Source organism: Mauremys mutica, chromosome 25 (assembly GCF_020497125.1).
Source record: "Mauremys mutica isolate MM-2020 ecotype Southern chromosome 25, ASM2049712v1, whole genome shotgun sequence".
NCBI classification, from domain to species: Eukaryota; Metazoa; Chordata; order Testudines; family Geoemydidae; genus Mauremys; species Mauremys mutica.
Window position 1 is genome coordinate 5,190,565 of NC_059096.1, and position 117,884 is coordinate 5,308,448.

General features: G+C 56.7%; 2 protein-coding genes across 4 annotated transcripts; one reads left to right on the forward strand and one right to left on the reverse strand.

Annotated features, from left to right (window-relative positions):
• The first annotated feature begins 58,722 nt into the window (after window positions 1-58,722).
• On the forward strand, window positions 58,723-92,434 carry TBX21 (T-box transcription factor 21). The gene is made up of 6 exons (XM_044999764.1): window positions 58,723-59,765; window positions 86,284-86,438; window positions 88,044-88,165; window positions 88,735-88,893; window positions 89,319-89,380; window positions 90,341-92,434. The coding sequence occupies exons 1-6, from the start codon at window positions 59,197-59,199 to the stop codon at window positions 90,987-90,989; spliced, it is 1,716 nt and encodes a 571-aa protein (XP_044855699.1). The 5' UTR covers window positions 58,723-59,196; the 3' UTR covers window positions 90,990-92,434.
• Window positions 92,435-94,019: 1,585 nt separating this feature from the next.
• Window positions 94,020-117,319, reverse strand: OSBPL7 (oxysterol binding protein like 7). Of its 3 annotated transcripts, none has more exons than XM_044999879.1 (23): window positions 117,302-117,319; window positions 108,096-108,269; window positions 107,415-107,537; window positions 106,634-106,687; window positions 106,206-106,319; window positions 105,448-105,570; window positions 105,143-105,269; window positions 104,823-104,926; window positions 104,157-104,249; window positions 103,633-103,762; window positions 103,318-103,442; window positions 102,593-102,700; window positions 102,130-102,261; window positions 100,250-100,331; window positions 99,109-99,437; window positions 98,523-98,660; window positions 98,087-98,150; window positions 97,724-97,802; window positions 97,476-97,620; window positions 96,680-96,824; window positions 95,816-95,942; window positions 95,533-95,655; window positions 94,020-95,228 (listed from the first exon to the last, which is right to left on the reverse strand). In XM_044999879.1, the coding sequence occupies exons 2-23, from the start codon at window positions 108,192-108,194 to the stop codon at window positions 95,120-95,122; spliced, it is 2,673 nt and encodes an 890-aa protein (XP_044855814.1). In that variant the 5' UTR covers window positions 108,195-108,269; window positions 117,302-117,319; the 3' UTR covers window positions 94,020-95,119. The 3 variants fall into 3 exon arrangements, with proteins under 3 accessions (XP_044855814.1, XP_044855815.1, XP_044855813.1); XM_044999880.1 differs by lacking the exon at window positions 117,302-117,319 and adding an exon at window positions 116,876-117,021 and having other exon boundaries at window positions 99,109-99,434; XM_044999878.1 differs by lacking the exon at window positions 117,302-117,319 and adding an exon at window positions 116,876-117,021.
• Between the last annotated feature and the right edge of the window lie 565 nt (window positions 117,320-117,884).

The window sequence follows — 117,884 nt, forward strand, 5'->3', positions numbered from 1 at the left end:
GCAAAACCCGTGTGGTGCAACCCGCAGCCCCGGTGTATAGCTGATGCATTCCACTTGGAACAAGCTGCACACTAGCCCTTTAAGGGAGCCTCTTGGCCAGACAGGGCTCTGGGTCCCCACAGCAAGGGCATTTTGGGGGCTGTAGTCTGGAGGGGCTGATGGGACGTGTAGTCCAGCAACCATGTGACTGCGGTCAGGTGATTGCAGGACTATATAATGCAAACGCTTCCTTGGGCCAGATAGATTGAGCGGGTCAGAGAATGGGCTCAGAGCTGGAACTCTGGATTGGACTTTTCCTAAAAGGAGGCAGGCTCTAGAACAGGGATTCTCAGCCTCTTGCTTTCTGATTCCCACCCCCTTGTGCTATAAAAACTCCACACCCCACCTCTGCCACACCAGCTGTTTTTCTGCATATAAAAGCCTGGGCCGGTGTTAGGGGGTAGCAAGCTGGGCATTTACCTGGCGCCCCTGTGAAGCTATGGCCTTGCTTGGTGGACCCCCTGACACCTGCTCGTGGCTCCAGACCTCTGGCTGAGACCCACTGATCTGGCAGAACTTGTATTGGGGTGAGGTGGGCAAAGGGAGCTTGGGAGGGAAGTGAGTGCTGGCTTCTTGGAGAGGGCTACTGGCCGGCACTGGCAAGGAGGCATCCCTGCATGAGCTGGCAGTGCCCCCGGGCAGACCCTGGGGGAGAGGTCTGTGGAGCTGGTCAGCCTGGGAGGGGGCACGGCTGCATCCCCCCGGGGAAAAAGCTGTAGCTGGCTGCGGCACTGAAGGACGGTTCCTGCACCCTGCGCTGATGGGGGTGAAGAACTAGAGAGCACTGGGAAGGCAGAAGATTTGTTTTACGTTTTGGACTCTCGCCGTTTGCCCCGGAAGGGGAGGGCGGAAGGACCAAGCTATTCCCCCACCTCGAGAGCCGGCAGCCCGGGAGGGAGACGTGGCACCGCTCCGGAGGAGCAGCGGCTGAGGCCGGAAAGGTAAGACCTGCTATGTCATTCGAGGGGCCAGAGTGAAATGAAGGGAAGATGGACCTGGCGCTGGCTGCGTTTGGATCTTGGAGCAATGGCAGTTTGCAGACTTGGGGGGTGGGAATTAACAACCGTGTTTAATGAACCGTGTGAGCTGCAGAGAAAGTTCTGGCTCCTCCCCTTTTGTGCCTCCCCTCCAGACCCCTAGCGGCCAATGAAACGCCTGTAGACCGGTGACCCACTCAGTGTTACGCTCCCTCTAGTGGTAGCGGGACCACGTACCGCGGTTGATTAATCCGCTGCTGGCTGAACTGATGCTTCAAGACGCAGCGGTCGGGGGCGTGATTCCTGCTAACCCACCCCCGGGAGCGGTGGTACGGAAGGATAGCGGCAGCATCAGAACCAACCTGCCGCGGCCGATTCTAGCTGCAGGACCCGGTCCCTCTTACCCGCCTAGCGGCGCAGCGGCGTGTCACGAGCACATCTGTCGGGCGCTGTCATCCAGGTAGCAAAAAAAAACGGTGATGACCCTTCCGGCAAATGAGCCATTGCGGTTTCTGAAAGGATCAAAGAACAAAATGAAAGTGACTTTTAAATAGACCATCTCCACTTCATAAAGAATTCTCACTTCCTTCGGCTGCGGAGGGCTGAGATGCAGGGGACAGATGTTCACGAAAAGGGCCTCTTCCTTCTTCTTCTTTTTCTTTTTGCACTTGGTTCTCTCCAGGCGCCCATCTTCTCTCCCGTCTCTTTCGCACAGGAGGGTTCTCCCAAAGGAGACAGCTTTGTGAGGCTTTGATTCTGTTGGGACCTGATGCTATTTGCACAGAACAAGCCTGAGCAACTGCAATCCAGATAGGGGCTAACACGAGAGGAACAGGACAGGAGAGAGCGTAAGAGACACGTGGTAGGCGCCTGTGCCTTAGAAACAGTTACTCCTGCTAGGTTGGCGCCTGGAGCCCTTCGTTAGGCATCAACCGCAGTGACTCTGCCAAGTAAGGATGGGACGGGGAGATTAGGTCTCAGGATAAGGCCCATTTTCCGCTTGCCTGCTTAATCAAAGTACAGCATGGCCTGGGGGATGGAACACGCTCTAGCGATTGGAGGATGGAGCTGTGGGTTGTGTGTGGCTTCAATTGCTGTGTGATGCGAGCCCCGTCCCGTACCCTCCCAGGTCGAGGGACTGCTCAGCCACCCCATGTGTAACCGTAGTGAAAATGATGATATTGACTCCTTACTTTGTTGACCTAAATCAGATAGGAGCAGAGCGCACTAGAAAGCTGACCAGGATTTTTTTGATTTTTTTTTTTGATGAAACACTTCTTTTTTTTTCATCAAAAGAAAGCTGATTAGTTGAAACCAAAACTCTTTTTCTTGGCAAGGGTCAGTTTAGCTGAGTTTGTTGACTGGAGAAAACTTTTTGTTTTTTGAAGCAAACATTTCCACGTTCTGGTTTGAAATGACGTTTCCTGGTGAAACGTAAGCCCGTTCTAGTACAATATTTAAAAAAAAAACCCACCAGCATGGGCTGACATTGCAACGCAACAGTTTGACTGAAAGACAAACCGTTCACCGTGGTTGACTTTGTCCCCACGGAGGACGCACGCGAATTCCAAAATCTCAAGTTTTCGCAGAACGGGAGAACGGTTCTCTGCCTGGCTCTAGCTCTCCTGTCCCCCGTCTGTGAAAAGGAGATAACGCCTCCCTCCATCAAGGAGCGCTCGGCCAGGATAAAATCCAGCCCTGACTGTGAGGAACTCGGATACTCTCATTTTTAGAATTTGTGAGTTCCTCCGGGCAGGGACATACTGCATCTTGCACAACGGAGCCCTGAGCCTGGACGGAGGCTCTCGGCGCTACTATAATACAGGGCGGTACCGAGATGGTCAGAAGTAGGGTGACCAGATGTCCCGATTTTATAGGGATAGTCCCGATATTTGGGGCTTTTTTCCTATATAGGCTCCCATTACCCCGCCCCCATCCCCGTCCTGATTTTTCACACTTGCTGTCTGGTCACCCTAGTCAGAAGTCACCTACCCAGTCTGCTCCATGACCAGACTAAGCTGTATGGCTGTTGTGCATCTGCACTGACATCCCCACGCTGTAGCTTCGCCGGTGTTGCTTTCCGTGCTGTAGACAGCCCCCTCCCCTCCCCCCATCAGTGGAACCCCAGCAAGCGGAAACAAGTTCAGGCGACTTCTTCCTCCAAAACCGAAACTTCCCCATTTGTTCTGATTTGACCAGAGCGCTTCTTCCAAGCTAGCTGGGGACTGCGCCAGCCCCCTTCGCCCGTTCCCCCCAGGCCCAAGTCCGTGCCCCATGGCGGTGTTTGGGGGGTGCCAGGATGGTGTTGACTTCCCACATCTCTGCTGCTTCCATCAACTCCGCTGCGTCTCCTACGAAGCTTGTCATGTCAATTTGTTAGTCTCTAAGGTGCCACGAGTCCTCCTGTTCTTTTTGCGGATACAGACTAACCCGGCTGCTGCTCTGAAAGCTTGTCGTGTGCCCCTGCTGGCAGGGGTGCCATGGGGCGCCTCGTCTCAACAGAGGTGCCTTGTGAGCGACTCTGGCTCCGTCATCCATCGGGCTGGATAGAACCTGGAACCCCAGGACCCAACCCTCCCCATCCAGAACAAGCTGCTTGCTTCCTACCTTGGGCATATCTGGTCCAGTGGGACAGATTGCCCTGGCCCAGGTACGGCTGGTGGCCACCTGTGCTCCATATCCCATCTCCAGCAGTGGGTGGCAGCCGCTACTAGGGAGGAAGGAGGCCTCCAACCCTGTATGTAGCCAGTTGCATCTTGGGGCTGTCTCTGTCCCTAACGCAGCTGGACCACCCACCTCTATCACCCCCCCCGGGAAATCCCTCCCAGGCCTCGTGGTCTCTCTCGAATCCCAGCCAAGGAGACCAACGCAGATTTGGAGACCCAGGACCACAAGAAATAAGGGTCGGTACAGAGGCGCACTGGGCTTCTTCCTCCCCACACACTGAGCTGGTTTCCATGCTAGGAAATGTCCCCGCGTTGCTCATGTGCTCGCTGCGTCTCCCCGCCCCCGCCGCCCATTGCGCAACGCCTCCGTGCGAGATTCTCCGGGGAGGCTGCCAAGCGGGGTGGGAGAAAAGGGCCGGTGAGATGGTGTGAAGGATAAAGGCCCCGTCTTTGAAGAAACAACAGCGGCAGCTGCACAACACCCTTTACCAGAAACTAATCTTTCTATCTTGAGAGAGCCAAAAAAAAAAACACACCAACAACCCAGAACCCGCAGGGCTGAGCGGGGCTGCAACGCTCTGCAGGGGGAAGGGGAGCGGGCGGCGTGGGAGGGGCGGGGGGAGCCCGGCGCTTGTCTGTCAGAGATAAGGGATGGGAAAGACCTCAGGGTTTGTCCCGTCGCCTGCAGGGAAACATACAAGGGGAAGGGTGGTGCCAGGCCGCGCGGAAGCACCTTGGGTGCCCCGCGGGCAAAGGTGAGTGGGCTGGAGGTGCGCGACGCCCCGTGATCCGGATCCGGGCCTGTCCCCACGTGCGCTGCAAACTTGCCCGAGGGCTGCATGGGCTGGACATCTACAGCCAAAGAGGTGGGACTTCCTCGAGTCACAGGTGACGCTGGAGGCCCGACTTTGGCGCTTTAAGGTGCTTAGCGTTTTTTTTTTTTCCGAGGGGGGATGCTCAGCGCTTCCTTAAAAACCAGGCCCCTTTCCAGGTGGGTCAAGTTGGGAGCGAGGAGACGCAGTTCACAAGTCTTGGCCTAGACCCCCGTATCTACCTGGAATGAGCTCCTGGGGCAGGGGGTGCAGTGCTCCGCTGGAAGGGAGGAAGGCTTGGGTAGTTTGCGTTGTGGTTCCCTCAGAGGCTTCCCCTCCATGCTCTGGTAGCAACTGACCTGCAGAAAAGTGGAACAGAGCAAGCCCTGCTGAATTTAGGGTGAGGAGGAGGGGAGGCCCTCCCAGGAAGGGTAAGAAATTCACACACACCCCCCATCATATGATAGCATGGTGGGGGGATTGCATACCTGGGGCTCACCACCATTAGCCACCGAGACGGGAGCAATCACAGCGTGGGCTCATGGACAGTTTGGCCTAAGGGCTAGGACACTGGCCCGTTTGGGAGACACTGTTCCTGCCTATTCCCTCTTGGTTTCTCTTGTCCCCAGAGTGTGTAAGCTCTCCAGGGCCAGGGTCGTCCCTGGCGATGTGTATGTACAGTGCCAAGCACACTGGGACCCTGGTAGCTGATTTCTCCCCCTTTCCCCACCCCCAGGATGGTGGAGTTACCCTAGGGCTGAATTAGCTCCCATGTGTCTTAACTTTTTAAACTAATTTTTGCACCACCCCCGATCTGGACACCCCTCCCCTTCTCTCCCTCCCCCACACCCCTGATTCACCCGAAGGCTCCTCTCTTTTTCTAAATCACATGATAAATTTCAAACACCCAGGGCTGTTGCTGTTTGAGCCACTGTTACTCATCCCTTGCCTGCCGGGTGCCGAGTCAGAGAGGGTTTCCATCGGGGGTGGGGCTGATGAGTCAGGATGCTCATAAACATACCTGACGAGGTGTTATTTGGGGGGGGGAGGGACCCACTCCTGCACTTGCCCCACTTCAAAGTCCCACAGACACCGGCCAAACTCTCTGATGATGGCTCCAGCGTGGTCACTCCTGATATTCCCTCCGTCACCCGGGGGAGGATCAGGGCTCTGGGTCAGGCAGCGTCTCTGGAGGCACACTCTGTTGCTAGCCAGAATCTGCCTCTTCAGCTTTCTCCGCTCTCTTGGCCAGGGGAAGCCGCTGCTGGCTGGAAGCGGGTGCCATGCTCCAGTGGGTAGGGCCATGGCGTGAGAGTTTGGTGACTTGGGTTCTGTTCCTGGCTCTTTCTCCTAACTGCTGCACGCGCTTTGATCCTCTGCAACGAGAGGTGCAAAATGCTACAGAGCCAAGACTTCTGTGCTAGGGTGAACCAGCAACACCTGGTGATGAAGGGAGAACCTTGCTCAGGCCTCTCAACCTGTTTCTTGTTCCAAAACGACTCTCCCCGGCTCGGGATTCTCAGTCCAAGCCAAGATGTTGCTGCTGGGCCTTAGGGTGGCTTATCTTTGGGTTTTCTCTTCCCACAGCAGCTGGCTTCTCAGAGACTTTAAGGCCAGAAGGGACCATCATCACCATCTACTCCTGCACATCGCAGGACACCAAACCTCACCCTGTAATAGACCCATAATCTCTGGCTGAGTTACTGACATCCTCAAATCATGGTTTAAAGACGTAACGTTACAGAGGATCCACCATTTACATTAGTTTAAACCCGCAAATGACCTAAGCCCCCGGGCTGCATCTACACCGGCGTAGACAAGCCGTAAATCAGTATATTTCCTCTCTGTTTACGTAACAGCCCCTGCTCGGAGGGATTGAACCCAGGACCTCCAGCTCCCCAGCACACACTGCCACTATTTAAGCGAATGGACTAGTCCGCTACTCCGTTTGCATGTTGTTGCTCAGCTGGGTGGGGATGTACATTTCATACCTAGCTCTAAATAAAACGATATGAAGTAGCAATGGGCTTGCACCAGAACCTGGGATCCCAAATTTGGAGATTACGTATAGGGAGGGGGGCGATATTTAATCCAGACATGAATTTCATGGTTGATCCAAATCCAAACACTTTTCTGGGAGGTCTAGGTATCTTGATCAGAGTCTTGGGGAACCAGCTCTCTGAAAGGAAGCATATGTATCTGCCCCTTATTATTAAAACCCCTAAAGCACATACAGCTGACTTAGCTAAGATGCTGTAACCAAATGGTGATTGCATGACTATTTGCTTGCTGAATTCTTCAACGGCTTGATGTCTCTGCTGTAGCATTCCAGGCAGGGTGTGGCGCCTGGTAAACAAGCATGGTAAAGCAGGAACTCAAGCTGTGTGGAAGCTTGTACATTTGGCTACAGTTGTAGCTGTTTATTAAACGCCTCCAGTTCAAGAGGGACTGGGATTCTGTATAGCGTGACAATGACACCACTGATACACAGTTGTGATTCTCTTAGCAAAAATGATTGGGAGGAGGGCAGTCAGGGGCGGCCTTTGCAGACTGGTCTTTAGGGGATGTCCTTGGGAGCGTCTTCCAAAAGTTGCCAGAGCTTTGCTCTTTCTTGGGAGAGGAACGGTCCATGCACGTCTTGCCCCAGGTGGCTGTCAGTCCGATCATCCTAGTTGAACCCCCCAGCTGGTGATCAAGACGTCTGTGCTAGCTGGTGAGGTTACTCTTCTATCTAATCGGATCCTTTCGTGATCCTGCTCTGATATGTCAAAGGGACCTTTCCAAGATGCTGCTAGCCGCAGATTTGCATCTCGGCACCGTGTGATAGCATTGGAGACTTGGCTTTTCCGTTCCACACCAAACCGTTCTCGGTTGAGCAGCTGCATCGCAATCTGCCGGTAGTTCTTAATCACTACAGTCAGCCAGGGTCCTCGTGACCAACACAACAGGCAGCAAGGCCTGCTTCAGCTGGGATGTCACTCTGGACTCAATGTGCCAAAGTTAGAAAGCAAGCTGCTGGTTGTGTGTGGAGAGACACATACAGTGCTGGGCACTGGACTCAGCTTGAGGTTCTATTCCTGGGTCTGCCACTGACTTGCTGGATGACTTGGGCCAGTCAGTTCCTTGCCTCAGTTTTCCCACCTGTAAAAGGGGGATAATGACACCCCCTTGTAAAGTGCTTTATCGGTGGGTGCAAAGCACTAGGTGTGTTGGTCCTTTTTTATAACCTTATTGAAAGGGGGCTGGGGGAGGAGCGATTTGCACTAACCACTCTAATTCCAGCTAAACCTTGAGCTTCAATGGAGTGAAACTTCAAACCTCCAACAAACTAAAGTTTTGCCCCAAATCTATCATAGGTGGTTTTTTTTGTTTAACCTCCAAAAAAGTTCTACTCGAGTGGGAGAAACCATGAGATCTCACAGGGGTTTTCAGTTTTTGCATAATCAGAACCACTTTTGTGAATCCCAAACCAAATGCAAACCTCTCTGATCTCACGCTTCCCAACCCTGCCTTACCCCGCCCACCCCGGCTTGACTTTCTTGTGAGGGCCTGTCCCGCCTACCCCAATGCGGGACGGAGGGAGGGAGGCATCGGCAGCGCTGCGGCCTGCTTCCTCTGACCCCGCTGCAACTCCTTCTCCTCGGCAGCTCGCACAAAAGCAGTGAAACCGCACTGCTGGCTTGTGGTTTGGTCTCGTTCTCTCTCGTACTGTAGCAGCGCGGCTTCCACTCTGAGTCACTGGAGATGGGGCCGAGTGGGTTCGGGGATGGGGTGAACCTGGCGCTCTCCACCGCTTGCTTTCATTTTGCGCAGTGGGGGTGGCATAGGGAAAGGGGGTGGTTTCTGCTCTTCGTGGAGGATCAGAGCCGAAAGGGCCAGCGTTCTGCTGGGCTCTCTACAGCATGACTTAGCAGACGCGGCTATAGCGTCACTGAGCGCTTGGCTAGGGCACCGATGTGCATTGGGGCTGGAGATCAGTGGGATGAAGCCAGAGGCTGCAGCAGCAGAGGAACGTGGACATTAGCCTTATGGCAGTGGGGGCACCCGCGGTTTATTCCTGTAGCTGGGGGGTCTTCTCTTTCAGCCTCTGCCACAGTCTCACTGCGTGACCTTACCAAGTCCCTTCACGCCTGATTCGCGAGCTGCACAATCGGGAAATTTGCTTACCCAGCGGTGCAGTTGTGAGGCCTGATTAACTCCTTGAGGTCCCAGCCATTATGCTGGACAAATGGGTAGCACAGTCCCTGCCCTGATGCCTGTAAAGCGCTGAGATGCTGCAAGAAAAGGAGCCCTTTAAATGGCCACGCGTTGTATGAGGTTCCTTGGCTGAGCTGTTCAAAGCAGCCTGGGGGATTTAGACACATTTTTTCCAGGAAATCTGTTGGCAATTGAAACGCAATAGTCAGATCTCCCTCTAGACGGCTTTGAAATCTCACCTCCCATTTGGCATCCTTTTGAATTTTAACGCACATCCTTTAGGGCACTGGCTTTCTTCTAAATAAAGCTGAGTTACTGGTATTTGCCAGGTGCTATACGAAGACTGTAAAGCAGTCCCTGCCCCGAACAGCTGGGGTGGGGAGGGGAAACTGAGGCACAGACTTACCCAAGGTCATGCCATAGGTCCCGGAAAGAACCCAGATCTGGACTCTTAGTTCAGGGTAGCGTAACGCTGACAGACCCCGGGCAGGATTGAACCAGGGACCTCTGGAGCTTAGTGCATCAGCTAAAAGCCAGCTGGCTGTTAGTGAAGGCTGTAGAGCAGAATCATTTAACTCTCTCTCGAAGTGGTCTCGGTGCCACTAGCTGGGACACACCACATCCAGGAGGTGCGTGGGTTACCCTAGACGATGCTGCTTCCCAGTAATTAGCAACACAAACACAGACCGAGAGAAGTGTGAATGAAGGCTTGGAGCCCGCAGAACTGGCTGGGAATAGTCCAGGGGAAACGTTGTTTTGCTGGAATTTGCTGATTTGGGAGGTCTGGTGAAATTGGAGGCTCTCCACCAAAGCGCCATTGGAGCTCGAGCGGGAGTCCGCTGGAAACCTGGCTTCCCGCCAGCGTGCCCACCTGGCAAGCTGCTGGCGAGCCCAGGGCTACCAGGATCCACTGTCCCGGGGCACCTAGTGGGGAGAAATTTGAAATTCTTGGATTTATTCCTAATCGGAACAAAGCCAAATCTTGAAATACCCAAGTCCTCCCAAATGGAATTGCCTGGCTCCGCTAGCTACTGAAATCAGATCAAAACCAATGCATTTTCGGTGGGGGAATCTCTGTACAGGTCCTGATTAAGTGGACAGTGGTGGGGATTATTCGGTTCCACGTTCTGCTCGTGCTTTGAGCTTCCCGACCCCTTCCCCATCCGCTGTCACCCCCTTTGCTGACTTATGCATTGATGGTTTTCTAAGGCGTTTGCATCAAATATCCCGTGGACTGTTATCGCTGAGTCCCATGATGCCTTCCAGTGTTATCTGGGATTGATTACCCAGAATGCCTGGAGCCTAGAAGCAGCACTTAGCCCCCCAGGACAGCGGCCGGCAATTGCCTGCAACCGGCGTAAGCTGATGTAGCCCCACTGAAGTCGAATGGCGATACGCCGGCTCACACGAGTTGGGGGGCTGGCTCCCTTCGTGGTGTTTCCCATTGGTGGCCGCTAGAGGGCCAGGCTGCCAGGAACCTGCCGTGGGCTTGATTCATTCCCAGCCCAGCTGGCATTTGCAGGGGTGGCAAGTTAAGAGAGGCCGAGGCCTGTTGGCTCAGCTCTGCTGCTTCATTCGATCTCTTGTTCGCTTCCCTTTAGTCCCGGCGTCCTCTTCATCGTCTCTCTCCATCCTCTTCTGTTCCCCTTCTCTCCCCGGGGCGATCCGGCCGCCTTCATCCGCTTTGCTGGCAGCTGGCTGGTGCAAGGTTTCGGGGAGGCAGCTAGCGGATCCTGGGGGGAGGAGCCGGGGGGATCTGCACAGCGTGGTACAGGCGAACCCCTGGGTTGTCCCCGCGATCGGGGTGTGCCCATGCGCACTGCAGCCGGAGCTGCCTGACGAGAGGGGGTTTAGCCGCTGCAGGAGCACGGAGGGATCCCCCGGCTTAAACGAGACTCTTCGCTTGGCCTGGGTTTCCCTGCCAGAGCCAGCGTGGCAGCCCCTTGGCATCATATTTGGCCTCTGGCTATTGTCCAGCATTGCCATTGGTAGCTGCTTGGCTCCAGCCTTCTATCCTCTCCCCAGGCCCAATCTCTCCTCCCTCATCCCCTGACTATGGCGTTCCTCTCCTTTGCTCCCTCCTTCCCCAGTTCTCTCTCTCTCCCAGGCAGTCTCCCTCTCCAGCCATCCCGTCCTCCCCCTATTTCAATCCCAACATGCCCCCCTCCCCCCCGAACCGATGAGCATCCCCCGAACTGAAACATAAATGGTGCTCGCTGGATGCTTGGGTGCTGTGCCTCTTTCTGCTCTCTTGACATCGTCAGGGCAGGGCCTGGCTAGGTGGCAAGTGGCCCTGCATACCAGGGTGTTGGCAGGCCAGGCTCAAGTGTTTAGTGTGGGGCGCTCGCAGCTGGGGGGGTGGATTTCCCAAAGAGCTCGGGTGCCTGAGCTCTGGGGCGTGCTCTGCGCCTGACGTGCCGACAGCTTCTGCAATCACCAGTCCCTGCGGCGGCCAGCGCGTGGCGGGCGCTGAGGCTATAGAAATCCGGTCCTTCTAAATGGCAGTACCAGGGTGCAGCCGGCTGAGACGACGCTTCCCAGCATGCAGTGCTGCCTCTGGATTGAGCGGGCCGGCTGGGCGCTGGAGCCCTTGGGGGGCTGCCCTGTTAATAATTAGTAATATGGCAGCCCCTAGGCAGGGCTTCTCAAACTGGGGGTCGCGACCCCTCAGGGGGTCACAAGGGTATTACATGGGGGGTCGCGAGCTGTCAGCCTCCACCCCAAACCCCGCTTTGCCTCCCGCATTTCTAATGGTGTTAAATATATAAAAAAGTGTTTTTAATTTATAAGGGGGGGAGGTCGCACTCAGAGGCTTGCTGTGTGAAAGGGGTCACCAGTACAAAAGTTTGAGAACCACTGCCCTAGAGGCCCCAGCTGCCATTGGCAACCCCTGTGCCAGGCGCTGTACAGACCCATAAGGCGGTCTGTGCCCCACAGAGCTTACCATCTATGTAAGCGAGACGGATGGGTTGTTGTTTTTTTTAAATCACCTTCACCTTGATACTTGATCGGGATAAAGCTCTGAATGGTCTCGCGATGCTAGCTGCTGGACCCGGTCTGATTTAGTTGGGGATTGGTCCTGCTGTGAGCAGAGGGTTGGACTAGATACCTCCTGAGGTCCCTTCCAACCCTGATTGTCTATGATTCTAGCTTTACGGTTTATTAAAGCGCAGACGCTATTTTGCTTGGTGGAAAGAGAGGCTGGCAAAGGAGGTTGCTGGGGGGAAGCAAACGGAATGGTCATTAAATGAATAGCAAGGTGCTGGGCCAGGGGAGGAGAGACTGGAGAAAGTGTGTGTGTGTGTGTGTGTGTGTGTGTGTGTGGAGAAGGCACCCATGGGGGAGTGGAGATGGGGGGAATGTGGAGATGGCCCCCATGGGAGGAGGAAAGATCAGAAGAGGAAGGCAGCCAGCAAATGAACATGCGAAGCTGGAGCCGCAGCCAGGGGCCCATGGCAGACTCGAGCGCAGTGCGTGACCTAAGCCTGAACCCAGGCTGGGGCGAGCTCCCCCCTATCAGTGACGGCGGCGTGCGAAGCGCTTAGCGTCTCGTGGTGCGGCGCCGCTGGGGATGCCGAGCACGGGCACCAGGGTCGGGGGGAAGGTTCACAGATCTGTCAATATCCATTTAGCCGAGCCGGGCCTCTGCGGCTGGCCCCGTAATGCGGCTCGCCCTCTCCGGAGAGGGGAGCCGAGGGGAGGTTCTGCTGCTAAGCAGGTGCCAGGATTAGGTGTCTCGTGCCCACTCCCCATAGCTCTGGTGGGACGGGGAGAGCACGGGGCGTGGGCACTATAGAAATACGCGTTCCTGAAAATAGATCTCCGGGAAACGCCTAATGCTAGCACTGGCTGCAGCAGCTGTGAAGGCAGGTGTAATATCTTCCACGCAGCCGTGGCGATGCGACCCCAACCCGCAGCCCCCTCTCTCCCCATCCCTCCGCAGCTCAGATGGGCCTCGGTCCTGCCCCCAGTTATCTCAGCCCAGCCCTGCAGTTCCAGTCCTGGGACCTGCTACCCATCGGCCCCGCTCCCCTGCTACTGCCGTCCCCAAACACAGCTCAGCTGCTCCCCTCCGGTCCTCGGTACCATCACGTGGGCAAACACTGGAGGGTGAAGCGCCCGGAAAACGGGGCCAGATAGCAGACAGTGATGCCAGTCCTGCCTGTCCGACTAACCCCTTCAGTGCCCCTTCCTCCCGGCCGTGGAGTCTGGAGGCCTGTGGCAGTGCTGGGAATAAGCCCTTGGGGTAACCGCTAGGCAGCGCTGTCTCTCAGGAGACGGGGGGGTTAGCGAGGCACGAACAAGGCTGGCGTCGGGGACCAGCCTTCCAGCGGGGTGCTGGTGGCTGAGCCCCAGGTCTCTGTTAACGAGACACGGGCATCCCCTTGCTGAAGTTCCCGTGGGGCTATTAAACGCAGAACCTTCCTCGCCCAGCAGCTGTGGGGAAAGCCTGCCTGGGCAGCAGATCGGCGCTACCCTCGCCACGCGCCGTCCGTCCGCACGGAGCTTCTGGCCTTCCTCTTCCAGGAAGGAAGGCAGGGCTGGTGCTGGGGGATGAAGGCTGAGACGGCGTGGAGACTGCTGCACAGGGCTCTTGTACCAGCCTGTAGTTGAGTGCCCTGCCGCTCTCTCCCCCAGAAGTGCAGCGCTGCCGGCAAGCTCACGGAAGGGGGGGCTGCTTCGCTGAAATCCCCATGGTTTCTTGACGATACCTCCTGAGCTCTGGTAGAGGATCAGGGCCCCGTTGCTCTGGGTGTTGCACACAGACTTGTGACAAAGCCAGTCCCTGGCCCAGAGCTCAGGCAGGCTGGGGGTGGGTGGCAGCGTGAAATCACAAGGTGAGCAGAGCTTAGCGGGAAAACTGACCCCCTCTCCCAAGTGCGTGAGCGGATCCCCAGTCAAAGGGTTTAGGAAGAGACCTGACCTGGCGGGCGAATCATATCACTTCTGTGGGGCGCTGCCACCTTCCTTTCCGAAGCAGCTGGTGCCGGGCGCTGCCAGGGATGGGATACTGGGCTCGCTGGGCCCCTGGCTGGGAATTCCTAGGACTCGGGGAGCTGGCTCTCCTCTGAGGCTTCACTGACGGCTCGAAGTGGGAGCGTGTGGGAACTGGAGTTTCTGTCGTGTGGGAAATTCCCCAGCTTTGAAAATTTGCTTAGTTCCAAATGGGGATGAAAAAAAGACACCGGGGTTTGAAATGAGTCCAAAAAAAAAATCTGATTTTGGGGGCAGGGAAATTTCAAATTTTCATTGTCTTATTTTTTTTTAAAAAATGAAAGATACGGGAGGAAGCTCAACTGAAATGAGATGCTTTTCATAGATTCATAGACTCTAGGACTGGAAGGGACCTCGAGAGGTCATCGAGTCCAGTCCCCTGCCCTCATGGCAGGACCAAATACTGTCTAGACCATCTCTGATAGACATTTATCTAACCTGCTCTTAAATATCTCCAGAGATGGAGATTCCACAATCTCCCTAGGCAGTTTATTCCAGTGTTTAACCACCCTGACAGTTAGGAACTTTTTCCTAGTGTCCAACCTAAACCTCCCTTGCTGCAGTTTAAGCCCATTGCTTCTTGTCCTGTCCTCAGAGGTTAAGAAGAACAATTCTTCTCCCTCCTCCTTGTAACAACCTTTTATGTACTTGAAAACTGTTACCATGTCCCCTCTCAGTCTTCTCTTTTCCAAACGAAACAAACCCAATTCTTTCAGCCTCCTTCGTAGGTCGTGTTCTCAAGACCTTTAACCATTCTTGTTGCTCTTCTCTGGACCCTCTCCAATTTCTCCACATCTTTCCTGAAATGCGGTGCCCAGAACTGGACACAAGACTCCAGCTGAGGCCTGACCAGCGCAGAGTAGAGCGGAAGAATGACTTCTCGTGTCTTGCTCACAACACACCTGTTAACGCATCCCAGAATCACGTTTGCTTTTTTTGCAGCAGCATCACACTGTTGACTCATATTTAGCTTGTGGTCCACTATAACCCCTAGATCCCTTTCTGCCGTACTCCTTCCTAGAGTGGCTTTGCGTTGGCCGGAACACTTTAACCCAAAACATTCTGGTTTTTTGGAAGTGCCAGCAAACGGGAAGATCAATTCACCCAGCATGAGCCATGAGGCTTTCCCTGAGCATCACCATCCAACTTCCCCGATACACTGAGTGTGTGTGGGGGGGTGGGTCTTTGGAGGTCTGTACCTGTGGCTCCCAGATCCCCTAGAGCATGAGCTCCCTCCACCCCACTGTCGGCCTTGACTCTGCCCTGCAATCTCCGTTGGCTCATTCACTTTCTGCCCTGCCAATCTCGCCAGGAAAAGCCAGTTAGTACCTGTGCTGTGCACCCTGGGGGATGGCCCAAGCACCCCCGCAAACGCAGCGCACACTGGCCTCCCCCAGATGGTAACGTTCAGTCTCAAAGCTCAGGGCCACCGGTCCCACCTGTGTTTGTACCGCGCCTTGCACAGTGGGAGGGTCACTAGGTGCTACTGTAACCTCACCCACTCACTGTGGCGCTCTGTCCCCCTCTAGTGGCGGCTGGGCCGCGTACGGCGGTTGAGCCTGCTACAGCCTTGTCTAAGAGGTCTGGGTTGCTTCCCCCAGTCAGAGGCTCATGCCCCTGGAACCGAAGGGCCAGGGGTCAGTCCTGGCTGCTGGCGTCCCCGCCCCCTGCACCGCCCCCCACAGAGGCACCGCGTTGATGCGGTGCCCCGGCCACCCTGCGTGGGTGAGAGTGACGCAACCGCAATACTAATAACTACGGCCCAGGGACCGCTAGCCCTGACCCCCGCGCTCCCGTTCCTGGGCTCTGTGGCTCACCTGCCTCCGCTCCAGAAGCTGCCACACACCTGTTAACCACATCTAGGGCTGGGGGAGGCCGGAGAGCGCTGCCTTTCCCCTCCCACCCATCGGAAAGCCTGGCTGGGCTCCCGCGCCGGGACTCCTTCCTCCTTCAGAGAAGCGGCTCCCTTTATAGGAAACGCCAGTTCACCGCGCTGCGAGGAAATCGCCGGCTGCCCCTGCCCGAGTGAGCGCTTCTTTCCAGCCCGGCAGGGGAAGGGCCCCGCCATGAAAGCAGCGTGACTCAAACCCGAAGCCCCGGTGCTTAACCACAGCCCCCGGCCGGCTGTGTCATACGGGATGCTTGAGGAGGAGCGTTTATAAGAAATGGATGGCGCTGCTGGGGCTGGACAAGCCTGTAGAGAGGCAATGAGGGGTGTGTGTGTGTGTGGGGGGATTCTGAGCTAGAACCCCCCCTCATCCATCCCGTCTCAATGCCCGCTGCTTCAGAGGGAAAAAAACCCTGCAAGAGGGCTAACAGGATCATCTCCCCCACAGGGAAAACTGCCTTCTAATCCCCGCTAGCGAAAGGCTGGCTTGTGCGGTGAAGCACAGGGGAGGCAGTGTGGTCTAGTGGAGAGAGCGGGGGAAACTGGTGTGGGGGAGACTTGGCTTCTAATTCTGAGCTTGGGCCCTGCCCTGCTGGTGAACTGCTCTGTACCTCGGTTTCCCCTTCCTCCATGAAGTGCTTTGAGATCTACTGATGGGAAGAGCTACGTAATAGGAACACCGAGCTCTGGCAGCAGGTGTAAAACAGACAAAAGGAAGTGTTTTTTCACACAATGCGCAGTCAACCTGCGGAACTCCTTGCCAGAGGATGTTGTGAAGGCCAAGACTATAACAGGGTTCAAAAAAGAACTAGATAAATTCATGGAGGCTAGGCCCATCAATGGCTATTAGCCAGGAGGGGCAGGGATGGTGTCCCTCGCCTCTGTTTGCCAGAAGCTGGGAATGGGCGACGGGATGGATCACTTGACGATTCCCTGTTCTGTTCATTCCCTCTGGGGCACCTGGCATTGGCCACTGTCGGCAGACAGGACGCTGGGCTAGATGGACCTTTGGTCTGACCCAGTCTGGCCGCTCTTACGGCTATTGTTCTCTATACCAATGTCTGAGCCTCTTATTTTATTTTCAAGTCCGCTCTTGGGTGAAAATACTCAGTGGTATCTTGTAGCACTAAATTCCCATGTGTAAAAATATTGCCTCTTCACTGGGCTTCTCCTCTTTGCTGAATGATCCCCTTCTTCTTGCACCGCTGACTTATACGGGTGTAACGCAGAGGAGAATCCGGCCCGGCAGTGCTAGCTTTCAGAGGCCCTGCCCACCCCTCCTGCCACCAAACTTTTACTTCCCCTCTTCCTCCGGATCACATGCAGCTTCAGAAATCTCTCCCCCAACCCCCACACGGGCCTCTCTACACTCTCGCCAGCTGCTTGACCTTTTGCAGATGTTCCTCCCCAAGCGAATGTTAACGGAGGTTATTTTTTCTCGCTCCGTCAGTCCCAGCCGCCCGCTGGGCCCTATGGAGAGTTAGTCACAGCTCCACACGTGCTCTGCTCGCCTCGCCTGACTGCTGTGTAGACACGTCCTTAGCGTGCGATGCCCAGGTGCCAGCCTCGTGCCCGATGGGCCCAGCCCAGTGCTCTCTTTGTCCATCTTTTCGCTTGAGCATCTTCTGCGGGGACGGTGCCAATAAGGGGGGCAGGAGACCAGGACGGCGGCGTTCAAACAACTCTCCGTTCAGTAGCAACCTGCAGGAGGTGTGAGTGCTGGGATCCTGCAAGGTACCCATGTAACAGGGGCGGGGGGGGGCTTTCCTCCCCCAGGATTGGGATGATGCAGCCGGGGGCGCGTCTCTCTATCTGCAGCATCGCAGCTCTGCTCCGTCACCCTTCCGCTGACTAATGTGAGAAAGTGGAACGTGTTGCTCCTATTAGCACGTTCTCGGGGATGTTAGGTGCTGATGAGCCTCTGGGGACAGGGAGAGGAGGGGTTGAGAGAGGCGCAGCCTGCGATCTCGCCATGAGACCTCCATCCCTGTCAGGTCAGATCAGTGCTCCCCGGAGCGGTGCCCAGCGCTCCCCCCCAGTGGTAACGGGCTGGGGGGCAGCCGAGGACTTGGCTGGTCTGCGGAGAGGAAGCATTGAGCGGGCTCCGTTGCCCGGATGGAAAGGTGGTGGGGGGGATGGTGCTGGTGACTTTGAGTTCTGGCCTCCTCTAAGGAGCCTAGAATTGGTGTGGGGGGTGTCAGCTGGCAGAGCATTGGTCCTGGTGATGAGTACCCATAATCCTCTCCTTCCACAGCGCTCCTCTGTGTCGCCACTCCCTCGGCAGCGTGATGGTCAATGCAGCGTGCAAGGCAGAGGCCCTGTTTTCAGGCATCTGCCTGAAATTCCTATACCCCCTTGGCCCCCCCAAAGCCACGTCTGGATCTGAATGTCCCACAAGGTCCCCCGTCCCTGCGAGGCCATCCTGCCTTGCGGCGAGGGCGCTGGCCCAGGCCTGGGGAGACCGGCTCAAAGCCTGTCTTTTGTTTAGACTCTTCCAGGTCTCCCCAGTTGCCTGGTCTCCTGCCCCCTGGTAGTTCTCCATCCCTTTCCAGCTGCCTGCCTGGGTCTGCCCACCCTCCTTTCCTCTCCAGCTCTCCTCAGCTGGACCTTCTCTTTCCACGTGTGCCTGGGCAGGTCTGCCCACCTCTTGCTTCAGCAAACCCCACTCTTCTGGGCTGGCTCTTCCCCTCGTCCGCTCTGCCTAGCCAGAGGCAGCTCCCTTGCCTCTCCATCACACTCTCTGCCTCTCCATCACACTCGGATGCTTGCCTGGAACTTGAGCCCTGCGTTCAAGTCCTCGACGCTCAGGCAGCGTTCCTCCACCTGGCCAGGGGTTGGCGACGGCTCATTGAAAGTCCAAAACGGTCAGTATGGACCGGCTTCAATCACACCAGGGACCCAGCCTTGCATCTATCTCATGATCGATTTCCCCCCCACCGCAAGGCGGCCACCCACCCTGCACCCAGCCATGCTTTTCGCTAGCTGGGCCGTATGCCTGCTGCCAAGCCGTGACCGACCGCGCAAGCTGGAGCCGGAGCTGCTGGGAATTCATGGCAACCGTCCTGCTAACTTCAGATGCCAGGAGGAAAAATGTGTGTGGGGGGGGATGGGGGGAAGGGGCAGAGGAGCCTGCCCATCCCGGCTCTGTGCTAAGAATAATTTTCTAGCAGGAGTCTCTACAGGGGCCCATCTTTCCACCGACTTCACCGGGCTTAGGATCCGGCCCTACGGAGCATCTTCGGGCCTGCCGTGGGCAAAGCCCGCCTCTTGCGTCTCTGCAGGCAGCTCAGTGACTTTACGTCGCTATTCAAATCGCAGCCGAAAAGAAGCGAGTGGGAGATGAAACTAGAGATAACCATTAAGCCACGCTCCCTTGCAGCGCTCCGAACGGAACCCGGGAGGCCCCGACATCCAGCTCGCTCGCACATGCTGCTGGTCACCGCTGGCTGCAGGCTGTGGAAGCCTGGGCCACTGCAGCCTGGCGTGGCGCTAAGCGGGCGCTGGCTGAAGCAACCTCTCTCCAGCTGTTGGCATTTGTGTGGGAGTTGCCTGGCTTTTGAGAGCCAAAAGGAAGGGATCACAGCAGACGTCCCCCCAAAAGCTGCCAAAGTCCAGGGGGCGCGGCCCTTCAAATTAACTGCGGAGCCAGACATGTGCCCAGCTCCATCAGCCGCTGTGGAGCAGGGCGGGATGACGCCTTGCACTTTGGGGGAGTAGCGGGATCCTACCGAAAACCCGAGCCTGACGAGAAGCCTGCAGGGGCCGCAGGATCTCGCTGTCGGGGGGTGACAGGACTGAACTCCCGGTGACACAAGCACACATGATTCCCTTCTCTCTCTCTCTCCTCCACCGCTGCGGTCAACGCTTGGCGCACAGCTTCAGCCAGGGGGATCGTTCTCGGCTGTCAGAGCCAATCTGTGTTGGGGGTAACGTTTTCCCGAGCAGTAAGTGGGGTTAAATTCGGGGTCACTCATCTCAAACATCAAAGGGTGTTTTATCTCTCAGAAAGCAATTTCACTCCAGCCAGACACCCCCCCACACACACACACACCCGTCCCTCGGCTCTGCCAGATCAGAGGCGCCGGCCCCGATGGACTCTGGCTGGGTTGGGCCATGCGTCTCCTTCCGTGGCTGGTTGGAAGAGGGGGAGGGCGTGCGAAAAATTGGGAATTAACTAAACAAAAAGGGGAGAAGGCAGCTATGCTCGGAGCCTTTTTCTAGGCTGCCCGGCCCTGGCACCTTGTCCCACCTGAGGTGCCAGCGGCCGGTTTTGTGCGGTGTTGCTTTTTGCAGAGATTCCCAATTGGGAGGGACTTGGGGTGGAGGGAAGGAATTTGCTGTAGACAAGATTTCTGGTTTCTTTCCCCTCTTGGCTTGATGGCTGGTGATGCTGCTGGTGGCTGGATGCACAGCGCTCCCTTGGCTTGGTTTGGGGGGGTCTCACGGCTGGGGCATTCCTCTCCTCCCCCTGCCCATGCATCCAGGAAAGAAATTGGGAAGCTCCTGGTTTTAGCTCGAGCTGGGAATCGCACCCCTGGCGCCACGTGTCGATGTAACCTGGGGGTCTGGCTCCAATGTCTCTCTAAGGCAGTGGCATCTCTGCCTGCGCTGTTCTCTGAGCTGAACGAATAGGGACTCGGACTTGTAAGGGGTGCCGCTTACAAAGCACCCGGTCACCGTTAAGTGCACAGTGCAGTGATTAGAGCACGAGACTGGGGAGTGGTGTGTTGTGGGGGCAGGGGAAGGAGAGGGTCACATCACTGCCCCGTGCCTCAGTTTCCCTACCTGTGGAATAGGGACAATAATCTTTGTGTGCGGGGAAGGATGGCCTTGCGGGTCAGGCTGCAGTCTGGGACTCCCAGTGCGACCTTGGCAAGCCCCGTTGATTGGTCAGTAAATTCTTCCTCTATTTATGTGCAGTAACATGGCACCTAGGAGCCTGCCAGGGACCAGGACCCCATGGCGCTGGTTACTATCTAAATGCAGAACCAAAAGACGGTCCCTGAAGGGCTGAAGTGCTTGTATTGTGGTAGCAGCTCAAGATCAGGGGCCCATTGTGGTCGGTACCGGACGTCCACACAGTGTCAAATGTCAGCAAGGCAGAGATAGGGAGACTCCGGAATCAAACCCGGACTTCCCAGCTCCCAGTCCAGCGCTCTAACACCTCAGTGGTTCAGGAGCCAAACTAGCGATCAACGTTCCCCAAAAGAGCCTCAGCCGCGGGAATTCATTGACTATAGCACCAGTCGTATTTAAAGAGTATGACAGAGGAAATTCTCAGGTTGGTTTTTTATATATAACACACACACACACACACACACACACACACACACAGCAAATAAGTTAATAACTTAGTGCGAGTTGATCACTTTATTGGTTAATAACGTGGTAGAAGCATCCTGATTGGTTAATAATTAAATCACACGGAGTTTTAATAAGCCGCAGGAGACACATTAACGAGCCACTTGCAGCTCCTGAGTATCGCCGCTCTAGCCGCTCGTCAGCATTGTCTCGCTATTAAACAGATGTAGTTCTACAATTCCCCCTCTTGGGGGCGTTGTGAGAGTCAGTCCATCAGAGTCCCTGAGCGCCCAGGTGCTCCGGCAATGGGAAGCCAGAGAAGTAGGTAGGTAATGAATTCAAATTTCCTCCTGTGCTTTGAGATCCAGGGAGGCGCGAGAGCAAAGTGGGGGTGTCTTGTGCCAGCCTGGTTGCCCGTTGTGGGGGGAGACCTCTCTTCTGACTCCATCTCCATGTGCCAGACACTTGTGGGGGGCTCGTGATCTGTGGATGGAATCGGTTTTTCTCACAGGTACCAAGAGCTGAGAATAACCCTCCGGTTAGAATTGAAGGAATAAAATAACACCCCAGACTAGGCACTGAAATGTCCAGTTGTGGCTTGTCAGGCAGAACAAGGCAACCCATGGGAGGCCAGTCCTTTCGTTAGAAACGCGGTTAATGGCGATGCTTTCCGTTCCGCCCGACGCTCCCAAAGCCCTTTCCAAACGGCCGTGCGTTCAGTCTTGCCAACGTACCTGTCACGTAGGTAAAGGATATAGAGGACTCGCTTCCCTGACGCTGAAATGGAGCCACCTCTGGAATAAAACGGGGCAGCTGTTTCTGCCCCCGAATTTGAAGTTTCGGACGAGATGTGAAGAATCTTGTATCCTGGTTTTAAGCCTCAAATGATTTAAAACGAGTCAGCTCTTTGAGGGTGAAGCATCTTACGCTGGGGTTACGTTCCGCAGTCGGCCCGTAAAGCGAAAATCGCCTATAGTTAAAATTACATTGAGTGTAATGGCGGGCGGAATCGCCCGCACTACAGGTACAGTATTAAAATTGTTATTTTTCTCTTTTTTTGTTGTTTTTGCCGACCGCGTAAAGCTGAAATCGTGCATGTTAAATGCGCGTAAGATGCGACAGACCTGTACTGCAAAGGACTAGAAACAGTTGTGATGGGGGAAGGCTAGCACAGGCCACTGCAGCCTTGGCTACGCTGCAATCAGACATACCCACACGCTGGCTTTAGTCTAGCTCAGGGGTCGGCAACCTTTCAGAAGGGCTGTGCCGAGTCTTCATTTATTCACTCGGATTTAAGGTTTCACGTGCCAGTCATACATTTTAACCTCTTTAGAAGGTCTATCTCTATAAGTCTATAATATATAACTAAACGATTGTTGTATGTAAAGTAAATAAGGTTTTAAAAATGTTTAAGAAGCGTCATTTAAAATTAATTAAAATGCAGAGCCCCCCGGACCAGTGGCCAGGACCTGGGCAGTGTGAGTGCCACTGAAAATCAGCTCGCGTGCCGCCTTCGGCACGTGTGCCATAGGTTGCCTACCCCTGGTCTAGCTAGTGTGGCTAAGCCAGCAGTGAAACTATGGCGTGCTGCCATCACGCCTCTGGCTGCAGTGTAGACGTACCCTGAGAGCCGGGGGGAGTGTCGGGTGGGAATAATGGAGTTTACTCACGGTAAAATCTAGCCAAGGCACGTGGCTCAATACTCTAAGGCCAGGTCTCCGCTGCAGATGTCATTGGATGGCTTATTTCACTTGCGGGAGGAGCAGGGACTGGAATAAATAATATTGATGCAAAGCACAATTTTGCTGGCCTAAGCTGTGTCCGCATTAGGGCACTTTACCAGTATAGTGCACGTACACCGTGTGCACCGAGCATACATCTGGCCTGACGCTTGGAGGTCGTGTGCGCTAAGGGATGGGGCCCAGGAGTGGGAACTAGACAACCTGGTTCTGGGATGTACGTGTGGCCATGTTACCTTTATCTCCCAGTTTCTGTCTGTAAAACGGGAACAATCTTGTCCTGGGTTTGTAGCTCACTCTGCGACCATCCCGTGCTCGAAGGAGTCTTGTGAAAATTTGCCCTTCGCTCGTGTCTCTCTGGCAGATACTTGGCTGGATCTTCATTTAAAGTTGGGCCAGAACCAACCTCCCGCACTCACCCGGCACAGGTCAGATCATCCTTGAGCTTTTGAGAACTTCAGAGCCAGCCCCCAACTCGGCGCTTTGGGTCTGTTTCAAAATGTTCTGTTCCGGACACCTTCACATCCCTCCACCAATCACCTTGCTCCTGGGTTTCCTGCTATTTCAGCTTCCCAGCAACTCCACCGTCATTGCTGGTGTCCAGTGCCCTGCGCTGCTAACAGTTTCGGGGGAGAGAGGTGCCGTCAGCCAGCCACATCCCTTGCGGGCCGAATGGGGTGGGGGGGAGACAGAGAAGCTTGTGGGGGGCAGAATTTCTAACCTCCAAAGCAGCGCTGGGAGATGGGTCTAGAAACTGCTGGCAGGATCCCGAGCACTGGCTGAAGCCTGGATTCAGCTCAATAATTATCTTCTTTCAGCCTCTAAAACTCCTGAGCGGCTTTGTCGAATAGGGGAATTGCTTCTCCTTCTGCTAACGTGCAGCCACTTCTAGGGTGGAGCGTGGCAGTGGTGTGGGGACAGGAAATCCAGAAGAATGAAGTGTTGGGTAGAAACTGCAAAGGGGATGTAGATGGGGACGGGGGATGTAGTTACCCAAAGCACAGTGCAGCCAGGACCCTACCCCCGGGATCAGTGTTTGTCAGGGGCTTTTATTCGCCTCCCACTGGGATACCCAGGGTGTTCTTTGATCAGTCTCCCACCCAATCATTAACCTGGCCTGATGCCGCTTAGCTATATGAGATCTGATGATGTGACCCCCCCAAAAAGAACAGGGCTGGACCGGCCCCATCACAGCAGCATCCAAGCAACGTCGCGGCAAAAGGGCCAGTCCTCTCCCAGCTCGGGAACCCGAGGAGATGAGCAAGAGACCATCCCGCGGCCCCGGCCATGCAGAATCTCCGTCCCCGCCACCCCGCAACGGATACAAAGTCTGAGGCTAGTGGCGGAGAACCCAAGGGGCCGGGCAAAACTGCGTCTGGCATCCAAGGCGAGGGTGTGAAACGCATCAAGTGCTGGGCCATTTACTGTCTCTTCCACTTAGTCACTCACGGCCGCTGCTCAGTCGAGCAGCCAGGACGACGTGTGATGTGCTGAGATGCTTGGGTGCGGCCTCAAGGCAGCCGGTCAGAAGGCAGAGAGGAGTCGGATGCGGACCTCTGCACCGGACGCGCCCCTCTCCAGCCAGAGCAAGGTCTGACCCTGGCTAGTGAAGGTTCCTATATGGCCCCTGGTACCTTTGCATCGGAGTCTCTCACAAGCTCCCTGTGAAGCAGAGCAGTGCTTCTGTGCCCGTTGGGCAGGCAGGGAGCTAAGGCACGGAGGATAAGTGACATGCCCACGGTCACACAGGAAGTCTGTGGCAGAGCCAGGGTCCGCCACCAGGCCTCCCAAGTTACAGGCTTGTGCCTTAACCGCAGGAACATCCTTCCTCTCTAATCAAGGCTGGCGCTGGCCCTAGTGGCGCCCCTGCCCATACAGCCAGCCTTCAGGGGTTGTGGGGCTACATCCTGCATCTACTCCCCCCACTTGGATGCAGGTTTCATCCCCCCTGCACCACTAAGCCAGGCACACCCCAGGCTCCAGCTTGCCACTGCCCTGCTTGGTGTGGCGCCATTTACACCACTGCCAAGCTGGGTTTCTCGGGGCAGGGGAAAGCTACCAAAACTGAATGAGTACAAGGCCCAGGTGTGTGTGTGTGTGTGTGTGTGTGTGTGTGTAACTGTTGGTAGGTATGTGGCAAAAATAAGAGCAGACCGTTGCCAGCTTGCTTGTGGCCTGGCCCAAAGGCTTCTGTGGAACCGATTTGGCAAAATACTTGTTAGCTAGTGACGGGTTCCCAGAGAAGATAACAGCCTACTGTTGCTACCAGCTAATGGCTACTCCCTCCGCTCCCACTTTCGGCTCTCTGATTTTGGCTGTGACGTTGTGTACATTACAATCAGGGCTAGAGGCCCCAGGCAGGCCCCATTGGGCTAGGTTCTGTAGAAAATCTCTGCCCCAACGACCTTACAGACCAAACTTCCAGTCTCCCGTGCTTAATTATTGTTCCCATTTCATGGACGCGGACCAGAGAGATGAAGTAACTTACCCAGGGTTGTTGGATCACTTGATCAAATGGGCCCCTCTGGCTCAAACTCTCTGAAACCCAAGGAGTCCGTGAGTTGAACTCAACACTCCTGAGTTGCCAGCTAGTTCCTGTATACGCTAACAGCAGGGAGCTTGCACTGGGCTCTGTCATGGGCTGGCCAGCTGGACTGGCTGGCAGCTGCAGGGAGCCCCGTCCCCCCCTCAGCCTTTCCTCGGAGAATTCATCAGCCTGGGACTGCTTCCGGTTCTTCATCTCGGGGTGCTGCAGCTGTGTCTCGCTATACGTAGCCCGTGGCAGCGATAGGAAGCTAGCGGTGTCTCTGTCAGGCTGAACTCCCCATGACCCTTTCAGACAGGAGCGAGAGCGGCGGAGCCCGGCAAAGTACCCCAAAGAGAGCTGGCAATGCAAGTGCTGGGGCGGTGCTGTCCCCGGTGGAGAATCCGGGCTCTGCTCCCCGCAGCCTGGCTTTGGAAAGTCTCCCCGGCAAACCTTTCCTGGAGTCTCAGTGCTGGGAACTGCTCCGGTGGCAGGAGCTGCAAAGTGCCCCGTTCTGTTCGCCCTCGCTCCAACTCCGCCTCCTGCTGCTGTTTACCGGGGGCTCCCCTTTTAGCTTTAAGGGCGCCGGTTCCAATCAGACCAGTTTCGACCCAAAGTTGTGATCGCTGGGGGGACGTAGCCTAGCCCCGCCGGAGCGGGGGGCGGCCCCCCGCCCCCATTGCAACAGTCGTGGGCACAAATTTAGGCAGGCTCAGCTGAGAAGGTTAAATGGGTCGTGTGGGCTAAATGCCCTGTGTGACCTTGGTCAAGTCACTTAGCCTCTGTGTGCTTCAGTTCTCCAGCTGGCCGATGGGGATCCCCGCACTGCCCTGCCTCCCGGGGGTGGTGGGAGGTTAAATACGTTACAGATTATGGGCTGCCCGGCTAATATGGGCTGTGAAAGTCCCTTTGCTGGAGCACAGGGTGGAGATGGGGTTAATTCTAGGGCGGATGCTATCTCAACACCGGCCTGTGCCCGGGACCATAAGTGCTGTGTGGTCTCCCCTCAGGGCTTAGTCGTGCCCCTAGCTGGCGTCCCAAGTTAAAGCCCGGCCTGCGTGTCCTGCAACCGGCTTCCCTTACCATGTTTTCACCCCTTGCAGGTTGTGCTGGCTTTGGGATCTGATCTCACCGCCCGGGCTTGCATTAAGCATTCTGTAGCCGGGGGGCAGATTCTTTTAACTAGCTGCCGAAATTAAAACGGCTTTATCTCCTTCCCTCTGACCTATTTTTAACATTTGATTGGATTCTCTTCCCCGAACGCCAGCCCCTCCTGGGGTTGCAGTGTCAGCCCAGCGTCACATCAATTAATGCACGCGAGGCATCATTTGTCACTTTGGATTTCCAAAAGTCCTCTCTCTCTCTCTCTCTCTCTGAACCAGCGGATCCCTGGCTTGTAGGTTGAGGGGTTTATTTATTTATTTTTTATTTGGAGGATGGTGGTGGATTGATGAATTGTATTTATTTTTTGGGTGTATATTTGTTGCGGGGGGAGAGGTTCTGTCCGTCCCCCCCTATTTTTTGTGGCTTTTCCACCAGAGAAGAGTTGACAGTTTTGCAACTCGAGGGGCGGGGGCAGGAAATCAGGGTAAAAAGATTTATTTTTGTTTTGTAAACTTCCCATGTGAATTTTTAACAGCTGGGGCAGAGATGCAGCCACGGAATCCAAACAGCAAAATATCCCTCCCACCCCCAATTTTATATCGAGTGTGTGTTTGTCACCCCACACATGCCTCCGGCCAATATCCCTGCCTCATCCCAGTGAGACCGACACCTCTAGCCGCTATTCCCAAGCACCAGGCTGGCTCTGAGACCTCTGCATCCCATGCCCGGCTCCAGCAGCCATTCTGGGGCGGAGATGGCCCAAGAGGGGTGTGCGGCTGGATCTTCACCTTGCCAGTTCTGTGGCACTGCAAAGCCCCACAAGGAGTCACTGGAGAGAGGGGACAAGTTAGGGCAACCCCTGAGAGCTGTGCCAGAGGCCAGGAAGTCCCTGAATGGGGAAGAGACGAACTCCCTCTCTGCTGTCCTGGTGCCAGAGGCGTCAATGTGCTCCCAAGCCGGTTACAGCCCAGGCGGCATCAGCTCCTGCTTCCCTGCATCAGTTCTAACGCTGGGCGAGCGATGCAAAATGTTCGCTGCAGCGTCGCCAGCTCTGGTGAGATTAGACGTGTGTCTTCAAGCCCCAGCTGCCGGAGTCCTGTGATTCCATGTGACTCTCGCTTTTTTGTTGCTGTTGTTTTTAATGAAAGCCCAGTTTCTAGCCTTTGTGGCTGCAGAAGGCAGCTTGAAAACATGATCAGAGTGCCTTTAGGAAAGGCTCAGACACCAGAGGCAAAGAAAATGTGTTTTAGCTTAAATGTAATGAGAGTCTATTAAAAATCACCCTACTTGAAGGAAAAAGAACAGGAGGACTTGTGGCACCTTAGAGACTAATGTTTATTTGAGCATAAACTTTCGTGGGCTACAGCCCACTTCATCGGATGCATGCAGTGGAAAATACAGTAGGAAGATATATATATACACACAGAGACCATGAAACAATGGGTGTTACCATGCATACTATAAGGAGAGTGATCAGTTAATTGTTTCATGGTCTCTGTGTGTATATATATATCTTCCTACTGTATTTTCCACTGCATGCATCCGATGAAGTGGGCTGTAGCCCACGAAAGTTTATGCTCAAATAAACATTAGTCTCTAAGGTGCCACAAGTCCTCCTGTTCTTTTTGCGGATACAGACTAACACGGCTGCTACTCGGAAACCTAGTTGAAGGGGGTCGTCTGGCTTAAGATTTTTGAATTCTTGGGGCTGGCAACACGGCGCTGCTAATATTGCATCCAAGCTCTGCGTGAATTTGTTCAGACCATGTTCCTCTAACATGCGCACAGTGTGTGCTGGGGCTAGTCTGCATGCAGGATAACGGTCCGCTACTGCTACTGGCTAAGGGGGTTGTTCTTTTAGCTCAAAAGGCCTATGCATTGTGTTGACGGTCGAGGTTCAAACCCTACTGATGACCCATCTTTGGTGTAAAGGCCATGGGTGAGCAATGGAGTTCTCCAGGCACCAGAGCCCAGATTGGGTCAGTACCAAGCTGTGCTGCCCACCAGCCCCTCTCTGATGCTAGATCCCCAGAATCTCAGCTTTATAAATAAAATATTCTGAAGCTGTCGTGGCTGCAAAGGAGACCTTCAAAAATGTGACCTGAGTGTAACCACTGTGGAGCCAGCCTGTGGATGCAGCAGGGAAGCCTGGGAAGTAGCTGCAAGAGGGGCTGAGAGTCCCATTCATCCCAGGGAGAGGTTAACTCTGCTGCCCTGTGATCATAATGTGACTGTCAAGTGGAATAACTATTTCATCCCCCGTGTAGGAGAGGGAGGGGCCCGGATCGGCACAATGTGTTAGGAGGGACAGTGGAATGTGGGTGCCCCGGGTGGCTGGTGACCATGTCTGGGAGAACCCACTGCCCCGTTTCTCTCCGCTCGAGGAGCGGCGTGCATGGTCCCATGCAATCTCTGAACTCTGGGAGCTGCGCGATCATCATCTCCAGGCTCCAACGTGAGCAGAGTTGCATTTCACTCCCGTGGGTAAGGCTTGTTTTGTGGGTGACTTGTAAGAATAGCAACGGGTCCCTCCCTCCGCCTCCCACCTGCCTGGCCCAAACGTTCACGGGATGTCAACCAAACTACACCCACAAAGAAAAGAGACTAGATAAAAGCCTCCTCCCAAAAGCAGCGTGGTGTGCTGGGGAGACCAGAACCCTAATGCCATGTGTGGCCATGGGACACGCAGACCTTTGCGTCTGCTTTTGTTAGAAGGAGGCTCAAGAATACTGGATTTCACTTTAAACTAGGGGAGTAAGGAATTAAATGAGCCAGATTGTGCTCTCTGTAGCTTCGGGGTAGTCTAGTGGCCAGCTCCTAGGACTAGGGATTCCGGGGGTCTAGTCCCAGCTCTGTGGCTAACTTGGAGCAAGTCACTTTCCGGCTCTGTGCCTCAGTTTCCCTCATTTCTAAAATGGGGTTAACGATCCTGGACAAAAGCGGGGAGGTGCTCTGAGATCTTTGGAGGAAAAGGTCTGATATCTGCTCTCAGTGGTCTTCACCAAGGGCTGAGTGATCTCCTGTGTGTAAGGGGAGCCAGGATACCATTTGGTAAATGGCAGAAATGGTTGCTCAGCAGGGTGCTGGAATAACGGGAGAATTTAAAATGATGCATCTTTTAAAATGTCCTCTTGCTGAGATGAATCCGGCTGAAATCGTATCTTCTTATTACAGCAGCATCTGGAGCTTCTAGGTGCTGTACACGCTCCGGTGACCGTCCCTGTCCCCCAACAATTTACACCCCAGTTAGCCCAGACAGCGGTGAATAGTTCAACCGGGCTCCCCCAGCAAAGCCGGGTCTCCTGACTCCCAGCCCGGTGCCCTATTCCCAGCCAGCGCTGCCTCCTGTGATGGAAAGCAGAACAGACCCCCCACTCCCACTGGCATCCAAGCCCACGCTGCACGGAGGGCGCTAGTGTGACGAGCGGGCCGCCGTCCCCGCCGCTCCCACCCACCCGAGTGCAGAGCAGCAGCACGCGGTTTCCAGTCAGTACATGCAAGGGGGGAACGGCTCCCCGATCACCGGGCCGTAGATCTGAAATGCTGACAACCCCGCCCCGGTGAGGCCAAGCGCCCCTGTTCGTTTTTAATCATCCATCTCTTTGTTTGTGATGGGCAAGCGCTAGGCATTGTGAGGCCGGCGTCGCCGCTCGGCGAGGGCACGTGTGGCTTTCATTGAGCAGTTTTGTCTCGGAGGCTTGATTCACCAACTTTCTCCCTGCTGCGGCCCTCTCCCCGCTCCCCTGGCGCTCGAGCGTTCCTTTCGGGACCGCAGTCTGTCAGGTCAGCTGGAAACCCTTCCGCGAAGCACGAGCCAAAGTCTGTCTCGGCACGAGCACTGGCTCTGATGAAGCCAGTTGTAGGGAAGAAAAACCCGCAGCTCCTACTTTTGACGGCGCTTCCTTGGGCTCCCGGACACGGGGCTGTGTCGTGCTGGGTATTCAGTGCAGCAGGGAGCGGGGAACTGTCTGGATTTTCAAATCCCAGAGAAAAGGAGAAAGGGAAACCATGATTCTGCCCTGCCGCCCCCTTTGTGTGTGGAAGAACCATCCCCTAATCCAGCGCTGCCCCCTTGAACTCCATCCTCTGCTGGGATCGCTACAAGCCACTTCACAGTGGTCAGGCAGCCGGTGCGCGGGGGCAGCTGCTTTGCGTGTTGATCCCAATTGTCTCCTGTGTTTGTGGCACTGGAGTGCCTGGGTGGGGGTACCAGCCCAGAACAAAAAGACAGTCCCGGCTGTCGTGTTATAGCCACTTGTTGGCTCTGGTTTCCCGTGCGGGTAAATTCAGGCGGTGATCGAATTTGTGGGTAACAGATGCGCTGGCAAAGAACGGAGCCAAGCTGCAAAGTGGCCTCGGCAGATGGGAGCAGGAGAGGCCTTCGGGCAGGGATGATGAATGGAAAGTCCTGCAGAGTCAGGAGGGACCCAGCGGAGTAGTTGCTGGATGGAAGCCACGGGGTCCTTATAGGAGATAAGGGAGGGGATCACATGAGGATCGGGGCCTTAGTGGCCACGGGATGAGATCCAACGCTCTGGCCCAGCTTTGCCACCTCCAGCTTGAAGAAACTTGGGGGGCTCCCATATCACTTACCTGTTGCCTCGAGGGAGCCCGGCTGTGGCAGCCACTGTTAACCTGCCTTGGGGGAGGCTGCAGAATCATTCGCAGCCTAGATGGGGTCTGAAACAACCCCCCTCTCCTATGATCCAGGGACCACCACGCAGAACCGTGGATGTGATCCCCTCCCCATGCCCAGCCCCGGACCTGCGAGGGTGGGGATCAGATGGATCTGCACAAGCCCTGGCTTCGGGCTTTACAGCTGTGTGTCGCCTGGGGGACCTGTTGGAGAGGGCCACGAGCCTTCCCCTACCCCACAGCGTCCGTCCCCGCCTCCCAGGGAGAGCTTGAATTCTCCTCCTGCACTCCCAGCTTGGGGAGCGTCCTATCCATCCGTCCGTCATAGGGTCCTAGTATCTTTAATGCACAGCAATTCTCCTTACACCCCAGCGCTATAATCCCCAAGGGGAGGATGGGGAACTCAGGCACTGAGAGGTTAAGTGACTTACCCAAGGTCATAGCTAGAGTCTGTGGCAGGGAATTAAACCCAGCTCTTCCAAGTCCTAGATGTAGGGCCTTAACCACTGGGTCCACCGGCCTCTCGTTCTGCGCCCAGAGGCTGCTTTGATCTGGGCTGGTGCGGGTGCAGGTTGGCCTGACGGGGAAGGAGGAAATCAGGCCATCAGATTTGTCCCTTTCTGCCCTAGATACTGTGTGTGTCGGGGGGGGGGTCCCTTCCCCACTGGTCTTCCTGGCCAAGCGAGGTGGGTTGCCGAAGGAGGAAGGGTCTCGCGCTGCTGAGCTCTCTTGCACACACTCCTCCTATGGCACTGCTCTCCCGTGGGTACGTGAGAGGGGAGAACTGGGCAGGCGCAGGAGTGGAAGAGCTGCTGATTCACAGGCCGCGATTCCCTTTCCAGCGGAGAGGGGCGTTCGCTCTCACCCCTCTGATGCCTGCAGGGTTAGCTGTCCCCAGCTGCCCGGTGCCCTGGCTGGAGCATGTGCTGTGCCGGAGGGAGGCTCCATGGGCTGCTCTCACCTGGCCAGCCCATCAAGGGCAGTGGAAGGACCCAGTTCTGGTTTCCGTTTGGCAGGGCCCCGGCCTGTCTCCTCCCCTCGGCATGGGGAGACAGCCCCTCCCCGAGCTCCGGGTGTCACCTCAGCACCGGCAGTGCAGGAATGCACCTGAGCAGAGAGGCTAAAGACAAGGTCCCACCTCGCCCGCCCTGGTGGGCCAGGGCAGGACCAATCCTTGCAGTCTTTCCTCTGGGGCTTCATCAACCAGGTAGATCCAGGGGGGGTTCTGCCCTTCACTGGGCGGGCCGATTCCCCCGCCCCTTAGATCTCGCTTTTGGGAAGATTTCCCTAACTTTCAGCCTGTATTTTCCCTTCTCTGAGTTATAACTCTTCAGTGGTTTATCTAGGATGCCTCTTTCTCCTGCTTGCTGGGCCAGAGAGGTCGTGTGGGTCAGTGGATCGGGCATTGGCTGGCAGGCAGCTCAGGAGACCCACGTTCTAATCCCTGCTCTGCCAGGGTATGTCACTTTCTCCCTTTGTGTAGGTTCTGGGTTCTTGTTGCGTGTCCATGTAGTATGGGGGGTCTCTGATCTGGCTTGAGTGCTTAGAGGAATGTAAATGATGTGCCCCTTAGCCAAAAATATGCATTTTTAGTTACTTTTTAACTTATAACTCACCCCCTCCACCCCTGACTTTTCCACCCCCTGCTCTTTTCTGAGTCCTCCCAGTTTGTCAATATCTGGAAAGCCCAAACGAAGCATTGGAAATCGTGTCCGAGCCGTACAACCGGAGAGGGACAGTCGATTGTTGTGTGTTTGCACAGTCAGCACCTAGTGCCCCGGGGGGTCCCGACCTGGCTGTGGCCTTTAGGTGGTATCGCAATGTACATGTAAAGCAGCAAATGCTGCGCGGTTTCCTTGTCTGGGCAGTGATTTAGGAACAGGAGCGCTCGGTGGGAGCCGCGGGGTGGTGGTGATGTGCCCATTGTAGTTACGCTGCATGCAGGTCTATGTCTCTGTGTTCCTATTCTTGTGCCTTTCCCCGCCACCAGCATTGATTCGTCACTGGCTCATAACGAGTGACAGGGCAAGCCGAGCGGGGCTGGCCGCCAATGTGTAGGCCAGACAGTCCCACCGTGATCAACCCATCTGACCTCTTGTTCTGGAGGGAGGGACTGGCCAGACATTGTAACCTGCTGAACCTCACCTCGGGCCAGGTTTTCGAGAGCGATCAGCAGGCGAGCTGTGCTGAAAACCCAGCCAGCGCTGCTGCAGCTGCTGGGCACACGCGGAGCACTTCAGAAAAACTGGCCCGTCCTTAGGTGCCTCCAGGGCAGCCAGGGTTTTCTGAAAGTCCGTCCTTTCGCGTTGACGGCTATGGAGACTTGAGCTCAGGCGAGTTGCGTGAAATCACCCAGCTGCCGGCCTAGTAAGATATCCCCACAGGCTGTCAGCCGAGCCATTGGCCACTCGGTCACCAACGTGAAAATCCCAAAGTACTTTGGATCATGGCACACAAACTGAGGAGGGGCAGCATTGTCCAGTGGGTAGAGTCCTGCATAAGGGCTCAAGAGACCTGCATTCTAGTCCTAGCTGACTTTGGGCAAGTCAGCTCACCGCCCTGTGCCTCAGTTTCCCATCCATTTAACAATCTGCTCTATTTAAACTCCAAGCTCTTTGCAGCAGGGACAGTCTCTCGCTTTGTGTCTGTGCAGCACCTGGCGCAGTGAGGCCCTGATCTCGGGTGGAGCCTGTATGTGCTGCTATTATAAATACAGACTGGCGCACCAGACAGATCCAAATTTTTTAGTTGTAACAACAGTACCTGTCCTTTCCCACCCACGCATCTGAGTGCTTTTGCAAGCAAGACTGAAGCGTCACAAGCCTCCTCTTCGAGGTAGGGAAGCAAAAATGTTCCACGGGTAGATGGGGAAACTGAGGCAGAGAGCGGGGCTGGGAAGTGACGTGCCTGAGCGAGTCGGTGGCGGGGCTGGGAATAGAGTCCCAGGATTCCCAGGGCTTTCTCCAGCGGGGACTCAGCTCAGTCCTGTGACTGTCCAGGGCAGGCGGGTGCTGTGGGGGGGGGGCTTGGGCCCCGATCCTTCCCGGGCGTCTGGGAGGGGAAACGCTGATCGCCCCCAGCAGCGAATATCCAGCCTCAAATTGGGCCCCGGACACACCTTTCCTCCCCACTCTGCCTCCCTCCCTCCCTTCTCCCCTCCCGTCCATCCTCTTCCTCTTTCTCTACCATCCCTGTCCCCTCCCGCGCCCTCTCACGTGGCCTCTCCCTCCCCTCCGCTCCCCTTTTCCAATCCTTCCTTCCGGCCTTCTCCCTTCCCCCACTTGTTCCTTCTCTCTGCACTTCCACCCCCCCCCCCAGCTGGGCAGGCTCCCAGCCAGAGGGCTGATAGTGTGTGTGGGGGGGGGGGTTACACCGTAAAGGCGCTGGGGGTATGCAGTGGGGTTCAGGGCGGGCTATAGAAACCCTGGCAGAAATGAGGGGGGGCACAAGCTCCCCCCATGCATCGCTTCTGCATCCCCCCCCCTCATTTTAGCATCCCTGCACCTAGGGTGACCAGGCAACAAGTGTGAAAAATAGGGACGGGGTGGGAGTGAGGGGGGGGGTAATTGGCACCTGTATAAGAAAAAGCCCCAAATATCGGGACTGTCCCTATAAAATCGGGACATCTGGTCACCCCACCTGCACCTCTCTGTACCTCCACTGCCATGTTGTCTGGCTGTCCTTTCCCTCCCTGCCTTCCACCTTCTCTCCCCCCCCCACACTCTCCGTCACTCCATCTCCCCCCCCCCACTCTGGTCCCCAGGCCCTTGGCGGATCAGCAGATGACAGGAGCTCTGACCCTTGCTTTTTGTCAGAAGATGTAACACATGTTGTGTTTACCAGCTTGCCTTGGCGGTCAGCACCCATCACTTCCGCGCCTTTTAATCCTTCTGATGAAGGAGGAACCCTCCTGGCCATCCGCCCAGAGACTTGGCTTTCCAGAGTTACGCTAAGCCAGGCAGACAGGGACTGGAGACACCCCAGGAGCGCGGGGAAGGGGAAAGCTTGTTTTCAGAGAAAATCTGGTTCCCTCTGAAACAAATTGCGTCGTACAGGAATCAGACAGGAGGTCAGGGAGAGGCGGGTTTGGGGGGGTGTGAAACGGACTCGTCGCCTCTCTTCCCGCCCCTCCGCTGGCCTCCTGCTCCCTCTCCTGCGTGGCTGCTTCTTAGCGCACGGATGGTGCTGCGCCGCGTGCCCACGTGGCGTCAAAGGGGGCTGGCGCCGGTGCAGTGGGGCGACGCGCGGGGATTTTAGTGCAGCTGTATAACCGGGACAGGGCATAACCATCCCGACCCAGCCCAGTCTAGCTAAGGCCCTAGGATCAGCCGGGCTGTGCGTCGAGGCAGGCGCTGTCTCGGCTCCTGAAGGCGGGCTCTGACGTAGTAGCCGTCCCGGCTAGCTAGCCCTGAAGGCAGCATGCATGGCAGGGCCGGACACAGGAATGAGGACTGGGTAGGTTTTTCCCAGATGTGTAATAGCTTCTGGAAGCCCAGAATGAAATCTGACTAGCCAGGGAGTGTGGGATAAGGGAAGGAAAGACACTCCCCCACCCCGCCTCCTTCCAGGGAAGCTGGTTAACGCCCCAGCCTGCCACCCCCCTCTCCTGAATTGGAACTGGATGGTGAATTGGTCACACATGCTCTTCATGCCATAGCTCAGGGCTGGATCCCTTCCAAGCACGTCACCCCCGCACCCCCTATGCTGGATCCTATCTAATTTCCATTCTCCCCCCACACACACACACACAAACATATGCCCACCGCATACTAACCCAACCGTAGTCTCTGGCTCATGGAAACACAATGGCTGGGATACCCTGCAGGGTGGGAAGCATCTTCTGCCGCAGAGAGTGCACCACCGTTCCCACTGGTTCTCTCTCGCACCCGCTCCCCGGCCCAGTTCCTGCCACGTGCTGCCACAGACGGACAAAACCATGTTTTACACCGGTGCGGAAAGTGTGCTAGGGACTCGGTAGAGTGTTAACTGTCCCATCTGGATGAGCAGCTCGGTCACCTTCAGTACCAGCCGAAGAGCCAGTTTCGGACACCCATCGTCGGAGTGCATCAATTTCTTAGCCGACACGGGCTCTAAGTCAGAGACCATCTTCTGTTAGGCAGACCCGTTTTGATGATCCCACCTCTGGTTACTTAAGACAGGTTCCAATCGGTCTCCCTATCTATTTATCACAGTGTCCTCCATGCTTTGCAGATACCGATGTATTGATTCCCCGTCCCCCAACCAACCTCTACAGATCTCCCTGGTGGCTCGTCACAGCTCACTTTCTTGTGCACACCATTTTTCACATCTCCGCTTTTGAATTTCATGCCCTGCTTTCCCCCGGGTTAAGTTTTCATGTGGCAAAAAGTGGGGTGTGAACACACGGCTCCCGTTCACACCCAAAAGAACGCGAGGCTGGGCATTGCACCTTTGCTGGGCGTGAAATATTGTACGTACAGCCAAATAAAACACGTAGGCGTGAAAAAGGAAGAAACGTCAGCCCGTTAGGGGTGAAAAAGTGAGGGCCCCGCCGGATCAGCGGGGAAGAGCTTTCTGATAGTAGACGGTTCTTCACCCTAGCAGCAAAAGGCTTAACGAGATCAAATGGTTGGAAACTGAAGCTAGACACATTCTGACTTGAAACAAGGAACAAGTGAGGGAAATTAGCCATTGGAACAACTTGCCTACGGATGTGATGAATTCTTCATCGCGTGCGTCAAGCCTGGCTGTCGTTCTAGAAGCTCTGCCTTAGCACAGGCAGAAGTTACGGGCTTGAGGCAGGAGCCTCTGGCCGTACGATGCAGGAAGTCAGAGGAGATGGTCAGAATGGGCCCTTCAGATCTATGGATCATGGCTAAACGGACACAGGAGAAACATCTGACGCTGAAGAACGAGAAGCAGAATTAAGGGGTAGGAGGGGTCCTGCTTTTTGGGGGTGGTCATGCCAAAAGCATCCCGAAACCCTGAAAGAGACCTGGGCTGGGGATGCAGCCAGCCTGGCTTCCCAAAGCTCTGGAAGCTGCTCTGGGAGGCGCCAGCAAGAAACTCATTCCTCTGAGGCTGATCCAAAAGCCCACCGAAGTCAAGGGAAAGACTTTGGTTAACGTCACTGAGGGCCTGATTCTCCTCTCGCAGGTGCAAATCGGGAGGAAGCCCCTGGAGGCTGATGGAGTTATATCACTGTGAGTGACCCACAGGGGACCAACTGGCCCAGGCTTGAACGTGTGGCTATGTGGGGCCAGTTTTAATGGCCACACAAACAGCAGGTTAAGAACATTAAGAGCTGCCATGCTGGGTCAGACCAATGGTCCATCTAGCCCAGTATCCCGTCTTCTAACAGTGGCCAGAGCCAGAGCTTCAGGGTGAGCATATGGAACAGGGCATCTGGGTTCATCCATGCTTGTCTTCGCCTCCTAGCTTCTGGCAGTCAGAGGCTTAGGATCGCCCTGAGCATGAGGTTGTGTTCAAAGCATGAGATCAGCTTAAAAATCCAAGAGATTTAAAAAATGGTGGTTATTTTTATTTTCCTTTTGGATTTTGAGCTTTTAGGCAGTCTCATTTCCAAGCTTTTCTTCCCAGCCATGAAGGCGAGGAACTTCTTTTATTTAAAGAAAAAAGGGAGGAGGATTCTCATACTCACATGACTCCAGGAGCTGGGATTTTAAGAAAACTGCAAGTGATGCGAGAATAACGATCACAAGAGTTGCTTTTCCCAGCGTCAGGTGGCACTGCCTTGCAGCCACCGAGGAGATAAGGCTCTTAGATTGATTTCCATGGAAGCTATGGCCCTAGATACCTTTGAAGATCTGGGCCTAAACGTCTTGTTTCCGCTTGTTAACAACTCCGACTGCACTGCAAAGAAGCTGCCGGGTGTGGCATTGACTATTCCGTGGAAGGCGCTGTTCCATCTGACCCGCGTCTGAACCCAGTGCCCCTGCCTGGTAACGGACCTTCTCCATTGTGCTTTTGCAGATGGTGTTTTCCAGGTGAGATCTGAGGCCTGGCCATTTGGGGTCATTCGAGATGCCCATGGCACATTTTGCAAAGGTTTCTTCCGCTCAGTGGCCCGGTCTGCATTCCAAATGGGAGAGCTGCAAGCTGCCTCCCAAAAATCTTCCCCAGCCATTCCAAGGGGAGCTGGGATTCTTCTTCACTTCCTGTCCTAAACTGCTGTGGAATGTGGCTGGGCCCTGTCAAACAGCTGCAGCCCTCAGTGCTTTGATGTTTAAAGTACCTTAGGAATGCCTAAGCTAGAGGGAGAGCTAGAGCCAGCTGGCAAAGCTCTTAGAGATCCTCTGGTATGAAAGGCGCTGTGTGATGACAAGATAATTTAACCTCCCCGTGGCCATCTAGGAACTCATCCTTGTCGTTTTGCTGGCAGCTGTGGGGATAGAATCAGATTCTCCAGCTCCTAGAAGCCAAGATTGTGGCTGCTTCAACTAAAGGAGAATCTCCACTAGCCGCCGGCAGTAGAAGGTCCGACGCAGTGAGGTGGTTCTGGTTTCATCCAGTAGAGGGTAGCAGTGATGCACGGCCCTTAGCCAGCCAGACGGGGTGCGCTGCAGAACCAGAGAACGGGTCTCGACAAAGGCCAGGGGTTTTCATGCTGGAATCAAGTGGCAACTTGTGCCCAGCCGAATGCCCGCTGTGAGGGGGGGTTGGTATAGTTCTGGGGGGCGGGGAGAGATGCAGTTTGAGAAATTCAGGCCCAGGGGCATTTGCGGGGGAAGGGAATGCATTGCAGAGGAATAATGAGTGTCCCGACCCTGGAGTTGGTGGAGCCGAGCCAGGAAGGGGTTAACCCTCTGGAATGCTGCCCCTCCTCGCCCCCCAGGGCTGATCAGTGAGGCCGTTTTTGGATGGCACCAGCTGAAATATGTTAATAGCTTTTCTTCCTGTTCCTCTCCCTTTACACTGCAAGCTGTCGCCCTGCTGGGTAACCAGAGCCCACTTCCTTCCCGAAGATTAAGGAACCCTCTCTGCTCATTCCCCTCTCCGGCTGGGACACTGACCCTAGGGGTGGCCGGGTGAGAGCCAGGGAGTGAACATCTCAGGGCAGGACTTTCCAGGGCCTGTCCCGGCCCAGGGTCCCCTCTGCTGCTGCTGTGAGATGGGCGCAGGAAACCCCAGTCTCGCCCGCTTGCATGAGAGGGCCGGGCCTCTGTGGAATGCACAAGGTTAATTTCAAGGGGGTTAGCCCCGAGTCCCAGATACTCCAGTGATTGCAGGGAGCTGAAAGCGGGGGTGTGTGTGGGGGGGGGGTGAGCTGGGTGAGGTAATATCTTTTATTGGACTTCTGTTCGGATGAGAGCCAAGTGTTCTCTTCTTCAGGGCTGGGAAAGGTACCCTGAGGGTCGCAGCTGGGACCGACCCAGCTCCGGCTCCACTGCCTCCAGCCACTGACTATCGGGGTCGCTTTGTTTCTCCGGATACAAGTATCCGCACACAAGGGTGCGCCTGGGCAAACCGCGTGTGCAGTTTAGTCGTCACGCAGAACAAATGACACGCTAGCCAGTGACAACTGAAGAGCAGATCAACCGTCCGCAAATCTCACTGACCATAAAATGAGCACGCAGACGGCTCAGCCGAGAGTCTCGAAGGCAGGAGATGTTTGTTACAAATAACGGTGTGTTTAACCGTTCTTTCACCACCTCCCCACTTGCTATACGCTGTAGGCTGCAGTCAGCACGAAGGAAAGGCCGGGTGGGCAGCAGGTCCAGACGATACAGTATATTGCTTCGCAGTAGGCACCGTTTTTCCCTTCTTGGTTTGTTTTTCTCCCCGAGATGAGCCGGAATCTAAACCTTCCATCCGAAGTTTGGAGAAGTTGCAATTTGGAGCTGGGTCTGAATTTCTAGCCTAGCTTTAGAACGAGCTAAACGGACCCCATCCATCCACTGATATGAATGACCCGCCCAAAATCTGGCGGTCTCTCTAATCCAATGGTCCCCAATGTGGTGCCCGCGGGGGCATTTATGTGTTCCCACCTAGTGACCAGCAGGGGAAAGAAGCCGCAGCCCCACGCCTGCTGGGGACAGAGAACTCCGGGGCTGCAGGCTGCAGGCGCCAGTGTTCTCTGTCCTCCCGGCTTCTCTCCAGCTTCTCTCTGCACTGCCCAGAACTGGCGCCAAAAAAACCCAAAAAACAAACAAAACCAAAATGCTCTGACTCTGCAGAACGGACAGAATGCCGCCCCGTAGCATGTGCTGCCCCAGGCACGTGCTTGCTCCACTCGCGCCTGGAGCCGGCCCTGTATGTGAGTAATTGTTGGCGCCCGCCACAACTCTTCTGAAAACATGAATGTGCTACTGGCCACAAAAAGGTTGGGGACCACGGCTCTAATCCCTGGCTTGGGTTTTGATCCAGTCTAAGGTGAACTCGCCCTGCGCTGGAGTTCCATAGCAGACGTACAGTGAAAGCGGGTCTTCTGATGCGCCTTCCAGTGCAGACAAAAGCCGGAGGCACGCGGGGATCACCCCACGAATTGTGGGCCTCGTGAGATGAGGACGACCAATCTCAATTCCAAAGCAGCCTGCTCTAGTTGATCATCTGCTCCCCTGGATGCTGTCACAGTTAGAGCAGCTCAGCATTTTCTCCTCGCAGCATTTTGGGGGAGGGGGCAGGGTGCAAAATGGCTTTTTGACGAAACAAGAACATTCCCAGTGGAATTTTTGGCTGTGGTTGAATTTGTTCGGCGGGTGGCGGGGCGGAAGGGGAGTGCGCGTGGGAAAAAAGAAACACATTTTCCCCCACCGTTTTTGTCCCCCTCCCCTTTCTGCATTTCTCCGTGTTGCCCGTGGAAAGGGAAAGAGGAAAAAAGCGAAAATTGAACCTTTTTCATTACTTGCTTTTTCTGGTTTTTAAACAAATACAGGTTTTTTGAAATGGAATGAAAACGTTTCATTTCTTTTCAGAGACAAGGTGGGTGAGGCCAGATCTTGTTTTCGACCAACTTCTGTCGAGAGAGAGGCCAGGTTCAAACTTGCTTCCTTCGAAGTTTTTTATGGACGATACTGATTTTTTTTTTAATTCACTTTAGTCCGGGTCCCTGGGGCTGTGAGCCTGTTCGATTTCCCAAGCTGTCATGCCATTAGGTCTCCTAAGCTGTTATCCCATTAGCTCTCCCAAAGTAGGAAGGATCAGACTTCGGAGTGGAGAACTCTAGGAAAAGCCCATAGGGAATCGGTCACTTGATAGGTGGCATTTTAACCATGGCACTGGAGGTGTCATCTTTTGGATGTGAATGTCCAAGGTTCTTAGCCGAGTTAAAGAGCTCTTGGTGCTTATTAATGCTGCTCATCTGGCCAGATTTCCAACATAGAATCCTGCCCTCTTGTGCTGGCGTTAACCTCGCTTCAGAAAAAAGACGGGAGAACCAGTTTATTATTAATCCAGCTGATTACCAAAGCAGGAGATGAATCTAATAGGACAAGGAGCTGGCCGGGGCCTGCTGCATCTCCCCCCAGTGAGAAGGGAGGGGTGGCAGGCAGAGGCTGCCTGAACCGAGGCCAAAGGTCTGATCAGACAGAGGGTTAAAGCTCCGAGCTGCTGGGGCCGGCTCTGACCAGAGACCCTGAAAGCGAACGAGGATTTCAGAGCCTCATATCCACGGCCCTGCGTGATCGAATGTGAAGGCTCCCGTCTGAAGGGATGAGAGAGGCCAGGGCCCAGGGCTCGGTGCTCCCGGGGGGGCCAGGCAGGAGGTGGCATTCACACCCCCCCCAGAGTGAGTCAACATGTCAGCCCCAGAACGGAATAATTTGCCATTTCCTAACGTTATAATTAACTGGCAACTCTTCCCGAGCGGGGTGGAGGGGGAAGTTCTCCGGCGGAACAGCTGCCTGCTTTCAGGATCTATCGCGCTGAATCGACAATGCCTCTTCACAGGCAGAGCTGTGAGTCCGCGGGGGACCAGGGGCAAAGGAAAATGACTCTAACACATGATACCGGCAGAGCAGAGGCGGGAGGGATGCGGGCGGGGGCGGGGGGGGGGAGGTTGCAGCTAAAGTCTGATGGGCTCCTCTTCATGCCACCACCATCAACCACACACTCTCTCTCTTGGCTTTGCTTCTTAACTGATACCAAGGGGGCTGCTTGCCAGCTCTCTGCACCCCTGGGATCCATGCTTCCCAGGAGCAGGGCCTGCGCTTTCCCCACAGTGGAGTCCGTGGCTGGTGCTGAGGGGCTGCAGACCACGCCTGTCCCTATACTGCACCTGGGGCCCTTTGCACATCCAGAGCGGCCGTGAAGCGAGCTCCCCCTTTGCTCCCCCCCCCGGGTCAGCCTGACACCCGCCACTCTCGGCAGCCAAGGGAGCTTCAGACTGGAATGTCTCTGCTCTGAGACCAACAGCACCGGGGCCAGCTGTGACCGTCATTTTATTTGATCGTGGATTGTTCGTATTGCAGTAGCATGGAAAGGCCCCCGTTGAGATCAGGGCCCCAGTGTGCTAGGCGCTGTATGCACGCCCCTGTCGCATAGAGCTTACAAGAGAAGTAGGCAAGACTGACAAAGGATGGGAGTGGAAACTGAGGCACGGGGGGGGGAGTGACTCACCCAAGGTCCCACAGCAGATCAGTGGAGGAGAAGGATGGCCCAGTGGTTAGGGCACTACGTAAGTCTTGGGACATCTGCCTTCAATTCCATGCTCTGCCATAGACGTCCTGTGTAACCTTGGGCAAGTCACTTAGCCTCTCTATGCCTCAGTTTTCCTCATCTGTAAAATGGGGATAATGGTGCTGACTCAGGTCGGAAGGAAAGAGCAGCTTGCAAGAGCCTTATTTAACTCAGTGTGTGTGATCGCAAGGGGCGAGATCCTTGGCTGGGGTCAGTCGGCTCGGCACTGTTCCATTGACCTCGGTGGAACCACACTGATTTATACCAGCTAGGGACCTGGCCTAGTGACTGCTTGATCTGTGCCTCTCTGCACCCTGAGAGTAGGCCAGGGACAACCAAGGGCCAGTCCGTGAGTTGTCCCCGGCCTCACCGTCACAATAGCCTTGCAGGATAACTTCCTGTCCCTTCTAGGAGCTCCACGACGACCCTGTCGGGCCAGCTGGGTGTGTCCACACTGCAGTTAGACACCGGTGGCTGGCCCAGGCCAGCTGACTCAGCTCATGGGGCGCTGGCTACTGGGCTGTTTAACTGCGGTGAAGATGGTCGGGAGCCCAGGTTCTAGGACCCTGCAAGGTGGGAGGGTGGCAGCGCTCCGAGCCTTGACTTCTCCATCGCAGTTAAACAGACCCTAACCGCTGAGCCTGAGTCAGCCGGCATAAGCCAGCTGCAGGTATCTAACTGCAGCAGACACACCCCGGATGCTCTGCCAGTGGTTCCCCTTGCGGGGAAAGGAATGGTGGTGGGATTTCATTGTGATTGACTACTTTGTGCGTCTGTGTCTCCCAACCGATCAGCCCCCGTCACCTGAATTGCCACAGGCGTGTGTCATTTGGGCCTCAGAGCTTCAGATCAGCTCTGTGAAGGCAGAGGAGCTGGCAGCCTGCATTTAACAGTCTGTGCCATCCATTTTTAGGGCCTTTCCTACACCTCCCAAATCGATTGCACGCTCATGATGTCGCTTGTTGCTTCATGCTTTACACAGCACCTCGAGACAGTAGGCGAGGGTTTCTGAGGTGCAGGATCCTGTCGCTTCCTGTCCTAAACCGTTGCGTCTTGTCGCTGTGCGCTGTTAAACAGCTGCTGCATTCCCTCCCAGAGCTGGCTGCATTTCAGTGACATGAGGAAAGCGATTCGGGTCTGTAAAGCTAACAGGTCCACACCCTCAGCTGGTGTAAATTGGCGTAGCGGCTTTCATGGCGCTGATTGACACCAGCTGCGGATCCGGCCCTGTAATTGTGAATGTGTTTATAGCACAAACACTGTCCTGTTACCGCTGCCAAGCCACGCACAGCGGTGATAGGGCGCTGTGTTCGGGTGTCTCTGGGCATGCCTGGTGCCTGCCTGTGTGTGTAATGACTGGGCAGTTATTTCCAGCTGGATCTGTCGTCTTCCCCTGGGACTTTGCCAGGGCAGGTGGCAGGGGCCCAGCTCTGCCAGGCTGCGGTTTGCTGTCATGCCTCCTTGACCACCTACGTAAGAGCTGGCTTCATAGCAAAAGCGAGATGCAAATTCTTCCGCTGGGGTATTTTTATTCCTGAGGCTGAATTTAGACCCTTTTTTTTTCTTTTGTTCTTCTTTTAATAATGAAAAAAGGAACAAAGTGATTTATTAAGAAACAGCCCCACTGATTTATCCTCTATTTGTCTCACTGTCCTGCATATTCCTGCCTCCGACCTGAACCGCTGCCAAACTTTGGGCTGCTGTTCACATCAGGATTCCTTTTGTAAATGGATGTGAATGGGGTTATTGTTAATAACAACAGGATCTGCACAGATCCTCTACTGGTGGAAACCAGCAGTTGTTGGAGTTACGCTGATTTACATCAGTTGCGCATCTGGCCCCAGCTGCCTGACCATCTAGGCACATGTTTGCTCAGTTCTTGCGCTGGTCGAAAAAACGTTGATGGGGGAGTTTTCCGTCAGAGAATGCCATTTTGCCGAAATCGAAAGGTGGTGTAGGAATGTGCCAATTTCGATGAAATTTTCAACAGGGAAAAGAATCAGTCCGACGTTCTCATTTCAATAATGTCCCGATGTTTAATTTTGACTTTCTCATTTTGATTTGTGCCATTTTGACTTTTATACTATATTAAAATATTATTTTAATATTAAATGAGATGTCATATGATGTGTTTCATAGGCTACTTTTCATATTTTACAGTAGAATGTTTCAACAGTATTGAAACAATGTTTTTACCTTAATGAACTTAAATATTCCAAGAGTCCCGAATCAGAAATGCTGGAATGTTCATGTCGCAGGAAATTCCTAACTTTTGATTTTTTGTTTCCCAATGTGAAATGATTTTTTTTTTCAAATTGTTGGAATTTCTCACAGAACAGAAATTCCAGTTTCCAGCCAGCTCTGCTCATTTCGCGATGCAAAGAAACTTCTCTCCAGCTGCATTTGACTGGATATACTTACACTCTGCTCCTGACAGGTATACAGGCCTTGATTCTGGTCTTGCTCACGCTGGTGTAAATTAGGAGCATCTCCACTGAACCAATCTGCCAGGACCCTATGGTGCTAGGTGCTGTACAAATGCAGAACAAAAATATGGTCTCTGGCCCAAAGAGCTTATGATCTAAGGATAGGCCAAGAGAGAACAAGTCGAGACAGACAGGTGGGAGAGCACAAGGAATCATTGAGACAATATTGATATATGCCTCAGTTTTCCCCATCTGTAAAATGGGGATAATGATACAACCCTCCTTTGTCAAGCGCTTTGAGAGCTGCTGATGAAAAGCGCTCCATAAGAGCTGGAGATTATTATGCTGATGCTACACAGTGGCCTCATTACACCAGCTGCCTAACCGTTGTCAAGTTTTTTGTAGGCAGGACGGCAAAGGAGAGGTTAATAAATGATTGACAGATGTTCTAAGCATGGGCGTGGGTTGTATGTGTTAGAGTGGGTTATCAACATGGAAAGGTTAAAGACGGTTATCCGGCGTGGTAAGAAGCAATCGTTGGATTCTCTTAACAATTGATCAGCCAATTATTGACACGTTGATGAATCATGTATTAAGCCTGTATAGATTGTTTGTAAACGGGACCTCAATATAAAGCATGTGTGGCCTGAAACTAAAATGTTGCTGTGCATTCATCTTTGTCACTGGCACCTCCCCTACCAGAGTGTTCATTCGGCACGCTTGCACTAACACCCGGGAGCTCCGCCGATTTATACAAACCGAGGGTCTGGCACGATATCTATAGGGGACCAAAGCCCAAGATCTCGGCTCTTGCTAGGAGTTTTGCTTGAATCAAACCTTCAGAATCCGCCATGAATCTCATCTGGCAGGACTGAGCTCCGCGTAGGGTGACCAGACATCCCGTTTTGGCCAGGCCAGTTCCCTTTTTCTAAGCCCTGTCCTGGCCGATGCGACCTTTTTGGCAAAACTGGGCATTTTTCCCCGTTTGGTCTTGCCAATTGGTCATCTGCTGGCAAGAGCAAACGGGACAAATGCCCGGTGTTGCCAAAAAAATGGGGCGTGACCCCTAGCGGGGCGTGGAGGGACGTGTGGGGGGAGGGTGCGAGCGGCAAAGCCAGCCCTGCATCGTAGGGAGGGCTCAGCAGAGCAGCTCAGGCCGAGCCAGCCCCACACGGGTGGGCGGCAGGGGGTCTTGGCCTGGCCCTGTGTGTGGGAAGTAGAGGGGGGCCTCAGGCCATCCCTGTGCGGGCGAGTGGCAGGGGGGACTCGAGCCCGTCCCACGCTGGGGGCAGGCGGGGGTGTAGAAGTGGGCCTCGGGGTGGTGTCCTGTTTTCCCTTTGGGAAAATATGGTCATCCTAGCGCAGGGGTCGGCAACCTTTCAGAAGTGCTGTGCCGAGTCTTCATTTATTCACTCTCATTGAAGGTTTCGCGTGCCAGTCATACATTTTAATGTTTTTAGAAGATCTCTTTCTATATGTCTATAATACAGAACTAAACGATTGTTGTATGTAAAGTAAATAAGGTTTTAAAAATGTTTAAGAAACTTCATTTAAAATTAAATTAAAATGCAGAGCCCCCCCGGACCGGTGGCCAGGACCCAGGCAGTGTGAGTGCCACTGAAAATCGGCACGCGTGCCGCTTTCAGCACCCGTGCCATAGGTTGCCTACCCCTGTCCTAGCCCATGGTATGTGCACAGGTTCCTCGCCACCAGAGTAGTTAGGCCACAGCAGAGAGACGTGGCTTGGCACCAGCTGATCCAGAATGAACAAATACAGTTTCTCCACCAGCCTTTGGATGTATATGGGCGGCTACAAGCTCTCGGCAGGAGGTTGGGATGAAATTCATCCCTAGGCAAAAGGCTTATGCACCATTTAAGTCTCATTTCAGCCTTCAAAATAGGGCCGGGGTGAGTCTGACCCCCCCCACCCCGCCCCAAAAGCTACAAATGCCTAGGTGGAGGCCCCATACTATGGTGCACCTTCACCCGCCAAAGATCGGTCCGAATATTTACTTGCTTCTGCGATTGACAAAGGCGGGTGAGAATCGTTATCCCCAGCTTTCCAGTGGGGAGACTGCGGCACGGCTGACTTGAAGTGACTTATCCGGGGACAGGGGCAGGTTCCTGGCTGGCTGATTCCCAGCCCCGGGATCACAGATGCCCCAGCACAGTTTGACGGCTCTAGCTAGTTGTAAAAAAAAACAATCCACCCACCTCCAGCTGAAAGCCAGCCAAAGCGGAGTGGGAAGGGGAGCTCTGGTTAACAGGACCCAGCGGTGCAGTGGAAGGCAGGAAGGACACCGTAGCCACAGGCCCAGTGTAAATAGTCCAGGTGGAATGGGGATAAGAACCCACTTCCGAAAACTCCCTGAGGTGATCGCTGCTCAGGAGCTCGGGGCTATAGCCGGCCTGAAAGACGGCCGTGCCCAGCCGCTGAGCACTGACTCAGAGCAGACGGAGCTGCTGAGCGGCACCACTTGTGTAGCACCCTCGGACAGCCCCGCCCCGGCCGGGGGGTCTCCCTCCGCGCTGGAAAAGGCAGCACAACCGACGGCTTCGGCAGCTCTCCTGGCGGGGCAGGCGGTGCTCTTCGACAAGCGACTTCGCCAATGCGCTTCCTGAGACGGGAGCGTGACAGGGCAAGAGAGAGAGAGACAGAAAATGCAAAAGCCCCATGACCACAATCCTATCCTGCCCGGATCCCTTGGCGTGAGCCATTTCCTCCTGCCCGCCGCACCTCAGAGGGTGCCCGTGTGCCACAGAGCACAGGAAGCCGGACGCACTTAGGACGGGGCAGTTGAGATACAACATGCCTTTGCTGCTCTCTTCCCGTTCCCCAGCTTTGCCACTGGTTTGCTGGGTGACCTTGGGCAAGTCCTGACCCCGCTGTGTGCCTCGGTTTCCCCATCTCTACCATAGTGACAATGATACTGACCTCTTTGGTAAAACTCTGAGCTCCGCACCTCCAGAAAGGGGCTCATTTTTGGTCTGAAGACATCCTGGGAGGGCGAATTCCTTCGCCGCCATAGAAGATCCTCTTTCGGAGCTCTGAAAAGGGGCAGTTCCGTTCTCTTCTCGTCGGGACGTTGATTCCCTAAGCCTGCCAGCTCAGAACAGTGCTTTGCATCCCTCCGACACCGCTCTGAGCCCTCGAATCGCTGTGTGCAGCCGGACACTCAGCTGTCTGGTTTGAACAACGCTCGGCAATGATCTGAAATTTCCTCTGGGGGCCTTTACGGGCATCATGAGATCGTAAAAGTCAGGCAATAAATCTAAAGCGGAACATCATCTTCACTCCAGCCAGTTTTACCCTTAATGATCTTGGCTGGTTTTTCTTGGTCGGGACATGCCGGATTTATTTATGTTGCTGGTGCGGTGGCGAAATGGGAGGGACAGGTTCCCCTCCCCATTGAATTCATCTCTAATTCTGCTCTTTCCTATGGGACCAAATCCCTTTACATTGCAGGCAGGGCTGTAATGTCCATTCTTCGGGTCCTGGAGAAGACTGAATGCCTAAGATGTCCATGTAGCTAAAGACCTGGTATGGAACGTGGCTACCCAGTCCATGAGTCTATCCTTAGCGTGCCTTTGGCCTGCCTAGCTAGTATTTTTTTAATAATTCATTTCTGGCCCTTTTCCTTGCAAAGAGCCAACATCCAGGTGTGATTTACTCTTCCCTGCTGAGAATCTGCTCAGAGATGTTAGAGAGGGAAAAGATCCACTGACTCCGTGATACGGGGCAGGAGATATGTGGAGCAATGCAGGATTGTCCCCTGTGCTGCTGACTATTTACCGGGGCTTTGTCCAGTCAAGCTTTAGGCAGCCCAAGCGCTGGGGCTTTCACTCCTTCCGTTTCATTTCTGTTTGTATCCGTGAGGTTTGCAGAAAGACAAATTCTGATACAGAGAGGGAGCGATCGCAGAGTTGCAAGCGTAGATACAAGGTTACACATATATAGCTACAGACTTATACACACATCTGCCGGCTTCTACCTTTAGATACAGACTTATCCAGCCTTTGACAGACATTCACAAGCTTTTACTTATAGATACAGACAGATCCGGGCATATGCAGCCATCTACAAGCCTATCAGAACCATAACATTTCGATGTCTCTCTTTAGGGGCACTGTATCTCAGGGACCACTTATTCAAACAGGCCCAGTTTTGGATCGCTCCCCCTTCCCTGGACTCTGACGCCGCCCAGCGCTTTCCAAGGCCGCCTGAGTCAGAATGTGGATGCGAGAGGACTTCGAAAAGGCGGCTGCTCAAACCGTCAGCCCCTCTCAACGAGCCGAGCTAATGCTCTGCTGTACCAAAGCTCTGCGCCCATGGCCTGCGTGTTTGTGCTGGCTGGGTGTCTTTGAGCGCGGTGCGAGGAAGTGCCGGAGGAACTGGGATCTGAGCGGATCTTCTGTTCTTTTTAAAGGTGGGTCTGAATCAAACCCAGGGCCGCCCAGAGGATTCAGGGGGCCTGGGGCTGCCCTCTGCCGCCGAAGACTCGGCACTTCAAGGGCGGGTCCCGGAGTGGAAGGACCCACCACCACCAAATTGCCACCGAAGACCCGGAGAGGAAGAAGCTCCGGGGGCCCGGGCCCCGCGAGAGTTTTCCGGGACCCCCGGAGCGAGTGAAGGACCCCGCTCCAGGCGCCCTGAAAAACTCTCATGGGGGCCCCTGTGGGGCCCGGGGCCTGGGGCAAATTGCCCCACTTCACCCCCCCCCCCCGGGCGGCCCTGATCAAACCCTGAACCACTGAGAGGAAGGGATGGTGTCGTGGTTAGGGAACCATCCTTGGACTCTGGCTATGCCACAGGTTCCCTGTGAGACCTTTAACCTCTCTGGGCCTCATCTATAAAATGCGGATACTTGACTTCCTTTTTCTGACTGTCGGTTGAGATGTTAATCTCTTCGGGGCAAGGGCTGCCATGGGATTCCTGCAGCGCTTCGGGCAATAGCGCCCCCAGCTACTTTAAGACAAGTGCTAAGAACCGTTCCCAGCTTGGATCTGGATCATCTCTGATGGTCAAAGCCCCACTGAGGAGCAGAGGGGCCCTTCGAGCTTCAGGATCCTCCTGGAATTGCCAGGATTCGTGGTACAGCGAGGGTCTAGAGGCCCCAGCTGAGGTGAGGACCGTCTTGCGCTAGATGTTGTACAAGCATGTGGTGGGATGCCTTCTCCCGCTGTAACTTCCCGTACAGGAGTAGCTAGCCTGGCATATAAAGCACCTTTTTATGCTGGTACAACTGCGTCCACACTAGTGAGGGTTGTACCGCTTCAGTGATAGCCAAAGGAATAAAACGTGTGTGTACAGACAAGGCCCCAAAATAACTTGAACTCCAAAGAATGGAGGAGGAAGACATAGGGGAAGTGATTTGCCCAAGGTCCTATAGCAGGTCCCAGCTAGGAATAATGCCCAGGTCTCCTGGGCCCCAGTGCAGTGCCTTGTCCACTGGTCCCTGCTGCCTGGGTTGACAATGGGAGCAGCAGGGAAGCTGGTGAGCCTCATAATTGTCTGTCTTCCTGGCCAGGAGGCCTGATCTCACAGCAGGAGGGGGCGTGTGCCTGTGAATTTATCCTCGCTGGGGATGGTAAATCAGGAATGAATTAGCACGTGGTGACGTCAGAGGAACACATGCTGCTGCACTTTTTTCTCGTCTCCTTCTAATGAGTTGTTCGGGTGGTTTGTTTTTTTTCCCCTTTTCTCTTTTAACAAAAGTTTTCCTGACACAAAAAGTGGCTGGAAAGTTTTTGGTAAGAACTTCGATGAGTGATTGATTTCTGGGCCTCCACTGCTTCTGATGCGCAGCGTTGCTGTGGGCTGGTAACAAGGCGTCCACCCCAGAGGTGGCTGAAGTGTATAGTTTGTAACGCAGTTGAGGATCCTCACAGAGACTGTTTTCTCAGGGGGGAATGGGGAGCCACACACGAGGCTTGGGTTAAAGGGCATAGGGCTCTTTGCACCTTAGCATGTGTTCATGTGTGTGTTGCCATGTGCAGGTGACACAGAGCATAGGACATCTGGATCCAGGATATTGGATTTCCAGCGCCTTCCCAGGCTGGCTGCCCGCATTGTAAAATCCTTGAATAAAACGGCAGTTTAAATGCTCCTAATATCAATTCTTTCCTCTTCTAATTCCTGGGGGATTACAGCGCGGGGAGGAGCTGGCAGGGAGCCGGAAGAGGAGCCAGGGTGATTTTGCATATGGATTTAACCAGGGGGAAGGGAAGCCTTTCTAAACAATTAAACTTCTGAAAAGCCTGAAATGGCTGCTAAGCTGCATCTGATGGGACAATACACAACCCTCTATAGAGACGGCAGCCAGGCCCATCAGTCTGGGCTACTCAGTGCCATCACGGAGGGGGTCGCTCCCATCCACCCAGACACATTCCCCCCCCAGCCCCCTGCAGCTCCCCCCCCCCGCCTTGCACATCCTTAACTCCCCATTTCCTTTGTCTCAAGATAGATGGACTCTTGGGAGCTCCCCTGGGCCTGGTCCACGCTGGGGGAAGGGGGCTGTGCAGATCCCCTGCCTTGTTCCCAGGGTGGCCTCTCCCTGTTCGGCTGATGCAGGGAGAGGGTTTGAGTATCACTTCCCCAGTAAAGCCAGTGGGCAGTGAGCGCAGTGGCAGGAGATTTGGGTGCACGGCAGATGCGGGGACATGGCAGTGGGAGGGGATTTCGGGACACAGCAATTTAAAGAGGGGTTATGTATTTGTATTTCAGTAGTTTCTAGCCCTATAGGCATTTCTGCACCGCAATCAAAGACCCGCGGCAGGGTGGCAGCTGGCTCAGGTCAGCTGACTTGGACTGGCGGGACTGAAAATTGCAGTGTAGACGTACCCTAGGAGTCCTAGTCATGGACCGGGAGCCCATTGTGCTTGGAGCTGTACAAACAGAACAAAGAGTCCCTGATGCCCGTTGATATTAAGAAATGTCTCTCAGTCACATCCAGCTTCTGTTGAATAGCACCGGACTCCAATGAAGTCAAGGACATTTGCTTGCGGAGTATGGGGTTCAGAATCTGGCCTGATGGATGCTCAGAGCCTCTGAAAATCAGGCCTCAGATAGCCAGAGATGGGAGCTGCCCCCTGCAGATATTCCAGTGGATAAACAGGGTTGGTTTTGAGACTGCCAGTGCTGTGGGTGCACATATTAGGAAGAAAGCCAAGGGGAGCAGCCTCCTCTCCCTTTGAGATTCAGGGTGGGAAGGAGAAGTCAGTGCCCGTCAAAGGGTTCTCTAATCTTGAATCCTCTGGCTTGGAGGAGTGGAGGGAGAAAAGCACATTGCTCCTTTTGCTCCTTAATCTTCTGCAGCATCGATGTCGTATGGGACGCTAAGCTGATGGGTATGACGGGAAGTCCCAGCGGAGATGGGGGCGGTGAAATCTGGTCATGTCAATATAGACAGCATGATTAGAACTGGGGCTGCACCGCCGAACATGCAAAGCCCTGCCATTCCAGCTAATGGATCTCAGTAAACAGCAAGGTATTGTAATTGCAGGTGAGGGGACATGACCACATACCATGGCAGGGGCAGAAGAGGCAGTGGGAGAATGTTTCTTGGAGAGATGGATACCCCAGAGTGAGGACGAGACCAGAGCCTCTTGCTGATGAGTGTTGGTTGAAGCGAACCAGCAATCAGTGCCACTAAACTGGATTCTCTTCTTCTGCCTCCATCTTCTCTCACCTTGGTGTTTTCAAGTGTACATTGCAGGTGCTCGTCCCAGCTTTCTACAGTTAGTATTAGATGCAGGCTCTTATGAGCACTAAGTGCTGACGAGAGCTGGGGAAAAAATTCACACACTTTTTTTCTGGTGAAAAATGCAGATTCTGCAACACCGAAACCTTCCTCGAACATGCATCAATTTCACCAAATTTTTCATTTAGATTTTTTTTTTTAAGTTCTGAATCCAAAGGGCCATTTTCCTTTGGGGGTTTCAAAGGACCTTAAAAAATGAAAGTACGTTTTGAAATGAAATCAGAAACGTTTAAAAATGCTCACAAAGCAATCAAAACGAAATCTGTTTTGGCTTTTCAATTCTCTGGAAATCTGGAAATGTTTCATTCCAATCCAAAACTCTTTTGCCAGAAGCTGAGAATGAGTAACAAGGGATGGATCACTTGATGATTCCATGTTCTGTTCATTCCCTCTGGGGCACCGGGCATTGGCTACTGTCGGCAAACGGGATACTGGGCTAGATGGACCTTTGGTCTGACCCAGTAGGGCTGTTCTTATGTTAGAATCATAGAATCATAGAATATCAGGGTTGGAAGGGACCTCAGGAGGTTCTAGTCCAACTCCCTGCTCAAAGCAGGACCAATCCCCAACTAAATCATCCCAGCCAGGGCTTTGTCAAGCCTGACCTTAAAAACCTCTAAGGAAGGAGATTCCACCACCTCCCTAGGTAACCCATTCCAGTGCTTCACCACCCTCCTAGTGAAAAAGTGTTTCCTAATATCCAACCTAAACCTCCCCCACTGGAACTTGAGACCATTACTCCTTGTTCTGTCCTTGTTCTTGTTCTTCCATTGTTGAAATTTTCGGAATTGCCAGTGAACTGAAAAAGCCATTTGTTGCTCAGATCTGGTGCTGAGCACTTCTGAAAAATCTGGCACTGACTGTGAACGCTCCTTACCGAGCTCTGGAAAACATTCTGCTGGGGTCCTGATCCAAAGCCCAACCAGAGAGACAGCCATTGACTTCAAGCCCTAACCCTACGGGATACTAATTTTCTTGTCTAAACTTTTCTGAGTGGCTGTCGCAATATTTCCACCTCTGATGAAGAGAACAGACTTCCAGCCTGGAGGGGGCTAGCAAGAAGGATAGCAATTGCTGGTTATGTTATAGTTGAGGAAAGGGAAAAAACATCGGCGTGACGAATATCTGGTGTTCTGTATCTATTCAGTGTGATCTCCAAGGTGAGTTAAATTCAGAGCTCTAATGAGAAGAGAGAATGTAACAGGCTGAGATGTGGAAATAAATAGCTCGGTGAGAACCCTCCTGATCAGTGTATTTTTGGGGCTGTTATCCCAGTCAGATCAGTGATCCCTGGCCACCGTCCCCTGCATACCGTGTTCCCGCTGGGAATGGAAAATATTGACAGGCACTTCTCTGGGATAGCTGCCAAGGAAGACGAGCTCTGTGCAGCTTGAAAGCTTGTCTCTTTCACCAACAGAAGTCGGTCCCCCTTGTCTCGCTAATATCCTGGGACTCAATCTGGCCACAACACCACTGGTCATTATAGGGAAAGATCCAGGGATTTCTGTTACAGGTGGTACAGCTGGGAACCATTATTTTGAAGGACAGTCTCTTGATTGCAAGCGTATTTGGGGTGGGTCTGGCCTGGCACAGGGAGGAATGGATAGGGTGGGCATGGCTGGCACTGGGATGAGTGTAGGAGGTGGGCATGGATTGGCGTGAATGATCTGCAGGGCAGAGGGTGGATGCCCCTGAGGCGGGGCTGGATTTTTCAGGTTTCTTGAGCAGTCTAAAAATAAATAAATAAATAATCACCACAGAGAAGAAAACCTGAAGGTATAAAAAGTGTTAAAAGCAACATCCTGTCTGCATGGCCGGCAGCTGCACTTAATGGATCCCAATACGCGTGGCACAGAGCTTGGATGGGCACTCTAGGAACCTCTGCCTGGGAGACAAACAAAAACGAAACATCATGTTGACCTCAGACATTTCTCCCAGGATTCTTCCCCCCCCCGCCTCACCCCTCCTTTCATTTCAGAGGAAACTTCCTACCAGGTCACATTCACTTTAGCCTGAAATGAGTTTGACTTTCTGTTCAGAAGGGGAGGGCTCCTCTGGCTATCAGCACTAGCTTTGAAGCACTGTGCCTCTGATTCCCACTGTCATTTAAATTTTACACAAGTGTCCTTCAGTGGAGTCGCTCCTGATTACACCGGTGTAAATGAGACCCGAATCAGGCCCACGGATTTGTGGGGAGCTGATTTTCCTGCCCCTTGTATTAAATCTCAGAGTGATTTTTTTTTAACAATAGCTGAAGTTTCTTTCTTCTACCTTCCAAATGAACATTTTAAAAAGGTGCTGTCAAGGAATTTTAGGCTCAACATCTCAATCTTCTTGCAGTTACAAAACCTGATATAAATAGAAAATGCTTCTGATTCTGATTTTTTATTTTTTGATTCTGACTTCTGAGTTTTATTTTTTAAATTTTAATAAGAACAGGGTGCGTATTTGTTGTTGTTTCGGTTTACACATTTTCCTGCAGTGTCATTGTTATGTTGATAATGTTTATACCTTTTTGTTAGTGGTGGTAGGTGTAGTGAGTAATAACAATAATGAATTAATAATTAGTGTATAGCACTGACGGTAGTACATAGCATAATGCTTTACAACTGGAAGGTGAAAGTGACAAGAGAAAAAATGAAAGTGACTAGACTAGGTTCAATATCCAAATTGAGGAATATGTAAAAGGCAAATGGTGGAAAGAAAATTTTATTTGTACTATTATTTCAGTTGCAATATTTGAAGGTACCATAGGGCTAAAATTTGCTTTTTGATTGTATGAGGTTTATGTTCAAAGTGTCTTTTTAATAGCCCTGTTCTTTCTTTCTTTCTTTCCCCATACACCCCCCCATATCTATCTATCTATCTATCTATCTCTCTCTCTCTCCTTGTAGAACTTTCATCACAGGAGTACTGGATACCCTGAACCCTGATTCACCTGATTAACCCTTTGTTCCTCAAACCAGCAGTATCAATGAAATCAATAGGACTATCCCCGTGATTCCACCAACACAAATCTTCCCACACAGGAAGTCCTAGCTCAAGGACTACAGGATCATGCCCCAAAACCACAGAGGGGGGGAAAGCTGGAATGAAAATAAAAGAACTGAAAATATTGTGAAACAAACAATTCTCCCCCTGCCCATCCTTTTTAAAGCAAGTTCTGTATCTATCCTGGCAATTTTTTTTACCCCCTCCTTGGAAAAATCCTATTTAAAGATCTGGCAAAGTAACAAAACTTTTATTGGCTGCAAATCACTCTGCAACTCTAGGGCGGGGTCCTACAAACACTACACATGTGAGTAGCTTTATTCATGCCAATAAACCCACTGACGTCAGTGAAGCGTGTTGATTTACTTGCATGCGTAAAATGGGCCTACTCTGCTGACTGATCTTGTCTCATTGTACTCCCCCGTTGGTCTGTATCCACCTGTTGTCTCTTGTCTAATACTTCGATTGTAAGTTTGTCGGTGCTGGGATGATCTTTTTGTATTGTGAATGTACAGCGCCTAGCGCCACACGGTCCTGATCCGTGACTGGGGCTCCTTGGCACTATGACAAAACAAATATATAATACATGTTTTCAGGGTCTTCAGTTTGGATCCCATGTCCCTAAAATCCCTGGGAAATCCAATACCCTCTCTCACTCTTTATCATGACCACAGTCTTTATTATGGAGAGGTATTACTGTTTAATGAGATGTATTTTTGTTGTTCTCTCGATGCAGGGCTTAGCTGGGGTTGTTTCATTTGCAAAGGGTGACACTGAATGCGGGTTCAGTTGAACAAATTGGGACTTTATTAAACTCTGAACACTGCTCCATCCACATGGCTGACTTGTCTCCGTGGCCCATCCCCCATTTTCTCTTTCCCCTGGACACCCCTCAATGATCGTTCCTCCAGAGAACCTGGATCCTCTGACTCCGGTTCCACTGACCATGATACAGGGCTAGTATATGGCCATACAACATCCTGGGACCTCTTTGAAGATACTATCTTCTTCCTCAGAATCTCATCTTTCACTTAAAAAAAAAAAAGTCTCTAGCTGTCACAGTTGCAAAGGAAACCTCAGATGTGACCCATGCGTAACCGCTGCAGAGACATCCAAGCAAGCCTGCAGAGAGCCAGGGCCAGTAGCTTGGAGAGAGGCTAACACCCCCATTCATCTCAAGGAGGAGTTAACTGGGGTGATCATTTAAATGTTAGCAGTGTTAACTATTTCCTGGAAAAGGAGAGGGAGGGTCACAGAATAGCCCAATCTGCTGAGTGGGATTTTGAGGTGTCAAGTGGTGACACCCCCCACTCAGGAAGGAACCAAACTCAACAAGCCGAGAGTGCTGCACCATCATATTTCAAACCTCTACTGTGAGCAGTGTCTCATTTTGATGTCTCGTGGGTGCAGCTTATTTTGGGGGAGGAGCTTGGAAGAGTACAGACACCTTTCCCCTCCCCCAGTTCAGCCCCACAGACTGGGGGTGGGGATTATCCTAGGGGAACAATCAGGTCCTGATCCCGCAATCAGATCCATGCAAGTGTGGGGTCCGTGAAGCAGCTAGAGCTTGACACAGGTGCTCTGCACCCTGAAATAAGCAAACAAGACCCTCCATCCTACAAACACTTCGGCAGTTGCTTAACTTTGCGCACAGAGGCAGCGCCACTGACATCAACCCGCCTGCATAAAGTTAAGCCTGTGCGTAATGTTTGCAGGGTTGGAGCCATGGGCTGGGATTTCCAAAATGAGGTGCCCAATTCCAATGAGATTTGGGGGCCTACCTCTGTTAGACTGTCTACACTACAGACAGCTGCCAGCATCGCTATGTTAGGCAGGGGGAAGATATCCCACTGGCCGAGCTTGCAAAGGGTTTCCACTCAACAGGATGGCATTTCTCTGTCCGTCTGTAACTTTTGAATGCTGCAGCCAATCATTTGCAAAATTTCAGAGGATGTTCTAAGCATTAATGGGCAGGACCTTTTTTTTGGGGGGGGGGACAGAAAACGAAAAGAGGGAAAGGGGGGGATAAACTGATGCTTATAAATGACGGAAGCAAGTGAAATAACAATGGCTAAACAGCATACCCCTGATACAGACTCAAACCCAAACCTGGGTGACAGCCTGACCCTGCAAACATGAGCGTAATTCCGTTGGCTTCAAGGGAACCAGAGGCTGCTCAAGACAATCTGTGGCCCGCTGCAAAACTCCACCTTCCCACAGGCCTAAGGCAGCAGATTGGCCCCAGACTCTCTCTCCGAATGATGGATTTTAGTGATTGGCCTTGTGGTCTGGCCCAGAAATCTGCCACCCTAGGCAGCCGTCTAGTTGGACCACAAGACAAGGTGGGTGAGGTCTTGCTGACGGCCTGGGACCATCCCAGCTACAACAACGCTGCCTAGGGAGGTGGTGGAATCTCCTTCCTTAGAGGTTTTTAAGGCCCGGCTTGACAAAGCCCTGGCTGGGATGATTTAGTTGGGGATTAGGCAGGGCCGCCCACTTTAAGTATCATAGACTCATAGAACATCGGGGTTGGAAGGGACCTCAGGAGGTCATCTGGTCCAACCCCCTGCTCAAAGCAGGACCTAATCCCAGGGCTGCCGGGGGGGCGGGGGGGAAGTGAGGCAATTTGCCCCAGGCCCTGGGCCCTGCGAGCCCTGGCCCGGTGGCGGTCCGGGTCTTAGGCGGCATTTTGGTGGCGGGGGCCCCTTCAGTCACTTCAGCAGCACTGAAGACCCGGACCCCCACCTGAGGTCCCTTCCAACCCTGATGTTCTATGAGTCTATGGTACTTAAAGTGAAGCACATGCATCTGCGCTGGCAGGATCGGGGCCCTAAATTCCCTTTCCCCCTCTGGCTGGACAGTTCCCCCGCCCCCATCCCAAGTCCCTGTTCACAATGGGAGGTGCCTGCATCTTAAGGAAGGGAGGGAACCAATCTCTTGCACCCCCTCCAAGGGGGCGTGGCCAGCAGGGAGGAGGCGGAGCCTCGCAGCCCCAAGTGCCGCTGCTTTTAATAAGAGGGAGGCCGGAGCGGCTCTGGGAGGCAGAGGATGGAGCAGGTGGAGTGACGGAGCGGGGCGGACGAGGCAGCTCCCAGGAGTGGGGGGAAATCCCCCCCCCTTCGGGTGACCCTTGGAAAGAGGGGAGGTGTCAGGGGGAAACTCCCCCCCGCCCCCTGGAACCCAGCGGGCTCTTTAGTTAGGAGGATTTGGTACACACCGAGCTTTGGCCGGGGGCAGGGGGGGGGGTTCTGCTGCCTTTGCTCCTGGCGTGTCCGGACCGGCGATGGAGCCCCGGCCCCGCGTGTGAAACGGACTCGGCCGCCGCTGAAGTGGGGCTGGGAGCTGCGGGGCGAGCGCGGCAGAGATTTTGGTGCCCGGCGGGGGCAGGGGGGGTCTCGCTTTTTATTTTATTTTTTTGCACGCCCCTGATGAGTTGCTGAGGCAGGGGAGGGGGCTGATCTCCCCCCCCCCCACCTCCTCCCCTGCAAACTCCCCCCCCACCCCCGCCGCCTCGCCTGGCAAGTCGATGGGAGCCCTGGAGCCAGCCTCCGGAGCCGGCAGCCCCGCGCTCACCATGCTGAATGGCACCGACAGCCAAAGTTTTGCCAAGGAGCCGCTGGATCTGCAGGGGGCCAAGGAGCCGGCCGAGCTGAAGATGGGCGTCCCGGAGCGGTTCTACTTCCCCGACGCCCCGGCTCCGGAGGGCTGCCCGCTCAGCCTGCCCTACAACCCCCCGATGGTCCCCGGGGGCTTCGCCGGGAGCGCCCCGGCCACCGGCCGCTTCCTCGGCCCGGCCCTGAACAGCTGCTCCGCCTACCGAGCCCAGCCGCCGCCCGCCGCCGCCCAGCCGGGCAGCCACGGCTTCGCGCTGCCCCCCGGCGAGCTCTACCCGGGCGGCGGCGAGCTCTACCCGAGCCCGGCGGCGGGGGAAGGCTGCTACCCGGCCGCCGTGCAGCACGTGTTCCCGCGGGGCCCGCTCTACCCGGTGCCCGGCTACCAGCTCGCCGGCAAGGTCCAGGTGATGCTCAACAACTACCCGCTGTGGGCCAAGTTCCACAAGCACCAGACCGAGATGATCATCACCAAGCAGGGCAGGTGAGGCCGGGGCAAGGGGGGCCCGGGACCCTCCGGGCGGTGGGGGGGGGGCGCCCCCCTACAAGGGCGGGAGGGAGTCTGCGGAAGGTGGTGGGGAGATCGGGACTCCCCCAAATCTAGGGTGTCGAGGAGGGGGGAGACCTGGAGCCCGCTCATCGCCTCCCCCTAACGCGATCCCATTGCTAGGCTCGCCAGCCAGGTCCTAACACTTCTCTGGAGGGAGCCAGGGCTCCTCTCTCTCCCCGCCGTGCGCCCACCACCCACCTGCCCCAGTGGGACGCCGCGGGGCGCGAAGGGGGTGTAGGGCGCGGGTTGGGGGGGGCTGGCTCGCTGCGTGTCTGCAAATCCCGGGCGTTGTTCTCGGCGCTCTTGGCTCTTTGACACCTGCCGGATCGGTAAATCCTTCGGGGGAGTGAAATGCCAGCAGCCCCCCCCCCCCGGTCCGGATCTCAGCCCCTCCGGTGCAAAGCCGGAGTCTCGGGCGGTGGTTGCGCAGCGCCCGGCACTGGCCGGGTGGCCTCCTGGGGTCTGGCTGAGTCTCACCGCGACTAGGGTAAAACTAGGGCAAAGTGAAGTGCACGGGGGTCACTCTGCCTTTTCACCGCTGGGATGGAGCGTGTGTGTAATTACTTGGATCTGACACACACACACACACACACACACACACACACACACACACACACACACACACACACACACACACACACACACACACACACACACACACACACACACACACACACACACACACACCAGCTGCTGTTTCCTCCCTGGTCCCTCTGTGGCAGGCTCGCTCACATAGGTGCCAGCGAGCTCAACAAGCCCAGAGGAAACCATGTGAACCCATGCCAGGGTCCCCAGGCGGTACATGATCAGGGTCGCGGGAAGCCAGGGTTTTAGCAGACACTCAAACCGTGTCCTCCTTTCCCAGGCTTGAAATGCTGCCGGTCTTTAATAATCACAACAATGACAACCTAGGACCAAATGCTGTGGTGGTGTAACTCCACTGACTTCAGTGGCGTCGGGCCAGCAGGGAATCTGAACCCCAAAATGCCATGACGTTGTATGATGAATGCCCATCTCTGGCCCAGTTGTCTCCAACCCCTTGACCAACATGAATTCCACCTCAGCAGCCCCCACCACGTCCCAGGCTTCCCCCATGCTGCAGATGGGGGATGCTTTGCCCTATGGTAGCCCCATCTGCCTGCCTCTGAAGCCCAGTGGCAGGAGGGCTTCTGATTTCAGATCATAGGTAGCCCTGCCATGGGCGCAGGGGTCGGGAGGAGATGACCTCTGGAGGTCTCTTCCGGTCCTACCATTCTGATCCAGTGGGGGTAGGGTCTGTGAGGTGTCAGGCATGTTTCACCCAGGGCCGCCTGTGCCTACAGCGCCATCACAGATCACAGTCTGCCTGTGTCACTTCTGCGCCCGAAGAGGTGCTACAAAATCAGGGCCTAGTCCTGGGAGGTGGCGAGCGCTCTCAGCTTGGGGCCTGGGAGCGGTGCTGTATTTGTTCTTTAAGCGGTGGGCTGCTTCCTAGCAGGCACAGTCATATTTCAATGTCCGTTTAACAGGCGGACGCACACACGCTGGACCGGATTCCCCCCGCTGGTGTAAATCAGCAGAGCTCCATCGACTTCCCTATTGCCGATTTGCACCAATGAGGGATCTGGCCCCTTCTTTTTAATCTAACCTGCCTCCCATTTAGGTGCTTTCTCACCTCCTCTGCCGGGGTTAATGCATTTTAGAAGATGCTTTTTAATAACTTATTAAAAGCTGGAGCTGCCACTGCAAATCAGTACAAAACAGAGCTTTAGAAATGGCTAAAACTCAGACCTGATCCAGTGGACTTGGCTGCTGCTGTGAGGGGGCATCTCCTTTTCACCCAGGAGGTCTCCGCACCTATCAGCTTTTTCTTTCTTTGGCCCAGACAGACGGTGTCACTTTGATGCCGAAACCAACCTGCTTAATGTGTTGAAAGTCTAAACGTGTTAAGGCCGGTTCATTTCCCACGCAGGCTTCCAGGCCTGCAGTCCTGTGGAGCATGCCCTCTGTGAAGCACTCGGGGCGATTCAGTTACATACCATCACTATCAAGGAACAGGGAAAGAAAGAAAGAAATATCAACCCGATAGATCCAAAAGCACCTGGAGCTAGAAAAACCCTGCCTAGTGCTCTCTCAATTCCCTTCTCTGCCTGCAAACCCCAGTGACTCGGTTCCTCTGGAAATTTAAATTCAGATTGGGGGTGGAACATGTTTGATCGGTTTTCAGCATCTGAGATTTTCTTTTTTTCCACTGCTGGGGTCATATAGAAACCTACTAAAATATCACCAGAAGAAATAGCTTCCTCTTTCCCCTGAGCCCAGAACTAACCCCCTTCCAAACGAGTTTTAACTGCACATAGGATGCATTCGCATAGTTAATTCCGCCCTTCTGAGCCTTTCGCTAAATCGAATATGATGCGTTAAATTAATCTGTTGCTGTGGGGTGTTAAACGCCGCCCAGAGGTGGCTGCATTCCAGAGGGGCTTTAAATGATTCATGTGTAGAGAGGGCCCAGTCCTGTTGTCCTGGCACTAGATTGGAGTCTTTTGCCATTGACTTCAGGGGGAGCAGGATCGGGGCCCGTGGTCTGCGAAGCTGGTTGGTTTTGATAGTGCTTTGAGATCCTTCTTCTGTAACGGTGCTGTGTGAATGCGTAGGCCGGGATTTTCGGAAGTGGCTAAAGATTTTTGTGCGCCTCACTTGTGATCCCTGAAAGGGGGCTTCATTCTCTCGGAGCCAGGGGTGGGGCCGTGCCGACTGAAAGTCAGGTCCCTTTCATCTGGATACTGCCAAATTGACATCCAGCCCAAAGGTCTTCCCTAATCACGGGCCCGATCCTGCCACCATTGAAATCAGTGACACAACCAATGTTGGTTTCAGGGGAGCAGAGTCAGGCCCTAAAATATCCCCCTCCCCCGGACTTAGGATTTTATTGCTTTAGAGATTCGGTCTCTATTGGTTTCAGGAGTTACTCATTGGTCTCTGTCTTACCCCACCCTGTCACCACTATTGGGCTGATTACAATCTGAATAGCAAAGAATCAGGTTCCAATGGGGCTTTAGAGTGAAGGGAAGCCCATTACCTCCCCAGCACTGCGAATTTTGGGGAGGAAGAGAGGGATCTGCTTGGTGCTCCATGGCAGTCGCTCAGCTAGGCTTGAATTTGTGGGGTTCCCCGTGGATCCAACCTGAGTGTTCCCCGGGCTGTTCCTTGAAATCCGCTGTTGCCCAGATACGACCACGAAACAAGCCAGGCTGGGCATGGAGTGTGGCTGTCTTTTCAGGCCGACTCCTGCCAAGGCAGGTCACGCCCTTACGAGAAAGCACTACGGTGTTCTGCACTAATGGTCTGACATTGACTAAGACCCCTGAGTTTGGGGGAACTCCAGCAGAGAGAGAGAGAGAGAGAGAGTGTGTGTGTGCGTGTGAGATTACACAGGGCAGAGCTGAATTGGGGTGCTTAACAGTTAGCTCCTTCCCTTTTGGAGGATACTTAAATCATCTCCGACTGGCCCACAGGAACTGTGTGTGTGCTGGAAGGTGAAAGCGCTGGAGAAACTGGGCCCCATTGGCAGCGGGTCCTGTGGGAAATCATTTGCTCACACACACTACAGGTCGAGAGGCTGATCTGGCATCCGCTGGAGCCATGGTTTCACTGGACATGGATCAGGCCCAGATGTTTGATGTCTGTTGAAATCAGCGAGAGTTAGGTGCTTAAACACCTTTGAGGGAACTGGGCCTCTGTCCCAAACCTGGCTCCTCGTTATAGCGTCACCGCCGTGGGTTGGCCCGTTGCTACAGTAATTTTCTTCTTAGCAGGCATCTAGGACGAATCTGGTGCCGGATCCATCCTTCCAGAGGGTGTGGGATAGTCCCTGTTACTTCTACAGTGCGCTCTATCCCGTGAGAACACAATAGCAATCTGACAGCCAAAGCTGGAGACCTCTTCCTTAGTTTTATTTGCTACGGGCTTGTCGAGACTGGGAAAACGTGTGTTGACGTAACTCCATGGAGGCAGGGGCGCCGGTGCAACCCCACTAACGTGCCGGTGCAAAACTGGGTTTGCACTAGTACAGTTTACCAGGGTGGGTTGCACTGGTGTAAGCACCAACTTGCACGGTTGCACGGGCCTGGTGCAAGGTAAATCTAAAGACAGACTGGCCTTGAGGCTAAACTCTCCTTGGAGACTTCGGACCTGATTCACTCCCTCGGTGTAAAATGAGGCGCACTGAAGTCAGCCGGGCTTGCCTGGTGCAATGTTACTCTGCAAAGAGCTTTTCTCTCCCTTGTTGGTATTAGCGGGCCGGGGCGGGGGGGAGGCGAGCAGCAGCAGCGTCTCCCTGACTCTTCTGTCTCTTGCACGGCCGTGGTTATTGTGGCTCCGCGCCCTTTCATCATCTCAGACTCAGCGGCAGGCTTTTCATTGGGAGACAAGTCGACTCAGGAAATCAGCAGCCCACCCGCCGCCCCTCCACGACGGGTGTTTTTTAACCAGAGGGAGCAAGCGGGGCTGTGTTGTGTGGTGTGCTCAGGAGATGGAAAAGGGGCCGGGGGTGGGGTGGGGAAGGCTGGGGTTCAGCAAACCCATTAACCAGCAAACTGCACTGTTGTGAAACTGGTCCATTAGGAGAGAAGTCCTTGTAGCACTGTGGTGGGGACGGTAGAATCATCCCCATTTTACAGACTGGAAAACTGAGGCACAGAAAGCTGGTGCTGTCCCAACCAGACAGGGAGTCACCAGACCTAGGGCGAGAACCCTGGACTATCCCATCCTAAAGCTCATTCCTCCAGCAGGCAAGGTGGTGGGTGGATGCTTTGGGGAGGGGGAAAATCAGATCTTTGGCTGGTGCAAATCGATGTCAGTGGAGCTGGGCCATTTTATGCCCACTGAGTGCTGCCCCCACTGGGAACCTGACCCCCCACCCTCCCCAAGGCTTTGTGGCTCTGTATTTGTAAATAAGGCCCCCCATGGAGTCCAACCTCAGCACTAGGCCACTGATTTCCACAGCCTTGCACCTGCTCCTGTATCCTAGACCCTTCCACCCAAATCGCTAGGACATGCCTGTTAACAGGGCAGATTCCGAGGCAAGGCCTATGCATGGGTGATTTAGGTGCTGGTAGATTCCCTTAGATCTACTTACTGAGCTGCAAGGCAGGCTAGAGACCTCTGTCTCCCTCTGGACAGACTTACTCACTTCTGAAATTGGCCCCAAAATATCCTTCCACCAGAGCACCTACATAATCTTCCACTCGCACCCACTTGCCTCCGCGTTCCCTGTGTCACTGCTTCACGACTCATCGCCGCCCCGGATCCTTCCATCTCCTATCCTTAGCAGCGAGCCGTGGCCCTCACCCCAGCCCACTCCTCCCCCTTCTGTTTCAGAACCACGCTCCTGTGGTCTCCACCCTGTGCTTAGCGTAGCAATATGATAGCGTGGTACGAGGCTGGGGAAGGTCTGAGCAACTAACAGTGTATTGCAACCTAGACAGAGGGTCCCCCCACCTTCAGGAATCATGTTCCTTGCAGAAGTAGCAGCGATAAGCCACCTCCTTTCCTAAGCAAGCACCTTTAAAGTAACCCAAACTTCCCAGTACAATTTAGCTTGATCTTTAGCTAAAAGCTGTGCATCAGGTCCTATCTGTATGTCAGGTCTGGCCTACAAATTAGATCGACTCAGCTACGCTGCTCAGGGGTGTGAAAAATCCCCCAAGGGACGGAGCTGCGTAAATCGAAGTCTCCATGTAGACAGCACTAGATGGGTGGAAGAATTCGTCTGGTGACCTAGGGGAGGTGGATTACCCACACCGATCGGCACAGGTAACGGCCACACTGCCGCTGTGGAGTTCTCAGTGTAGACAAGCCCTCCGAGTAGCTCCGTTGCCCCTGGTGTCGTGCGGTCAATTTTAAGCAGAATTCCCTACCGAAATCAAAGCAGGAATGTGCTGCTTAGAGAGACACCATCAACTCAAACTCCCGTCCATTTAAATCAAAGAATTTAAAAGTGGTTTCACATCCTACCCTGGAATCCCCCTGCAGTATTTTACCATCGTGTTTTCTTATATATAGGTAGAGAAGGAAGTGGGGAGAGAGAGAGATTTTTCTTTCCCCTGTAGTGTGTATAAAGACCCACACCAACAATCAGGGAAAATTGACTCTACAGGGGAAAACTATGAAATTGACTATAACAGAGGAAATGGTGAAACTGACAAGACACAGAGTGCCTCAAATGCACAAAGTAAACAATGTGGAAAAACATATAGAAATATGTGTTTTGGTTTTTTCCCCTCCACTTCCTCTCATTAACCTCATCAACCTGAGGTGTTGCTTGTAACAATATTAGTTTGTTTTCAAATCAGATGTTAGAGAGACGGAGGTGAGGGAGGTAATATCTTTTATGGGACCAACTTTGCTGAAAGAGACAAGCTTTTCAGCTACACAGACACACAGCTCTTTTTCAGCTCTATGACTCTCAGAAGCTTGTCCTTCTCACCAACAGAAGTTGGTCTGATCAAAGATACTACCTCACCCACCTTGTCCCAGGATATTAGAAAGCCCAACACAGCTGCAGCAACGCTTTCAATCGAATGTGTCATTTTCAAATTGATGAGGTGACAGCTCGCCTGAGTTGAAATCAACCGCAGAACACTCATCGACAGCAGCAAGGCCAGGATTTCATTTCACCCCTTTTGAAAACCAAGCTCTTTGGGGGTAGGGACTGTGTGTGTTTATGTAGGGCCTAGCACAATGGAGCACAGGTCTGTTTGAGACCCCCAAGGACTGTCTAAACGCAAAAGCAGTGTAGTTAAATTCATACAAGCCCCCTAGTGTGGATGCAGTTATACCAATAAAAAGGTGCTTTATGCCGGCATAACTAGTCCCATATGGGATGGGAAATAAATGATACCAGTGTGAAGCCAGATCTACGCTTGGAAGGTTTTACAGGTATAGTTTATTCCAGCCCCATAGTGCAAAATAATCTATGCCAGCAAAAGCACAATTTTGGCAATATGACTCTGTTTATGCTAGGGGCTTTTGCTAGCACAGCTGTGTTTTGTCCGGCGATCACACCTCTTCACACCCCTGCCTGACATGGATATGCCGGCGGATGTCTGTAGCGTAGATGTGACCTGAGTCACTTTTGTATCAATATACCTGCGTGCACGGTAGGGGTTGTATTGGTATAACTTGATCAGTTAAAAAAACCAGTCCCCTAACTGACGTAGTGGTATCAGTATAAAATCTGTGTCGTTCAGCTCCAAGGTAGTGCCTTGATACTGAGACAATATGGCCCTGGCTTCCAAGCGGTGGCCAGTCTTTGCTGGTGGCTTAAGCCAGGTTTTTTTTTTATACATCAGTCCTCAGATACATGCTAGAAATTAGGGTCTTAAAGCGTTCCTCTTTCGATGTTCTACGTGATATTTGCCGCCGGAGATAAAACAGTCCCCTGCAGAGTAACAGATTAAAATTCCAACCACATCAAAGTCCCCACGCACCCGAAACTCGCTTAAATGTGAAATATATTTATTTATAAACTTTTTGGGGGGCGGTTCTGCTGGGCGAGATTCTGAGCCGGCGTAAAATGACTTCTCTCCGTGGCGGCCCACGCAGCAGTGCCACTTGAGCTCAGTGGATAACTCAGCGCCGCCCAGAGGATTCAGGGAACCTGGGGAAAAGCGGGGGAGCTTGGTGCTTGTACTCACCCGGTGGCGGTCTGGGTCTTTGGCGGCGTTTTGGCGGTGGGGGGCCCTTCAGTCGCTCCGCATCTTTGGCAGCACTGAAGGGCCCCCTGCCTCCGAAATGCCGCTGAACACCAGGAGTGAATGAAGGGCCCCCCGCCGCCAAAGACCCGGACCGCCGCTGGGCCAGGGCTCACGGGGCCCCTGTGGGCCCCGGGACCTGGGGAAAATTGCCCCCCCCCGCCTCTTCCCTCTGGGTGGCCCTGAGATATTCCAATAAACTGGCCAGGTTGTCTCCTTAGTTGCTTGTCAGACAGAGAGGGACGTGCCATGCTCACGCTCAGGGAGATCAATGCCATTTCTGCACTAACGGCAAAACTAACAACCGGCGAATGCCCACAGTTACGTTAGGCAGGATAAACAGCGTAAGTGCTTTAAATCCTTCATATTTAAGGGCTAATCAAGCACTGGAAATAGCTATTGAATAACCTGCTCAATTTCGTCTTCAGTCTTTCTCCCTAGCACCCGTCGCCGTATTAGCGGAGCCCGGCCTCAATTATCGTGAGGGTTTCGTGCATCTTCAACCGCAGCATCTTGATTGGCCATTCAGTGGTTGGAGGTGTGATAGCAGCATACGTAGACACACCTGAGTTAGCTTTAATGTAGCTGTCTTTGATATCGGAGCAGCGTGGGCCGTACAGACTCACGCGGGACCCTCGGGTGGCGGGACCCTCGGGTGGCTAGCCCGTGCTGCTGTGGCTTCACTGCTGTTGCTGCCTGAGCTAACGAGATTAAAGCGAGTTCTGGCGTGGTCACGTGCTGCGATCGCACCTCTGATTGCCGTGTAGACTGGGTCTCAGAGCCCGAATAATTGGATCACGGGGTCTGATCGGCTCTGGTGATGCCTGTTTCTTACAGTGCCGATTACGCCCACCTTTGCTGCACTGTTTTGTCCTAACGAGGGCCTTGATTCAGCAGAGATCTTCAGCTCGATGGGACTTCAAAGCACGCGCTTAACTTTAAGCAGGTGCTCAAGCGCTTTGCTGAATGGAGGCCTCCTGGCATTGTGTTCCTTAAGTCCCAAAGTCATCTCATTCTTCTATTAACATTTTTTATTTACACTGAACTCCTCTTCCCACAAAGAAGCCGTCCCACCCTACCCATGAGAACTGGTGGAACAGAACATGAGCCGGGTCCTGCCTTTGTTTCACAGACAGGTTTTTATTTTTTGTATTTGTTTTCTGGAGCCTTCCCTCTGGGGCCCGCTGGAGAATTTTTAGGACAGTGACTTTAAAATGAGAGTGAGCCCATCGGGTGTAAGCTGTCGGAGGACCATCTTTTGGGTCTGTTTGTGCAGCACCTAGCAGTGGGGGGTCCTGGGCCGCCACTGGGGTGCCTAGTTGCTGCTACAAGACGAATAGTAAGTAAGAAGAGTGATGTCCTGGGAAGCTATATACGGGGGACGGTATCTGGTCTGCCCCAAAGCTTGGGGCTGTTCGGAGAGGAAGGTTTGGGCTCAGACCTAGCTGGAAAACAAACAAAAATGCTCCTTCCACGGGAGGGAAGAAGCTAAAAGAAAAGGGAAGCCACAGGGGTGGTGATCTGGATCTTGAAGGCGGCCTCTGATCTGAGGAGGGGATGGGCCCCTGCTCCCAGAAGGCTCAGCCCCCTACCAGGTCTAGCTTGAGAGCCTCAGAGACCTTAGGTGAACATGTGGGGCGAGGACAGTGGTCCTGGGCCGGAGCTGTGGGCTGCTCTGACCAAGCAGAAATAGCATTGCTGGCTGGCGTCCCCAGCGTGACGGATGATTTTCTTTCTCAGAGTAGTAGACGGGCAATTAATGGTATTGGGGGGGACACCACATGGCCTGAAGGCCAGTTCCCCAGTGGGTGAGGTGTAAAGAAGCCTATCTCTGAAGTCAGTGGACTTACACCAGCTGAGGACCCGGTCCTTAGCATGTTAGTTCTAACACGGATGAGAGCTAAGGAGGAGAATGTGCCTAATCACCTGGCTGGGCCTCCCTCCTGCCCCCAGAATTCCCACTGAAGTTGGGGTGAGATTGGGATCCACAGAGAAAGAGAGGCCATGTTCCAAACCCCCCCTCTCGCTCTCTACGGGCCGGCCTGTCCGTCCTTTCGATGTGTCGGGACATTCCCATGTGCTGGGTCCAGGTAGCGTCCCTCGGAGGTGTCCGCTGCATGACAATCTCTCTGCCTCTTCCCCAGGCACGTCCACATGGGGTTAGGCTGACCAGGGAGCAAGTGTCAAAAATCAGGACAGGAGGTGGGGGGGTAATAGGTCCCTATGTGAGAAAAAGACCCAAAAATTGGGACTGTCCCTATAAAATCAGGACATCTGGTCACCCCACATGGGGTCCCTCCTGCAAATTACCCCAGACTATCTGGTGCTTGGGCGTGCCCCTGTTGCAGCCCAAGGTGGGCGTGGTGAGGAGTGGGGAACAATTACTCTTTGCTGGGGATCAGCCAGTCCTGGACCAGCCCCCCGCTGTGCTCGGTGCTGTACAAACGCTGAACACACAGCTGGCCCCTGCACCTAGTCTCTCCCCTCTCCTGGCACAGGCTGGCCCGCTGATGCGCTTTCATTGTGCGGAGAGAGGCTGGTTCTCCCATGGGGCAGCCTCCTCTTCGGTCTCATTGGTGTCGGGTCTCGTAGGCAAAACGTCCCCCACCCTCTCGGAAACGCCCTCCCTCCGTGCCCCGCTGCCTCCCAGCAAGGCGGCAGGTGGGCTGAGCCCGCGCCGGCTGCGACGCACCAGCCCTCCGTGGAAAATGTGACTCAGCTGCCAGAAGATGCTCAGTTCTCAGGGCCAGTTAATTTTTTTTTTCCTGACCCTGCTCCGATCCCCTTAGGAAAAAGCAGGAGATGCTGGAAACGGGGGGCCGGTCCCTGCCCGCTCATAGCTCCTGCTGATGCTAATGCAACAGTACAGCACAGTGGGACTTTTATCTCCAGTGCACACGCTCCTTCCCCAACCCCCTCATCTCTCCCCCCCCCAATGCTTGGAAGTATTGCAATGATGCAAAGCAGCAGCGGGTGTCCCCAAACCTGCCCCGAAGTCCTGCCAAGAAATTAACCCTGGTCCAGTCCCTTTAACCTATGTCTCCGGGGGGGGGTTCACTCTGGCTTGGGGAATCTGTTGTCATCTGGGCCAGATCCGGAGCTGGTGTAAATCAGCCTAGCTCTGTGGAAATCAATGGAGCTGCTTTGATTTCCACCGGCCGATCTTGCTCGTTAAGGTTAAGCTGAGATCAGGGCCAGATGGTGTTTGTAGGATGATAGCATTGGGTGTGGGGGGGGAGGCAGAGCCCCCACGGAGGATCAGAGCCCCATTGCGCTAGGGGCTTCACCAACACCGAACAAAAAGAGGGTCCAAGAGACAGCGGCTGGATGCCGGTGGGGGCGTACGAGGGACCGGCACCAGCTGCCTCGCCAGTGTCAAGTTTTTTGTAGGATCGAGGCAAAGGAGAGAGTTGAGGGAATTATAGGAGAACAAAATTCCCCTTCGTCAGCAGAGTGAAGGCCACCAGGAAGATGGCCAAGGAGGTGGCGTCGGGGGTGTTTACTGGGGCAGCGTGGAGGAGAGCACAGAGGGGCTTGTTTGAAAATGTAACACGTCGGCGTGGGGGGGGCTGGCACCCCCTGCGGGGAGCTGACATTTCAAGGAGATGATGGTTAGGGTGGGGACAGGCCCTGAAGGCCGAGAATTGAAAGGGAAGGCAAATCGCTCATGTTTGAAGTGCTGGAGAAAGGGGGAGCCGGGGAGAGATCCAGAGAGAGCGGTGGGGTGGTCAGTGATGCCGTTCGCAGCACGGAGCAAGCCTGCGTTGGCCGGGGCCACGAGATGGTGAGAGTTTTAGCCGCACGGATGGAGAGGCCGGGCCGTGGCTTCTCCCGTCGGCGTAGTGAATCCACCTCCCCGAGGTGTGTCACAGTGCTGTCTACACGGGGGGTTAGGTCGGTAGAACTGCCTCGTGCCGGGTGTGGATCTTTCACCCCCCTGATTGACGTGGTTATCTGTAGTGTAGACCATGTGTGACTAAGCCGTCCCCTTGTGTGCAGGTGTGGCCAGGGCTGTGCCGGCAGGAGAGCGTCTCCCGACGACAGAGCGGCTGCCTCTGGCGGAGGTTGGGTTTATGATGCCGACGGGAGAGCTCTTCCCCCGTCGACATGGTGCGTCGTCACCAGCTAGCCCTTAGGGAGGTTCTGCAGAAAGAACTGGCAAGATTTAGACCTAGCCTGGATGGGAGGCTCTGGAGAGAGGGCTGCATTTTGGCGCCTGGCTGGCAGGGAGAAAGTGGGGAGATCCTATGAAGCGGGAGAAATGGAGGGGTGGGGTGGGGTGGGGGGGTCGAGGGAGGAGGGGGGGTTGCAGCTGGGATTGCAGGCATGGGAGTCGGCCAGGTTGGAGAGGCAAGGTTGCTTGGTAGGGAGAGGGCGGAACTGAAGGAGGAGAAGATGGCATCGCGGTGGAGGAAGGGCCACAAGGTCACAGGATTTCTGCCAGAGGCACAAGGGCAGGAGTGGAGGAAGCAGGTGCTGGGTTTGGCCAGGGCTGGGGGCTGCCAGGGCTGGGGTCTTGCAAAGAGAGAGAAGTCAAGGGTGGAGGGACGTGGCGCAGGGAGGGGATCAACCCCAACTCTCAGTGGCAGTGGACGTAGGGTGGGGTGGGAAATTTAGTCTTTTAAAGTCGGTGGCGCTGCTCTGGATCTTGCAGGGAGGAGATTGGGACTCTGTGTCCATTGAAGATGGGGGCCACTCCGGATTTCCACTGGGGTAGCAGTGGTCTGGGTGACACTAAAAATCTCGATTGACATAGTCACTGCTCTCGGGTGTGAAAAATTCACACCCCTGAGGGCTCGGCTGACCTAGCCCCTGGTGTGGATGTGGCTGGGCTGGGGGAGGGATGCTTCCCTCGACCCCGCTAGGGGAGGTGGAGTTCCTACAGCCCCCCAGGGTGGGACTGTGCTCTGGGGTAATGGCAGCATGGCGTCAGCCTGCAGAGGAGACCAGTCCTGAGCTGGGCAGCCATTTCCAGGGGAGTCGGAAGGAAGGAAGGTTCCTGCTCAGATGAGCTGAGGTGGAGACGGAGCTGATGTAGGAAGAGGTTCAGGAGCAAGGTGAAAGACCCGCTTCATGAGGGGTGAATGGCTCCCGGGCCTCCTGCCCGTGTGCCTGGGATCTGGCTTAGCCTGGTGTTCCGACACCTCTGGGATTAAAAGCAGGCACCTGTGTCTTGGGAGGAGGTGAAGGCACCTGTGCCAGGGATGGGAGGAGATTTCCTTTAGCTCTTCCTCCTTCTCCAGGCGCAGTCAGTCCCTTGCCGTAGGGACCGTCTGCAAACAAACAGGAACTGCTCTCAGTAGGGGCTGCGAGGAGACACCGTTCTGCTGCGCAAGCTCAGCCGTGCACCCCTCAAATGCACCCACTAGGGGTCAGGCTTCTCCACGCCCCATGGCCGAGGACACAGGGTATTTTACGCTCCCCCACTCCTGGAAGGTTTATCTGCAGCTGGGATCGACCCCCCCCCCCCCCGCCCTAGATCTGGGGTGGGCAAACTTTTTGGCCCAAGGGCCGCAGTGGAGTTGCAAAACTGTATGGAGGGCCGGGTAGGGAAGGCTGTGCCCCCAAAACAGCCTGGCCCCTGCCTCCATCTGCCCCCTCCCACTTCCCACCCCCTGACTGCCCCCCCCAGGACCCCTGGCCCATCCAACCCCCCTCTTCTCCCTGTTTCCTGACTGCCCTGACCCCCACCCCCTGACAGGCTCCCCGGGATCCCCACGCCTATCCAACCACCCCCTGCTCCCTGTCCCCTGACTGCCCCGCCTCCCAGTACCTCTGCCCCATCCAACTGCCCCCTGTTCCCTGACCGCCTCCCGGGACCTCCTGCCCCTTATCTAAGCCTTATCTTATTGGAAAGCCTGGGAGGTGGGTGGGCGCAAGTGCGGAGGTGTGACTGTGAGGGAGGGGAGCCGGGGCGAGCCTCCCCAGCTGGGAGCTGGGCAGGATGGTCCCATGGGCCGGGTGTGGCCCGTGGGCCATAGTTTGCCCACCTCTGCTCTAGATCATTGTGTTACGTGAAGGGCATGGCCACGTGGCTTTCAGTAATGTTTAGATTTAACTTCAGCCGTTGCTTCCTGTAGATTTTTGGTAGCTCATCACAGCCCAGTCCCCAAGGGCGGGTATTGGACTCCTGCCCTGAGGCAGGGCGGCTGTCACCGAAGAGTCAGACTTTGCGCTAAGCAGGCGAAGAACCCAGAGTCTCGCACCATCAGGCAACCACCGTGTCTCCTGCTGAGTCAATGTGTGGTGGTGGTGGGGCGGGGGGGGGGGCGATCCTGCAGTGTCCCTTGTTGACAGTTCGGGGGTGGGGTGGGGGGAGGATCCAGCAGTCATGTGGGATCTAGATGCAGCCACATGCAGGAGGAGACATTTAAATAGGAAGGCCTAGGTTAAAATAGCCATCCTGACTCACTGCGGCCATATTCCAGATTTACCCAGTAGGGAGCGGGGGCAGGTTCCCCCTGGCCCTCCATTTACACCCGCGGAAAGTGGATGGAAAACGCCATCAAACGAGCCAAGTTCTCAGCGGGTGTAAATCGATGTGGCTTCTTTGAAACCAGGGGAGCTGCGTTAGTTTCCACCGGATGAGAGTCTGGACCATTGAGTTTAAAAAATCAGCGACCGAGTTTCTGCTTTCAAGCGCACACGTTTGCATAAGGCCCCGGCCAACACTGGGGGGAGAAAACCTGCCTCTAATATCTCCCACAATGTCACCAGACCAGCGGATTATTTTTAACTCGTGCTTTGAAAAAATTGTCTAAAACCACCTAAAATCTCCCCTTCTGCTCGGCTCCAGAATTTAGAAACGGCCCATCTGGCCGTGTATGAACAAGCATTTCTTCAAGCTCTGTGGCACTTCTCTTCCTGTCCGAAACCGCTGCGCAGCATTACTGGGTGCTATTATGGCCTGTTGAACTGTTTCCAGTGGCTTTGGATCAAATCCTTACACAGCTGCTGGGCTCCCTGCCAGCGGTGGCTGCATTCCAATGGTGGGTAAGGGGCTCGGGGACCCATGCTCGATGCTGCGGCATCGACTGTGGATTGACTCCGGTGTCGGCTGCCCAATTTGTGTTGCTTTTAGAGACCCTGCGATTTCTCCCCTTTAACCCCAACCAGCCGTGGACACATTTGGATCCTGTTCTGGGATTGGATTTTATCACTTATGCCCACAATGCGTTATTACTTGACTTCCATTAAATCCATCAGAGCCAAACCTCCCACGGAAACCAGTGAAATGTGTGTGTGTGTGTAGGTTACCAGTGATATTAGTGAGCCACATAACGCGTAGCAGAGAGCAGATATTAGACAGATCCTCCCTGCCGCAGCACCCCAGCTCCCCGCCCCCCCGAGCTGTTACTGACCAACCCAGGCTGAGGGCGGCCGCACCCCCCGCTCAGACTGTCACTCGCCCGGGAGATGTGTGCTACATTTGAACCCTCAGTCAGAGAGAGGGTCCTGGCGCCGTACTGGTTTGGCGAGAGCTTTGCAGACGTTCTCTGCCTGGCACAGCTCTGCATGTGTATCCCCTGCCTCTACTGGTGTTCCCTGTGATCCCCTCCAGGTGGTCACCCTGTCGAAGTCTATGTGAAGGGAAGAAGAAAGTTTTGTTTGTGGACATGCTCATGTGGTCTAGTGGTTAGAGCAGGGGACCGCGCATCAGGACAGCTGGGTTTGGGAGGGAGTGTGGTCTAGTGGTTAGAGCAGGGGGGACTCCTGGCTTCTGTTCCTTGGGTTGGGGGGCTGGTGGTCACAGACAGGCTGGACGACGGATTCTATTTCAGGCTGTGGTCGGCGTGCAGAGGCCTGAGGCAGGACTCCTGGGTTCTATCCCCAGCTCTTTCTCTGTGATCTTGGGCCAGGACACCACGCTTCGGTTTCTTTGTCTTTAAATTGGGGTAGCCAATTGGGAGATTGTCAGCTTTCATACATTAGTCTTTGCAAAGTGCTTTAAGATCCTCAAATGAAAGATAAGGGGAAGGGTTGGAAACCTGCTGAAATCGGAGTGTTCAGGAACATCCACACAGTTGTTTAAAAGAACACAACCTTCAAGAACTGCCTGGTCACACCCGTCCGTGTGCCTCTGGCCAGCCAGCACTCTGTAGATGGGGACCAGACAGCAATGGTTAGGAGAAGGACATTGAACGATAGAGCTGAGAGGGCTGGTTCTCTGCTCCGCTGCCGTGATGTAGTACAGAATCCGGCGTCTTCGTTCCGAGGTCCGGCTCCCTGGCCACTGTAAATCAGCGGAGCTTCTCTGACGTCAGTAGCGCTACTGACGTCAGTAGGGTTTTCGTTAGCGGTGGGCAAAAATTTTCAGCTGAAAGTCTCGGGGCAAAAACCGCGCGAGCGAACCATTCGCAGGTTGCGTCAGCTTCACCAGATTGTTCGGCGGCGGGTGGGGTGGGGAGTGGGGGAATCGCAACGTTTTGATTCAAATTCAAAAATATTTCAGAATGCTCAAAATCGAAACATTTTGGGCCAAACAAACCCTTTGTTCGACCCCCAATGGTTGGTTTTTTTTTTTTAACCTTTCAAAACTGTTTGTGTTAAACCCGCTGCCTGTTCATTTCATTGGGTGACCCCTGGTTCTTGTTATGTGAACGGGTAAATAACACTTCCCTATTCACTTTTCTCCAGCCTCCTCATGATTTGATAGATCTCTTTCATATCCCCCCTTCGTCATCTCTTTTCGAAGCTGAAAAGTCCCAGTGTTTTTAGGCTCTCCTCATACGGAAGCCGTTCCATCCCCCTCGTTGTTTTTTGTCGCCTTTCTCTGTCCTTTTTCCAATTCTAATACATCTTTTGTGAGCTGGGGTGACCAGAACTGCATGCAGTGCAAGGTGTGGGTGCACCATTCATTTATATAGTGGCATCGTGATATTTTCTGTCTTATTTCTCTATCTCTTTCCTAATGGTTCCTAACCTTCTGGTCGCTTTTTTGACTGCCGCTGTGCATTGAGCAGATGATCTCAGAGAACTGGCCCAGATCTTTCCTTGAATGGTAACAGCTAATGTAGACCCCATCATTTTGCATGCATAGTTGGGATGATGTTTTCAATGTGCATTACTCTGTGTTTATCAACACCGAATTTCGTTTGCCATTTTGTTGCCCGGTCACCCCGTGTTGTGAGACCCCGTTGTAACTCTTTGCAGTCGGCTTTCGACTTAGCTGTCTTGAGTCATTTTGTATTGTCTGAAACTTTGCCACCTCATTCCTTACCCCTTTTTCCAGACCACTTATGAACGTGTTGGACAGCACTAGTCCCACTACTGATCCTTGGGGGACCCCGCTATTCACCTCTCTCCGCTGTGAAACCTATTTGTTCCTTCCCTTGGTTTCCTATCTTTTAACCCAGTGGTCCTCAACCTTTTAGTCTGGCGGGCGCCAGACGAAGGACCATGGTGGTGGTGGAGCATCCGCCGAAATGCCACCAAATTTCTGCGGCGACGCCTCTCGATGACGTCCCTTGTCAGCGGCAAGCGGCGTCATCGAGAGGCGTCGCTGCCGAAATTCGGCGGCATTTCGGCAGATGCTCCACCGCCGGCCAGGACGCGGGCGCATTTTAACCATTTACTGATCTATGAGAGAATCTTCCCTCTTATCCCATGACTGCCTACTTTGCTTAAGAGCCTTTGGTGAGGAACCTTGTCAAAAGCTTTCTGAAAGTCCAAGTGCACTATATCCACTAGATCACCCTTGTCCACGTTTATTGATACCCTCAAAGAATTCTAATAGATTGGTGAGGTATGTTTTTCCCTTCCCTAACATATCGTGTTTATCTATATGTCTGATCAGTCTGTTCTTTGCTATAGTTTCCATCAATTTGCCAGGTACTGAAGTCAGGCTTACTGGCCTATAATTGCCAGGATCACCTCTGGAGCCTTTTTAAAAAATCGAAGTTAGATTAGCTAAACACCAGTCACCTAGTATAGAAGTTGATTCAAGCGATAGGTTACATACCACAGTTAGTAGTTCTGCACTTTCATATTTGAGTTCCTTCAGAACTCTTGGATGAATGCCATCTGGTCCTGGTGACTTCTTACTATTTAATTTATCAATTTGTTCCAAAACCTCCTCTACTGACACCTCATTCTGGAACCGTTTCTCAGATTTGTTGCCAAAAAGAATGTCTCTGGTGTGGGAATTTCCCTCGCATCCTCTGCAGTGAAGACCGATGCAAAAAGTTCATTTAACGTCTCCGCAAATGTCTTCTTTGAGTGATCCTGTCGCACCTCAATCAACCAGTGGATCCCATTGATTTGTTTGGCAGGCATCCTGCTTCTGATATATTTAAAACTAACAGCAAAATTTTTGTGTGCGCCTTTTACTAGTTGCTCTTCAAATTCTTTTCTGGCCTGCCTAATTATATTTTTTACTTGACTTGCCAGCGTTTATGTTCTCTTCTGTTTTCCTCAGTAGGATTTGACTTCCAATTTTTAAAACATGTCTTTTTGTCTCTAACCATCTCTTTAACTCTGTTTACCATGGTGGCATATTTTTGGTCCCTTTCCTGATTATTATTAATTTTAATTTTTTTCTTTTATTTGGGGCATATATCGTTTGAGCCTCTCTTATGGTGTTTTTTAAAAAGTTTCCATGCAGTTTGCAGGCATTTCACTCTTGTGAATGCTCCTTTCAATTTCTGTTTAACTGATCTCCTCAGTTTTGTGTAGTTCCCCTTTTTGAAGTTAAATGCTGCTGTGGTGATTTCCTCTGGTACTCCCCCCCCCCCCCTGCCCCGGATGTTTAATTTAATTACATTACGGTCGCTATTACTGAGCAGTTCAGCTATATTCACCTTTTGGACCAGTTGGGAAGCAGCCATTAATGGTGTCTAGAGATTTTTATCTCTGCATCTCTTCCTGAGATGACATGTTCCCAGTTAATATGTGAATAGCTGAAATCCTCCATCATTATTGGAGTTTCTGTTTTTGTGGCCTCTCTAATCTCCCTGAGCATTTCACAGTCACTATCGCAGTGGTTCTCAAACTTTTGTACCGGTGACGTCACGACCCCCAGTTTGAGAACCCTGCACTATCGCCATCCTGGTCAGGTGGTCAGTGGTATATCCCTACTGGTATGTTCTTCTTCTTCGAGCATGGAATTTCTATCCGTAGCGATTCTATGATGCAGTTTGATTCATTTAAGATATTTGCTGTGTTTGACTGTTCTCTTTCGCATATCGTGCCACTCGCCTGCCAGCATGACTTACTTTGTCATTCCTAGACATTTTGTACCCTGGTGTTACCCATTGATTATCATCAGCCCCCAAGTTTCTGTGAAGCCTATTCTATCAATATCCTATTTCATACCAGGCTCTCAAGTCCACCCATCTTTAGGATTTAAACTTCTTGTGTTTGTATTCAAGCACTTATAACAATTGTCAATATTTAGTTGTCTGCCTTCGTGTGATGTAATCAGAGGTGAAAGTAAGCCGGTCCGGTACGGCGTACCAGCAAGAGCCAGTACACCGTGCCGGACCGCACCGGCTTCCACGGCCGGGATTTAAAGGGCTCAGAGCTCCCGCGGCGGCCGGTGCCCCGGGCCGTTTAATTTCCCCCTGAGCCTCGGGGGGCTCCCAGGCACCTCTGCAGCTGGGAGCTCTGGGCTGATTTAAAGGCCCAGGGGCTCCCAGCCACATCTGGTGTCCCATGGCCTTGAAATCTTGAGGCCACGCCTCTTCCGTCTGAGGCCACGCCCCCTCAGGACTCCGGCAGTACCGGTAAGTCCTGTAAATTACTTTCACCGCCTGGATGTAATTGAATGGGATGATTTTGCCAGCCTGTTTCTCTTCAGCTCCTATCAGTACTTTATTAACTTCTATCATTATAATATTATGATTTATTTGTATTAAAGTAGCACCTAGAAACTCCAGGCAGGATCAGGACCCCATCGCACTAGGCCCTGTACGAACACAAAGTGGAGTTACTCCTTATTGACACCCATGCAACCAAGATCAGGCCCCCTGTGTACATGGGCTGGGAAACTGGTGTAAGTTTCAAAGCGGTGTAGCTTGCACCACTGACCTGCTCCACTCCAAAAGTGGCTTCATTTCAGTGCGTAGGTGCTGCTTTTGGCTCCATGTAGGATACAACGCAGGGCCTGCTCCAGCTTCCATTGCACCGAGACCAGGCCTGAGAAGCCCCAGCCCCACCTGCCCCATACGCATATGGGGCAATACGTTGCTGACACAGCCATGAAAACGGCACCCTCGCACTCCTGTCACCACAAATCCGCGGCCTGGGGAGACAGAAGCCACACGCTGCGAGGGCTTGTTCCCTCGGCACAAAGACCACGTCTGACACAGTTATTGGGGCGAGATCCTTCTGCCCTGGGAGCAGAGACCTTCCTGGAGAGCAGCAAAGCACTCACGCTCCCCAGGCCCCGGGAGCTCGGGGCAAGCATTTGGGAAATTCATTTGCCTAATCGAGCAAGGAAAGCTGGCAGGAAACCAGCATAATCTCCCAATGCCTCGCTGAGATCCTGCGAGTGGATTCCCAGCTGGCGGGAGCTCCATTGAACTCTGCTCAGGATCCAGCCGGCTTTGGTCTGTGAAAGTTGGGGGCACCAAAGATCTTAAGACCCGAGGCAGCCGCTCAGCTCAGTGTATCCCTCCCACCCCCGCCGCCCTGGTCTGCAGCGAGTCACCATGGCAAGGCGCCGGCACAAGTGTCCCGGTGCAGGAGGGGTGTAACCGATCCAGGACACCTCCGAGCTGAAATAAAACCAACGCTCCCATGGGAAAGGAACCCCCCGGCTGTGTGGGGCAGACTCAGCTGCAGGAGGAGAATGGATGTGTGATGGGAGAGGCCTGGCTGAAAGCGGGGCAGCGGGTCTGGTTTAAGGTAGTTCAGGCCCAGATCAGAGCTTTTGAACAGCTCCAGATTTTCAGGGCGCTTTGGATCCAGGGTTTTAGTTTGAGCCCGTGGCGATCTTGGCCGCAGAAGGGTTGGCAGGGTAGAGGGAACGTGGACCCAGCTGAGGAGCATTATAGATGCCAGCGTGCTGCGGGCAGGTGGGCTGTACCAACTTCCCCCTCCCTTTGCAGATGCTCCACCACCCTGACCCCCTGCTTCCCCAGCCCTGTGCTCCCGCTACACCCAGCAAACCCCCGGCTCTCCGGGGGCTTCTAACTCCGAGCCTGAGGTTTGCTGCCTTTCAGATCTGGAGCTCTGGCTCTGGCGTCCCGGAAAGCTCATAAACCCCCAGGCCCGCTCTTCAAGGGTCATGATTAAAACATGGAATTTCAGACCTGGCCGTTTCTTTGAGAAACCCAGGGAGCGCTCGGCTTTCACAGGGAGTCGGTATTTAAAAACACCTGGGTCTTGGAAATGGTTTAAACCCCCCACCCCCTGGGTCCCAAACCAGTCGGAAAGGTGAAACCGTTTGTGTAACGTTTTTTACACAAGTCTGGGCTTGGACATAGGCTGGGGGCATGGGTCAGGCTGGGGCCAATGGGGCAGGTTAGACACGGCATGGGGCAGGCTGGGTGCTCAGAGGCGCCCCCCACTGCTCAGTAGTACAGGAGAGGAGACCTGGGATGAGGGTCTCCGGGAGGTAACCGAGGGTGAAAGCAGGCAGAAGAAGTGACCTCCGAAAGCCATTTGCTTCCCACGACTCCCAGGGACGCCCCAGGGCTGGTCTCTGAGCAGTGGGGAGGAGGATTTCCATGCAGAGGGAGGGGAGGGTCCCGGCCCCCCCCAGCTCCGACTCAGCCCTAGGAGCGAGCCCTGGGCCGGGCTTTCCGAAGCCGTTTCTGAGAAGTGGGGCCCTGCTGCCCGGTCGCCCCTGGCCCTGCGATCACTCCACCCCGGGCCCTGCTTTATCAGAAACGCCGGCGCTTCGAGGAAACCCAGAGCCCGAAGGCTCAAGCCCCTCCTGGTCCCGCCCAGCGTCCCCCTCCCACGCCAGGGGCGGGGGCCTGTCAGCTTTGAGCATCATGCGCTGTGGCAAGCGCGGGGAGGGAGCGGAGGGAGGGAGGAAGGAAGTGAGAGAGACCGAGAGAAGCAGAGGAAAGAGAGAGAGAGAGAAAGGAAGAGAAGAGCAGCGGCGGGAGGGGGAGGAAGAGGGGAGCGCAGGGCGGGAGAGAGATCCCTGAAATGATGGGGAGAAAGCCGGGCTGGGCAGGTCGAATGCAGCCTGTGGGGCAGGAGGGAGCTGCCCTGGCCTCCCCATGCCAACAGAGCGGTACCAGCGCGTCTGCTTCTGGCGGGGCTCCTTCCGCCCCCACTGAATCCACGTTGCCCCCCCCATCCCCTGGCTCCCTGCCCCCCCCCCGGCTCTCAGCTCAGACAGGATTCGGGGAGCCCGGCACCAGGTCCCAAAGCGCCCTCTGGTCCCGCTCGCGGCCTCCGGCAGAGAGAGTCGGGGATGAATATTTCAAGGGGGCCGTTAATGTTTAAAGAGCAGCACTGCACAGGGAGCACACGCCTGCCTGAGTGCGGCTCATCGTGCGTGTGTGTGTGTGTGTGTGTGTGTGTGTGTGTGTGTGTATGCATGCGCGTGTGCGCAGCAGGTTACCTGTGACTATGCTGGTGATCACTTGTGCACATCCGTGAGTGTGCCCGTGGGGACTGTGTGCGTCAGTTGGTGTGTGAATCTGCGCGTACGCACAGTCGGGGCGTTGTGGGAGTGCCCCAGGTGTGCGTATCCGTGGACGTGGGCATGGCGGATTGTGCACACACACTCTAGGGGTGCCCTCAGTGTGTGTCACTATGGCTTGGGTGTGCGTGTGCATATACGCTGTAGGTGCTGAGTGGGTTACGATTGTGTGTGTTTGATTGTGTGGGGCGGGGGCTGGCTCAGAGTGTGTGTGTGTGTGTTTGTGTACATACCACAGGGTGTGTGCTGGGCTCTGGCTGGCCCCAGGATATTAGAGACAAGGTGGGGGAGGTGATATCTTTACTGGACCAACTTCTGTTGGTGAGCGAGACGAGCATTCGGGCTCCCCAGCGTCCTCCAAAAGCTGTTCCTCCCCCCACACAGAACAGAGGTGCAGCTGAGTGCGTCCCTCTCCTGTGGGGCGGGGGTGGGGTTGCTGCCTGTCGGGCCATGCACACCCCAGGTGCACCGAGACTCCCCGAGACCCAGCAGGCTGGGCTGTGGGGAGCCGCCCTTCCTGGGCTGCCCTGGGCTCCGGTGACGTCTGCTTCACCCTGTTCCTGGAGCCTGGCACGTTGCAAACAGTCAGGTCGGCCGGTTAGAAACGGGCAGGTGCTTTGACCAGGGCCGTGCGTGGCCTGGACCCTACTGGCTCCCCGCCCTTGACCCGTCTTTTATTCACTAGCTAGTGCAATATTCGCACGCTCTCCCCTCTGCTCCCCTCCACGTGCGGGGCTGGGGGTGGGGCGGGGGGTCATAACTGATTGACAGATTGTGGGAGCTCTGGAGAGAGTCTCTGGGCAGCCCAGTCCGTCGCCCATTTAAACCAGCAGGGGAGGAGATTTGACCCTGGCGCAACTGACGACAGCTTGTGTCCTGTGGTCCTCAGCTCTCGGCTTCACCAGGAACATGAGCAGGACCGGAGGGGGTTCAATTCTGCTCTTAGTCTTATTATGATTAGTTGTATATTGTGGTAGCACATAGGAGCTACGGACCAGGCCCCTGTCACGCTGGGTGCTCTACGAACAGAACAGAATGATGGTCCCTGGCCCCAAGCGCGTACTTCGCTCCCCCTTACAGCAGCGCTCCTGAGTCCTCCCAGGGGGAATTCGATCAGAATCCCAGGCTCGGCAGCTCGGGCATTTTTGCTCTGGCAATTTGCTCCTGATTTTGGTGGTTCTGAAAGCCCCAGCTCCAGGAGTCCAGTGATGATGTGAGACTCTCGGCTTCCCTTTAAAACAAAAGAACAGTAAGTTTCCAGCTGTCATGGTGGCAGAGAGAGGCTCAATGTCATGAATCCCCCCCCCGACACACACACACACACACACACACACACACACACACACACACACACACCCCACCCTCCTAGGCTCAAAATCCAGAAGGCAAATAAAAAAAGCATCTATTTTTTAAATTTTAATTTCAGGAATTTTTAGCCACTCTCATGCCGGTGGGGGGGGGGCTGGTTGATGACTTTTGAATGGTTGGCGTGGGCAAGGCTGGAATGGGGCCAGAAGGGTTGCATCAGCGTGACTGGGCCTGGTTCTGAACCTGGCTACCCTCGTGCTAATCCGGCGTGGGTCAGTGTGTAAAACCAGCGTAAACCCGAGAGGGGGCTGGCGCTAAGGTGCATCTTTAACTAGCTGCTGTCAATCTAGCTATGGCCGCTCTTATTTCCACCGAGTAAATCTGGCATCAATGCACCACTCCAGCTGCACACCAGGGTGGGTGACGGCAGGATTTGGGCCCGTGCATCATAATTACCAACAATTAATTCTCTCCCTGTAAAGCTTGAGCTCCCCTCCCCTCACTTTGCCACCCTTGATTTGGACGGCGCTGAGGATCAGGCCTCTAAAACCCGCTGAGGCTGGTTGCTCTCGGCCAGTTTCGTTTTCTGTCTCCTGTCAGTGCCGTCCCTCGGCGGCGTCCGTGGTTCCCACCGTGCGCTGAACTAGCTGAAGGTGCCTGTCGGAAGCCAGGAGACTGGCCGAGCTGGACCATTGCTCCGACCCACTAGGGCTGTTCCTGCGTCCGCCTGGAGCGAACCTGCAACCTTCAGACCCAAAGCAGCCGCTGCGGCTTAAGAGGACTTGTGTCAGCAGGGACTAGCCGCCTGTTGCAGTCCCTAAAGCCAGCCACTAGAGGGAGCCATGCTTACACTCCCTATAGGAGTGCCTTACACGTGTGGTCATGTCTCCCTCTTGTGGCCGGCCCTGGTGTCTACAGCCACCTGCTACCTAGCCCCTAATACATGGAGATATACCCATCTCACAGACCCTGAAAGGTCATCGAGTCCAGCCCCCTGCCTTCACTAGCAGGGCCAAGTTCTGATTTTGCCCCAGATCCCTCAAGGGCTGAACTCACAACCCTGGGTTTAGCAGCACAAACCACTGAGCTCTCCCTCCCCCCCCCACAGTGGTTCTCAAACTTTTGGACCGGTGACCCCTTTCACACAGCAAGCCTCTGAGTGCGACCCCCCCTTATAAACTAAAAACACTTTTTAATATATTGAACACCATTATAAAGGCAAAGCAGGGTTTGGGGTGGAGGCTGACAGCTTGCAACGCCGCCCCCCCATGTAATAACCTTGCGACCCCCTGAGGGGTCGCGACCCCGCAGTTTGAGACCCCCTGCCCTAGCGCTAACAGCAGACGCCGGTATGTTTGTGGGTCCCGAGTTCGATCCTCCATGGCGCCTGTTAGGCGTGTGTGGATGTGGTTTGTTGCATTGATCCCCCAGCTCCTGCCAGGCCAGGGCCCCGCGTGCAGCGGGGAGAGAGTCCCTTTCTGCCTTTCTCAGACCCCTCTTCTTGCTCTGACGAAGGGGGAGGCCACTAATGAGAGGGGATGGAACAGCTCTCCTCTCCCCTTTCGCTCCCTGCCTCCCTCCCTCCTGCTCCTCGGCCTTTCCCTGGCCTGGCGATGGGGCTGAGAATAGCAACGGTGTCGGTTCCTGAACCGGAAACATGGGGGGCGGCCTGGGCGTGGGACGCAGAACGGAGCGGCCACCTGTCCCAGTCACTTGACAAGTCCCTGGCTTCTGAACAGGGCCAAGCGGCTCAATCGGCCCTGGGGGGGGGGCAGGGGCTGGGATCGGAACCGGCTGGCTAGGCTGGCTTCAGAACCGGAATTGGAACAGCTGGGAAATAATCCAGCTCAGTGCTCGGGGGGGGAGGGGGAAGGGGGGTTGCTTCAACAACTCACCCCCACCCTGTTGTCTCCCCTCCCGGCTCCGTTCTCTGCTGCTTCTTCCCCCCGCTTTCTATAGCCACCCCGAGCTTCCCCTCCCCCCTTCAACCCCGCCCTTTCCCTCCATCCCTCCCTGTGCCCAGGGAACGCCCCTGGGCTCTGCTGCAATACCAGGAATGGTTAAATCATCTCCTCCTCTCCCTCAGGTTCTCCTGCAATCTCTGCCCCCAGCCCTCTCCCGATCTCGCCGGTTTGATACCCCCAGGTGCCCCCCAGTGCTCAGGAATGAATGGGGATGGGAAACCAGCCCTGCACCGGCCTTGTCTAGGGGTGTGTAGTTACAGGGTAACCTCATGGGGTTGGCTGAGGGGTAACCAAGGCGCCTGCTCCGTGCCGAGCCGGGACTCGGGAGGCCTGGGTTCTCCTCCCAGCTCTGCCGCTGACCCGGGGCTGGTCACGTCTCACTGTGCCTCAGTTTCCCCTCCCACCCTGTACGTGTCTTGTGTAATCAGACTGTGACCTCTTGGGGGCAGGGACTGCCCCGCTGTGTCTTTGTACAGCCCCTAGCACAGCAGGGCCCTGGTCTCTGTTGGGGCCGCTCAGCGCTACCATCAGAGATAATAGCGTGAGGACAAGCCTGGCCAGCACACGCCGATCCCCCTTGTTGCCATCACGTTCCTCCAGCCCATGTCCCCCAGATACATCCTGTGTCCTGTCCTGCTCGGGGCTGGGCTCCCACCTGGGGCCCAGCTCACCTCCTGGGGGGATCTTTCCTCGCCGCGTGGCCGGACTCCACGGGATTTCAAGGGCAGGCGGATGCTCTGCGCCAGGGAAGGAGGCGGGGGGGTCTTGCTGTGTGATATGGGGACCCAGGGGGCGTCCCCTCCAGTGTAACACGCTGGGTTGTGTTTGTGTCCCTGCCCCAGGCGGATGTTCCCGTTTCTCAGCTTCAGCCTCTCCGGGCTGGACCCCGTGGCTCACTACAGGGTCTGCGTGGACATCGTCCTGGTGGATCAGCACCACTGGAGGTACCAAGGCGGGAAGTGGGTCCAGTGCGGCAAGGCCGAGGGGAACATGCCAGGTAGGAAGGAGAGATCCAGGCCCCTTCCCCCCCCTCCTCCAGTTATCTCGTTCATGGGGCGGAACCAGGGGGGTGGGTACGGGGGGGGTGGTCGGTGCTTGCCACTGTCTCCGGTTCTCTTGAGAGAGTGGGGAGCTCCCACGGCCAGTGCTCCTGCAGCGCCCCCTGCTGGGAGAGCCAGGCGCCCCCTCCCCCAGCCACTGCTCCTGAACCCCCCCTGCAGCGCCCCCTGCTGGGAGAGCCAGGCGCCCCCTCCCCCAGCCACTGCTCCTGAACCCCGCCCCCTGCAGCGCCCCCTGCTGGGAGAGCCAGGCGCCCCCTCCCCAGCCACTGCTCCTGAACCCCCCCTGCAGCGCCCCCTGCTGGGAGAGCCATGCGCCCCCTCCCCCAACCACTGCTCCTGAACCCTCCACCCCCTTGCAGCGCCCCCTGCTGGGAGAGCCAGGTGCTCCCTTCCCCAGCCACTGCTCCTGCACCCTCCCCTGCAGCGCCCCCTCCCCCAGCCACTGCTCCTGCACCCTCCCCTGCAGCGCCCCCTGCTGGGAGAGCCAGGCGCCCCCTCCCCCAGCCACTGCTCCTGCACCCTTCCCTGCAGCGCCCCCTGCTGGGAGAGCCAGGGGCCTCCTCCCCCAGCCACTGCTCCTGAACACCCCCCCCCCCCTGCAGCACCCCCTGCTGGGAGAGGCTGGGACTGGACTAGCCAGAGCTCCCCCCCATAGCCAACACTCCTGCATCATTCCCTGCAGCGCCTCCTGCTGGGAGAGGCTGGGCCTGGGGTAGCCGGGAGCTTCTGCACCATTCCCAAGAGTGGCACCTGCTGTAGCAGCTGTGTTGGGGGGCAGATGGGGGGGGGGCTTGCTGTGACCTGAGAGCTGGTTCCTGATTGGGGGAGGGGGCGGGGTTTAGATTTCAAGCAGCAATGGCCAGCGTCTCGGGGCTGCCTTTTCCCTTGCGGGCGGTGGAGCTGGATCCGTGTTCCCCGAACAGAAGGAGGGAGCAGGGTGACCTGATGTTCCGATTTTGGGGTCTTTTTCTTATATAGGCTCCTATTACCCCTCATCCCTTGTCCTGGTTTTTCACACTTGCTGTCTGGTCGCCCTAGTGGGGAGCTAGGGTCTGCAATTCGCCCCACCCCCAAACTCCCCTGGCGCCACAGGGCCCGGGACCAGCCCAGCAGCCGGTTGCCGTGAGGAGCAACAGGGAGCCCACCCTGCCCCCCCATCCCTCCAGCCCCAGCTGCATCCCCCCAGCACTCGCCGCATTCCCAGGAGCCAGAGTGCCCTCTTGTGGGCAGCCGAGACGGTGCAGTGGCTCCCTGGCAGGCGTAGCACCCAGGGGCCAGGGTGGGAGCCGATGGGTTATCACCTCTCTGCCCCCTGCCTACCCAGCCAGCACTTCCCAGCCTGGGCTGGAAGAGGGGGGGACTTGCTTCCCGTGGCTGGGTGGAGGAGCTGGTCCCAGGTGCTGCTCCGAGCCCTGAGCCGGAGGCACCCAGCCGGGAGGGGGCGCCGGCGGGCAGGGGCGCCGCGTCAGGCGCTGGGTGCAGGGAGCAGCTGGTGGGCCCGTGGGAGCGGCACGGCACTCAGCAGGCGGCTGTTTTGGCAGGTAACCGGCTGTACATCCACCCTGACTCGCCCAACACCGGGGCCCACTGGATGCGCCAGGAGGTCTCGTTTGGAAAACTCAAGCTCACCAATAACAAGGGGGCGTCCAATAACATCACACAGGTAAACCCTCCCCCCCCCCCAAATCACAGGCCAGATACCTGTCCCCGTCACCCGGGTAACGTCTCCCATCCCGGGCACAGGCCAGACACCCATCCCTGTCAGCTGGACAGAGACCCACCAGCCTATCTGCATTCCCCTCCAGCTTCTGGACCCTCCAGACACTACCTACTCCCCACCATCAGCTTCTCTGTGGTGTGGGGCTGACTCTCAGCACCCCTTGTGCTTTCTCTGTTCTGTTCTTTCTGTCGCCTTCCTTCCAGCTGAAGGAGCTGCCTTTTGCCCAATAGTTAGCCTGTGGAACTGCCTGCCACATGATATCGATCTAACGCTATGAATCCCACTGATGTTCCCTCAATGGCTTATCCTAGCAGGCCATGGTACCCTCAGCAGGATAAGCCTGCCATGGTCTCCCCCATAGATTGACCCGCAGAAAAGTGGGGATCACCCTACCATGGATTGTCCCAATGTCCCCCCCCACCCACTCCCAGCTGCACAGCATCCCTTATGAGCTCCGCGCCCCCTGCTCCAAGCGCCTCTCCCGTGACGCTCCCGTGGCCTGCTCTCTGCAGATGATCGTGCTGCAGTCGCTGCACAAGTACCAACCGCGGCTGCACGTGACGGAGGTGAAGGAGGGGGAAGGGGATGAGGCCTACCCCTCCGGCAACACCCAGACCTTCATCTTCCCGGAGACGCAGTTCATCGCCGTCACAGCCTACCAGAACGCCGACGTGAGTACAGGGCTCCCGCTCCTCCTTGGGCCACGGCAACCCCTTGGACACCCGGGGGCAGCCGCTAGGGGGCGCTGTGCCAAGGAGAAGGGTAGGTCTGGGGCCGCCCATGGTGCGGTTGGGTGGGGACTGGAGCGTCACGTCAGCACCCCATGGCCCGGCTCCCGCCTCATGCTGGGAAGAGCAGGGTGGGTGTCGGGGAAAAGGTGGAGCAGGGCCCGTGGTGGGAGCAGTCGGAGGGAAAAGGGTTCCTAGGGCTTTGAGGGGGGGGCAGTTGGGGGAGCACTAGGAAGATGGGGGCTGCCCTGCATCCCTGCGTCTTCCCCCCGACTCTCCCGCCTTCCCTTCTGCCCCCTCCCCAGCCCCGTGCCGCCCCCCAGACGCACTGTGAACGCGTGCCCAGCCTCTGTCCTGTGTTGTCCTAGATCACTCAGCTGAAAATCGACCACAACCCCTTTGCCAAAGGCTTCCGGGACAACTTCGACTCGTGAGTATCCTCTCCCCCTGCCCCCCACTGGCTGTCTCCCCATCGCCCCGCGGGGCCGGCCCAGCCACGGGCCAGGGGGCGGGTCTGCCTTGAGGCACTATCGTCATTGGGTCACTGCCAGGCGTTTGCCTGGCACCCCCCAGTGCTCAGAGGGCGTTGGTGGGGAGGGCAGGGAGGGGATCACTGATGCAAACATTGGGCATGCAAAGATGTGGTGGGAATGGGAGAGACGCCTCTCCCCCGGAGCTGCAAGGGTGTGTGTGTGTGTGTGTGTGTGTGTGTGTGTGTGTGTGTGTGTGTGTGTGTGTGTGTGTGTGTGTGTGTGTGTGTGTGTGTGTGTGTGTGTGTGTGTGTGTGTGTGACACACCCCCCCCTCCCAACACATACTTGTGCTGTTGTTGTTGTTCCTTCTTGGTGCGTCCTGCAATGCACATACATTCGCTGTAAGTTTATTCTTTCAAAGTGCTACTTGCGTGTTTTATTTCTCTCTTACGCTTCAGTTTTAATTCTTTCATTCTAAACGGCCTGGCCTGGCTGGAGTCATCACCCCTCTGGGAACGTTTTAAACAGAGAGATTCTCTCTAGGTTTTTTTGTGGCTACGGCTGGCGCACATCCCCGCCGTACCTCGAGAGTGGTGCCCGTGACAAAATATATTCCGCACATGGGTGGAAAAAAGCAGAGGGAACCTTGTCGCTCACTCGCCGGGGCCTGGGGCCTCTGCTGAGCTTGCCAGCACGGGGGGAGGGATGGCGACGGGCAGGGATGCCCAGCCAGGAATGGGGCCGAGACCCCCCGAACTCAGCTCAGTTACCAGAGCGCAGCTGAAGCCAGCCAGGGCCGGAGCCCAACCTGAGGCACCAGGTGCCACCCCCCGACCAGCCATCCAGCTCCAACCCCGGTGCCGCAGGGCACCCTCTCCACTCCCTGCCTGACCCCCACTTTGCGTTTGTCCCCCCCAGGATGTACACGACGGCAGAGGGCGACCGCGTGACCCCGTCCCCGCCCGACGCCACCAGCTGCCAGCAGCTCCTGCCCGGCAGCCGCTTCCCGTCCTTCCTGCACGAGCAGTACCCGCTGCCCCAGAGCCGCTACTACAACGGGGAGCCGCTGCAGCACAAGGAGCCCCCCCGCTGGTACTTCGCCTCCCAGCAGCCCCCCGCCGCCCCCCTGGATTACAGCGCCTACGAGGGGAGCTACAGCGGGAACAAGTACATGCCCTTCGGCATGAAGGCCTTCCCCCTGCCGGCCTCGCCCCACGCCACGCTGCCCTACTACCAGGAGCCCCACCCCTTCGGCTCGCCGCCTGCCGCCTGGCAGCCGCCCGCCAAGCCCAGCCCCGGGGCGCTGGGCTGGTTCCGGCCCGTGCGGGACGTCAGGCCCCTGCCCGCCGGCGAGGAGAAGGGGAAGGACGCGGAGGGCTGGGCCGAGCCGGCCTCGGTCAAGTCGGTGGACTCCTCGGACTCGGGCCTGTTCGAGGCGGAGTGCAAGCGACGCCGGGTGTCGCCCTACGCCTCCAGCGCCGAGAGCTCGCCCCCCGCCCGCAACGGGGACCTGTACGACAAGGACGGGGGCGCCGACCCCGGCTACTACGGGTTCTACGGCAACTGAGGGGGGGAGCGTTTTCCTGGTGCTGATGGGCTGGAGCTCCCCTGCCCCCCACATCATATCAGGTGTCCCCAGGGAAAGGGTGTGATGGGGGGGTGCTGCAGCCAGGTGCAGCAGAGGAGGTGAAGGGGGGAGTGAAGCTTCTCTGGGTGACTTTGCCACCCCCCCCCAGGTGCACAGTTTAAGCCTTGCCCACACAAATGTTACAGGTTGTTGGCGGGGTGTGTGTGTGCACGACCTCGGGGTGTGTGCGAGGCTGGGCCCTGCTGGCCCATATTTGTGCATTGGCACGTGTGCAAATGCCCTCTTGTGCCTGTGTGTGCGGTCGCACATGGGGGGGGGAAACGGGCAGCCACAGAGGTGCTCACACCCATGTGCATTTACACACTGACCCCCCTGCCCCAGCCACACACGAGCACATGGCCGCACACTGTTGCCTATTCACCTGCAGCGGTCGCACATACACGGGGGGGGGCTCACACCTGAGAGAAAAATGCACACAGCCGACACACTCCCCCTCTATTAAATTAGGCAAACAACCAACAAAGGCACCCCCCCCCCCTCCCCCCAAAGCACCAACAATGCAGTTACCCTCAGCCAGGAGCAACAGCAGGCGAGAGCTGCAGGTCTGGCCTGACCCTGCTTATCACTGATGCCCCGAGTGCCTGTCTTGCCAACCGCCCCCCCCCCCCCCCAAGGCCAGGGTGGGCTGGGCACAGGGGCACATTATGTCTCTTCCCCCCCCTCCCCCCCGTTGCTCGCTGCTGCCCTCCGGTGGCAACCAGTGGTGGCAGGAGCACCCTGCTAGCAGCAGGCACCTTCCGGCGCCACCCCCCCACAGCGTGCTGAGGATTTGGGCGTAACGCAGGCCTGGCCCAGTGCAGCCCCCTGCAGGCAGGCGCCAAACCACACGGGGGGGCCAAGGCTGCTCCCCTCTGGCTCTGCGGTGTCTGGCGGGGGGGGGCAGGGGGGGCCCATCAGCCAGAAATATTCATGGATCTTGCAGCATTTCAGAGCAGGGCAGGGCAGCCCTGGGTGAACCAGCCCCCTCCCTTTGCACCCCAGCTCCTGGCCTTCCGGGAGGTGGGCTCTGTTCTCCAGTTCCCAAACAGCAGGGATCCTGGCCCCCGACACCCTCCACCACTTGGCTACCTAATGATTCAGGGGCAGAGGGGGAGTTAGTTAAACGTTAAATGTTATTTTTCTCCCCTCCTTGGGGCATGCCCCGGACCGGCAATATTTGAAGCCTCTAGCCTGGGAACCCTGGAGGTGGATTTCTTCAGCCAGACAATCAGAGGACGGTGCCAGCCTGTTAGTAGCGGGCCCGGCCCTCCATGCAGCCTGCCACGCCGGGCTGCCCCCATTGCGGGCACGGGCCACCGGCAGCCTTGCCCCGCTCGCCCAAACTGTTTACACGCTGCCCGGCCTAGGCGGCGAAATGTGCGGGTCTGTTCTGGGTTGGGGGTGGGGGTTGTGCTTTGGGGGCGGGGGGAGGGGTGTGTTTGTTTGTTTTTTAAGAAAAAAAATCTTTACTTTGGAAAATATTTATTGACCCATGTACAGAATCTACACGTTCACCGTGGTTTGTTTTTTGCTTAAGACTTTCTTTAAATAAACTGTAAAGCCGTGGCGCCCGCGCTGTGTATGTGTGAGCACCAGAGACCTGGACGCACCGGGGACGGGATGGGACGGGGGTGGATGTGGTGGTGGTGGTGGGCTGCAGCTGAGCCTGGCTGGATGGGACTAGGTGCCACGCTAGCCAGGCGTATGCTGAATACCTAACTGCATATGGGGTGTGGGTGTGTGAGAGAGCAAGAGAGAGATCTGGATGCAATGCATGCATGTGGTCACACACACTTGTGTGTGTAATTTGCAGAGAGCATGTGAGAGTGAGAGACACACAGAGCCAGCTCTGTGTGTAAGGGGTGTGTAGCTGCCTGGCTGGCTGCACGCATGTGCAACCCCAGCCGTGCGTGAGAGGCACACGTGGGTGCAAGGAGCAGGCAGCCGTGCAGGCCTGTGCCTAGCAAGTGTGCAGGGCATACATGTGAGGATCCATGTGAGGGGTGCGTGCAATGCATGCATTTGCACACCTGCACTACTGTGTGTGTCGAGGGGTTGGCACAAGCGTCTGGCTGAGCATAGGTGTCGCTGCATGAGCACCTATGGGTGGGGCTGTATATTCAGGGCCTGTGGCTGCGCACATGGAGCTGAGTGGGTGCGTACGATGCGCAGTTTGCGCTCGTGAGAATCTAGGGCTGTGACTGCGGGAAGGGGTGTGAGCCCAGCCCTTTGGGAGGCACCGACCTGGATGGAGCGAGCTCAGAGGCAGGCAGGGAGCCTGCAGCCCCCCCAGGACGGACAGGCCCCGTCCCGGGCATGGGCAGCAGCCTTGGGGGGGGGGGAGACGAGACACCCCACACAGGGATGTTAACGCCTCACAGCACCAACCTATTCAGCAGGCCTGGCCCAATACTCAGGGTGGCAGCAGCTCACCTGGCCCCAATCCCTTGTGCTCATGCACTGACGGGTGCCGTGCAACACGCCGCAACACGCCAACCCCTGCTGGGCGTGCACCAGGAAACCTGCCTGGCTCCTGCACCTTCCTGCTGGGGCTCTCCAGTGAATTACCTCTAGGCAGCCTGGTGAAGAAACTGAGGCAGACAAGTGACTTGTACCCAGGGGCAAAATGGGGACCAGATCCCAGGAGGCCTCACTTCGACTACCACCCCCCTTCCTTCAGCTAACCCCTGGCCCCCACTCTCCTCTCGCAGCTGGGCCCAGAACCCAGGAGGCCTGGCTGTCAGCCCCTCTGCTCTAACCCCTAGGCCACATGAGCCAATGAAGCCTCCTGCACTCCCTAAGGAGTGTCGGAAACCACTGGTGTTGCAGGAAGGAAAGAACCCTGGAGCCAGAGTGGGTGGGCTGGAGGGGGCCTGGTTTGCAGAGAGGCAGAACCTCCCCTCAAGTTGGGTGGGGGAGAGGAAAGGTGGGGGCAGGGGGGGGCGGAGATGGTGAAGGAGACTCGCCACACAGGCTCTTCCGGATCCTTTATTCGAGGTGTGGAATGTTTGATCAAAGAAATGGCCAAACCCAGCCGGACGGGGCCTGCCCACCTGCAGGCCGACCCCAAGCCACACGGGGGATCCCTGCCCCCCATGCTGGCCGCCTTCCTCCAAGCTCCGCAGTGCCCCCTGCGGGTAAGTGACGGGAGCACTCCAGCAGCTCCTGCCCAGGACACCCCCCCAAAGCATCAGAGCCCCAGGGGTGCTTTCTGAACCTGCCCCCGCGGCCTCCCAAGAACGGGAGAAAAGGGCTGCCTCCGGCCCTGAGCAGATTCGGGGGCCCAAGGGGAACCGGCAGAGAACACGCCAGCCCCAGACCAGAGGGGTGCCCGAGGGCTCTACGGACCGTCAGTCATTAACGCCCACGTCCTGCCCCACACCTCACGCAGCCGTACAGCCCTGGGCGAGCCAGGAACCGAACCCTTCCAAATCTCCCCCGCTCTAACCACTGGACTCCACTCCCCTCCTGGAGCTGGGAATGGAACCCAGGAGCCCTGGGTCCAACCATTCGGTAACACAGCTGCTCAGGTCATCGCCTGGCTGCTCCCGGCTCCAAGGCCAGGGCTAGGCTGAGGAACGGCTTTTCCCCGCAGGAAGATCTGGGCCCCTGCTATGCACACAGTCCCATCTGCTGCAGTTCACCCGCCCGCCCCCCCCGGATTCAGGCCCCTCTCTGCACAGTTTTGTTTAAATTAATACAAAGAATTTGAAAAATGAAAGCTTCCCCCCCCCCACCCCCGGATCACGGTGCCCCCCGTGGGGGGAAGGCAGAAGTAAGTGCATGGGGCTGGCCCCCCCAGCAGTCCCCGAGGTGCCAGCGGGGGCAGGCTGTCCGGCCAGCAGACAGCAGCGATGGGGATGGGATGGGAGCAGGGTGGACCCGGGAAGGGCCAGGACACCTTTCACACCCTGTCCACTGGAGGGCACTGCCGCGGCACCTGGCCTAACGTCCCAGCGGACCCCGGAGGGGGCGGCCGGGATCCGGTGCCCTGCCCTCCTTGCACGTGTCCAGCGCTGTGGTGCCCCCAGAGTCCCTACGTGCCTGGGCGGCCCCCGGGATGCCCGCGGCTACCACAGCACGGGGCTGTCGAGGCTGGCGTAGCCGGGCTCCGCCCGCAGCTTCCAGTAGGTGTCGTTGCTGACCCAGGACTCCTTGCCGCCGGGGTCCGTCTGCTGCCTGCCGAGGAGAGGGAAGGACGTGGTCAGAGACAGGCCCAAACCCCAACTCGCTCCCCCCGCAAATACCCCAGGGGCTCCTCAGCGTCCCCCCCCCATTTCTAAGGCTCAGGCCCTTCCCAGACCCCAGTTTCCTGTGACCACGTGGCGGCTTTGGCATAAGCCAGGACCCGGGGGTCCCACAACACCCCGGAGCGGCGCCCAGCCCCCTAGGGACCCGCTTGCAGGCCCTGGGTCCTCTCCTCAGAGCGGGGCAGGGAGGTGGCTCCCAGGAGCGGCCGGGCGGGCAGGCAGGCAGCCGGTACCTGAAGAAACGCGCCTGGTGGAAGATGTTGTTATCCTCCATGACCCTGCGCCGGTCTCTCTGCAGCTGCTCGATCCGGCGCTTCTGAGACTCGGCCGCCTGCACGTTGCCTTCCTCCAGATACCTGGGGTGGGGGGGGTGGAGTCACTCCTGCAATGAGCTGGGGGGTCTCAGCTATACCCCTCGACCACCCCCGCCGCAGATCCCGAGGCCTGAGCCACCCTGAGCCTGCGAGACCCAGCGGATCAGAAGATGGATCTGTCTTGGGGAAGGGAGACACTCACCGCTGGTCGGGGCGCAGCCGCGTGTCCGTGGAGGGCAGGAAACGCTTGAGCTCCGGCGTCAGCTCGTTCAGCTCCAGGGCGAACTGCGTGAAGCCGTAGTTCTTCTCGAGCTCTCGGGGCATGGGGTCTGCTGGGGGGGGCGGGGGACACACACAGAGCCGGCCTCTGAGCACCCCTCCCAGTCCAACCCCCCGCCCTCGGATAGCACCTCCCCCGGGACTGGGCGTGAGGCTGGGAGCCGGGACGCTCCACTCACAGCCCAGACTGGGGGTCCTGCCTGGGGCCCCCCAAGGCTCATGTGCAACAAGGGTAATAGGGGTGCAGGGCTATTGCCCACAGTACCCCCCACCCCCCCGTCCCCCAAAGGAGTCCAGAGCTATAGGTGTGATGTCCCACCCCTAGAGAAGGCTGATCCCTATGGGGTGGGAGGCGTCTCTCCCTGCAGGGGCGGTTTCCCAGTCCCCTATGGAGGGCCGGCCCCTATGGGTGGGGAGGTCTGTCCCTGCAGGGGGGCGGTTTCCCAGTCCCCTATGGAGGGCCGGCCCCTATGGGTGGGGAGGCCTGTCCCTGCAGGGGGGCGGTTTCCCAGTCCCCTATGGAGGGCCGGCCCCTATGGGGTGGGGAGGCCTGTCCCTGCAGGGGGGCGGTTTCCCAGTCCCCTATGGAGGGCCGGCCCCTATGGGTGGGGAGGCCTGTCCCTGCAGGGGGGCGGTTTCCCAGTCCCCTATGGAGGGCTGGCCCCTATGGGTGGGGAGGTCTGTCCCTGCAGGGGGTGGTTATCCAGTCCCCTATAGAAGACCGGTCCCTCCAGGAAGAAGGCCCATCCCAGCAAGAAGGGACAGCAGTGCCCCCCCGGTTCCTTACTGGGTTTCCAGAGGCACTGCCCGGCCGGGGGCGCGCCGCGGTACAGCCCCTCGTGCCACTTGCCGAAGAGCCGGTGGATCACCTGCCCCCCGCGGCTCAGCACGGCCCCCTGCACCTCGTTCACGCTGGAGCTCCAGTAACGGGCCTGCCGAGGAGGGGAGAGGTTAGGGGGGAGAAGACACCTCACAGGGGCGGCGGGGGAGGCTGGATGGGAGGTGTGGGGCGGCGGAGGGCTGTGAGGACCGGCCCCGCTCTAGGGGGTGGGAGGCTGGAGGGGCGCATGGGGGCGGCGGGGGGCTGTGGTGCCCGGCTCCGCTCTAGGGGTGGTGGGGCCCGGCCCCGCTCTAGGGGGTGGGAGGCTGGAGGGGCGCGTGGGGGCCGCAGGGGAATGGGGGGCCCGGCCCCGCTCTAGGGGGCGGGAGGCTGGAGGGGTGCGTGGGGGCCGCAGGGGAATGGGGGGCCCGGCCCCGCTCTAGGGGGCGGGAGGCTGGAGGGGAGGTGTGGGGGCGGCGGGGGGCTGTGGGGCCCGGCCCCACTCTAGCAGTGGGAGGCTGGATGGGAGGCGTGGGGGACAAGGGAAGACGTGGGGCCCGGCCCCGCTCTAGAGGGTAGGAGGCTGGAGGGGAGGCGTGGGGGCCGCGTGGGGCTGTGCGGCTCGGCCCCGCTCTAGAGGGCGGGAGGCTGGAGGGGCGCATGGGGGCTGCGGGGGAATGGGGGGCCCAGCCCCGCTCTAGAGGGCGGGAGGCTGGAGGGGAGGCGTGGGGGCCGCGGGGGAATGGGCCCGGCCCCACCCTACCTTGCAGAAGGTGATCTTGCAGTGGTAGCTGCTGTCCCTGACGTTGCGGATCAGGACTTCGCCGTAGTGCTCGATCCAGCGCTGCCCGCTCAGGATGTTGTGGATACAGGACGTTACCTTGTTCCACTCGAAGTGGTCCCCGAACCTTGGCCAGCGAGAGAGACAGTAACCGGGAGGGGAGGGGCCAGGCACCGTGGGGGTGGGCAGGGGCACAGGGCAGGGGCTCACCAGCCCCAGGGGTCACTCACCTGGGCAGCCTGACGTTCACGGTCCCCACGGGGACGATCTCCAGGGACTTGCCCCAGAATTTATTTTTCCACTTCATGTCTGGAGGGAGCAGAGAGAGACGGTCGCGTGCTCAGGGCGGTTCTGACCCAAACCCGCGCTCCTGAGCACTCCTCCCGCACGGCTCTGACCCAGCCCCAGCGCCTGGTCCCGCAGCCCTGAGCACAGAGAATCCCGCTGGCCGGGCGGTTCTGACCCAGCCCCTGGTCCCGCAGCCCTGAGCACAGAGAATCCCGCTGGCTGGGCGGTTCTGACCCAGCCCCTGGTCCCGCAGCCCTGAGCACAGAGAATCCCGCTGGCCGGGCGGTTCTGACCCTGGTGCTCACCTTGCCAGAAGATGAAGTTGTCTGACTCTGCGTGGCAGGCGGAGACGGGCGGGTGGTGGCAAACCTGCATGCAGTGGGGAGAGAAAGGAAGAGCCACGCAGCTGAGTCCTCTGTCTGGAGAGCTGGGGCTGGGGGAGGGTGCAATCCCCCCGCCCTCTTCACAAGAGCTCTCTCTCCTCTGCAGCCCCCACCCCCATCTCCGTTCTCAGCTACAGACACCTCTCCTCCGTGCCCCTCTGCGTGTTCTTCTGGGGGGAGAGACGAAAAGGCGAATCCCCACCAGCTGCGAGCAGTACAGAGCTCATGACACATGCAGCAGGCAGTTTGGATTCCGCCCAGGAGAGGGCAGGGGTGTCACATCTAGGGTCAGTTTGTTACGGTGGCTGACTCCTGTCCTTGTGTCCCTCCCCCCGAGCCTGGCCGGCCAGCTGAATACCTGCTCGCTGATGAAGCGGAAGCCTTTGTCCGGCCGAACGCACTCATACGTCTCGCCCAGGACGGGGTTAAAGGGTTTGCTGCCTGCACGGTAATAGGTGGAGGCGTAGGCAGAGACAGCAAAGGCAGCGACGCAGACCTGGGAGGAGAGAGTCACTGGGGCCTGGGCCATATCTGACCGTAACGCCCAGGCCCCAGGGCAGGTGGTGCTGTGGGCAGAGCTAAGAGGGTGGAGGGGCAGCTACAGGGAGAGACAGGTTCCATTCATCTAGTGGAGGTGGGACCATGAGGTAAGGGCAATGTATGGGTGGAACTCCCTGCTGCAGGGCAAATGGATTAGCCATTTCTAGGAATGAGGACAAACGGCTGCGGAAGGAGCTGACTGGGCCTTTGACCCTCATGCTTCAGGGCCTGAGCTGGAGGGGTCAGGAAGGAATACGGCCAGCCAGACGGCACTGTCTGGCTTTTACCTCTTCCCACGAACCCCGCCCCCAGCGACGGGCTAGGCTGAAGAAGGGACCCCCAAGAACTGGTCTGTTGTGGTGAGAGCGGGGCAGAGGGCTTGGGGGCAGAGGCAGGGGCCGTACCAGGCGCTCGCAGGGGTCGGCGCAGCGGCTGGCGGCGTCCAGCAGGGCGCTGTACTCCAGCTCCTCGCAGAGCCGCTGCAGCGTGTTGAGCGGCTCGTTGAGCTGCACCGGCATGGACACCTTGGACAGGTCCTTGCCCACGTTGTTACGCAGGATGTTCCACAGGCTGACGTCGCCGGCGGGGACGCTGGGGGCCGGCAGGCAGCTCCGGCGCGGGAGCCTCGTGGGCAGCAGCAGGGGCAGGGGCTGGGGCAGGGGAGCCGGCAGCGCCCCCGCTCCCGGCTCGGACACGCACGCCACAGACCCCCCGTCCGCCGCGCCTCGGCCTGCTAGGGGCAGACGTGAGAGTCACCTGGGCCCTCCCCTGAACCCGTCCCTCTCCCTCAGCTATTGCCCCCGGCTTCTCCCCCTCCCCCAACCATCGGCCCCCAGCCTGCCCCTTCCCCGCATCCATCGGCCCCCCCAACCCATACCCCACCCTCAGCTATTGCCCCCGGCTTCTTCCCCTCCCCCCAACCTCCCCCTAGCCATCGGCCCCCCCCAGCCTGCCCCCTTCCCTCAGCTATTGCCCCTGGCTTCTCCCCCTCCCCCCAACCTCCCCCTAGCTATCGGCCCCCCCCAGCCTGCCCCCTTCCCTCAGCTATTGCCCCCGGCTTCTCCCCCTCCCCCCAACCTCCCCCTAGCGTTCGGCCCCCCCCAGCCTGCCCCCTTCCCTCAGCTATTGCCCCCGGCTTCTCCCCCTCCCCCCAACCTCCCCCTAGCTATCGGCTCCCCCCAGCCTCCCCCCTTCCCTCAGCTATTGCCCCCGGCTTCTCCCCCTCCCCCCAACCTCCCCCTAGCTATCGGCTCCCCCCAGCCTGCCCCCTTCCCTCAGCTATTGCCCCCGGCTTCTCCCCCTCCCCCCAACCTCCCCCTTGCTATCGGCCCCCCCCAGCCTGCCCCCTTCCCTCAGCTATTGCCCCCGGCTTCTCCCCCTCCCCCCAACCTCCCCCTAGCTATCGGCCCCCCCCAGCCTGCCCCCTTCCCTCAGCTATTGCCCCCGGCTTCTCCCCCTCCCCCAACCATCGGCCCCCCAGCCCCTCCCCTCCCCCCAGCCATCAGCCCCCCAACCCCTGGTGATCCCCCCCCCCAGGGCTGATACCTCTCTGGAAGCCCCTGTCCCCCCCGGCCTCGTCGGAGAGGCTGTTGGTGGCCTCGCTCATGCAGGACTCGTCGTCGGAGGCCTGGAGGGGCAGAAAGGTCACAGAAGCCGGATTGGCAACTACGGGACTGGGACTGGGGCAGGACGACGGGAGCTGAGGTGGGGGTGGGGGAGGCCGAGGGCTGCGTGGACGTTTGGGAGGGTTAAAGCACAACACGCCCCCTCCAGAGCCGGTGGGGCAAAATCCCCCACCCTCGGAGCCGCTCATGGGATTAGCCACAGGTCAGACCCACTGGCCAGGCCGGCTGGGGAGCAGCCCCCAGGCTCCAGAGAATAGGGGGGCAGAGGGCCGTGTACTGGCCCCCAGCTGCATTTGGCTGCTACCCCACTCCAAATTTGGGAGCCCAAGTCCCCGGGAGCCAGAATTCCCCTGCCCCAAAGCACAGACAGGGCGGGGCGGGGGGGCTGTCTAGGTCTCCGGGCCCTGCGCCCCCCACTAGACACAGGAAGGGAACGGGGTTTCTAACAGCCAGGGGCAGGGCGCAGGATAGCAGCCCGGTCGGGCACTGCACAGGGTGTTAGGGGCTTCTTAAGGGCGAGAAATGGGGGGAGGGGGCGGTTAGAACCGGGGGTGGGGAGTTCCTCAGGGTTAGGGACACGACTGAGCCCACCGGGGGAAAGACTAGTCGGACCCACCCAGAAGGAGCTGGCTAGAGTCGAGGAAATGGAGGCAGAGGTGGTGGGGAAGGGGGGTTAATCTGGGAGCTGGGGGTTCAGTAGCGGAGGACCAAGGATCTGTGGGAGGGGGGCCAGGGGGGTAGCGGAGAGGGGGTTTGAAGGGGGAGAAGTGGGGCGTGGGGGAGAGGCAGATGGGAGCTGGGGGTTCAGTAGCGGAGGACCAAGGATCTGGGTGGGGGGCTCAGGGGGTAGCGGAGAGGGGGTTTGAAGGGGGAGAAGTGGGGCGTGGGGGAGAGGCAGATGGGAGCTGGGGGTTCAGTAGCGGAGGACCAAGGATCTGGGTGGGGGGCTCAGGGGGGTAGCGGAGAGGGGGTTTGAAGGGGGAGAAGTGGGGCGTGGGGGAGAGGCGGATGGGAGCTGGGGGGTGCTTTCCAGGGATCATGGTTCTATGCACCAACGTCGTATCTACACGAGTCACAAGTAAAAGCTCATGAGGATGAATGGGGGGCTTGGGGGGGAAGGGGCTTCTCAGCCAGCGGCTGGGCCAGGGCGAGAGGAGGGCGGAAGAGAGAGAACAGAGAGAGGCCAGGTGAGTGCGACAAACCCCAAACTCAGCCAAGGACAGAAAAGCCCAGGGCTTTTATATGGGATGGCTTCCTCTAGCTCCACCCACTTTCCCTAGTCCCTCCCCCTTCTCTTAGCCCCTCCCACAGCGTCATTCGGGATGTCTAAACTTTGTGACACGGACGGCCATGCTGGCACCTTGTGTGGGTGTGTTCTTGTGCGGGTGTGGCTGTTGTGAGGGGACACGGGTGCAGATGTGGGGACGGCTGTGCGTGCCCATGTACACGACGGCTGTTGTGTGTCTCTGCGTGTGCGGAGGTGGGCACGGCAGTGTGTACACGTGCAGTGGTTGTGCACGGCTGTGCACACAGGTACATGTGCGTGTTTGCATGGCCAGAGGTGCGTATACCTTTGTGTGTCTCGCTGCTCAGACCTGTGCCAGGTATAACTGACCCGGGACCACCGCTGTCTCGACTCCACGGCTGTCAGCCGGCCACCACGTCAGCGTTGGTGTGTCGACCCCACTGACAGGACCCCAGAGGGAAGCAATAGACGCCTGACACAACCCGGGCAGCAGGGCCCAGGATCAGGTGCAGGACGGCCCTGCAGCGGGGATCCCCCCCGGCCCTGCCCCTCACCTCGTTCTCGGAGGAGCTGGCGGACAGGAAGACCTCGCAGGCGTCGAAGAACTCGGTGTGAGAGTCCGAGAGCGAGACGATGCTGCGGTTGGACAGCTGCTGCTCCCGCCCCTTGGGCGGGTGGGCGTCAGGCTGCGAGGGGGGAGAAGGGGAGTCACCGTGACCCTTCGCTGACAGTGCAGGGGGCTATGCCAGGGGGCACCTGGAGGGCCTAAGCCCCCCACGGCGGGGCGGGTTTGATCCCCCCAGGGAAGCAGGAGCAGCAGGACTGGCGATTCAGTGCTGCACGGCTCCATCGACGGCCCCAGCATCAACCCACAGGCACCGCCCGCCACGGCATGAGAGGGAACGGGAGGGTGGGGGGCTCCCTCCGTCGTCCGATCCTGATTTCCACCGAGGGGCACGAATCCCACCCCCCACCCCTCATCCTCTCCCCTCCCGCCCGCCCCCGAGGGCGCCTGACCTCGTCCGGGTGCAGCGAGGTGAACGAGTCGAGCGTGGCGTCGGAGGAGATGGAGAGGGAGTGGAAACGCCGCAGATACTCCGCGTGGTCCGGGTTGGGCGAGGGAGCCTGGGCCGGGAGGAGACAAAGGATCGCTGGGGGGGGGGGGCACGTTCCCAGGAGCCCGTCCCTTCCTCCCCCCCCCCAGATGGCCCAGCACCCCCGCCGGGTCCTGCCAGGCTCTGCTGATCACGGGTGCACAGTGTAGCCTTCCCTGCCCGCAGCAACCCTGCCGATGCAGGCGAGAGCTCAGTCACCCAGCCAGGCCTTGCACAGAGCCACCCAACGGTCGCTACGGCCCCGGGCAGGATTCGAACCCGGGACCCAGAGCTTCTCCGTCTCGTTAGCTAGCGGGACCTCCATGGTGGCGGGTGCCTGGGGCGGGGGGTGGAGGGGGAGCGCAGGATCTCCTACCCGGGGACACCTGCTCCAGCCCGGACCCCGGCAAACCCGACGCCTACAAGCGCCCGGGTCTTTGTCTCCCTCTAGCGGCTGCAGCCTCCTCCTTCAGCTCGAGCAGCAGCCGCTCACACATCTCGGCCAGAGCGGCCGGGTTCGGGTCGCCACTCGCCACCCACCCAGGGGGGCCGTGAGGCCGGGAGCCAAAGCTGGGCTCGGCCCGCAGCTCCCCGCGGTGGCAGAGAGGGAGGGCGCAGCGCATGGCCCACGCACCCCCGGTGCCTTACCCCAGCCGCGGCTGCGTTCCTGGCGCCGCCCGCCCGGCGCTGCAAATCCAGCGCCCGCCGCGTCTCCTGGAGGCGATTCCTCTCCGCGGTCAGCACGGCCACCACGCTGCTGAGGGACCCGTGCACTAGAGAAGGGGTCGGGACGGACACAAGGTCAGGCTGCCCCCCCCCACGTTCGCCCGGCACTGAGCTTTGTCTCCCCCCAGTGGCTGGACCAGGTAAAGCGCTTTGCGCGTCTCCCCAGACGGCGGCTTGTGCCCTCTGAGCAACAGGTCCCATGGCCCGTCCCCACCCCCCACCCCCAACCCATCCCACCTTTCTGGGCCAGGATCCAGAAGCTCCTCTGCAGCTGGCTGTACTCCGGGGGGAGGCTGAAGGCTGGCTGGCTCTGGCTCGACTCCAGGTAGCGCGAGAGGTTGGGGACGGAGCCGTGCAGACGGCCCACCTGTGGGGGCACGGAGCAGGGGAGGGTTAGATCCCCACGGAGCACCCCCTTTCGTACATCGGCATGACCTCTGACCCCCCCCAGGGGCTTAGCGCCGTCCTCAGAGACCTCCCCCAACCCCAGCCACTAGGCCGCGCCTCTGCAGTGAATCTGGCTTGGGTGGGAAGCCCTGACTCTGCTCCACATGGGATCTGGGCTCTCGTGGCCACATCTTGGGGGTCTCATGCTGTGGCCTCCCCCAACACCCCTCATTTGCCAGGGGACCTCCTTCTCCTATGGCCGGCTCCAGCCTCCCTCTGCCCTTCGAACCCAGCACCGCATGGGTCTGGGGAAAGTCGAAGCAGCAAGCCCCTCCTCCCGCCAACGCTGGAGCCCTCCCCACGGCCCCGCTCACCCTGCCGATGGTGTCGTCTTTGGCAAAGCTCTGGGTGCACCAGATCCTGGTGGTTCGCTTCCCCTTTTTGGGTCTCTCTGCAGCTGCTGAGGTCTGTAACCAAGAGAGAGCATGAGACCCCCTGGCAAGAGGGGAAGGAACCACGGGGGGGGGGTCCAAGGGGCAGACTCAGGTGGCAGCGGTGCCCAGAGATTGCTCACTAGTCCGAAATGCAGCCGCCTCTGGGGTGAAACACGGGGCCTAGTAAACAGCCAGTGGTGCACAGGGTTCGCTCACTAGTGTGAAATGCACCCGCCTCTGGCGTGAAGCACAGGGCCCAGTTAACAGCCAGTGGCACCTGGCTAGTGAATCTGCATCCCTGCTGCCCTGCTCTACCCGCTGCCAACAGCCCATGGGAAGCTCAGACCCAGGCCATCCATGTGGATGCCTTTGCACCTAGGACCCTGTGCAGAGCCCATCACCATGGATTCAGGGCACGATCCCTCCCCTGGGCTCCCCTTTGTGATCTAGGGCCTTTTCCGCCCTCAGCAATACAGGCCCTGATCTCAGCACTGCTCCGGCTGCCCGGCAGGGTATCCCTGACGCTGAGCTCCCTAAGGGGCCAGCACCACCCCACAGGAAGGATCCAGCCCCCTCATTCCAGCCCTCACACCACCCCCCGGTCACCTGGCTGTTGGAGATGAGGGGCGTGGACGGGATGCGGTGCAGGGTCTCCAGGCTCTGGAGCATCTTGTTCAGCTCCTGCAGCTTCCCCTGGCACTCGGAGAGCTCTGAGAAGGGGTGGGGGGGGCGCAGATGGGGGCCAGGGATGGGGCCGGGTACAGAGAGAAACAGAGAAGCAGCGACGGTGAACGAGAGCAGGTGGGTGCCACACTCCCTGCCCCCATCGCTCGGGCAGGGGGACAGGGTGCCCAAAGGGCCCCTCAGGTCAGGTGCCACAGCCCCCCCATTCCACACCCCGGCCCCAGCCTTCCCGCCCTGCTCACCTGCCGAGCACCTATCCAGCCCCTCGCTGTCCTTCAGCCAGGCGTTCACCTTGTCCCGGGGGCTGGTCAGCGTGGACAGGGCCGGGGCGCCGTCCGACGGCAGGACGTGGTTCCGGGAGCCGTAGCCCTGGGGGACGCAGGGGTAGGGGAGTTAGGGGCGCTCCCTGGGGAAGACTCTGTCCATAGGGAGAGGGCGAGGCCCGGACGCCTGGGTTCCATCTCCCAAAGGGGCAGAGTCTCCCATGACCTCCCCCCCACACACCCAGTTCCCGCCTGTGCTCCCAAAGCAGACGGGCAGCGCTCACCTGGGCGGGGGGCAGGACTCGCCCGGCCGGGCCCCCCGTGGGCGCAGGGCACTTGGGCTTCTCCGCCAGCCGGTGGGAGCACAGCTTGGCCACCCAGCTGGTAAAGAGCTCTTGGGATTTGATCTGCAGGAGGGGGAGACCCAGAGAGTCGGGGGAGAGACGGGACACGTGTCACCAGGGCCGGCTCTAGACCCCAGCGCGCCAAGCAGGCGCGTGGGGCGGCCCTTTCCCTGGGGGGCGGCATTTGGCTCCGGCTGAGCTCCCGCAGGCGTGCCTGCGGCAGGTCAACCGGAGCCCGGGAGGAGCGGACCTGCCGCAGGCATGACTGCGGCGGGTCCCCTCTTCCCGCGGCTCCGGCTGAGCTCCCGCAGGCACGCCTGCGGCAGGTCCGCTGGTCCCGGGCTCCGGTTGACCTGCCGCAGGCATGCCTGCGGGAGCTCAACAGGTGCCGCGGGAAGAAGGGACCCGCCGCGGGACCGGGGAAGGGGCGGCGCTGCGCACGGCTGCTTGGGGCAGCCTATTTTCTAGAGCCGCCCCTGCGTGTCACGACCCATCCCCCATAGACATCCCCACTCCATAGCCCAGGCCTCCCCCATCCCACCACCCCTCTCCCCCCCATCTGCCCCGTTCCCCCCCACCCTCTCTTTCCGTTCACCCCCACGTCCCATCTCCTCCCTCCCCCATCTCTCTCCCCATCTCGTCCCATCTCCTCCCTCCCGTACCCGCTCTCCCCGTGCCCAGGCCGGGCGCTCCGCTACCTTGAGGTGGTAGATGTTCTCCTCCGTGTCCAGGTCCACGCGCTGCGCTTTCCTGTTGATGGACATGACGGCCAGACGGACGTCGACGGAGCCGTGAAGCTTGCCCTTGAGGACCTGCAAGGGGCCGGGTTGCAGGCCCGGGTCAGCTGGGGTGCGAACGGGCACTGGGCAGTGCCCTTCCACCCCCGCGTCTCAGTGCACCGCCCGGCCCACCTGGATCGGGGGAAGGACGGTCCCCAGTGAGAGACCCCTTCCTAACCGGCCCCACTTGGGGCAGGGGAATGGTGCTGAAATGAGGGCACGATCCATAGGGTTCCCTCTAAACACAGAGTCCTTGCAAGCCGGCTCCAGCACACCCACCCCAGGCCGACTGATCCTGGCCCCCGCCCAGAGGCCAGGACGGGCACCCAGCCCTGTGCCATACTCACATCCTGGTGCGTGGTGGCATATTTCAGGATCCCCTCCTCCAGCACGAAGTATCTCTGTGAGAGGAAGAGGAGAAGGCAACGAGGCTGAAGGAGGGAGGAGAGGGTGGGGACGCCAGGGGGCAGAGGGCAGCAGGATCTGCCCCCAGGAGCCCAATTCACGTGCTGGATTCAAGGCGCCTAGAGGATGCCAAAGCACCTTCCAAACAACATCCCGGAATCACTTCCCCCAGCACTGAAATGCAGCCGCCTCTGGGGTGGAGCACAGGACCCAATTAACAGCCACACTGCCCACGGCTCACAGAGCCGCAAAATGCAGCCAGGCCTGGGCTGGAAGCTATTGAACAGCGCGTGGCAGTTTAGGACAGGAAGTGAAGAAGAATCGTGAAGCTGCAGGGGGAAATCCCCTGGAGACAGACTGTAACCACCCAAGCTGGGAGCTGACCAAGGAAACCAGGGTCAACAAACGCCCCAGCGTTAGCCAGACACCCTCCATCCCTGGGCTCTATGACGACGCAGGCAGGGCCTTGCTGGGGCACTCGAGCAGCGCCGGCGTGGGGAAGAGCGCCCCCTGCTGGGGCCATGCCCTGAGTTTCCCTTCGCGGTCCCCCAGCTGAGAGCAGAGCCCAGGATGAGGCGGCTGGGGATTGAGAGCTCGCCCCAGTCCCCTGCCCCACGAGGGGTGGCCCCCAGCTGCACTGCAAGGAGGCCGTGAAGCCACAGCGGGGTGCCAGGTTGCGGAAGGGGGGGGGGGTTTCTATCCCCCGCCCCTTCGCCTTCTCACCTTATGCCAGCCCTTCAGGGGCCATTTCCTCTTCTTCAGCAGGTATCCCTCGTGCCGCTCCGGCTCCTGGCCGGGCCCGATCCTGCCCCAGGGCTCCTCCACCACCTCCCAGCACTCAGAGCCCTGCAGCACACGGGTGGGGGGGTCGGACTGAGAACGGACAGGCCCCAACGCCGCCCCGCCGGGGCGCCGAGGGAGATAAGTCGTATAGTAACCCCTGCGCTGCTCCCTCAGTGCCCCTGGGACGCGCGCTCCTTGGCATGACCGGGCTGACGGACCATGATCTCTGTCTACACACACCGCCCAGGGCTGGGGGGGTACCAGCGCCGATCGGCACTAGGAAATGGCCGAGCCCTACTGCGGGGCGGGATAGCAGGGAGCTGGGTTCCCCATCAGATCTCTTCCCAGTCCTTGCCTTTGCTCCAGCTTAAAGCAACATGGGCCCCGGAGAACATCCCTGGCTCCCAAGTCACTGATGGGCGGCGTCAGCCCCCTGGCGCAAACGTGTCTCCTCGCTGGCTGGCCCCGGCTTTTGTGGGGCAGGGCACCCGGTTCTGGGGCGAGATCACCAGCCCTCCTCCTTCCCGCCCCCCTCCCGAGGCTCCCCCGGCCCAGCTCTGGTCCCGGGGGCAGGGAACCGTCTCCTGGGAGCGTCGGCGAGAGGGAGGGGAGATGCCGGACCTGGTGAGCGCTGCTGTGCTTGGAAGACACGGTGCTGTTGGACCTGGACGGCGCCGGCGCCCTCCGGGGGGAGGCCAGCTCCTTCTCGTGACTGCCCATGGCCGGGGGTCCCTCTCGTGAGTGGAACGGCCCTCGGTGTCAGGCCACCGCCTTCATCTCCAGCTCGGAGCCCCGCTGCGGGGAGAGAAACCAAAACCCGGCTTGTTACGGCCTGGGAGAGGTGTGGCCGCGGCGACATCGTGACCCACTTCCTGGAGCTGTGGCTCTCATGAGAACGACGGGCATGTTCCAGGCGGGGGACAGACATCTCGAACCCGACCCGCAGCCCCTCTGCTATTCCAGCCCTCGAACCTGGCCCAGATCTACCCATGAGCCTCACTCCCGACCCACAGCCCCCTGCTATTCCAGCCCTCAAACCCGGCCCAGATCTACCCATGAGCCTCACTCCCGACCCACAGCCCCCTGCTATTCCAGCCCTCGAACCCGGCCCAGCTCTACTGATGCTCCTCACTCCCGACCCGCAGCCCCCTGCTGTTCCAGTCCAGTTCTGGAATTTGGCCTGGACACGGGAGCTAACACCCTGGCACTTACAAGAAGGGTGATGGGATCTTTAACACATCCACGGACAAGGGGCTATTTGCAAATTTCTCATCCTGATCACTTGGGGCTCTGTGGAGTGGAAGCTAAAGCAGATGCAGGATCTCGCCTTCAGAGTTTAGCCAGCCAGGGGCCTTCCCTTCTGCCTCACTCTCATCTTGCTAAGAGGTCAGAACTCTGGACCTCTGGCCAGGGAAGCACGTGCCCCGATGTACACTGCACATCCCGCCCAAACAACGATCACCCCTACACCCCCCCGGGACTTTTATTTTGCAAGCAGGAGCCTTTTCAAGGCTGGCTTTGGGCTACAAGCCAGCTTATTCCCATGGAGACCACAAGATCCAGACAGTACTTGATATGAGCCATGTGGCCAAGCCAGCTCTGATCCGCTCAGCTCAGGGTTACGTGCAGTGCAGTGTCACCTGACTGCATTCATGGGGCCAGATCCCCAGCTGGGGTAAATCAGAACAGTTCCACGGTGGCAGATTTGCACTCGCTGAGGACCCTGCCCTTCGGCTTTTCCTTTTTTGCTCAGAAATGCAAGCGAGAGCTCTGAGGGGCTTCACTCTCCGTTGGAACGGCAGGTCACAGAAGAGACCCTTTCGGTCCCGTCTAGTCCAGGGCAGGCTTGTTCCTGACAACACTCCTGCCCCTCTGTCCTGTCTAGCTTTAAGGGTCCCTGGGGACAAAGCTTCCCCCACTTCCCTTGGCAGACTGTTCCACAGTCCTACAAGATCTCACCACCACGCAGAAGGCTTGAGAAGCTGCATCTGCTTGGCACACCATATGTAAGCTGCAGCCGAGTAAAGGAACCATAGAATATCAGGGTTGGAAGGGATGTCAGGAGGTCATCTAGTCCAACCCCCTGCTCAAGGCAGGACCAATTCCCAACTAAATCATCCCAGCCAGGGCTTTGTCAAGCCTGACCTTAAAAACATCTAAGGAAGGAGATTCCACCACCTCCCTAGGTAACCCATTCCAGTGCTTCACCACCCTCCTAGTGAAAAAGTTTTTCCTAATATTCAACCTAAACCTCCCCCACTGCAACATGAGACCATACCCTGGGCTAGGGGGAGATGCCGTTAGCTTATGGAAGCGTCTCCACGGTAGGAGGCATGGAACAGAAGTGCCAGAACTGGAGGCTCATCTAACTAGTGGAGACAACTGTGGAGAATACCCAGCAGGCCCCAGGGTGATGCACAAAGCTCTGCAACTATCCTGGTGCAAAGGAAAGACAGTCAGACTAGTGAGAGGCCACTAGGGATCCATCAGGAACTCTTTAGTGACCTGAAAATCAAAAAGGGAATCCTACAAAGAGTAGGATCAACTTCTAGCCTCTCCTTTTTAGTAGGATCTACAGCCTAGTAGGATGTGGACAAATCGCAGCCTAAGGATGAATATAAACGAATGGCACAAGCATGTAGGCACAACAGCGAAAAGGCGAAGGCACAAGCTAAAAGGGTAACTCATCTAGGAGCATCAAAGACAAGAAGAAGAGGTTCTATAAATACATTAGGAGCAAGAGAATGCCAAAGGAAAGTGTAGGTCCTCTACTTAGCAGGGAAGGGGAGCTAATAGCAGATGGTGACATCAAGAAGGCTGAGGGGTTTAATACCTATTTTGCTTCAAAAAGAACAGGAGTACTTAGAGACTAACACATTTATTTGAGCATAAGCTTTCATGGGCTACAGCCCACTTCATCGGATGCATAGACTGGAACATCTAGTAAGGAGAGAGATATATACACACATACAGAGCCCATGAAAAGGTGGGAGTTTCATCTTCTCTGTATGTATATATATGGCCTCACTATATGTTCCATTCTATGCATCCGATGAAGTGGGCTCTAGCCCACGAAAGCTTATGCTCAAATAAATTCATTAGTCTCTAAGGTGCCACAAGTCCTCCTGTTCTTTTTGCGGCTACAGACTAACACGGCTGCTACTCTGAAACCTGTTATTTTGCTCCAGTCTTCACTACAAAGATGAATTGTGAGCAGATACTGAACACAATTAACATTAACAAGGGGGCAGGAACTCAAGCCAGAAGAAGGAAAGACCGGGTAAAAGAACAATTAGGTAAGTTAGATGTATTCAAGCCAGGAGGGCCTGATGAAATTCACCCCACACTACTTAAGGAACTAGCTGAAGCAAGCTCGGAAATGTTACCAAATATCGTTGCGAACTCATAGAGGACACGGCGGGCCCCAGAAGATTAGAGAGGGCAAAGCTAGCGGAAGTCGAGAGGGGTTTGTGGGCGAGCGGGAGGACACCCCAGTGAGAGGACAGGCCCTCCTCAGCACAGAGGCTCAGCTGGTCCGATCTGGCCGTTGTCTCTCTCCCCACCCACCCCCCTTTTCGGGCCAGGAGCTTTCGTCTCCTCCCCACGAGGCAGGACACAAGTGTCTAGAGCAGGGGTCGGCAACCTTTCAGAAGGGCTGTGCCGAGTCTTCATTTAGTCACTCTAATGTAAGGGTTCACGTGCCAGTAACAGATTTTAACGTTTTTAGGAGGTCTCTTTCTATAAGTCTCTAATATAGAACAAAACGATTGTTGTATGTAAAGTAAATAAGGTTTTTAAAATGTTTAAGAAGCTTCATTTAAAATTAAATTAAAACGCAGAGCCCCCCGGCCCGGTGGCCAGGACCCGGGCAGTGTGAGTGCCACTGAAAATCAGCTCGCGTGCCGCCTTCGGCACGGGTGCCATAGGTTGCCTACCCCAGTCTAGAGCAGAGATACTCTGACCTCAGGGGGCCAGGAGCCAAATTAACATTACCCAAAAGAGCCCCAGCCCTGGGCATTTGTGGCTTCATTTACTATTTGAACACATAATTCTCACAGCAAGATAGACTGACCAAGGAGTCTACAAATGGTTAATAACAGAGGAAAAGCATCCTGATTGGTTAGGAGCTTAGATCGGTTAATAATTAAATCTCACAGGGTTTTAATATCCTGTGCTGCACAGAGCCGCAGGAGACACATTAAAGAGCCCTTGCGGCTCCCTAGCCTCAGTTTGAGTATCGCCAGTCTAGATGTATTGGGGGGTGGGGGTAGGGGTTGCGGGGGGACTGCTTGCCTCTGAAGGAGGATCAGAGACAGCCATGGCTGGAGACACCAGACAGGGGGGCCGGTGATCCTGTCTTAGCTTCCTGGCTAGCATGTCCCGCTGACTTGCTCAGGGTCAGATTGGTTGCTGGATTTGGGGTTTGTATGGGATTTCCCCCACCACGAGCAGATTGGCAGGGACCTCATGGGGTGGATTCTCCTTTCTCTGCAGCGCGGGGAGCTGGTCACCCACTAGGATCACCTGGGCATATCACACCAGAACAACTCCCTGCCATGGCAGGAGCCTTGGGCACAGGCTGCCACCTGCGACCAACCCTGTGGAGGCCCCAGTCTCTGCCGAGGCAGTTTAGTCTCCCAAGGATTGAAATGAGTTAGTCGAATTGAAGTCTTTGGCTTGAATACAGGATGGACATTAATGGGTGTAGCTGTATGGAGGGTCAGACCAGATGCCTAATGGCCCCTTCTGACGGGGTGCGACGCCGCACACGAGCGTACAGGTCCACAAGAACGGCCACACCGGGTCAGACCAATGGGCCATCGAGCCCGGTGTCCTGTCTTCCGACAGCAGCCGGTGCCAGGTGCCCCACAGGGAATGAACAGAACAGGGCAATTATCGAGTGCTCCACCCCTGTCGTCCAGTCCCAGTGTCAGGCAATCAGAGGCTATGGGACACCCAGAGAATGGGGTTGCGTCCCCTACCCGTCTTGGCTAATGCTCGCTGATGGACCTGTCCTCCATGAATGGATCTCATTCTTTTTTGAACCCCGTTCTAGTTTTGGCCTTCACAACATCCCCTGGCAGTGAGTTCCACAGGTTGACTGTCCATCCAGCACTGACACCCCCGTTCCCCATGTCTCTGCCTACTCACCCCTCATCCTCAGAGCCCGGCACCCCGCAGCTGACCCCATGGGGAAGAGACGGCAGATGTGGAGTTGTCTCCGCTCACCGGAGCGCTAGGACTCTCCCATCTGCTTCTCCCCATAACCCTCCTGCTCCCCAAGAAGCCACGACCCAGGGCACCCGGCAGGATCCCTGCTAACAACCCCGGCAGAGCCCAGGTGGGGACCTGGGGAGGAAGCAGGTCTGGTGAGGTTGAGGGAGCATGGTGGGGGAGGGGAAACGCACCATGTGGCCCTCCCTGTCCTCCTCCTTTGCACCCTCCCTTGGCAAACAAATCTGTGTGTTTCTGCCGAGGGGGGGTGGAATGGGTGGGAGGGCTTAACAGGGTTCTACACCTCGCCTGTCCCGGATGCTATGACAACAGGGTCATTCCCAAGCCTCAGGAAGGTTTAACCCTTTCAGCACTGGGCACTTCTCAGCTTCCCCATCAGCTCGTAGGCCTCTGTGTTTATACCATCTGCACCCAGAGATCCGGGGAATATACTACAGATGGGGGAAACTGAGGCACGGAGCGGGGAAGTGACCTGCCCAAAATCACACAGCCAGTGGGTGGTGGGAGTCAGAAATACAATCCAGGGTCCTGATTCTGGCAGCCACGACACACAATCCGTCCTTCCCAGACTGAAACAGAACCCAGGTCTCCTGACTCTCAGCTCTACTGCCGTCCTCTCCCAAAGTTGGGAAAAGAACCCAGGAGTCCTGACTCAAAGACCCCTGCTCTAGCCACTGCAGAACACTCCCCTTCCAGAGTGAGGAAAGGAACCCAGGAGTCCTGACTCAAAGTCCCCTGCTGTGACCCCTGCAGCACGCGCTGCCCCCCCAGGAAAGCTGGAGCCAGTGTTCCAAATCCCCCCCCAGCATAAGCCCACAATGGGGAGTAGGAAAGATACAAAGGCAGCAAGTGTGGGCCCTGGACACTCTGTGGGTGCCACAAATGCCCCCCAAGGAGGATGGGGGCGGGGACTTGCTGGAGGGACTGAACGGGTCCCTCCCACACTTCTGAGGACCTAGGGCCAAAATCTTCACCCACCCTGGGATCCTGCCTCCTCCAGCAGCTCCAAGCCCAGGCCAGGTCCTCTCAGCCGTCTCTCCAGGACACCGCGTTCTGCCTCCTCTGGTTGATCCCCTCTGATCACCCCCGACACCCACGTCAGCCCTCCCCCTCTACCAACGACCCCCTCCCGCTCCCAGCCCCGGGAAGCACCAGCTGGAATGCCAGGCACAGCCCAGCCCCCACCATTGCCTGCTGCCCCCTCCGCCCCACACAGAGAGCTGCCGTGGCCCCAGACCCCCACCCCTCCTCGCCATCTCTTCCCTCCTCCACCCCCTCCCCGCCCCCTATTTGCACAACCTCCTCTCACCACTTTCAGTTCAATACCGCGAAGCTGCGTGAGATGTACGACAGCAGCACCCACGAGCCCCATTGTGCCAGGTGCTGCACATAATAAGAGGCAGTCCCTGCCCCAAAGAGCTCACAGGCTGAATAGACACGGGTGGAAGGGGAAACTGAGGCCCAGAGCAGGGCTGTGACTTGCCCAGGGTCCCGCAGCAAGTCAGTGGCAGAGCTGGGAACAGAGCCCAGGACTCCCTGACTCCCACTGAAGTCAACAGGAGAACCTCCTAATCGCAGGGTCCCGGCATCAGGGGGACCAACACCTCCCCCCACCCAAAAAAAATTGTTACTAGCCACGCTCCATCTTTTATATCATCTGAAATCTCAGTCACCAAGATCCAGTACACACTGACCATAAACCCAGATGCAACTCCAACTGGAGGGAAACTGACATTTTCCAAGTTCTGCTCACTACATTACTTTTTTTTTAAAATGTGATCTACCACGTGAAACATAAAAAGGAGAGTAAATACATATATAGCACAGTGACTGGCTCCGCACGGTCTGGGTCCCTGACTGGGGCTCCTTGGTGTTATGATAATACAAATAATAATAATAATACATTATATAGACAAACACCCACCCATCGTATAAATTCAGATGAGGCTAAAAAGTACGGAAGTCTCAGGCACTGAGTCTAATGGTTAGAGCAGAGACTGGGATCCAAGACTCCTGGGCGCTAGTCCTGGCTCTGGAAAGCAGTGGGGTCTAGTGCTTAGTGCAAAGGGCCCAAGGAACCAGGACTCCTGGGTTCTAACCCCAACTCTGGGAGGAGAGTGTGTTTAGTGGTTAGAGCAGAGGTGTCTTGGAACCATATATATATTTACTCTCCCAGCTTTGCTACTAACCCACTGTCTCGCCTTAGACAAGTCACTCCCTTCCCCCCCGTGCCTCAGTTTCCCCCATCTGAAATAGGGATAATGATACTGACCCACCTCAGATGGGATTTTCAGTCTTGACTCCCCAACGCCCAGGAAGCACTTTGAGATCCTTGAGTAGAAAATGCTGGAGAAGGGCCCAGCGTCACTCTTACTCAGGGTGGAGAAAAACCACTACGAGTTCTTTTGCCTTTCTTCCAACGACAAGTGCAACTTCCCCTTGCCAGCTAAAGACCTGAGAGCTGCCAGGCAGCCGAGGTTCAGAGTGCAACCTCCATCCTCCCCCACTACCCCGCCTCATTCTGCTTCCTCAGTGTTTCCTACACGTGGCCAGCAGTGACTCAGTACCTATGCAGGCAGTCCATGAGGGCAGATCCCCTTCTTTACCCTCCTACCTTGGGGGTGACCTGCTGCGCTCAGCTGCCACATACCTCGCGGGCTGATAATCTGTGAATGGACCATAGGCCACAAAGTCCTGAGTGCCTGGCTCCGTACAGGCGGAGGGAGGGGGTGCTGGAATCAGGAAACGGGTGTTGTGTTGGGAATGTGCAAAGATGAGGGAGGACCTGCAAAGGGTTTAAGGGCAGGGGGGGAATGGCGGGGTCCCTTAGGTGTTGTTTTATATAAAGACCCACCAAAAATGAGGCTGAACCTGACAAGTCGAGACTAGACCGAGGGCTTTGGTTCCGGGACCAGGCACAAATCCGATTTGCCAAGTGGGTGCTGAAGGCCCAGATTGTGGGAGCCAAGTGCTGGCCCTGAGCTGCTCTGAAAATCTGGCCCCACGGTCCCTTGTTGTTCTGATCTATCAGCCCTTCAGGGCCAGGATTGTCTCGTAGCCTGTGTTTGTCACACAAACAGCCACAAGGTGTGTGTGAATGAACCTGACGAGGCGTGCGCCATGGGGAGGTCCCGTCTCCCTCCATGCCCTGCCTGCCGCCTCAACGCTACCTATCAGATCTGCGTACCCACTCGGATGTCACCCACCGCCGCTGCTAAAAATACCTGAGACGTCTACGGTGCTTTTCAGCCCAGAGGGCTTTGCGAATGCACCCAAATGAAGCGTCTGAGCCTCGCTTCACCCAGGCATTCTGAAATGCAGCAGCTTCTGGGGTGGAACGCAGCGGCTGCTCAACAGTCACACTGCCCCACAGGTTTAGGGCAGGAAGGGAAGGAGAAGGCTGTACCCAAGTGAAACTGCAGGAAGAATTTAAGGCCACAGAATGCAACTGCAATTGGGCTGGACAGCAGGGCAACACCCCGGCCCAATAAGAGGACTAATAATTGGCCCTTTGCATGTTCAAAACAGTCTCATCCTCCTTTAGGGCACTTCAGCCAGCATCCTTACCCCCACTTTACAGATGGAGGAAACTGAGGCAGGGGAAAAAATAAGTGACTTGTCCAAGGCCATTCAGCAAAGTTAGCGGCAGAACTAGGAACAGACCCCAGGCGTCCTGGCTGCCTGTCCCCTGCTCTAACCCCTAGTCGGCACTGCCTTCCCCAGCTGAAAAGAGAACCCAGGAGTCCTGGCTGCCAGTCCCCTCACTGGGACAGCACCCAGCCCACCGGGGTCCCGGTCCCTGACGGGGGCAGCCAGTCGCTACCCGCCGCCTGTTACACACCGGACCCCCAGAGCCCCTTCCTGGAGCGGGCTGGAGGGGGAACAGACCCCCGCCCATGCCAGCGCAGGGTCCGAGGAGACACCCCCGTGCCCATCCCCCCCCGGCCCCCCATCCCCGAGCCTGGGCAGCTCCTGCGCCCCATTACCAGGGGCTCTGCTCCAGGCGGGACCCGGGGCTGGGGTGGGGGGAGCCCGGGGTGCCGGAGACGCGAGGACCTGCCCCGGCTCGCTGCCCCCGGAGCGGGCAGGGGCCCGGATCCCAGCCGCCCCCCACCCCGGGCACGGAGCAAGCGGGGCGCGGCCGGCCCCGCGGGGCGGCCCCTTACCTGGGCGTGCGGGGGGCAGCCCCGGCCCCGCGCCGGCCGCATCCGTGCCCAGCGCCGCCGCGGCTGGCGGCAGGAAGCCGGAACACGGAAGGCGGCGGCAGCAGCGGCTCGCTCGCCCCTAATCCCCCATCGCGCCTGCCGCGGCTCGGCTCTGCCCCCCTGCTCCGTGGAGGACTCGGGAGAGGGACCGGGACGCGCCCGGTCCAGCCTTCCCGGGCAGGGTCCTGTTCTCCAGCCGGGCGCTGCCCAGGCCGGTCGGGGAGGTCCCCGGGGGAGTGTTGGGAGCGGAAGAGCGGCAGGGACTCCCCCAGAACCGACCGACCCAAACACGCACCTGGGGGGGGGGCACCGGCTCAGCAGAACCGACCCAAACACGCCCCCGAGGGGGGGAGGCACCGGCTCAGCAGAACCGACCCAAACACGCACCTGGGGGGGAACCGGCTCAGCAGAACCGACCCAAACACACCTGGGGGGGAACCGGCTCAGCAGAACCGACCCAAACACGCACCTGGGGGGGGGCGCACCGGCTCAGCAGAACCGACCCAAACACGCACCTGGGGGGGACCCGGCTCAGCAGAACCGACCCAAACACACCTGGGGGGGAACCGGCTCAGCAGAACCGACCCAAACACGCACCTGGGGGGGGGCGCACCGGCTCAGCAGAACCGACCCAAACACACATGGGGGGGGGAGGCACCGGCTCAGCAGAACCGACCCAAACACGCACCTGGGGGGGAACCGGCTCAGCAGAACCGACCCAAACACGCACCTGGGGGGGGGAGGCACCGGATCAGCAGAACCGACCCAAACACGCACCTGACCTGGGCCAACACGGGATCAAGCGGGAACCCACCCAAACCCTGTCACCTGGGCCAGGACCGGCTCACCAGGGCTGGCCCAAACACACAGCCACTGGAGGCAGTACCAGCTCAAGAGAATGGACCCCAAAACAGGCTGTCACCTGGGGTAACAAGGGTGGAACAAGTTTCAGAAGGGGGTAGCCGTGTTA

Excerpts from the sequence above, each read along its gene's own strand:
- OSBPL7 (XM_044999879.1), bottom strand. The coding sequence starts at position 108,194 with ATGGGCAGTCACGAGAAGGAGCTGGCCTCCCCCCGGAGGGCGCCGGCG. Across the intron at positions 104,927-105,142 it reads GCTGGATAGGTGCTCGGCAG|AGCTCTCCGAGTGCCAGGGG; the intron begins GTGAGCAGGGCG and ends ACCCCTTCTCAG. Across the intron at positions 97,803-98,086 it reads CAACTTCATCTTCTGGCAAG|ACATGAAGTGGAAAAATAAA; the intron begins GTGAGCACCAGG and ends TGCTCCCTCCAG.
- TBX21 (XM_044999764.1), top strand. The coding sequence starts at position 59,197 with ATGGGAGCCCTGGAGCCAGCCTCCGGAGCCGGCAGCCCCGCGCTCACC. Across the intron at positions 59,766-86,283 it reads ATCATCACCAAGCAGGGCAG|GCGGATGTTCCCGTTTCTCA; the intron begins GTGAGGCCGGGG and ends TCCCTGCCCCAG. Across the intron at positions 86,439-88,043 it reads GGCCGAGGGGAACATGCCAG|GTAACCGGCTGTACATCCAC; the intron begins GTAGGAAGGAGA and ends CTGTTTTGGCAG.